At 48.4% G+C, this 142,763-nt stretch overlaps 1 protein-coding gene, 2 long non-coding RNA genes and 1 other non-coding gene across 6 annotated transcripts; 3 read left to right on the forward strand and 1 right to left on the reverse strand.

Annotated features, from left to right (window-relative positions):
- Positions 1–11,013: 11,013 nt before the first annotated feature.
- LOC122239665 lies at positions 11,014–61,993 on the reverse strand. 2 transcript variants are annotated; one of them, XR_006218992.1, is made up of 4 exons: positions 61,882–61,993; positions 59,743–59,912; positions 52,343–52,525; positions 11,014–12,127 (listed from the first exon to the last, which is right to left on the reverse strand). It is a non-coding gene; the product is annotated as an uncharacterized LOC122239665 (long non-coding RNA). The 2 variants fall into 2 exon arrangements; XR_006218993.1 differs by lacking the exons at positions 59,743–59,912; positions 61,882–61,993 and adding an exon at positions 54,118–54,155.
- Positions 61,994–62,454: 461 nt separating this feature from the next.
- Positions 62,455–65,864, forward strand: FOS (Fos proto-oncogene, AP-1 transcription factor subunit). The gene is made up of 4 exons (XM_007095043.3): positions 62,455–62,747; positions 63,516–63,770; positions 64,186–64,293; positions 64,418–65,864. The coding sequence occupies exons 1-4, from the start codon at positions 62,607–62,609 to the stop codon at positions 65,057–65,059; spliced, it is 1,146 nt and encodes a 381-aa protein (XP_007095105.1). The 5' UTR covers positions 62,455–62,606; the 3' UTR covers positions 65,060–65,864.
- A 9,257-nt stretch (positions 65,865–75,121) lies between these two features.
- On the forward strand, positions 75,122–90,384 carry LOC107180884. 2 transcript variants are annotated; one of them, XR_006218995.1, is made up of 4 exons: positions 75,122–75,239; positions 76,610–76,713; positions 76,833–77,040; positions 90,351–90,384. It is a non-coding gene; the product is annotated as an uncharacterized LOC107180884 (long non-coding RNA). The 2 variants fall into 2 exon arrangements; XR_006218994.1 differs by lacking the exon at positions 90,351–90,384 and adding an exon at positions 77,265–77,834.
- LOC122239982 lies at positions 86,518–86,642 on the forward strand. Its single transcript, XR_006219367.1, has one exon. It is a non-coding gene; the product is annotated as a small nucleolar RNA SNORA17 (small nucleolar RNA).
- Positions 90,385–142,763: the final 52,379 nt, after the last annotated feature.

Genomic DNA, 142,763 nt, shown 5'->3' on the forward strand with positions numbered 1-142,763 from the left:
GCAAAGCAACCAGCAAGATGTCAAGACCCAAAAGCAGCTCCTTCTCTCTGCCCCTCCGTCAAAACATGTCGGCAAAATGGACAACCTTTTACCCTCCATATTTTGTTCTTTCTTGCTACTGAAGGGGTTGTTTTGTGCTCTGGACTGAGTTTGCAGGAAACATGGAGGAGGGAGAGGACAGAGGGGGGCGAGGGTCTGGGTGCTGATAGGGGGCACAGAATGCTGGGCAAGGGGGAGTAGCAGGACGTGGCAAGCCGGTTCCTGGGTTCAAATGGGGTGACCTGGGGAAAGGGGTGATGCTGATTACCCCTCTGCTGAAGGAAGATTCTAGAGAAGGATAACCAAGAGGGAGCACAGTGCGGTGGCAGACGGAGCCCCAGCATTGGTGCAAGGCTGACTCAGTTTTCATCGGGCCCTCAGCACTGGCCAGCTGTGTGACCTGGCCAAGCTACTCTACCTCTTTGAATCTCAGCTACCGAGTCCCTAAAAGAGAATGACCACATCTGTTTCATGGAGTTTTTGTGAGAACTGTAAATTATAGAGCACAGGGCCTGCCAGAATGTAGGTGATGGAGTTCCCTCCCCCTCCCCCCGCCCCAAGCTTCTAAGAATGCTTCAGAAATACAAGACTGGGGGCGCCTGGGTGGCGCAGTCGGTTAAGCGTCCGACTTCAGCCAGGTCACGATCTCGCGGTCCGTGAGTTCGAGCCCCGCGTCAGGCTCTGGGCTGATGGCTCGGAGCCTGGAGCCTGTTTCCGATTCTGTGTCTCCCTCTCTCTCTGCCCCTCCCCCGTTCATGCTCTGTCTCTCTCTGTCCCAAAAATAAATAAAAAATGTTGAAAAAAAAAAGAAATACAAGACTGATTATACTCAGTGTCTGGCTCCCTCCCTCCGCCCCCCTGCCAACCTGTGGTTAACTTAGAATTAAACTGCTTATAGGAAAGCCCTTCCAGTGCTCAAATTCTCTGGTGATGCATGTGGACTGGGTTGGGGAGGACAGTCATCGGTTCACCTTCTGGGGACTTGGTCAGACAGAGGCTCTGACAGTCCACACAGTGCTCCTGGATGCAAGGGCCTGTTAGACGGGGCCCCGAAGGGGTTTGGGGGCATGCCCAGAAGCCTGACAACCCCTTTCCTATCCAGAGTTCCCGAAGCATCAGGTTCTTTCCTTCCCTTTGCTTTGGGTGATGGTGGGTGTGGCAGTGGGGGTGGAGGGTGGGGTAACTTTCGTAGGAGGAAGAGTTGCTGGCTGGTCCCACGAGAGTGGGTGTGCAGGGAAGCTCCACTGAAAAAGGACATTGTAGTAATGGGATGTGTGACGCTGGAAAGCCGTCTCGGGCCCTGGAGAGTTCACCCAGACACCGTGATTCTTAACTCTGGATGCCTACAAAATACCCCGGGGGGAGTTTTGTAAAGAAAATCCCAAGAGCCGGCCCCCATCTATGAGATTCTGATTCTCTTGGCCCATGGGAGCGGCTGTGTGGATCCTTGGAATTTTAACTGTGCCCTCAGGTGACTGTGAACCGGTGCTCCCCAGGCTGGTGACCACCCCCAACCCCTGGGAATTCCCACGCCTTCGGCCGGAGCTGTTCTGTGCTCCTTTCTAATTCTGGGAGTCCACATGCCTGGAATGTGTATGTAGTCGGGTGCACTTGCTTCTATCCTCGCCCCTTGCAATCCACTCTGGGACGCAGTGGCCAGAGAGATGCTTTTTAAACCTAAGTCAGATCCCATTCCTTCCCCACTTCAGCATCGTCAGTGTGTCACATTTAAATCCCAACACCTAACCCTGGCCAACAGGGCCCTGCCGTTTCCCCTCACTCTCGTCCTTCCTGGCCCTAGACCCTTTCTGTTTCCAAAAGCACCAAGCTGCGCCCCTCCCCCGCCCCACCCCCGCCCCTGGGGCTTTGCACAGGCCAAGCTTGTGCTTCGGTCTGGGGTGCTCCGCCCCGGGCTGGCTTGTGGCTGGCTCCTCCCCATCCTCTGTGCCTCAAAGCCCCTCTTTCCAGAGAAGCCTCCCCTGCTTGGTCCCTGCGGCCCTCCTTCTCCACACCCCTGCCTTCCTATCCCAACACAGGGAATACTCTCCAGCTAGAGAGTAAGATCTATGAGAAATGGGAACTTGTCTAACTGGTTTACCACGTGCCTGGCACCGATGGGTTCCCGATAACTATTTGTTGAACAAATGAGTGAATATGTACACGGAATATGTTTACACATTAAAATAATGTGTTTTTATGCACATGTTACCTGTACATAATGTGATCTGAGGTCTGGAGTGGAAATGAACGGAAGGTATCAGGGAAGAAGTTATCAAAGGAGAAGGGAAAGAAACATTTATTGAGCACTGACTTGGTGCCAGGCGCTGTTCTAGGGCTTTTCATTCCTTTGATCCTCATAACAAAATTCCAAGGATCCACAGTCATCCTGGACCAACGGCATCAGAATCTTGGAGACGGGGGCCAGCATTATTGTCCCCATTGCACAGATACAGAAACCGAGACCTAGAGAAGGAAAACTACTCCAAGTTAAACTATGAACAAGTGTCAGAGCAGTTTATTAAACCCAAGTTTATTGGACTCCAAGGCGGTCTTATTCATTGCACCAATCTTGAAGGAGAAATTACCTTAATCATTACCTCTCTTTACTAACAGGGAATAAAAAAGCCTTTGGTGACTGTGGACCCAGATAGCAATGGCTAATCGGTGACTGGAGCTAATTTAGCAGAAGGAGCAAAATAGGTAAAGAAAGGAAAGAGAATTTATTAATAGTCTTGCCACTAGATCAATTTAAAATCGACCTTGTTTCTTAATTGTATTTGTGATCAGCTAAGAATTTGCACTCCTTCCCTTTTGTTAAAAAAAAAAAAATTATAGTTTGCTTGACTTAAGTTCTCGGAACTTACTACTTATGAGTAAGATTTCCTGGGTCATCAGAATGTCCTGAGGGTACTAATAACCTTTCTGAACATCAAAATGCATAACCCAGAGGGTTATGTAAACCCAAAGATATTTGGCCTAATTAATGATCGGTGAGCTAGTTCATTTGGGTCTCTATCTAAAACTTCCAAAGCTAATTTCTAGCCAAAGGAGTGGAATATATCTTTAGAATGTGCTTTAAAAATATCCCCAGGGGATATGAGCACCTGGGTGGCTCAGTCGGTTGAGTGTCTGACTCTTGGTTTAGGCTCAGGTCATGATCTCACGGTTTCATGGGTTCAAGCTCTGCACCCGGTTCTGCACTGGCAGCGTGGAGCCTGCTTGGGATTCTCTGTCTTCCTCTCTCTCTGCCCCTCCCCCACTCAGGCTTTCTCTGTCTCTCTCAAAATAAATAAATGAACTTAAAAAAAATATATATATATATATACCCCCAGAACTTGGTTTATACCCAGATTTTCAAAAATCTTAATCTCTGGGAAACTTTTCTGCTCTGAGCCACAAAATGCCTTTTATTATTTTTAAATGTCAGAGCTGGTTCTCTCAATGAAATCTGATCAAAATACATCAAGCCATCTACCACGGTACAGAGATGACTGAGACACCCTCTTTGCCCATAAAATGCAAACAGTGGAATACCTAGCTTGCAGGGATTGTCACACAGAGGTTTAAGTTTAGTTAGAGAAGGACCATCAAGTGAGATGTAAACACAATGGAATGAATCCTGTAGCATGGGATGAGAAGTTTGCATGGTTCATTCTGGAGACTATGAGGAGCTATATTAATTAGGGCTCTTCCGTTTCAACAGGCAGGAACCAATTCTGAGTTAACCGGACAGAAAATGGGGGCAATCCGTTAGAAGGATATCGGGGAGTTTACACAATTGAAGGAAGAACTGATCAGGCAGGAGGAGATCTCCAGAGTATGAACTCATGACTCAATTTCAAACCTCCCCTTCCTGAATCCCCACTGAAAATTCAGACGTCCAGGAGAGTCTGATTGGCATCGCTTGGGTCTTGTGCCCACCTCAGAGGATCTAGGATTGATTGTCCTCCAGAATTTTGCAGAGCAGGGAGAGGGAGATCGTTCCCAAAGGAAGAGATGCCAGCCAGACCACCACTGGATGCTCTAGTAGCCACTGGATGCTTCTAAGCAGAAATGATGTGACCCAGCAACGTGGGCACATTTATTAACCCCTATGTTTGAAAACGAGGAAAACCGCAGTTTTGAGAGATAACATGACTTTTCTCAAGAGGGACATCTCTTTTTGAACACCAAATCCTGTTTCTCTCTCCCATGCGATTTTCCTATTCTTTAGAACCATTGGTTCAGCTCTAAAGTGTTTAAAGAAAGAGAGAGGTAGGAGAGGAGTTAGCAAGCTGTTAGAGCCACACAACATGGAAGGAGTGAACCAGGCTGGGCCAGTGGGAACAGGAAGGAAGCAACTAGACTTGAGACACAAGGGCTCAAAGAGTAGTTTGCAAAATAGACTGAGCATTTGAACCATCGGGCACCTCGTTAAAAACACCAATTCCGAGAGTCCATTTCTGGCGTGAACCAGAACGCGCCCTGGGTGGCGACGGAGAGTAAAACACACACCCAGCCTGTGGTGGTAATCGTTTTGCAATATATAAGTATATCAAATCAACATATCGTACACCTTAAGCTTACACAATGTTATATGTCAATTATATCTCATAAAGCTGGAAGACATTTAAAAAACACACACCCATCCCCGAGATAGGTGATGATTCTGCAGGCAGCTGGACACTGGTCTGTAGACAGGCATTTGGAAATCACTGACCTATTAGACCTTTTTTTCTAAATGTCCTCTGGTCCAGTTTCTTGTCTTATCTCCCTGCTGTTGCAGTTAAGAATTATCAAGGTATAGCTTTGGAGTCGTTGCAATTTGTACTCATTACGTTTAGAATCACATATCTGCAGTATCTCTTCTGAGGTCTGAGGGATGAGAATAAGGACAAAGAGGTAGGGTGGCTCCTGGTTGTCCCCTTATTTTGTCAGTGTGTCTGGGGCTTGTGGCTTTTGACAGGAACCCTTGGGAGATGACTTTGCCAGCTTTCCCTTTGAGGAGAGCAATCCTGGGCTCTTGCCCTCCCTTTCACTGTAGTAGGTCTCCATAACAAACACACCCAAGTCTGGTATTTCTGAACTTGTGGCTCTGTGCTGAATACATGCTGTTCCTAGATCGAGGCTCATTTTTCAGTTTCTCCTCCCCACCGTACCCTTTGGTCCTGCTGATGGGCTGATTCAGCCTTGATGTGTGATAACCTCCCTGCAGGCTCTGGGAGTTCTCTCTGTGACACTGTGGCGCAGTTTAGACTTCCAGTAATATCTGGAGGCAAAAGGAAAGGTGGTGTTTGGGAGTGGGGCCGGGTATAGGTTGAAGAACAGGATTTTTGATCTCAGGTCGCTCCCCGTCGCCATTTTTACAGTGAGGGAACTCATCAGAACGAGTCACTAGGCTAGAGATTCCCAAAGCTCGGTCATCTGAACACTATCCTCACGGTTTTTGCCAACTCTGTGTGCCATCTTTCTGTTATTTACTTAATATTTTTTGTAAGATCAATTGACATGTTCTGCTGGAGTATTTGCTACCACTCTAGCCTTGCCATAAGCAACGCTGTTTATGAGTAATTTTTAACAATTTAGGTTATGTCATTCACGAAATCAGGCCTGATGTGCTACCTGTAAATTTTCTTCTAATACACATTAAAATAAGTACACATCTGTTAAAATTGCGTAAATGTTCACCCGTGTACTATTCAAAATCCTCCCATAGAGGGAGGCATATGTATCATTAGGAATGTATGTATCACACTGTGGGGATGTTATCCTAGAAAAGCTCATGTGTTATGAGGCATGTGGCTCCATACTCCTCAATTCATCACAGTTTGGATGTCGACTTTGGCTCAGGTCATGATCTCGCGGTTCCTGGGTTTGGGCCCCGCATCGGGCTCTGTGTTGACAGCTCAGAGCCTGGAACCTGCTTTGGATTCTGTGTCTCTCTCTCTCTCTGCTCCTCCCCCACTCACACTCTGTCTCTCTCTCTCAAAACAATTTTTTAAAAAAGAATATTTTTTGAGAAGGGTGCCTGTGTGGCTCAGCTGTTAAGCATCTGACTTCGGCACAGGTCATGATCTCATGGTTCATGAGGTCAAGTCCCACATCAGGTGAGCTCGAGTCCTGCTTTGGGTAAGCACAAGCCCTGCTTTGGGTGAGCCCCGCTTCTCTCTCTCTCTCTCTCTTTCTCTCTCTCTCTCTCTCACTCTCTCTCTCCCCTCTCTTTCTCTCTCTGCTCTTTGTTCACTTGTGCCCTCTCTCAAAACAAAAAAAGAATATTTTGAGAGTCTATTTAGTGAAAAACGATGCTTTTATACCCTCTTGCTGCAGAAGTTAAGTTTTAGAGCAGGAAACAGAAGCCACTCAAGGTATTTTAAACAAGCAATATATTAATAATTTTATAATTATGAAAAGGATTGGAGGACTGAGCACCCTCTTGGAATGAATACAAGAACACCGCAGAACTGGCCTGCCAGGGGAGCTGCAACTCCTCTAGAACCAGGAGGCTACTAATAAGACAGCTTGGTTTAAGAATTCACCACCATGGCTGTAATCCAGGGATCACTTACCACCTGTTCCTCGTCTGTCACAAGTTCCACTTGGCACTTGTGGCTCTGGAAATTGAACACTGGAATGCTGCTGTAGATGTCCAAATGGCCTTGACATTTCTTGTCAGCAGAACATAGCCAAAGTATCAGGAAGGTGACCCCAGACTCTCTTCTGCCTTTTAAATCTCTCATGAGTACTTCTAATTAATGGAACTTAATTTATATCATTCAGAACCCTAGCACAAAGGAGTACGAGAAACAGAGTTGATAGCTCTCTAGCTTTTTTTTTAAGTTTATTTATTTATTTATTTTGAGAGAGAGAGAGAGAGAAAAGTGAGTGGGGGAGGGGCAGAGATAGAGGGAGGGAGAGAGAGAACCCCAAGTAGGCTCCACACTGTCAGTGCAGAGTCTGACGCAGGGCCCCAACTCACGAACTGCAAGATCATGGACTTGAGCCGAAGTTAGACTCTTAACCGAATGAGCCACCAATGCGTGCCTATATATAGCTCTCTAACTTTTAAGAAGACCCAGTGAAAAAGTGGGACTGGATACTGAGAGCCAGCTAATCATATCCAATACATTGCCTGTCAGTGGCAGTTCTGCTGTGAACTAAGGAATCACTAAGCCAAGGGAAAACACAAGGTCAGTGCAAGTTCTTATATCGTCAAAGAGTTGCTCTTTTGTGAATTGGAAGTGTGTGTGTGTGTGTGTGTAAAGGCAGGTGTGTGTAATCTGAAGGTAGACTGGCAAACATACCAGCTAAGTCAATAGAAGTGACCTTGAGCACAAATTGACACGCCACACCCAAAACCTCAATGGCTCCTCACTGCCTGTAGGAGTGAAGTCTAGTAATAGCCTTGTGTTCTCTGCCTTTTGCAAGTTGGCCTTAACACCCAGCAGGTTCTGTGACCGCCCTTCACTCTAGGCAGAAAGGTCTGGAAATGGACAAGTTTCAGTCCTTCTCTCTGGTCTTTCCTGTCAACAGGGCCCCACCTGAAAGGCTGTTTCCTCTTCTCCACTTACTAGACCTTAATCTTCTTTCAAGGTCCAATGCTGTACTCCTTCCTCACTTCCTAAAACAGGCTTTGCTCTCTCACTCCCTGCTCCCTCTATTAGTACAAAATGCTTGCCTAATTTGGGACCTGGTTTCCACTCTCCAAATCACCCTTGCTGGTCTTCTTGTGACCTGTGACCTGCTTGAGAGGTGCTCCAACCCTGTGTCCCTATTACACCTGCACTCCCATCCACAGCGCAGGAAACTGGAAGAAGGAAACCACCTTCATTCACCCTCGCTCCCACAGGAAGACAGAGACTTGGGAGGAGAGCGGTCTTGACTTAAGGACTGAATCCAGTAGATCCTTATATGTGATGACAGCAAAAACTTTAGCCAAACCATCAGCCGTGCCAAGAAAGTCTGGAGCTGAGGAAAATGGAACTTTTGTGCATATGATAAAGGAGGAACAGGTTGGCTTATGAGAGGTAGGAAGAAGTAAACCAGCGTGAGAAGGGAAGTTGGAGAGAAGAGAGGGCGAGGGGACCAAGAATCACAGAAGACCCTGAAGGAAAGAGGTGTTTAGTGCTACCAGGGGGACTCTGGGGTGCGTGTCTCAAACCTCAGTAAGGCCTGCTGCTTCCACCATAACACAATGAGTGGTTTTTTGTGCATAGGCCAGAATGGGATGGAACTCCAGGTCTGGACTGTTGTGGAACATCACAGGGCCCCTTTATGGGGATGGTGAGAAGATTCACAGACTGATCTAACACAGAGGAAAGAAGAGTTTGGCCCCAGAAGTAGCCAAGACCACCAGAATCCTACAGGAAATCAGATAGATCATGAGTGGGTATGAGACCTCCTTTGACTTCGTGCAATCACCACAGTGCTCAGGCATGCCTCCCGGGGGGTCATCAGAATGCAGACTCCATTTCTGCCCTTGCTACAAGTCTCCTCTGGAACTTTAGCTGCTGACCAAGCCCTGCCAGTTAGGATTCCAAACCTTCATTTAGATTCCTAGCTCTTGTAGTAGACAGAATTTCTGAAATGGTCCCCCAGTCCACATCCATAGATGTCCCAATCCCCCGAACCTCTGAATAGGATGAGAGATCATTCCTGTGGTTGTGGTATATTGTATGGCACAGTTGACCTTAAATTAAGACAGGGAGATCATCCAGGTGGGCCTGATCTAATCTCATGGCCCCTTAGTAGAGGAGAGCTCTCTGTGGCTGGTAGAGAAGAGGAAGTTGGAGATTCAGAGCACAAGGAGGGTGTGATGCAGTGTTGCTGGTTTTGAAGACGTTAGGGGCCACTTGGGAAGGAGTGTGTGTGCCATCTAGAACAGAGGGCAGACCCTGGCTGGCAGCCAGCAAGGTACATACATACATACTCTACAGCCATAAGGGACTGGGTTTTGCCAACACCTGGATGAGTTTAGAAGTGGGTTCTTCCTGGGGGGCCTCCACGTAAAAGCTCAGCTGGTTGATACCTTGACTTGTGGGAACCCAAGCAGAGAGTCCACCTGTGCCTGCTGGACTTCTGAGCTACAGAACTGTCACCCAATACATGGGTGTCATTTGAAGTTACTAAATTTTTGGTGATTTGTTATGCAACAAGAGAAAACTAATATATGTACCTCCCATCGCCCACATGGTGTTCACCTTAGCATCATCTCCTGGCTCTATGGGACTCACGCTTTTATCATAGGATGCTTTAGCTGGGACCCTTTCCCTTAACCCCTCAATATTGGTCACACTCTACTGATCCTACCTGAGCACAGGTCCAGCCTCCCTTGGACTGTTCCATCTGGAGGATCCTTGAGCTGTACCCACAAGGCCTCTGATGTATCATGCACCTCTTACCTCCAGTTGTTGAGTAAATACAATATGTAACTGACCCGACCTGGAGTCCCATATCTAATGGGATTGGGACATTTATTACCCATATCCTCAACACCTAGCATGGTGCCTAGCATATAGTTTGTGTTCAACAATACGTGTTGATGATGTTGATGAATACAGAGAGAAGGAAATCTCTGGATCGTCACCATCAAACATTCCCAGTGTTGGCACAGGAGGCTGTAGCCATGTTACACTATGTGCAATTCTCAGGAGACACCATGGTCTCCTTTGCCCCGGAGTCCTCTACCCCTACCCGTTTTTCCTTCACCCTCACCCCCTGTACTTCCTCCCTCTTTCAAGTGGCTAAATCTTCTTATTCTCCAAGTCTCAGCTCAAATATAATATTCTCTGAAAATACTCTGGTCCCCCAGTTCAAGATTAGGCCCTCTCTTGTTCTCTAGCAGTACCCTATCATCGCGTATGCCTTTGTAACTGTAATTGCCATTTTGCTTGTCTGGAATCCCTACCAGACTCTATGCTCTGTGGTGGCGAGATGAGCTTGCTTTTCTGAGACTCTAGCACCTTACATAGTGTAGGTTCGCAATGGCCATGCTTCTTCATCGCCTGGGGATCTGTTAAAGTACAGATTCTGATCCCTATACCCAGGTGGGGCCTAGAATCTGCATTTCTTCTGCTGCTGGTCCATGAAACACACTTTAAGTAGCAAGGTAATAGGATAGGCACTCCCACCATTACCCCATTCTGGCAAAAAGTTTGCATGTAATAGAGGCTGGACAGGGTTTAGGGTGCAAGTAATGGCCACAGGTCAAAATTTCCCCTGTCATTGCTAAGCCAGCTGACTCACAGACAGACGTGAAACCAATAACCTTGGCCTTATTAGCAACTGAGCTAACGGCCACCAACCAATAAATAACAACATTTGGCTAATTTGCATTTCAAAATTGTTTCCTTCCCCTGCTCTCATTCTAGAGCAGGTGCTAATGAACCATGAAATGTCTAAAGCATTGGCAGCAAGGAGGAAAAGAGGCAGAATTGACCCATGCCTGAAGAATAATAATCCTTAAAAATCAAGAGCCACAAAATGCAATGTGGTATCTGGACTGGATCCTGGAACAGAAAAAGGGCATTAGGAGAAAAACTGCAAAATCACAATAAAGTAGGGAATTAAGTTAATAGTAGCATACCGATGTTTGTTTCTTAGTTTTGACAAAGGTGCTATTAAGAGAAACTGGGTGAGGGGTATCTGGGAACTTTGTGTATTATCTTTGCAACTTTTCTGTAAATCTAAAATTATTCCAAAATTTAAAGTTTATGAAAAGAATCAAGAGCTAGACTGTACAGGATTTCTTTACTCTGTGTACTAATAGTATTATAAAGTTCTGAACATGTGGAACAATTGCTGTTGACTTAACAATAAAAAATTGGAAATCTGCACCTGAGTGGCTCAGTTGATTAAGCGTCAGAGTCTTGATTTCGACTCAGGTCACGAGCTCACGGGTTGTGAGACTGAGCCCCACGTCAGGCTCTGCACTAAGTACAGAGCCTGCTTGGGATCCTCTCTCCCCTCTTCTCTCTGCGCTTCCCCTGTTCCTTCTCTTTCCCTCTCTCTCAAAATAAATAAATAAACATTGAAGGGAAATGGGTGTTCATGGGGGAAAAAAATCTCCAAGCAAAACTAAGTAGCAATTAGGGAAGGAGACAGAGGGTGGTTGGCCCCAACAGCATACCAGGTAAGGTAGCATACCGGGAAACCTACATTCCAGAAGTGCTTTCACACATCATGAATTTCAAGATATTCTGACTGCTATTTCCTCCTGATTCATGCCTTCATTTCTTTAGTATCTCGGGAATTTCTTCACTCTTGAGAAGCTCTTGATTCAGGGTGGCTTTTGTTTATTTGTTTGTGTAACATTACGTGTTATCTTACAGACTTGGTCACCGTAGCACATTTTTGCCTTAACTGTGTTTCCTTACGTGCAGAAACTCTAAGGCTGGTGAGGCCAGGGAACTGGAACGTATCCATTGCATGTGCAGCACCTGACTCCAAGTTGGGCACATGGCAGTTGCTTGGTAACTATTCGTTGGAGGGATGAATAAAAGAGGTGCTTCCGCATCTGACGTAAATTTCTGCCTGAAAAGCATGGGTTTTCCAATGAGATTTCATTTTATAAATATATCCCTTTGGTAGACCTTGATGGTTCTTCCTAGGTCTTCAGGTCTTGGGAAAAAAAAAAAAAAAACTTGTCAACAGGCCCTTGCCAACTCTGGTGAATTCACAGGAAGTCATGAAGATACTATCACGTCTTATGGAAACAATGTCTTCTACTTAAGCAGTGCGTAAGGAGTGGGCTGGTCTCAGGAGGCTGCTTCCCAGGACCTACACTGAGGCCCAGACCCTGGGCTGACCACAGAGGTATAATCAGAGGCTGTGCAGTCAAAGGTTTGTACGTTTATTGCTTTCTCTGTTCTGCAGTCCCGGCTTCCTTGAGGAAGCTGCTTCTCTTTCACTCCAATGTGGTGGGAGAGGAGCTCATGGTTCATCCACCTCCCTGGTAGACCTGTGACTCCTGCCGGGCCAGCCGGCCAGGCTTCTCTGTGGTTTTTAAAGCTTGGAGCCGGAGGAGAAGGGGAGTTGCCTTTTAGAACGTGGAACTGGGAGGATGTGATGCAGAGTCAGTGGTCTGCCAGCTTCTCTGCCATGTGGAGAAAATCTGCAGGAGAAGAGAAAGGGGGGGTTCGTCAAGATTGGGAAATGGAGAGAGAAAGAGAGACCTAACATCCCTATTTGTGTCTGGATCCAATCGTACTTCAGGCAACTTCAACCCCCTGAACTTCCCAGGCATGAGAGCCCCAAATATTCTTCCTTCTTAGCTGATTTGGGTTTCTGTCAGTTGCTGTGGAGAGTTCCATGATGCTGGAGAAAAGTGTGCACCTCCCTTCCCACATCTGATGATACTAGTACCCGCTCAGCCAGGGAAGCGGCTATCTGGGCCTCTGCTTGGCCGGGGTGCTGGGCAGAGATAGCCAGCCCTCCCTCCCCCCCAACACAGCTCAGGCTCTCCCTTTCATAGCAAGACTGTCACTGGGGGATGGCACCCCACCCACAGACTACAGGTCCTGTCCTCTCTTCCATCTGTGTGGTAACGTGACTAGCTCTCACCAACGGAATGTGAGTGGTGGTGACAGGTGTTGCTTCCAGGCTGGAAGGCATTTAAGAAACAGTGGTCCCTTGGGACACCCGGGTGGCTCAGTCGGTTAAGCATCTGACTTCGGCTCAGGTCATGAGCTCACTGTCTGCGAGTTCAAGCCCCACATCGGGCTCTCCGCTGTCAGCACGGAGCCTGCTTCTGATCCTCTGTCCCCCTCTCCCTCGCCCCCCCTCCTGCTCATGTTCACTCTGTCTCTCTCTCTCTCTCTCTCTCAAAATTAAATAAATATAAAACAATTAAGAAACAGTGGTTCCTTCATCGCTCTCTCCTTCCTCGCTACCTCCGAGCTGGATAAGGAGGATTCCGAGGCCCTCAAGGATGGCAGAGCCACAGCTGGAAGGAGGTTGGGTCCTGCCTTTGGGCCAGGAAAACTCCCATTTGTCTGTTATACGAGTAAGAAGTAAACTTTTATTAGGTTAAGCCACCGAAATGTTAGGATTTGCTTAAGGGAAGGAGGCCGAGAGACAGAAGAAGGAGAACTGCACTCTAGTCAAGTCCAAGGGACGATTTCAAGGATGGAAACAGGAGCCAAAGCTGAGCAACCAGGGAGGACTGGAGGGCGATAGTAAGTGAGGAATAAAAGCAGAGACAGATGCGAGGGAACAGCAAGCCAAGTGGGGGTGCCTGTGGATGGGCTGGAGGGCTGCCAGCAGCGTGGAACATGGGTGGGTCTTCTGGGTTGAGAGGGGCAGGGGTGGGGTGGGCAGGAAGCACAGGTAACATGGGGAGTGGTGCCAGGTGTTGAGCCAGGGGGATGAGTCGAACCCACAAACAGGAAATCAGTCGATGACAGCAGAACATCCAAGGCTTGGGGACGAGTTGGGATGTAGAACAGGAAACACGTCAAGGCGAGTGGTTTAGAACTAACGACCGAGGTATTTTGGAAGCCTCATTCTCTGCGGAGTCCTAGGATGGAACTGGCAGGTAAACTGAAGGAGGGTAGCAGGCCAGGTGGGGATGAGGCCAAGGCAAGGGCACATGCCTAGCCCAAGGGGGCAGCTGCCACTCAGCTCCTGCGGGCTATTGCCATGTGGACATGTAGCCCCAATGTCTTCAGATCTTATCATTTTTTCAAGAAAAGCAGGAAATCCTGATTTGTGTGTGTGTGTGTGTGTGTGTGCGCGAAGTCTCTTGATTTTTAAATGCTGGCAACTAATAGAAAATTTTAAAAAACACCCTGTGGGCCAAACAAAACACATTCACAGGCTGAATTGGCCCACAGGCTGCCAGCTTTCGGCCTCTGGCTGAAAGGAAATGGGTAGAACCAGAAGCATGTAGAAAAACAAAAACAAAAAACATAACAATCATTCAGAGTGTCCCCGGATTTCCAAGCACCACAGGAAACAGAAGAGCTTTGCGACAATCACCCACAAAACACAATACGTCTGGTCTTCAGAAAAGCTACGGGCTTCTGGAAGTTGCCAGAGATATACCTCGTAGTCCCCCAAATCTGTTGCAGTTTCCTAAAACTTGAATCCATAGCTCTGATGGAGTATGCTCATTTTCTTTCATCCTTCTCTCGGGTGCGTCAGTTTTTAGGGTTACTTTCTTTTCTGAAAGGCCATCAACTTTATTTTGACAGCCGAGTTTCCAGTAAAAGCAATCACTTGAGTGAAGGCAATTTAGAGAAACAGAACTTGAGCCAAGTAAGAGCTTGGCTAACTAAATTTTACGATAGGAAATGCTTCCAGGCCAAAAACCTCAAGAAGTGTTCAAAGGTTTTCAAAGACTGCATCCAGCTAGTGTAGTTTATTAACCTTGGCCTGTGTCTGAGCCAGGGTCGTGCTCAGAGGATGTGGCAAATGCAGAATCTGATTTTTTTTTTTTTTTAATGCGGTGTCTTAGAGGGTATGTATTAACGTGACTGGCTGCCGAACTCTTTATTGGTGCCCCAACTTAAACTGTAGTTCAAGGCTTTGCACACCCCAACTGTCCTGTTTGCCCAGGACTGACTAGTTTCCTGAGATGTAGGCCCTTCAGTACTAAGACTGGGACAGGCTTGGGCAGACCAGAACACCCTCCATCCATAGGGTCCTTTCCTCAGGGTTCATGCTATAAAGCGTTGACAGTTTCTCACACCTGAAACTAACAGACTATTGTATGTCAATTACACTTAAATTAAAAAAAAAAAAAAAGTTTTGCCACTTTTTGATTGTCTCCTAAAAAACCAAAACCAAAACCTCTCCCATCTCAACTGCAACGGCTATGTGCTCTCCTGGTTCTCTTCCTATTTCTCTAATTGTTCCTACTCATCTCCTTTTGGCTGCGATCTCTTCCTCCTCCTACCTCTCAACTGTGAATCGCACCTCAGGGTGCAGTCCTCGGGCTTCTGTTCTATTTTCTGCCCATCTCAGTGGACTCATCTTAACGTGGACGATTTCCACATTTAGATCTTGAGCTCACACTCTCACCCGAGATCCAACCCTCCAGCTCCCACGGCTTCACCAGCATTTCCCCCTGGGATGTCCTTGATCGTCTCAAGCCCTGAGTCATCATTATCTTCCAGCCCCATCCAGCTCCCACTTACTCACCAAGTGTCGTCTTCCATTCGAGGCAACACCACCTTTTCAAGCCTTTAGTCTCAAAATGCTAGAGACGCTAACTCCAAATTAGCACCTGCGCGCTACGCGTGTCCTCAGCAACTACCATACTGCTGGGCACATTGGAAGGGCTCAGTAAATGCTCCGTGAATCAAATCGGATCTTGGGGAATGAGTCCGAGGAGGAAACCTGTAAGAGCATGCTATCAGAGGCTCGCAATGTCCAAGTCATTACCCAGAATTTGTAGGGAGAAGCAAAGTGAAGGTCTGACCGACCTTCTGTCGACACAGCTAATTTAAATCTTTACCGAAGCAACTTCAACCGTGGTGTCATGAACACGCTATGAAGACGCACACAGTTGTGTCTTTCCACAATGTCAGCTTTATTCAGTCATAAAGCAAGGCTAAAGGAATTACAAAGGAGGTTTGGAGGAGTGCCTGGGTGGCTCAATGGGTCGAGCAATCGACTTTGGTTCAGGTCACGATCTCGCGGTTCATGAGTTCGAGCCCCATGTCGGGCTTTGCGCTGACAGTGGGAAGCCTGCTTGGGATTCTCCGTCCACGTCTGTCACTCCCCCTCCCTCCCTCACGCTCGCTCTCTTTCAAAAATAAACATTTAAAAAAAAAAAAAAGCAGCTTTGGGATTCCAAACTCAATGACATTTCCCCGGGTGATTAACTTGGCTTCTTCCAGGCACACACGGCAGAACACAAGATGAGCCACACAACAAACAAGATAGAACAAGGGGTAGGAAGTTAACAAACCAAGTGTGAAGTCAATCTGTGTGTGCGTGCGGTTGAGATAAGGCCTCAGTCCGGTCCGGGTCAGCTCTCAGCACTTACGGCTTATTATGTTCAGGCAGTGAAGGATCTCAGTTCTGTTCCGAGATCAACTGGGCAGGGCCTTCAGTGGCAGCTGCCTTTTTGAAGTGATCAGACAAAGAGGGGTCATGTCTGAAGAGTCTGACCGTTTGCTGCAAAAATCTTCCCTTTTTTGAAAGGGATTTAATTGATCTTGGGTCCCTGCAGACCTCCTCTGCTTCTGCTTAACAGGTCCAAGTGAGTTGTCAGCTGACTTTGGTCTCGGTGATAATCTGGTAGCTGCAGTACCCTTACCTGCTGTGTCATTGCTCGAAACGGGCCTCTGCTTGACATGAGTGACTCCATCTTGCTCTCTACACAGAAACATTTGACCACCTATGAGTTAAATAAACTCAAGGGTTATTATTAAATTTCTAGCTCACTTTTTATGGTGTTGATTTTTTTTTTTTTTCAGGCAGAGTCAAAGATATTTCCAAGGTTCCAGACGATTATAAGGATTAACATGAAAAATACGGATTTTACTCTACTGGTTTATTTGCTGGGTTCCTGACAAAAGGAACTTTTAATTACCAAATGCTCAGAATCAGAGCAAAGCTAGTGGCTATAAACCAAGTCTTTCCTCTTCCGTCCTCTACCCTTTCCTAGGTTCTTAGAAGACAATCACTTTATTTTGTATTCTTTTTCAACGTTTATTTATTTTTGAGAGAGAGAGAGAGAGAGAGAGACAGAGTGTGAGCAGGGGAGGGGCAGAGAGGGAGACACGGAATCCGAAGAAGGCTCCAGGCTCTCAGGACAGAGCCCAATGTGGGGCTCAAACCTACGAGGTGTGAGATCAGGGCCTGAGCCAAAGTCAGAAGCTTAACCGACTGAGCCACCCAGGCTCCCCGAGGACAGTTGCTTTAAAAATACTCCTGAAATAGGGGCACCTGGGTGGCTCAGTCGGTTAAGCTTCCAACTTCAGCTCAGGTCATGATCTCACAGTTCGTGGGTTTGAGCCCCACATGGGGCCCTGTGCTGACAGCTCAGAGCCCAGGCCCTGCTTCGGATTCTGTGTCTCCCTCTCTGCTCCTCCCCTGCTCTCTCTCTCTCTCTCTCTCTCTGTCTCTCAAAAGAAATAAACATTAAAAAAAATACTTTTGAAATATATCTATAGCATGTTTTGATGGGGACCAGCAGCTTGGAAATAATGCTGCTTAGGGAAATTCTCCCCCAACAGGTCTTCCTTTTCAGATATCCCCAAGTCTGGGGATTCCTCAGAACCCCTTTTATTTGCATTTGTAAAGCACAAACATAACTTAGACCCGAGTTAGTCAACCTTAGGCACTATTGACATTTGGGACTGGATGATTCTTTGACAAGGAAGGTGCTTTCCTGGGCATTCTGGGGTGCGTAGCGGCATCCTAGGCTTCTACCCACTGGATGCCAGCCTCACACACACACACCCTCCACTTATCACAGGCAAAAATGTCACCAGGGGTTGCCAAATGTCTCCTGAGGGACAACTTGCCCATAGTTAATTCTTTTACTCAGAAACAATAGTGGAGCCCGTTTACCTATACTCCTGAAATGTCTCTTTGTTATTTGAATCTCTCTGGCCAAGACCCAGACAGTTGCATTCCCAGGGTTGGGAGGAGAGAATTATCTCCAGGCTGGGCCCAAGGCTGGACCTGACAGGCCCATCCATCAAGGAGGCTCTAATTGGACCCATTACCTTATCTGAGAGCAAATTCTCCTCTGAAAGATCACCCTGCACCACAGTGCCTCTGGGGTAATTTGCTCTGGGGGATGGGACGGAGCTGGGTGCTGGAGAGGGAAGGTCAGCTGGGCTCTAAGACGCCCTCGAATGGGTGGCCTGAGTCAGCAGAGCTGCTCCGGGCCTCGGGGATTTCCAGGGGGAACTGGGTGGACAGAATTCCCCCTGGATGATGGTCTAGACAGGGCTCACCCTTCCCTCTGCTCATCAGGGGTTTCTGCTTCCCCTTTAGGAAGAGGAAACACCCTGGCTGTTTATTTTGGGGCTGCAGATCTGTTGTGAATAAGCCCCAGGACGGGCAGCGGGACAAGTCTTCTGCGTGTGGGGCATTTTAGGAAACAGGCTGCACTGACTGCAGCCCTTGCCAGAGGGCTCCAGGGGGGCCAGTAGATGAATTACGAACAGGAAGATAATGCCTGGGATCAAATCCAGTAAATAAGAAAATGTAACTTAAAACCAGTTTAGAGTTCTTGCTAACTTTCCAAATCTTAAAAAAGCAATTGTTAGAAAATACATAATCCCATAGCCACCGACAGCCATTTATTGAAATACCTTCCATGTGCAAAACAGCTGGGCTCGTATACATACTATTACATAATTTTTCCACTTAAAATATGTCTCCTAAACACGATTTCATTTTAACAATTATATATGCTCTATCACTTTTTAAAAAGCAATCTCTATGCCCAATGTAGGGCTCAAACTTACGACCCCTGAGATCGAGTCGTGTGCTCTATCACTGTTAAGGACTAAAAAATTTTTCTTTTTTTTTTCCTTTCAGCTTATTTATTTATTTATTTTGAGAGAGAGAGACAGAGGGCACGAGCAGAGGGGCAGAGAAAGAGAGAGAGAGAGAGAGAGAGAGAGAGAGAGAGAGAGGCTCAAGCAGGCACCATGCTTAGGACAGAGCCCGACGCAGGGCTCGAACCCTTGCCATCTCAAGAACCATGAGCTAAAGCTAAAACCAAGAGTTGATGCTTAACCAACTGAGCCACCCAGGCGCCCCTAAAACCTTTTTCTGTGGTACAAATATGCCATAATTATTTCAACTAAAATCTATACCCAAATATTTTAGTTGTTCACATTTTTGCCATTATAAAGGATGCCTGGGAGGCGCCTGGGTGGCTCGGTGGGCTAAGCACGGCTCAGGTCATGATCTCATGGTTTGGGTTGTGAGTTCAAGTCCCAGGTTGGGTTCTGCGCTGACAGCTCAGAGCCTGCAGCCTGCTTCGGATTCTGTGTCTCCCTCTCTCTCTCTGCCCCTCCCCGACTTGTGCTCTGTGTCTCTCTCAAAACAATGAATAAACATTGTAAGAAATTAAAAAAAAAAAAAAGGATGCCTGCCACAAACATATTTGTGCAGAAATTCTTTCTTATGCTTTTCCCAATTATGTTCTCTAAAACTTTTCATTCATTTTCTTTCTTCCTTTTTCCACCTTTCTTCTCTCTTGCTTGCGCCCTCCTCCACCCAAATGAATGTCGACACCTAGTACACATATTTGTACGCCTTTCTCTGTGCCCAAGCAACGACGTGCAGCCTATGTACGCACAGGGGGCTGATTTGTTTGGTCACCTGTTTAAGAGTAACGGAGTGCTGCCCCAGATTCTGAGTGATTTGGTTTTCTCTCTTGATGAGAAACCCTCTACCTCTAGCAGGTTCTTTCCTAATAAGTTATTTATTTCAATTATGTATATATATTTATATTAATTAATTAACTAAAATAAATAAATGAATGAATGAATGAATGAATTAAATAAACTTGTACTTGTTCTGTGGCAGCCAAGAAACATAGCAGACTTTATTTGCTGTTTTCCAAACACCCCGAATACTTTCCTGCCTCTGTGCCTTTGCTTATGCCATTCACCTTGCCTGGAATACCCTTCCACCCGCCTCACTTATCCAAGCTCCACTTACAGCTTAAGGCCCAGTTCCAATCCTGCTTCTTGCCTGTAACTACCGCTGAAGCCTCCAGCTGGAAGTCAGCTTGTCCTCAGGACATTTTTATTCTCTGCATTCCTCTCATTCATTTCCTTGCAGTATTCGGCTTTAAGCTTTTAAAATCTGAATTTGAAAAGCTCCTGGGGACAGGGACCGCACCTCATGTGTCTTGTGTTACCACAGGGTTCAGCACCATCACCCGTAATGTACTCAAATAGCCAATAGCCATCGAACCCAAGAACGAATGAAATGAATGAATGTGTGAGCGCACGCGCGGGCTACTCTGTCACCAGAATGCTCCCTACGGAGAGTTTCAGAAACAGATTCGAACCCGGGAAGATTCGGAACACTTTGAGAGACAGATATTTTAGAGGTTCTTTATAATATTTTGTCCTCGTTGGAAAGCATTGCCTTGTGGAAAATACAAAAAGGCACGAAGAGTAAAATGAAGATCACTCCTCCTTCAGTCAGGTGGAGAAAATTCACCATTAACATTTTAGTGTATATCTTTTTAGTGTTTCTACGCATATATGAACTTATAAGATATGATATATACATGTATATGTGCACGTATACATGTATGCACACCACACACACAACTTTAAAAATTGGGGGGGGTTGGCGCCTGGGTGGCTCAGTCTTTTGGGCGTCCAACTTCGGCTCAGGTCATGATCTCACAGCCCGTGGGTTCGAGCCCCGCGTCGGGTTCTGTGCTGACAGCTCAGAGCCTGGAGCTTGTTTTGGATTCTGTGTCTCCCTCTCTGTCTCTGCCCCCTCCCCCACTTGTGCTCTGTCTCTCTCTCAAAAATAAATAAAAATTTTTTAAAAATTGGGGGAGGGGGATAATGGAAGGAGCAACTCTTGGATGCCCTGGCCCCTGCTCCTGGGCTCTTGGTTAAGGGCAACAAGTTCCTGGGGCTCTTTGTGCTCAAGAAGTCATTTAGGTGGGGGAGGAACACTTTGCTAAGAGCTGAGGGTCCCTGGGTTCCTGCATCCTTGTGTCCCACGTGGGACAGAGAAGCAGTGTCTCCCTCGTTTATCACTCCCTCGCGTTCTTGCCCCTCCACGGGGAAGTCCAGTTACCCTAGGAGTTCTGGGTCTCACTCATCCTAGAAAACCTTAGCCCTCAGGCAACAATTTCCCTGCCGTCCCAGCCTCTTCCTATTGGACCCGCCAAAAGTACAAGAATTACCCAACAAGTGAGTGGGTGAATGGGTTCTCCCTGGGAATTTTGACACTCCCAGAGGAGAGAGGGAAGTCCACCCACTCCCCAGAATGGATCCTCAGACAGACTGTGGCTGACGGGCTGAAGGGTGTTCTTGGGGTGGGGCAGTGGATAAGAACTCACCTTCCTTGGGTGTTGACTCAGCGCGGGGACACCGCTAGCCCTTTACGCACCTTCTCATTTAACTTTCAAAAAACAAAACAAAACAAACAAACCCTCAAGGTGGTATCCTCATGCCCAGTTAACAAAAGAGGAAACTGAGGTGGGTGCAGAAACCTACAATTAAACTGTGTGATCGTGGCTGGCCCCACCTACGTGGCCACACTACTGTGGCCTCATTCTGTGAGAGTGATGACCTTTCTCCTCCGAGGAATCGAGGAAACGTCCTTGACTCACTCTTTCCCTCGCCTCCACGTTCGGTCCCTCCGCAAGACATACCCACTCTGGCTCCAAGCCTCTCCTGCGTCTTCCACGCCTCCCCGTCCCCACGGCTCCCACTCTGGTCTCAAACACCTTTACTTTCTCCTAAACTATGTCCTGCTGCTCTTATGGTTTGTTTTCTACACCCCAGCCAGAATGATCTTCTAAACAGATCACAACACTCCCCTGCTCAATGGCTTCTAATGGATTCCCAACGAACCTGCAACAGACCCCAAACTTCTTGCCTTGGCTTATAAATCCCTACAGGATGTGGGCAGCTTGCTCCTTAGACCTCCGTTCTGGCCACTTCTCCCGACCTCTTTGCTCCAGCCACACTTGTCTCTGTTCCCCCAACTGTGAGATCGCTCTGCCCCGAGACCCTGCAGTTGCTGTTGTTTACTTCTGGTGTAATTTCTCCCCTCAATCCTCACGTTGCTTCCTTCTTGCCATTCAGGACTCTGTTGAAAGACACCTCCCCAGAGAGGTTCTCCCTAACCACCTGTTCCAAGTAGCCGCTCAATCACTTGCGACCACATCATCCTGTCTTTTTTTTGTGTGTGTGTGTGCTCTTGGCGTCCTGTCTTAATGATCTGCATAGTACTTAGCACTATGAGTCACTTTAAAAATGCCATCATTCATTCATTCATTCATTCATTCACTCCCTGCATCCTCCCACTAGGATCTATTCCCCAATGGCAACAGTGCCTGGCATATAGTGGTTGCTCAAGAAGTCTTTGTTGAATAAGTTAGCAAATGAATGAATGAATGAATGAATGACGTTTTTTCCTAGTTCATGAATTTAATGTGCACTTACCATCTGTTAAGGACCAGATGCTGAGCTGTGGGCTATGTGAAAAGTGAAAATGAACACGACACATCAACCCTCAAGAAGTGTTTGACTTATGATGTCTGAGATGTGCTTTAAAATAATCTAGAGAAAAAAGAAGGGGGAGTATATAAAACAAGGCTGATCAAATGTCGATGACTGTAGAGGTAGCATGATGGGGAAAGGGGGCTTTATTCTGCTCTTCGCTTGATTTTTGTGTATCTTGGAAAATGTCCAAAATAAAAAGTTTCTTAAAAAAAAAAAAATCTCCCGGGGCGCCTACGTGGCTCAGTCGGTTAAGCATCCGACTTCGGCTCAGGTCATGGTCTCACAATTTGTGGGTTCGAGACCGGCGTCGGGCTCTGTGCTGACGGCTCAGAGCCTGGCTCCTGCTTCAGATTCTCCCTCTCTCTCGCTCTCTCTGCCTCTTCCCTGCTCATGCTCTGTCTCTCTCTTTCTTTCTCTCAAAAATAAACATTAAAAGAAAAAAAAAAAAAGCTTATCACCAGGATGGGGGGAGGTATGCCAACTGGTAATCAAGATACACCCATAACTGCTTTGCTGCAGGCCAGTGAGGAACGCTACAAATGAGGGGGGACTGTTAATGAATCAGCATTTATCACACTGATTGAGCATCTAGTGTGTGTCAGGCACTGTGCGAAGTGCCACGGGTGTAATGGCACACACAGGGCCTGCTTTCGTGCAACGTACGATCTAGCCTATAGACATAGGGACGGTAGCTGAGGAAGAAGGACAAACACGGGGTGCTGAGAGAGTATGTAAGAAAGAGCACTCACTTGGTCTGGAGTTCAGGAAAGAGAGGGAGGTGAAGGGCAGACAGGGACGGCCACCCAGGCAGAGGGAACAGCTTGCACAATGGCTCAGTGGCTCAGTTCCTGCATCCCAGGACCCAGAGAAGACTAGCATTCCAGGGCAGACAGAGCAAGGAGGAAAGTGGAAAGAGATAAGGCTAGACCAGTGAGCAGGGCCCAGACCCCACAATGACACGAAGGTCCTATTATACGTTTGGGACTCCATCCCCCGCCGCTGAAGGAGTGCGGGGGGAGGTCTCTGGAAGTGGGTGACCAATGAACTAGGCTTTGGAGTTGGGGAGCATCGCAACCGGGTAGCAAGGGTAGCCCCCCAAGGCGTTCCTAGTGAAGGTAGCACGGTGAACTCTGATCCAGAGGGAGAAGAGTTCAAGGTATTGAGGAAATAGTGGGTGGCCTGGCATGGGAGGGGCACATGGTATTGTGCGGAGGTATAGCAGGCAATAAGGCTAGATAGGAAGGTCAGAGACAAGCACCAGACAGCAGGCTAAGGAGTTTGGACTTTATTCCTCAGACAATGGGGAGCCACTGAAGATCTTTTTGATCATTGGACAGATATGATCAGAGCTGCCCTAAGCAAGGATGGATTTGATGGGGAAAGCAGGCAGGACATTATTATATATGTGAGAGGCGAAGTGGGTCTGATTTTAACACTCACCAATGTATTAAGCACATACTATGTGCCAGGCATTGCATTGAAAGCTGAGGATACAAAGAGGACAAAGGGACTGCCCCTGTCCTGCCCTACAGAGCTCTTAGATGGCCAACGTGACAATGAGAACCCAGTGTGATACGACTGTGACATGACCAGGATGTTATGGAAATCCGTAAGAAAGGGGGCCACTGGGGGCGCCTGGGTGGCTCAGTCGGTTAAGCATCCGACTTCGGCTCAGGTCACGAACTCACGGTTCGTGAGTTTGAGCCCTGCGTCGGGCTCTCTGCTGACAGCTCAGGGCCTGGAGCCTGTCTCTGATTCTGTGTCTCCCTCCCCTCAGTTCCTCCCCTGCTCACACTCTGTCTCTCTCTCAAAATAAATAAAGATTAAAAAAAATTAAAAAAAAAAAAAGAAAGGGTCCGCTGGACCTCCCTGAAGCAGGGGACGTGGTCAGGAAAGGCTCTCAAAGAGATACAAAGCCTCCTTGAGCCTCTCTTGAGGGATGACTTACCAGAAAAGATTGGAGAGTAGCATTCCATGACAGGTGGTCACAGCACAGGTAGAAAAGTCTGGAAGTCTGAGAGCAGAATGACTGTAGACTTGACCAGAAGATGGGGAAGGCAGTGCTGTGTCCCGAGCGGAGGCCAGGGAGATAAGTGAGAGACACAGGGAGGGTTTGCATGTCAAACCCATTTGTTTCTCAACATTAATAGCATTAATAGCATGAACAGTAATAGCATAAGTTATCCCAACCTCTCCCCCTTGTTCTGTCAGCCCTGGGGGTGGTGGTTGTCGCTCCCGTGATACTTCAGATCTTTCTGTGTTTTCAGTGTCCTCCTTGATAACTTTAGACTTCATCAACAATTGATCTGAAAAATTAATCTGAAATCTTAACTGAGCTCTGTTAGAATCGTCCCTATGGGGGCAGCTGGGTGGCTCAGTCAATTAAATGTCTGACTCTTGATTTCAGATCAGGTCAGTTTCGAGTCCTGCACCAGGCTCCGAGCTGCCAGCGCGGAGCTTGCTTGGGATTCCCTGTCTCCCTCTGGCTCTGCCTCTCTTTCTCTCTCTCTCTCTCTCTCTCTCTCTCTCTCTCTGTGTGTGTGTGTGTGTGTCAAAAATAAATAAATATTAAAAAAAAATAGCTGGTGTGATTTCAGTTCCCTGGCAGGGCCCTGACTGACAAAGAGAGCTCGAGGGATTTTAAGAGGAGATCTGCATTTTAGAAAGGTCTCTCTAAGAACGATTATAGAGAATGAAGCAGGGAGGCAGAGCCTGTTCAGGCAGTGGTTGGAGTATTGGAGGGGAAGCGGGGAGACCAAGGACAACAGCCTGCAGGATGGAGGTGGAAAGGAGAGGATCCAGTCAAGAGTGAGTAGGGACATTGAATTGACAGAGGTTGGGGACTGTAATTGGAGGTTTGCTTAGGCTTTTGGCTTTGCATGCAGTGCCATTTACTGGGGCGCAAAATCTAGGAGAATTAGGTGAGTGTTGAGGGGATTGAGCCTGAAGGGCTGTGGAACCACGGGTGGAGATGTTCCAGAGGCAGCCGCACGTCCAAATCTGTGGTCAGAAAAGGAGTGGGAATGGGACAGATGGATTAGGCGATCAAGTACGAATTGTTGGGGGTGATGGCCCTGGGCACGAGCCCCCTGGGAGCATATGGAGGATGAGGAGAAGATGGCCAGGGGTGGAGCCCCGGGAACTGCAACACTTAGGAGTGCCCCGGGAAGAGAATCATGGAAAGCATGAAAATGGCAGAGGGAGGACCAGGCAGGACATTTAGAAGGAGGATGGTGTCTGGGCACCTTGTGCTTACCAAGGGGGTGTGCGTTACACGCACAAGCGTACGTGTACATTTTTAAAGTCATTCCTTCCCCTAAGTTTGGAATATTAAGCAGAAACTTGTTCACCTCAGTCCTGGTGTCACCATGCGACCTGGCCCAACCCTTCATCATTGTCCAACTGCGTCAGGAGAAGCCACCTGGCAGGAAGGAGCCAGGTGGAGCAGAGAGCAGCCGGGTCTTGAAGTCAATAACTGGTGATAAGGCCAGATGTGTAGTCATAGCAAATAATAAAGAACCGACGCCATCCCAGGTAGGAAGAAGTGGTCAACTGTCTTCAGCCAGCCAACTGTCTTCAGCCTTCAGCCAGGGGTGTCCCAGACACCTGGGAGGGGAAGTGGGAGGGCGAGCACATTTATGGAGTGGGCCAGGCCTCCTGCTAGGCTCTTTGCATGTTATCTCAATTAACCTTCCCCTTTCAAAGATAAGGAAGCTGAGGCTCAGAGAGGTTGTATAATGTGCCCAAGGTCATATAATAATGGGGTGACTTAAGATTTGAACCCAGGGGCGCCTGGGTGGCTCAGTCGGTTAAGCTACCGACTTCGGCTCAGGTCATGATCTCACGGCTCATGGGTTCGAGCCCCGCGTCGGGCTCTGTGCTGACAGCTCAGAGCCTGGAGCCTGCTTCCAATTCTGGGTCTCCCTCTCTCTGCACCTCCCCTGCTCATGCTCTGTCTCTCTCTGTCTCTCCAAAAATAAATAAATGCTAATAATAAAAAAAAAAAATTGAACCCAGGTCAAAGCCTGTGCTGTCTCAGATGAGCCCTTAGTCTCCAACCAGATCTATTTTCCTGGTGACCTGAAGGGCCACGTTCTTTAATTTTTGGGCATGGAGACAAAGCTTCTTGTTGAAGCTTGAGCTGAGTGATGGCTCAGCGCCCAATCAGCGGCCTGAGTTAGGTGTTCTCCATGAGTGGCTTCTGATGAAACCAGACTTCCTGTTTCATCATGCTGCGTATTGTCTCGCTCCTGGGTTTCTTGCCAAATATCTTCCTTGCCACTCCCGGATAGGGGTGAGGTGACGGGGGAACAGGCTGTAATGAGGTGTCTGTCAAGACCTGCTTATCTTCCAGAGACCCTAAGATCTGAGGAACAGCCAGCAACTCTGGAGGCAGGTCAATTGCCACCCCATGTCTGAGACCCTGAAAGACCCCCTTGGAGCCTGATTATGGGCCAAACGATGATAATAGCTAAAGGGCACTGGATGGCTTTCTGTAAACCAGGCTTTGGGCTGTGCATCTTACATGCATTGTTTCTGTTTCACGTAATCCTTAAAACAATCCCGTGAGCTAAGTGATTATCATGCCCCCTTTGCATGCAAGGGAACCACTCAGAGTAAGGTTGTCTATACCCAGTAAACATCAGGAATGTCTGAAGCAAAGGCATAGAGAGAGGCCTGCCTTGCCACCCTCACTCTCTCTCCTGTCCTTGCCCCAGGGTCCTCGGTTTGGATTCCCTGATCCATGAGAAATTCCTCTTTCTTTTTTTCTAAGGCCAAAGGAAATTCTGGCCAGCATTGCAAAATGGTGGCAAAGGAAACGTGTGCCTTGGGGGTATCCAGAGTCCCAGTCAGGAGCTTTCATTCCACGGATCTTTTTACATAGAGAGAAATATGAAACTGTGTCCCCTGTTACAGGTATTTCGTATGCCTGTACGAAGGGGCGGGGTATGCATGTATGTCTATGTCCGTGTATGTGTTCACATGCGTACATGAGGGCAGGGTAGGAATTAGGCAAATCAACCTCAAAGACCTGTCGCCGGCCTCTATGGCCATACGTGGCTTCCGCGACTGCATTTTCTAAACCAAAGTCAGGACACATGGACCGGCTGGTATAAGTGCCTTTGCAACAATGAAACTGATACCATTCACAGGAGTACAGAGGCTGTTGGCCAACAGTTCAGCAGAGGTGCTCTGGTGTGCTTTGGGGAATGTCCTAGAGGCCCCTGGGAGAGACAAGGTTTGGCTAAGAGTTGAGACCAGAGTATGTAAGTGTAAACTTGCCAGCTGCTCACAGCCCACTAAGGATTAGCATTATTATATGTGATTTTAAAGATGCGGTTACGGGGGATCTGATATTCCCAGAACATCCAAGAGAAACATGATAGCCTAACGCTAGTAGGAAGATCTGAAACAATAGCTTGTTTTAGGGGCTATTATGAGATGCATCACATTAATAATTGAATCTTTATATACTCACAAAATGTCATGGAGAATTGAGCCAGGCTTACACAGGAGGTCAAAAAGATTGCCTCTGCTTAAAATATCCGGTGAGTGGAGATCAAAGTGATTGGCTTTGCATGACGCGAATTTAACAAGCATGTATTGTTTCCTACCACTGCTCCCTACCAGCTTCCAGATCCCGGGTGTCAGGCCCAAAGAGGACTGAGACGGGGTCTGCAGAGGTGACAGGGGTGAGAGTTGTGCAGGGCTAATTATGATGCCATGTGACCAGAGTGGCTTATAACAGTGGCAAGAGTGGAGTCCCGGGGTGCCTGGGTGGCTCGGTCGGTTAAGTTGGCCGAGCCGACTTCGGCTCAGGTCGTGATCTCGTGGTACGCGAGTTCAAGCCCCGCGTTGGGCTCTGTGCTGACCGCTGAGAGCCTGGAGCCTGCTTCGGATTCTGTGTCTCCCTCTCTCTCTGCCCCTCCCCTGTTCATGCTCTGTCTCTCTCTGTCTCAAAAATAAATAAACATTTAAAAAAAACAGAGGGTGATTAATTCATTCGCAGGAGGGGTCTGGTACTAGCTTTCTCCTCATTTGTCACATAACACATTACCACAAACTTCGTGGCTTCAACAGCAAGCATGTATTACCTCACAGTTTCTGTGTGTTGAGAGTCCAAGCACTGCTTAGCTGGATCCTCTCATCAGACTGTAGTCAAGGTGTCTCTTGGGCTGCCTGCCTTTCTGGAGCTTGGGTCCTCTTCCAAGCTCACGAGGTTGTGGGAAGAATTTCGTTCCTTGTGCCTGGATGATTAAAGCCCCTCTTTTCTTTCTAGCTGTCGGTGGGGATACCCTCAGCAACCACAGGCTGCCTCAAGCCTTTGTCACCTGACCCGTTCCATAGGCCCTCTCGCGATATGGCAGCTTACTTCTTCAAGGCCAGCAGGAGAATCTCTCTGATTTCAGGGAGGGTCCCAACCCCTCTTTTGAAGGGCTCACCTGATTAGGTCAGACCCACCCAAGATAACCCCCCTTTTGATTACCCCCAAATCAACTGATTAGGGACCTTACTTACATCTGCAAAATCCCTTCTGCCAAAATCAAGGGGGTGATATCACATCATATTCACAGACCCTACCCAAACCACACTCAAGGGTATCCAAGGCATGTACACCAGAGGGCAGGAAACTTGGGGGCTATCTTAGAATTCTACATACCAAGAGTGGGGGAGGGGGAAGGAAGAGGAAAGTGCCAGGGCACACAACCTTTATCCTGAGTACTGAAGAATGAATTTAAGTGCTTCTAGCACTCCAGGGCTCCAAGGGAGGGAGGCTGTTGGGGAGGGGAGAGAGAAGAGTGGCAAGAACATTATGGAGACAGAAGACCATACATAAAGTTACAAGGGCATAAAGAAATCTGCTCGGTGGCAATCGAATTGTCTAGTGGGGCCATAGACTTCAGGGGCATGGGGGCCAATGTGGAGAAAAAATAGAATATTAAGTCATGAACACCATGTTCTTTCAATGAGTTCTTGGCCTCAATTCCTGAAACCAGACAAGGTGGGCTAGAGACAAATGTCAGAAAAACAAGTCCTTTCCCTGGAGGTCTCTCTCCAGGGATCCCTGACTTCACCCATCAGTGCCTCATAGTCCTGTTGTTCTAACAAGATGCATATCCACACTCTTCCTGAACCCTCATGCCCAGGCTTCTAAGGGGGACCAGAGTCTTGCTTACTGAGTCAGCTTCTGGATGCTCCTTTGTGTGTGTGTGTGTGTGTGTGTGTGTGTGGAGAAGACAACCAGTGAGCATATTGGAGAGAACTAGAGGAAGCCAGAGATGCTAGGCAGCCTACACAAAAATGAAGAGCTAACTGAGAGGAAGTTGGAAGAGGGAGAGAAAAATCCATGAGGGCTGGGTGTCTGGAAGTTTTAGGAGACTCAGAGCAGCTACAAGGTCTAGAGAGAAGAGTGGGAAGGTTCAGAAGTGTGGCTAGGTTTGGGGCTCCTGGGTGGCTCAGTCGGTTAAGCGGCTGGCTTCAGCTCAGGTCATGATCTCAAGGGTTGTGAGTTCGAGCCCCGCGTCGGGCTTGGAGCCTGGAGCCTGGAGCCTGCTTCTGACTCTGTGTCTCCAGCTCTCTCTGCCCCTCCTCCACTCATGCTCGCTTTCTCCCTCTCTCTCTCTCAAAAATAAACATTAGAAAAAACTTAAAAAAAAAAAAGAAACGCGGCTAGGTTTACCGATCAGATCTTTTTTTTCTCTTCTCAATATTTAAATAAAAATGGGAATTCATTTTTAAAACCAGGTTTTTTTTTTACGTTTATCGATTTACTTTGAGAGAAAGAGAGTGGGGGGGGGGGGGGGGCGGGGCAGAGAACAAGAATCCCAAGCAGGCCTCGCTGTCCGCGCAGAGCCTGATTCGGGGCTCGAACCCACGAAACCGTGAGATCATGACCTGAGCCCAAGTTGGCCACTTAACCGACTGAGCCACCCAGGGTCCCCTAAAGCTGGTTTTAAAGCAGTTTAGATTATTTCTCCTGCGTACAAGTGGTTTTGTTTTGGGAGATGATACTGTGCAGATCCTGGGCCACCTGAGAGCTCCAGGATATATTCAGGTTACCTTAAAAGGAAAAGAATCTGACACATCTCTGATACCTCAGTGTGAAGTGGTTTAATATGTTAACCTCTCTCCGAAGTATTTACTTAAAAGACAGCTCAAAGGTCAGAAACACCCCTACTCCCCAGGAGTGGATGTGCATATGCTAGCAGAATTTCAGAGGTAATAGGGTATGATGATGACTTTCTTCAAAAAAAAAAAAAAAAAAAAAAAGACAACCCAGTTTGATTCTGTATTATTCTTCCATACTATTCTTGTAATTTCTCCGGTCTCTGGTTCCAAGGGTCGTCTGCATTTCCTCCCTTGGAATTTTTTTTTTTAATTTTTTTTTTAATGTTTATTTATTTTTGAGACAGAGAGAGACAGAGCATGAACGGGGGAGGGTCAGAGAGAGAGGGAGACACAGAATCTGAAGCAGGCTCCAGGCTCTGAGCTGTCAGCACAGAGCCCGATGCGGGGCTCGAACCCACGAACCGTGAGATCATGACCTGAGCCGAAGTTGGACGCCCAACTGACCGAGCCACCCAGGCGCCCCTCCTCCCTTGGAATTTATATGTGGTCCTCAGCGATCAAAATGACAAACCTATAAGTATACATTTTGGGGTGGGGGGACGACAAAATCTTTCACTCTGCCTTTCCTCAAGCAGAAAGAGAAACCAAATCAGCCAGCTGCCTCAGCTGGCCAGCATTTCTGCTCGTCACACCTGTGAGCAGGGATTATGGCTTCCACATAAGGCCAAGGCCTTGAGGAGGCCTTCAGAATAGTCAGCCAAATTCATCCAGCCTCGTCCCCTTCTCTTGGACTTCCTGGCCTAACTTTTGACCTCCGGATTGTGTGCGTTTGGTTGAACTTAAATAGACACGGTGGGGTTTCGTTTTTTGTTGTTGTTTGTTTGTTTTGCAGAATGGGGTGCTAAAGGGCGGGGGGGGGGGGGGGAAGGGGAGGGCGGCTATCCTTGACCTCAGCCAACCTTGACCCCACATAGGCCAGAGAGAGGTGGTGTGGAAGGAAGTGAAGAGGAACTGCGAAGGACAAGAGGGTGTGGAAACTGACTCCCCCCCAACCCCCCCCCTCCCCGCCGAGGCCTGGAACATCCTTCTCAAAGCCCCATACAGCCAAGCTCCTTGCACCAGCTCCTGGCCATTCCTTTGAAATGTTCTCAGAGCAGGGCTCCACGTGGTGCGCACGTACGGCCCGAGTACACACGCCACACACACGCGCGCGCACACACGCACACACCCCCCTCTGTCTGGCGACAGATGGGGCCTGAAGGATCTGGCAGTGTGCGTGGCCGATGGCAGAGAGTCGAGCTGGCTTCTCGCTGTCTCCCTGGAGTCCCGCTGCAGACGCAGGTGCGCGTCAGTGCCTGCTTTAATTTTGTCCCCGGTTGATGGAGGAGACTAACCGAGCAGCAGGGAGGCTGCTATTTTGGGTCTCTCCCTGGCTCTGGGTTATATAAAGCCTATTGCTGTGACCTGCATTGCTTTGTGGCTGTGCCTCACTCTTGCTCCTTCTGTCACAATATGTCATCAGTTCAGACATTCACACACACACCCCCGGGGCTCTTGGGGAATGAGGAGGGAGGTATGTGCTGGCAGTGTGTGTGTGTGTGTGTGTGTGTGTGTGTGCACTCTCCTGCCAGCTCACTGCGGGGAGGACGCCTGCAGATACAACCAGGAGCTGGGGGACTGTGTATGAGGAGGTTTGTTTCTGAAGGAAATGGAAAGATCTTTCTGATGGAGGAACGTGAGTGTGTGCGCTTTGGGCTTTAGGACAGAGCACGTTTGTGAGATGATGTTATGGGCCCGCGGTTGGCATGGTGATAAGACGAACTTCTATTTCAGTAACTCTTTTTCATTTGGAAGGAGCCCAAGAGTTTCATAAATTATACACAAACAGCTCTGCCTCTGAATGGCAGGAATTAGCGGTGGCAGCAGGACGCACAATGTAAAAGCGTGAATTTGCGGATGGGTTGATGGCAGGATGTGGTATTTCCCACATCTTTGGGGGCAGATTTTACCTGGAAAAATTTCCGTATGGATCCAAAAACCCTTCTTGTGCTAGTATTGCGGCCACTGTGTACAGACAGGTGCTTGCAAATGTTAGCGACGTGTGACATCTAATTTATCTTTGTACTTCCCAGTATTGAACCTTAATAAATATTTTTAGGGCCATCTGGGTGGCTCCGTCGGTTAAGTCTCTGGCTCTTGATTTTGGCTTAAGTCATGATCTCTCGGCCGTGGGATGGAGCCCCGTGTTGGGCTCCTCACTGACAGTGTGGAGCTTGCTTGAGATTCTCTCTCTCTCTCTCTCTCTCTCTCTGCCCCACCCCCTCTCAGAATGGATAAGTAAACTTAAAAAATATTTTTAGATATGTCAATTTTGATAAGGAATAGACAACAAAATCGTAAAATAATATAGCTTATTAGTCTACGAATTTGAAAGAGCCAGGTTTCCCAAGATATAAATTATTCACCCAGGATAAGCCTAACAGAGCTCGATGACCTTATCACACAGGCGTTTATCCCGTCCCCCGATACAAGCCAGGGAAAGGAGATGTTCTGTTCTTGGTGAGCTACGTGTTTCCCATATATAATCTCCAGGGTATATTCTGGCTGACATGATGGAGCTCATAAGGCATTACCCAAGGGCGTGAAGATTTATTTGACAGCTCGGCTCTTGGAGCCTGACAGAATGTGAGACCATGGTTCTCATTTGGGCTTTCCCGTCACCGGCAGTTACCATAGCAGGTGGGGCTCCTGTTGCTAGTAACTTGACCATGGCACTGTTTCTCAGCTGCTTTTGAAAGGTGTTGAAGACCCTTCTCTTGCACTGGCCAAAGCACTTCTAAGGGGTTTTGAGGAGAAGCAGCTCAGGAACTTTTCACGTAGACCAGCCTGCTACATGGGACCTGCACCTTAGAGCTTTCCAGTGAAGGGAGTGGCTTAGGAAGCAGGAAAGGGAACCGGACCAGAATCAGAGTGGGGCTGGTAGAGGCCTGATGGGGAAATGAAGCTAGGAAAGGGGAAGGTGTAAATGAATCACTGTGTGTCAATAATTGACTTAAGCCCCTCCTCTCTGCTCCCGGCTGGGGGCAGGAACTCACTCTTCTGGCTCCTTGATGGTGTCCTCACTGCTCCCCAACCTCTCCTACCTGCCCCAACCTGCCACGGTCAAAGTGGCCTTTCTAAAACCCAAATCTGCTCACCCCACTGTGTAAATCTCTTCAAAGGCTCTTCATTTTTCTCTCCAGAGAAACCACATACGCTTTCCATGAGCTGGGGCCTGCGTATCTCTCTGGCTTAGGTCAGATAACAACCCTTTCAACCCTCCCTGAAGGGGGTCTCCTCTCACCCCCTTCATCCCACCCCCTGACACCTTAAACCTTCTTCGGCTGCTTGCAATCCCGTACATGTGCTAAACTCTCTTGTCTTCCATGGGTTTGCATGGACTGTTCCATCTACCCGGAATGCACTTCCAGTCCTTTTCTCCCCCCCCTGAGCTTCTTTCAGGCCTCAAATCAAGCATCACCTTCTCCAGGAAGTTGTGTTAACCCCTCCACGCCTGGATCAGACACCAGGCTCTCCTCTGGCATCTTTGCTTTCCTCGGCCAGAGTGCTTAAGTGCCTTGCAGTCTGTCCTGCCCGGACCATGGGCTTCTAGAAGACGAGGACTGGACAGCTCCTGACCCGGCCCACTGCTCAGCCTGCGACAAGTGTCTGCTGAATGAATGACTGAATCCGAGCAGAAGCCACATTTCCGAACTACGAGTTCCCCAAACGTCATGAGGTGTAGGGATAGGGACAGGGTTGGTAGGACATGTCGACGACGTTGAAGAGGAGAGGGAAATCTGGGAAATCTGGCCCCAAGGAAATCTGGTCCTGGGAAATCCGACCACGAACGGCACCAGTGGGCCTGTAGGCGTCTGGCTCTGAAGCCAAAGGCAGAGGGCCCGTCTGGCCTCAGTGCTGCGTCTTGCAAATAGGCCTGTGGCTCCGGGTGGAGCAGTTCGCGTGCTGTCTGCACTAGCATTTCTCAGCACCCTCCCCACAGTCTGCTCCCGTCTGCCTTTTCTGCGCTCCGCCCCACCGCGCATCTGTGGTGGGAGGGGGCGCAACTTGCATTTGGACCTCAGTGTCCCGCCTCCACCCACGCGCGCCCTGCGGTCACACCGAGAACCGCCGAGGTAGCGGTGATTCTGGCACGACCCTCAGGATCTACAGCTCCAGCCCACCGGGCCAGCTGCTCCTTCTACCAGGCCGTGCCCTGGAGAGGCTGGCCTCGGGCACAGGACAGAAGCCAGCATGCTGAGCGCCTCACACTTGGCTGAATTAGGCCAGGCCAGCTCGGGTCAGGGCATTTAGCTCAGCAGTTCTGCTGGTAGCGGGCACTTAGATATTTCTGAAGAAACGGAGACAGCAGTAGAAGAGGCCTCATACTATAAACCAGATTTCAAATGCAGCGAGGGCGGCTCTCTCATTAAATCCCCGAAACACCTTTCATACAGGAAATACTGTTCATCGTCACTTAATTCATCCGTCTTAATACTCACATTTTCATTTATTGGGCTTTATTAGAGTCTACTTTTTCTGTGCTCTCAAGGCATCGCTGCCCCCAATATTTGCATTTAATTCCGTGTTGGAAGCTACCTACTGATCTTCCAAAGACGACTCTGTGTGTGTGCGTGTGCGTGTGTGTGCACATGCGTTGTCCTGAGTCCTTTGTCCCTGTTCTCAGAATTGTCCCGTGATATTAGAATGATAATGCTATTAACCCAGGAATAAACCGGCTGTGGGGGAGGTGACAACATAACTGGCATTTTCTGGGAAAGCAGAATTTTAAACAGTGCCTTTTTTAGGCTCCTGAATCCTGACAGACACTCACCCTGCTGTGACAGAGAGGGGCGGCAGAGAGCCTGCCTGAATGGGAGCCTGGGGGAACAGAAAGGAAAGGCCATCTGTTGGCAGTTCCACAATTTTAGGACAGCTGCAGGGGTTAAAGGCGCTCCCTCTAAATGAGATGACACTGGGCCACGGAGGGGAAGGGGGAGAAGATTTTGCAGTTGATGACGAGGAGGAGAGGGGACTCGGTTTACACCGTGGGTGGGTAGTAAGATTATCTGTAGTAGGTACTATTACCATCACTGGGAAAGGCGTGTGTTTTCCCTGCCAAGAAACTGATAATGAATTAGAACACCTTCCAGGGATCAGAACAAGTTACAACAAGATATTCTGTGCTCAGTATATAAGATATTTCAAAATCAGTCGTGCATTCAGGTTTATGGGGCACGATGAGTGAGAAATTGTAGAAGATCCATACTTGGAATTTATTTTGGTTTCTTTTTAAAAGTCACATGAGGGGTGCCTGGCTGGCTTAGTTGGGAGTGCGTGAGACTCTGGACCTCAGGGTTGTGAGTTCGAGCCCCACGTTGGATGTAGAGATTACTTAAACAAACATTTTTAAACAACTGAAAAAAATATGAAAAGTCACATAACGGGAGTGGGGCGCCTGGCTGGCTCAGTCCATAGAGCATACGATTCTCAATCTCAGGGTTGTAAGTTTGAGCCCCATGTTGGGTGTAGAGATTACTTAAAAATAAAATCTTTTTAAAAAATGTTTGTTTATTCTTGAGAGAGAGGTGAGGGAGACAGCATGAGTGGGAAAGATGCAGAGAGAGAGGGAGACACAGAATCTAAAGCAGGCTCCAGGCTCTGTGCTGTCAGCAAAGAGCCCGACGCGGGGCTTAAACTCATGACCCGTGAGATCATGACCTGAGCTGCAGTCGGCCGCTTAACCGACTGAGCCACCCAGGAGCCCCCATGATGGGTATTCTTACTACTCAAATTTTACAGATGGGGAAATGAAGCCACAGAGAGATTAGGTACGTGCCCAAGACCACACTGCTAGTAAATGGAAGAGACAAGATTTAGACCTAGGCAGCCTGGCTCCAGCTCCCAGACTCGTAACCACTCTTCTGTACCAGCGTGTGCCCTCTTCAAACTGTCTGATGATGGCGTACGAGGTGTGCGTTTTACCTCAATGCATAAGAAATCCTTTCCACTATGTGGAAATCCTGTACGAACGTCAGCATGACCTCATCATTAATAAATGCTTATGGATCCGGGTCAGTCTATGTTTCTCAGGTCTTAGCAGCAACTCCACAGAAGACTCAGAGTAAGTCTTATTTCTTGATGCCCTGACCCAGAGTAGTCAGCAAGTGATCCCTTTATTTACTCAATATATGATTATTGAGCACTTATTCTATACCAGGCACCCCGACTAGGCTCTGGAAATAAAACTGAGACTAAGGCATAGTCCTTTGCCCTCAAGGAGCATGTAACGCCTGGACATCTCTCAGTCAGTGGCCAACAGGTTAAAAGCACGACAGTATCCTAAAGGCTAACGGTCACCTGTTGCTTATTCGCTACCCCCTCAGATGTGGGGGCAATTCCTGTTTGCCGGAGACCTTGGGGGCAACCCAACACCTCAATGGGCCGACACCTCTAAAAGTCACCCGCGTCCAGAAGTGTTTTCCCAGCAGTTCTGAGGGCTTGAAGTTCTTATCAGGGGAGTGACATGGAGCGACGGTAGTAAAGACAGACAACTGTGAAAAGAATTGTAGCTTGAACCTACGGTGGCTTGAATACAAAGAATACATACATGGAAAGGTTTAGGGGCTAGTTTCTAGCGAGCCACTCATGGAACCGGAAAGTCTGAGGGGCGATCCTCTGTCAGGCAAGGCTTCATCTAGGAGCTCTAGGACCCAGCTCTCGAGGGAGAGGGTCAACTCCACAGAGAACACGGGGATTGAGAGCGGGGAGGGGTGATCCCTGGGGTGGCGGGTAGAAGCAAGAATGAGTGTTGGGTGGCAAAACAAGAGGTCTATGCCATCAACTAAGCAAACTGTGCAGTTCAGAGGAAGATCTGATGGGGCCATAGCTCCTCAACTCACTTGCTCTTCCAGAATTTCCTAGTAGGTATCCCTCCCATCCACACTTACCCTGCTGTAAAGCGAAGAAATGGCAAACTTTCCTCATGCCCCGGCTAGGGCAGATTATGAACAACTGTCTATATTGGGAGTAGCAGGGACTAGTGATCAGGAGGCCTGTGCAGGGAGGAGCAGGTGAGAAGGAAAGGCTTGCATATACTGGAGAAGTTCAGTATACACCTGTCTCCGTGGGAGTGGCAGCTTTGTGACTGTCTTTTAGACATTGGACAGAAGCCTGGAATTTCAAACGCCCCCCAGGGCAGGCAGGGCAGGGAAGGCAGATCAGTGCAGTGGCTGATTCACCAAACCAGAAACGAGTGCCCGCCTAAAGGGGGCGGCTGTCACCCCCTATCACCGTCTTCCTCCTAGGGAGACTGTAAATCCAGACTGTGGGCTGGAACAGAAAAATATGTCAGAATCTAGTCTGTGGACCCGTCAGGTTGTGATGTCTGCTAGGAGCCATATTGTCACAGAGCCAGTGAAAGTCCCTTCTCCACTTGTACAATTTCAAATCTGTGTGCTAATCTATGCGCAAATCAACAAATACCCAGTGACAACCCGTGCCCAAGTTCAGCCCTTTGATCTACACTATCTAACTAAAATCTGAAAAACACCATGTGGGCCTCGAAAGGAGAGGGAACATCACTGTGAGAACTGTTCTTTCATTTCCTGGCGGGGGTGTGGTTAAATTCACAACTTTCGGTGTGACACTAACCGTCGGAGGGTTTTACATTCGATTTCCTGTTTCCTTTTCTCAATAAAGAAAGGAAAAGCACCCCCCTCCCCCGTGGTAGTAAAGGTAGGCCGAGTTCCATAGGAAGACACCATGGGGGTTCCGATTTGGCCACAAGCAAAAACAAAACGTCACCCGAGACCTGGTAAATAGCAACATGCCAGAAGACTGTGGATCGTATGGTTGCCTGGGATTGTTTTGATCATCGCCTGCAGCAATTTTCCACGGCACCCTTGGTAGACTAGTGACCAAAGTCCTTTACTTTTCAGTGGCTGGAACCATTTCCCGTGGAAGGTTTAGAAAACAGTAATGGTGGTAATGATAATCACAGGAGCTGTAGTATGCCAAGGGCTGTGAGTGAGTGGGCATGCCTCACATGGCTCTGATCTCACATAAACGCTCCAAGAATGCCCCCCATTTTCCAGAAGGAAATGGAGATTTGGAGGATTTTCGATAATTTGCCCAAGTCACGCCACAGGTGAGGGAGCCGGAGTTTCGTTCTTTGTTTTATTCTCGAATATTGATTCGTCACCTATTTATTGGCCAGGCACTCCGAAAAGATTGATAGATGAAAGTAGCTGGGCTCAAAATGACTCTCACTTGCCGAAAATGATCTCTGTGCAGAGGCACCGTTTGGAATATTTATCTTGAGTTTTCTTTCATTTTGTTCAGACACCTCGTGAGTGTCTACTGTGTCCACAGATCTTAGGCTGAGTGCTGGGGGGACTGCAGTGATCCAGACTTTTGGAGGCTTGTAATTTAGTTGGGGGACAGAGCCTGTGCAATACGACACTTGAATAATCACACAGGATCATGTGTGTTTCAGAGCCAGAAGTTCAGAGGGTGGAGTTCAGAAAAAAGTTCAGAGGGTGGAGAGACTTCCTTGGGCTGGGATGGGTGGGACAGCAGAACATTAAAGAAGGTCTTTGAGGGATGAAAAATTGCTGAATGGCCAGGACACCCTCAGTAGGTGTGCAGAAGAAAAGGGCAACGCACAGCACAAGCCATGGTGTAGATGGGGAAAGGATACGGCGATGCCGTATAATTTGGTGGGTAAGCATGCAATCTGGGCAGTCACATCCTATGGTCTCAGGTGTGAATCCAGGCTTGACACCTTTCTACTTGTATGATCCTGGATCCATTATTTAACTTGTATGAAGCCTCAGTTTCCTAACCTGGGAAGGGGGCATCATGAGTGAAATGAAGCAGATAAAGCGGGCTCTGGCACATGGGAGGCCCCTGTTGTAAACTTGGTCTCTTTGTGGGGCGGGGGGGGGGGGGGACCTCGGGGCTGTTCCATCTGAATAGTGGAGACAGATATGTGGCCAACCTGAAACCATAACGTAAGAGCCCCAAAGGGGACTGGAAACTCTACAGCCATGAACTAAAAGCAGCAGGCATCAGCCCCAGAATCGGATAAAGCCACCAAACCACAAATGTGCTGCTCAGGTCTTTAAAGTTCTACGCCAGGGTAAGACCTGCTGTAACTTTGTGTGATGGAGTCAAACCACACCTTTTTTTTTTTTTTTTTTTTTTTTTTCATTTTCTCATCAGACTTCACAGGAAATATACTCCTTTGTTCAGATGTGAGATAAGGTACCCCCTCGCCCTGACTCTCCTTTGTGGCATTAACTCACCCACTGGGTCGCTCACTTTCTATCCTAGGCCCGTGTCATCATCAGCTTATATTTAGCAGGCACGTGGGTTTGTACTGCTCTTAGGTTAGAAGTCAAACAGAAGTTAAATCTATTAAGACATGGTTTGTCATCAGACTGAGATGATAGTCTAAGAAGAGGAGGTGAGAGTCTCCGGGGGGACTCAGCCAAGGGGGGGGGGTGTTTTTATAAAAGGGCTATTTGTTTTGCCCTTTAATTTACGATAGAATTAAATTAATTACATCTTTAGCATTTTAGCTCACAAATAGGATTTAGCGATCCTCTACACTGCTGTTGCTCATTAATTATTTTAGCTTTCATGACTTTCGACCTAACTCTGTGCCCCACAGAGAGGATCTATACCGAGGTGTTGACAGTGATTTCTCAGCAGCTGTTACAAATTAATAGCTTTGGCCGCCTTCCCAAGTGGACCCATTAAAATTGTCAAGAAAATTGGCTTTAAGGAATTACCCAAAGATCCCTGACCTAATCTAATGGGATTTCTTCCCCATTCTAGGAGCACCCACTCCTGAATCTCTTCAGGAAGGACTACATAAGGATTGACAGTCAGAGGATATGAGAGGAGGAATGCAAACAGTAACCCAGTTGGAAATAGCTTACAGCCAGTTGTCAACAAGATTTTCTCATATCCAGAGAAAAAAGGATGCAAAGAGGGAAGAAACTACTGCAACAATAACAATGCCTAACATGTATTGAGCATTTACCATACCCATCCCATGCATTCTCTTTTTGACCTCTTAACAGCGCTGTTACGGAAGGGACTATTGTCATCCCCGTTTTCAGACAAGGAAACTGAGGTACAGGAAGCTAACATAAATACTTTGCAAGTAAGTGGCAGAGCTAGGATTAAAACCCAAGGAGTCTGGCTCCAGGGCCGGTGTTATTAAATAATACCAAGGTGTGTTTACGTGTTATTGGGAGGAGGTGGAGGGAAATGAGGTGCTATAAAAGGGCCAGGAATAGAAAGGTGCCTGGAGGGTTTTGGCTTTGGCCTTGTATGATGCCATCCTAGTCACAGCACAGATCCCAAGCCCAGATGGACAAGTCTCACTTCCAGTCATAGCACAGAACCCAAGCCCTGTCTGCGCAAATACCCAGAAATATGACACTCACGGTTTTGTACTTAGGTAGTCTCTGCCTCCATCCTGCTCTATGCTTGGAGGGTCAGCAAGGTTCCAGCCCAGTTTTAGGCTTTTATATGGGATCTAGTTAGCCTGAGGGAATTACTGGAACCACCTCTGGCCCATGTTGCTCTAGAGTGGCCAGTCAGAAACTGGGGGCCAACATTAGATCACACTTCTGGAGGACCCAAGGATCCCCAGTAAACTGGTTTTGGGGGCCTTGAACCCCCCAGTCCAATATGGAAATGTCTCAAGACTTCTTCCCGTCCCCATGTCCCCACTGATTCAGAGGACGGGTCCTCACTTTGCTTTAGATAGTTAAGAGAGCACACTCTTGGAAGTCAGCCATTCCTGGGTATGAATCTCAGTTATCGCCCGTCGAGACTTGGAGAAGCTAACTTCTCTGAGCCTCCATTTTTCATCCAGCAAGTGGAGATAATAACAGAACCTACTTCATAGAGTTGTTTTAAGGATTAAATAAATGAATCCATATCAGCCACATAAAGCACGCTAAGAGCTCAATAACTGTGGGCAACGGTAATTATCCACACCTCATCTCCATTGAAGAAATAATTGTTAAGTGTCTCAAGTCCACAGTGCACATTATCACATCCGGTAGGGAGTGGCCTTGGAGAACAAAGCCTGTGGCCTTGCCAGGCCCTGCAGCCATGTGGTCGGGCCTCTCTGGTAGAGGAAATGGTTTCATCACCTGGCTGTCTAGGTCAGGGCCACTTTCTTCAGGGAAGGGCTCTGTGGCCTTGCCTGCTGGACATGACTCAGCCCCCCCACCTGGCTCTGCCACCCCTCAGTGTGCAAAGGAGCAGAGAGAGGCACACGCCTGCCTACCTAGTTGAACGCTCTTTCCTGACAGAACCTGAGTGTAGTTGTGCAAGGTTTTGCTCTTGTGCCCGGGGCAGGTAAGGATCCCGTGGAAGCCAGTGCACTTCTGAAGGTGCACTTCCTTTTACTGACCTGGCTGCATGACCATGACTGTCACCTTCACCTAGGAAATGCCTGTCTTTCCTCGAGGAAAGGATGAAGGGCGAGGGTAGTTTCTAGGCTTAATAGAAAGGCCCTTTCGAGTTGACTCGGGAGCCTCCTAAGTGTCAAGCTGACAGGGTAGGGACTGGGGGCTGCGTCTGTGTCTGCTCTCCATGACATCTCTAACCCCTGACACAGCGTGGGCCCTCTGGGAACGTCTCTACCACATCGCGGTTGAGCACACGGGTTCCAGAGCCGGACTACCTGCTGTGGAATCAAGGCACTGTTGCCTATTAGCTGGTGACCTCTGGCAATTTCCTTCCCCTCTCTGTGCCTCTGCGCCTCGTCTGTAAAAGAAGATGATAATAACAGTACTCACCTACTCACCTCTTTAGGTTGTTTTGAAGCCTAAACGAGTTTTCATAAAAACGCTTAGAACAACGCCTGGCGCCTTGTAGCCTAAGGGTTAGCTGCTATTTCCCACGTGCTAGAGATTTCAGTACTAGATAAAGGCTCAGGTAAATAAGTGGGCAAAGCCAGAGTTCTAGACTAAGTATTTGACCTTGAAGTCTGTTCTCCTTGAATGTCATCACCTTGTCTGAGAAGAGTCCTTAGTTTGGGTGGTTTAAGAGAGTCTAGATTTCAAAGTAGAACCCAATTGTCAGGCTTTGGATTTTTTGTTTTAGACCCAGGAGTCATGGTGCCCATGGGTACTAGGTATCCAGGGTTATCCGGCCCAAATGGACATAATCAACCATCCCCTGGTCCTGGATCCCAGGATGATGGGAGTCTGGTAAGCCTGCCCTTTGACCTGAATCTGAATGACGTTAGTAATACAGGAATAGGTAAAATGCCAGCCACACCTGGCTGGCCCATAAAGAGGAAATACTTCCCACACCTTGCTTTTGCACACTGAGGGCCCCCAGGTAAAGGCATCCCCAGTGCAAGCCGCTTGCTTTAATACCTGGGTGTGTCTGCAGGAACCACCCAGTACAAACCGGAGTGAACCTGCTGCCCTTTCCCCTCTGAGCTGCCAAGTCAAACAGAACACAGGGAACACAAATAGAATCATCACAATAAACCGGTTGTTGGAGTCAGACACAGGAGAACCCACTCCCTGGCACTGCCACCCCCTCCACGGGTCCAGACAGGATGAGGTGCTAGGAGGGCTGAGGAAGGTGCGGCCTGTGGGCATTCCTGCCCAGCAAGCAACCCTTTGGCTCCTCTGGACTCAATTGCCACCCACGTGGATCTCTGCGGGAGCTGCTTGCCAAGGCTGGGAGGGAGGAGGGTCTCCCCTTCCTCCGGGGCCCTGGATTGACGGGAAATGCCCTTCCCACCCACTCAACTTGACTAATGCTGCCGCTTGTCAAGGAAGGGAACTCTTTAGACACATTAAAATCCTAAAGGCATCTGAAGTTTGGAGGAATTCGTGCTGGACGTGCCTCTCTGCAGGGTCAGACGTGGGGGAGGAGAGAGGGGAAGGAGGAGGGGCCAGGCCCAAGTGACAGCTTCAGATGAATCTGGCAGAACTCTCCAGGTGGTGCCCTCCCTAGCCTGGGGCAGGTCAGAGTCTCCCAGAACTCGCCCGAACTTTTCTGCTGCCTGTGCTCTGGGGCATGTCTCTCTTTGTCTCTTGGATCTCAGGCCAATGAGGAAATATAGGTTAATCCCAGGAGGCAGGGATGGGATCCAAGTTCTTGCTTTGTGGTGTCAGCACCTTTTCATGAAGTTCTAGCAGATCTCACAAAAGATCTTCAGTCTCCCCTCGGCCTTTTCTTTTTCGTAGGTTGGGGAAAAAGGGCCAGAGTCTCCCCGGAGAGAAGTAAACTTGCCATGTGATCCCAGTAGAGGTTTTCTGTGTATTCCACTTCGTCCCAGGATGCAGGAAGAGCAAAAGCTCTGAAAACTGACCCCTGGATTGGAAGCCTGGCTCTGTACTCCATCCTTGGGCAAGTTACTTAATTGCTGGAGCCTTGGTTTCTTCAGGTGTCAAAATGGGTATAAAAAGCTCTAGTTCACAGGGAGGTAGAGAGGATAAAATGAGGTGCCGTAGATGGGGACACGCTAGACGCTCCTGGTACATCAAAGGCCTAGATAAATCTTGCCTTTTTCCCTTCTCACACCCTCTCTGTCAGCGGCTTGCTGGGACCTTGATTGGCCAGAAGAATAAGAAGAAAGACCTAGAGAGAGAGAGACAGAGAAAGAGAGAGAGAGGATCTCACAGTAAACAAGACGGTCTCATTCTAACTTAACTCTGAGTTTCAAGTAGGGACATTAGTAACCACTTTTTTTCTAGGTGGTAAGATTGGTCATTTATGTGCCTCGGGGTAAATCATAGCAAAGCTTTCCTTTCCCATCTGAAACAAAACACAAGCCACTTCATTACCAGGCCCAAACTGATTCAATCTAATCTACCCTCAAGACAGGACTTCCCATTTACTTGAACTTGAGGTTTCCCTCTTTTCCATTTGTCTTATGCTTTAGGTGCAGTACTAAGGGTGGGGAAAGGGCAACTGAAACTCCCAGGGGCTTTAGCTTGACTATCAGTTGTCAGAAAAAAGTTGAAGTTATCATGACTCCCCTGAAAATGTCAGAACTAGTAGGTCGCTCCCTAGCCCATGGTCCCGTAATAAGCAAAATCTGCCTAATGCTTGGATACGTGGCACGAATCTCAACTACGGTCTGGGGACTTTTTTTTTGAAGTGCCGATGATGACTTTATTCTGCTCACTGTGCCCTTCTTCCCGCGTTTGGCCTACATTTACAAAAGGCTGCCATCCTCTGCTTAGTAAGGACTAGACAGGAAAAACATTATGGTGGAGACGGGTGGATGGGACAAGGGTTTGGGGAGTGCTGATCAACTGGGTAGACACTTGGGGAGTGGCAACAGAGTGGGAAGGGAATTAAGGGAGAACTGTTTAGAGAAGGGTGTCAGGGAAGTGAGTAATAGGTAGGTCAGAGGATGGAGAAAAGGAATATTGAAAGAGAACGGATATGCTCTGTGGGCAGGTGGTAAAATATCTGAATGGGAGCCCAGGCAGGGCTAGCAAGGAGTAATAGGGAGGGAACTCGGAGGTGCTGATTTGTCAGAGGAAAATGGGATTGGGTATGCTCCGGTGGAGGATTGGAAGGATCCCAGATCAAGCTCAGTTGCCATTCATTTTAATGAAATCCTTCTTTATGCTTCTGCCATTGGAAACACACACCATGTGCTCATCCCAATGACTTATTATTTTTTTTAAAGCCCTGCACTTTATGGTTGTGACTTTGCTATGTGCCTTACTGTTTTAGTTTATTTTTTAGTAATCTCTGCACTCAATGTGGGGCTCAAACTCACGACCCCGAGATCAAGAGTTGCATGTGGTCTTCCGAATGAGCCAGCCATTGGAGGCACCCAATGGCTTATCTTTTTTAATGTTTGTTTGTTTGTTAAGAGAGAGAGCAGGGGAGGGGCAGGGAACGGGAGAATCCCAAGCAGGCTCTTGCTCAGATCAGAGCAGAGCTGGACACAGGACTCCATCTCATGACCTGATCATGACCTAAGCCAAAATCGAGTTGGGCGCTTAACCTACTGAGCCACCCAGGCGCCCCTGCGATGGCTTATTTTTAATTCAAGAACATAATAGCCCCTCTGCTTTCCCTCAAAAAATTAGACACAATGTAAATGCAGCTAGGCTGGATAAAATTCAAAGTCTCAGACCCTTCAGCTGTGCCTTATCATTCCAATGTTATAGAGCAGTTGCCTTCATACAGTCATCTTAACCCCTCACTCCTGATACTGATTCTCCTTTTGTTTACAGTTGTTCTGCACCCTTCCTATAACTTTCGAGAGACTCGTGTGAGGAGAAAGGAGGCTGGCACCCTGAGATTTCTCACACTCCGCTAGCTTGTATACCCAACATAAAATTAAGCAATACAGAAATCAAAGCTTCTCTTCCTATTGGCCTGGGTTCTTCAGGCCTTCCCACTTTTCAGTATCCAGTCCTCCTGGATTTCTAAATTTTCCCTCCCTTTGGGAGGATTGTTCCTTGAACGGGGTTATTAGATCGCCTCCCTCAAGTCTTCAATAAAGTGCCAAGGCACGATAACGTGCTGCTTTTAAAGTATAAACGACATCCAAGCTTCTGATTCCCTTGATTCTGGAGTCGACTGCAAGCAGTGGGAAAGTTTTCTGTGCTGGGTTTTGCTCCTGTCTCCTGGGTCAGGCAGTTTGGCCAGTGGTTGTTCTGTGGGCTGGAGGAGACTGCGGTCTGGGAGGTCACCCTGACAATTACCGCCAACTGAGCGTGGAGGGAGTGGTCTAGGTTTGGCCCTCAGTCTGGAGTCACAGGCAGCACAGAGATCTTGGCTCAGGACCCGGGGCTGAGGCGTGCTGGGACAGCCTTGGGGGTGTCCTGGCTTTCCAGGGGCTGGGGAACCCTCTCTGGCCCGGGGGCGGGAGACGCTGTTCCAGAATCGGTTCTGGCTCCACTGCAGTCTCAGCACTTTCTAATTCCAGCGCCAAACAACAACAGCCGCCCAGCTGCAGCCATGGCAACAGGCCCCGCCCACCAGACCTCTTTCCGAGCCTGCAGCACGTGACCGCAACGTCTGCGTCGCTCCCTCCGCCTCTGGCGCGGCGGGAGGGCGGGGAAGTGCGGGGATGACGTTTACTCAGTCGTCTCCATGGATATAATGCATAGACGTCAACGTCGCCCAGTGTTTAGTGTGTAACGTTCCTCCGTCTCCATGGGAACGTCAGGCGGCCAAACACCAGGCCCCAGCAACAGGCTTCTGATTGGCCGAGTCTTCCAAAGGCGGAGCTTCGTCGCCCGCGCCAGCTCTACCGTGTTGCTGTTTTGGTTGTTTGTCTCCCATTTGTTTATTTCTCAAACAGATCCTGGAGGCTGAGGTCTGGATCCGTCGCCAAGGATGAGATCCAGGAGAAAACGTGCTCAACGTGCAGCTTGCATTTACAGATTATACAGCCTCAAGATGACATAGGCCCTTTGTGACCAAGTCCATTGTGAGAGTCACGGCCCTCAGGCCTGGCGGCAGTCACGGCCCAATATTTGGAGTTACATCCCCGACCCTCCCCCACTTCACACCTCAAAAATGCTATTCCCCTCTCAGCCTCATCCCGGAGACTGTGTTGCCTTCACAGTTACACTTCTTCACCCTCCCAGAGCAGTCAGGGCCTTCCGTACCTAATGCCAGGATTCAGTGCTACCCCCTGCAGGATTTGGCTACGGTTTCCCGTCTGGTCCTAATTCTGTTGAATGACATCATTTATCCGTATTCCTACCCAGAGATGCCCAGATTGCTTGTACCTTGAGCAAATACCAAAGGATCCCAAAGGATAGGGGTTGGTACTTGTATTCATGGACTCATCGAATCTTACGCTTTTCTCTTTGCCTATTTTAATTCGAAACGAGGAGGGGGGCACTTGACTTCTCCAAAAGAAATAGAAATAAATTGAGGACAGAGATGGGGGTGGATGGAGTGGGGGAGAATTCTGATCTGAAAATCTCAGATTTCTTCATATATGAAAGTAATACACTGATGGAGTTAAACGTTCGGAGGCACAAATAATGTCTCCAGAAACAGTTTTAACCTTACCCTGAGCTCCCACCAGTGAAGCCAAGTTAATATCTGGCAAGAGATAGGGATCTAGCCTCAGGGGTTTCAGTCAAGTTGTGCTTAAAAGAATGCCTTAAAATCTTTAGTTATGGTGTCAAATATAATAAATCTTCACCAGCTCATGCACATACAAGTCTGAAATGTTGCATAAAAGGTTTAGATGACCCGATAATATGTTTTCAAAACCCAGAAAGGGAGAGAGAGACACTGATGCAAACCTCAAGTTAAAAATAAGAAAGTAAAATTACTTTCACAGATTGGAATTGATAAGAAGGGCATCTTGTTCTCTCTGCTCTAATCAGCCCACCACCTCCTGTCCCCTTTATCTGTTCTGGGGAAAATCCTTGCTAAGTGTCCTCCCTGGCACTCCTTGGCCAGCTTCTAGCCTACAATTTCCTTTGGAGATGTGAATGAAATTGGAAGCCTGCTCAATACAAATAGGACCAAAGGGCACAGCTATTTACTGTAATGAACTTCATTCTGATTAAGTCACAGAGACTGCAAGTGCTTACTATTTACCCAGTAAATATATTAAATTGCCAGGCAAGTCTCCCTCCTGTCCTGATGCTGCCAAGGCATATCTGAAAGTCTGATATAAGATCATTTTTAGACCATCGAACATCCCTTTTGAATTCTATCATCTGTCTTTACATTTCTAGGAATACAGAGCATCTTGGTCTCCGAGAGCCTATCTACCTGGGTTGCAAAGAAAGAGTAATAATGAGACAATATTTACACTGTACCTTGAAGATGGACCTGAAAAGCTAGGAGGGGTGACTGAGGGCGTTTCTCAGTGTGGACGAGGAAGAGGGGAGTATGATGGAAAATGACAGAATTTCTAAGTACCTAGATTTGACTCTAGCACATGAGCTGGATTTTATGATTCTGTTGAAAAGCACCAGTTACAACCTCAAAGCTTCCACGTCCTTCTCCATCCCCCAGGCTTAGTTCTGGAACTTTCTTCCATTTATTTATTTATTTGTTTGTTTATTTATTTATGAAGGAGAGAGAGAGAGAGAGCATGAGTGGGGGAGGAGCAGAGAGAGAGGGAGACACAGAATCCGAAGCAGGCTCCAGGCTCTGAGCCATCAGCACAGAGCCCGATGCGGGGCTCGAACCCACAAACTGTGATATCATGACCCGAGCCAAAGTCTGACGCTTAACCGACTGAGCCACCCCGGCACCCCTTGACTTAGTTCTTTCTTTTTGTTCTTTTGACCATGACCCAAACATGGTTGTGGGCCATAGAGTGTGGCAGGGGAGTTTTTAATCCGGGAAATACCAAATAGATGATAGTTTCGATGGTACTCAAAGCAACAGTTGGTTTCCTATGTGTCTACATGCACACACACATGCACAGACCCTCCTGCCCCCGGGGTTTGTCTGAGCTGCTCCGCTTAGCTGACCAAATTCAACCTAAAGACCGCGATGTCCTGCTCTGCTGCTGAGTTCCTCAAACGGCAAGAGGACTAAATTCCTCCAGCATATTTCCTCGCCTGTAACATGGGATCTGGAGAACTTACTGACCCTACATGTTTGCTCAGCCCTAAGAGAATTACAATGATGGAGCGGTTATTAGTTGGTACTGTGGGAATACCAAATGGCATATAAATGCTTGATTATCATTAATGGGCACTATTTCCCCCCAACACCTTCCCATCTTGGTGTTGAGTGGAGCCTGCACCTGCCAGGTTTCCACAGCAGACAGGCTTGTCTCAGGCCCGGAGAAGCAGCGACCCACCTGGCCTTCCAAGACCCAAGTGCACATCATACCTCTTGCACATCCCAGCTGTGACTGAAATTGAGCTCTTCAACTCACACTCCTCCTGTCTTCAGTTGTAGAAGTGAAGATATTGTGGGGCACCTAGGTGGCTCAGTTGGTTGAGCGTCCGACTCTTGATATCAGCTCTGGTCATGATCTCGTGGTCATGGGATCGAGCCCCATGTCAGGCTCTGTGCTGAGCGTGGAAGCTGCTTGGGATTTTCTCTCTCCCTCTCTCTCTGCCCCACTCTTGTTCACACTCTCTCACTCTCTCTCTAAATAAATAAATAAACATTAAAAAAAATTATAAAATGAAACAAAGATGCTGCTACCTTCCCTGCTTACCTCTCAGCACTGTTATGAGGGTCACACTAGGGAATGTTCAAGAAAGGGCTTTGAAAACCATAAAGCAGAAGGCATTCAAGCTTAAAAATGTTTTACTAGACAAGGTGACCTATAAGTGGAACAGTGTCAAGGTGGGCTTGGGTGTCATTCATAGGCAGGCTGGATGAATGCCTACCTGTGCGATCTGATACATCCCATGTCAGGGCATGCTCCCTCACTCTCCCTAAAATTCCATTATCAGTGGAATATGCCTTTGGAGTCAGCATCTACCACTCTCTTCAAGTCTTAGGTTGAAAATACAAATTCTTTGATGAGTGAGCAGTAAACTCCTAAAGTTTAACATAAATTAGGTTATCAGACATGTTCCACCCTGACAGGTGAGACAGCACCACATAAGAACACTGGGCTCTTAGGTGGGTCTGAAAAACAGGATCCTGGGAGCCTAGGGAACATTATTCATTTTAATCAAAGTTGCCCCTCCAAGTTGTGCCATTTGGTGACAGAGGATACTTGGAGCCCACCCAGCAGATCTGGAGCGCTACTCATACATGAAAAGGAGAGACTCTTCTCCCCGTCCTTACCCAAAGCCTCTGAGGCCACTACAGCAATCCAGGGGTTCCCACACTGCTGGATTTTAGGGGCTGGCAAAGTTTTTTAAAAGTTGGTGAACTGGCGTGGGGGAGGGGCGCCAGTCAGTTGAGCGTCCAACTTGGGCTCAGGTCATGATCTCACAGTCTGTGAGTTTGAGCCCCGTGTGGGGCTCTGCGCTGACAGCTCAGAGCCTGGAGCCTGCTTCAGATTCTGTGTGTGTGTGTGTCTCTCTCTGCCCTTCCCCTGATTGTGCTCTCTCTCTCAAAAATAAATTAAAAAAAATTTTTTTTAAAGTTGGTGAACTTGGATGTCTGGGTGGCTCAGTTGGTTGAGTGTCTGACTCCTGATTTCGTCTCAGGTCATGGTCCCAGGGTCATGGGATCGAGCTCTGCATTGGGCTCTGCTCTGAGTGTGGAGCCTGCTTGAGATTCTCTCTCTCCCTCTGCCCCTCTTCCCTATTCACTCTCTCTCTCTCTCTCTCTCTCTCTCTTTCTCTCTCTAAAAGAAAAAAAAAAGTTGGTGAACTGACATAGGTTGTCAGCTCTCAATTGTACCAAACAATCACCATTTGTTATCACCATCATTTTATAAATAAGAGGACATTTTAACATTAACGAAAGTCAGAAAGACATAATCGAAGACTTAGGGACAGCTCTTTTAAATTGAATGTATATAGCTCTGTGAAAACTCCTTGCTTTGTCATTTTTTTCCCTATCTTCCTCTGACAGTTCTATTCCTTCTTTAGTCTCCATGGCGTATCGTTGACAGTGGTAGCAGACAGAAGCATCAAGGAGAAGTAAAAATCGAATTCAAGGGTTGATTAATTTTCCTAATCAAACTGACCACTTCTTAAACCACGTGCCTTTGGATCACCAGTTTCTGTGGCAAAGGGGTGTGACACAATCTCACCAGGATGGGGAAGAGTGCAATACAATGGTGGGAATATAATACTTTGCGTAGTTCCTTTGGAATTACACCCAGTCTGGGTGGGTCAGTTTGTTTCCAGTTGGTCTGATCCTTGCTTGGACCAGGCCCCACCCACCCAAACACTTCCAGGTTTACGTGAGGAGGTGGGATTTTGACTGCTCTATGCCTGTTCAGCAAGATCAGATGGGGCTGAGTGGTGAAGATCGGCATGTTCCCCGGAGGAGGGAACAAGCCTGCCTTCCAACTGGTGTCCCAGGCAGGTGCAGGAGACACTGGCAGAGCCAGTTTAACCAGCATCTCGGGCAAGGTTTGGCCCATACTTTTTTCCTGCTTGAAGTTTCCTCTAGCAGAAGTGGAAACGCTCTTCTTGGCAGGTTAGCTCAGTTAGAAGTGGCAACACTCTACGTGTTCTGCGACTGTATATGAACCAAATGCAGCCAGCATTATAGCACTGTATATATTGCTGATAGAGATATCTCTATATATATTATTATATATTATATATGCTTTCCTTCCAAAACCCAGTGTAAACAGAAGCTGAGGCTATCATTTAATTCTAAGCAATTTAAGAATAATTAAAGCCCATGAGACTTTCTCTCTCATCAGTAACTCCCTGCTAGATACCTAGGGAAATAAATTCACTTATTCAGGTCACCAGGGCACTACCTACCTACTATACTGGGGAGAAAACTGCACAATTATCTATTGTGGAGTAGTGAATTATAAGATCATTATTTAAAGAGATGTATTGAAACTACTCAGCCAAAATGGCATAATAATGTATCATGGCACTTTGGTGAATATTAAATAACATAACGATATCTGTAAAACATTCAGCACAATCCCTGGGCAGCACTCAATAAATATTAGCTACTGTTATTTCCATTTATTCGAGAAGTATTTTTTGAGCAGCCGATACATGGCCAGAAACCATATTATGGGCTTGCGAGTCCATCATGGGTGAAATAAGCAGGATTTCTCTCCTTCCGGAGTGGAGAGACAGACACCAAACAAACTCAATCAACAATTAAGGCCTACTCATACGAGGCCTTCTGTGGGCGTTTGGGGGTTCATCAGATCCCAAAGATCCCAACCTTTGTAGAACGGATCTCTTAGATATCAGCCCCATTGTTTTCTAAATAAGTATGCATTATTAGAAACAGTGATCAGTGCTATACATGCAAAGCCTGGGGCGAGCGAAAGACTTCTAGAGGGTTCCTAATTCAAGCTGGGTGCTCAGGATACAACATTTCAAGTTTGAAACCTGGATAAGAGTAGGTTTAGCTGAGGAGGAGAGCGGGAGATGGGGGCAGAGAACACAGGTTTCACACTAGTAACTCACATTTAATTCGTGCTTTCCGCGGTACAATGTCTTTTCACAAACGTCCTGCATCAGAGGTTTGCCACCGGAGTGAATTTAGTCCCCAGCTCCAGGATGCATGGCAGCAGCTGCCTACTTTGCTCCTTTCCAGGAGGTCACCAACATTTGACAGTTGCTGCCTCAGTTTTCCTTGCTCTCCATTGCCTGGAATAGTATCAGTTACAACAAGGATGACTGCTGAGGCCCGAACGCAGCTTCCTTTACTTGTTGTAATGAAAGCCACCCTCGTGCCCCCAGGAATGTGTTAGCAAACATTCGCTGCTGGGTTTAAATAATCAAGTATGGGCTGAATAATAATCAGTCTCTGAGGGCTGAGCTGTCTTCTTTCTCCAAAACATACATAATCCTTTAGCCCACTTTTCCCTTTGCCTCCTGAATTTTCTTGCCTTCAGGTTTCAACGCTCCTCTTATTCCTACCAGCAAGTTCCACAGCCTGGCTCATATTCCAGCTATGAAATAGTTCACATAGTTCTGGGTAGACATAATATTTACGGGAACTGAAGATGGGCGGATTCTGATAACGGCTTGTGGAATAGCCTTCGGTGCAGTCAAAATAACAAAGAATTTAAGAAACTAATGCGTTGAGACTTTTAGTCTCCCATAAACTTCCCAAATGTTCTTACTTAAACCCTGTGGAAGTATCAGCAGAATCCAGGGGAGTGTTGCCCTGGGTGAGAAAGAGTGGTTTGTTCAGCGTTCTGCTGTTTTACAGCACAAATTCTGAGCCGAATTCTGTTTATTGTCAATAGCTCTCTAACAAAGGGCAAAATGGAATGTGCCTGTTTTCAAATTCCTGTGAAAAAGGGTCCTGGAAGACCTCAGATCCTGGTCTAGGGCAATTTGCGTCACTGTTTTTCGGGGCTCTGAATGAAGACTCTAAGCTGTTGAGAGAGATCTTACCAAACATCACCGTTAGTGTGGAGCCACTTATCAGAAGGATCTATATAGGTTGTTACTGCATAAAAACGAAATAGAACTAACTGTCCGTGCCTGGTTCGAAGTACAGTGATGGCTAGGGAGGAAAGTAAACCGGGAAGAGCTGGGACATTTCTAAATTTGGTACCATTGATCCAAAATTTGGTGTGTATCATCCGGGGGAGGGAGAGATGGTTTGGGGGCAACTCAGACACTAGAGCTTGTGGTGCGCATTTTAAGGACAGAGGGTTGCTGGGTTCAGAGGTGAGGAAAAGTCAACGGTTATGTTTCCCAGTACTTAACTACACTGGGAAGCATTTCCTCTGCCCAGAATGCTCCGTTTCTTGTCTTCCCGTGGCTGGTTCCTTCCTGTCATTTATTTCTCATCACAAAAGTCACCTCCTTCCACCTAATCCAAACACTCACAACATATCTCTCCATTTTAATTACCTGCTCGCTTTTATCTGATATTTTGGGTTGTTTTCTTGTTTATCGCTAGACTACGAGCTTTGCTTTAATAGGAAGCTTGTCCGTTTACTATGGATTCCAGCAACTAGCACATAGTAGATACTCAATAAAGATACTGAACGAAGAATAAGGAATAGGATAATTGTCCCTGTACAATTTGAGTCATGAAAAAATTAACTTTGTAGAGGTCTTACCTAGTACCTGCAGGTAATTTTCTGGTTCTTATGCAAGATAATAATAATTTGAGGTAAATGAAGCCCCTTTCATCCCTGGCAGGGATTCTGAAACCAATGGAAAAGTAGAAGGTAGGATAGAGATTTCTGATAAGACCACAACTAAATTGGGGCACTTACATGTCTCAAACTCTTGATTTTAGCTCAGGTCATGATCTCACAGTTTGGTTTGTGGGACCAAGCGCTGTGTTGGGCTCTGTGCTGACAGCACGGATCCTGGTTGGGATTCTCTCTGTTCCTCGCCCGCTCGTGCTCTCTCTCTCTCTCTCAAAAATGAATAAACAAACACTAAAAACAGAACACCACAACTAAATTAATCTCGAACACCGCGGGGCTGCTTGATCTAAACATACAATCTAGAATCACCTCATTTGAAACTCTTCGGCATTCTCCATTACTAGGGTTTTTTGTGTACTTCTCTGGCCATCTTACCACACGGGCCAGAAACGGGTAAGACGTGTTGAAATATTCACTGTGGCTCGGAGCTGCTGTTTGGTAAGCCTGCTGATCTGGCAGGCCAATGAGTGGAGAGCTACTTGAAAACACCAGGTTTTCTCCATTTCCCCAGCCTCTTTCACAACGTCTTGCTTCACTCTTCTCCAAGTTCCAAGCTCAGACAGACACCAGCTGGATGAACACTAGACTTGGATGGCAAAGTCATAGTAGCAAATGAACCCCCGAAGTCCCGCCTCCTGTGAACTGTCCCATTCACGACAAACAGAGGCCAGGAGAAAATGAAGATTCTTCACCCGCAGACACCCTCTGGGCAGGTTCCCCACAGTTGATTCCAAACCACCTGATCAATGTGGAAGAAGGAATAGAATGGTTCAGCCAAACTGTGCAAATGAAGAATCCTGTCGGCTGATCCCATCCACGGAGCTAAGCAATCTGAACGGGGCAGGAGTGCGTGGTCCTCTGTTGTAACCTTGAAGTTCAGCTCCAGCCCAGATAGGGCTGATGTAGGCCCTGCAGCCAGGCCTCAGGTGATCGTGTGGTCTGCGATACTCCAGTCCTGTCCAGTGCAAGTCTTACAATCAACAAATACTGACCGAGCCCTAGCCACATGCCCAGTCATGGCTAGATTGCCCAAGAAGCCAAGTAAGAACATGCTGGGGCCAGGGCAGGGCCAGGGATGGGGGTAAGGGGCATTCAAGAAAGAACTGGGAAAACCGTAGCCATCATTCTGTTTATTGAGTACCTTGCTGTTGTGCAAGGCACTGTTTCTGGCACTGGGGAACCCGCAATTTTTCCCTCCCGCATGAACTTACATCCTGGCCTTATTTCAGCATACTTGTGAGTTTTAGCTTTTGAAATAAAATTTTATTTTGCAATTTAATGTTGTTTTTATTTTGAACCCCTTGGGAGAGTACCATCGTCATTTTAGTATTGGGGCCATAAAAATTTTATTACGGTCTATTCCCCGTGCTGTTAAACATACAAACAAAAAGTTAGGTTTTTAAACCTTATGCCCAAATATTTTTTTTTTAATTTTTTTTTTAAACGTTTATTTATTTTTGAGACAGGGAGAGACAGAGCATGAACAGGGGAGGGTCAGAGAGAGGGAGACACAGTATCTGAAACAGGCTCCAGGCTCCGAGCTGTCAGCACAGAGCCCGACGCGGGGCTCGAACTCATGGACCGTGAGATCGTGACCTGAGCCGAAGTCGGCCGCTCAACCGACTGAGCCACCCAGGCGCCCCCCAAATATTTTCTAAAAAAGTCACTTGTCGTATTAACTTCAATTTGTGAAAAAGAAAAGATTTGTGGGAGAGGGGCGCGCTGCACTCGGGTGACTCCGTCAATTAAGCATCCAACTCTTGGTTTCAGGAATGATCTCATGGGTCTTGAGTTTGAGCCCCACACCGGGCTCTGCAATGAAGGCGAGGAGCCTGCTTGGGATTCTGTCTCCCTCTCTCTGCCCCTCCCCCACCCACTTTCTATCTCTCTCTCTCTCTCTCTCTCATAAATAAATAAATAAACATTCAAAAAGAAAGAAAGAAAGAAAGAAAGAAAGAAAGAAAGAAAGAAAGAAAGAAAGGAGAACCTATCCCAGACAGATTGTCTCATTGTGCTGATCACTGTTTCTGAAGGGGGTGGTTGTGGATTTAAAACTACAGGTGGTGGGAACATTTAGACAGCAAATATGATGGGTGTATGCAGTTGTAAGAATGGGTGTACCCATGGGCTTTGGAAGCATTTATATTATTATGCCTGATAAAGCAGGTGCTGCTCAGGATTTTGGTTCCCCTCACCTCCGGAGAGTACAGGTAAGAAGTCACCCATCGAGCCCCTTTATCCAAAGAGAGAATCCACGCTGCCTTCTCTGAGCTTTCTGTTTACTGTTCATTCTTTCCTCACACATTTATTGAATGCTTTCTAGTGTCACGAAGCTAGGCACCAAGGGTAGTTTCCTACCGAATGAGACAGATAAGCCCCCTGCTTTTGTGGAAATCATGGCCTAGTAGAGGCAGACAATGAAAAACGACGTAAATAAAACCAATAGGGTACCATGGTGCTAAGTCCCGGACAGAAAATGACAGCAGGTAATGTAACAGAAAGTGACTGAGGGATGCCACATTGGACGGGGGACGGGACAGGCTTCGTGGAGAATTTGATATTTGAGCAGGCATTGATCATGTTAAGATGTGGGGGGAAGAGCGAGCAACGGATAGAAAGTCTCAGCTACAGACCCAGCTTGGCAGGTTTGAGGAACAGGAAGAAGGCCAGCGTGGCTGGAGTGGAGGAGATGAGAGAAAGTGTTTCAAGATGAGGTCGGAGGGTTAGGCAGGGGCTGGGTCATACACTTGGTAGACCTCAGTAAGGAATGTAAATTTTTTTTCTACAGTGTGATTCTGTAAATTGGCCACTAAAACAGGTCTGAAGGGATTGATGGTTTAGGGTTTAGTGTTATGATTTAATTCAGAGCCCCACTAAGTGGGAGAGTAGACTTTCGGCGTGCGATCTGTCCCTGTCTTCATTGATTACCTCTCAATCTCCGGCGGGCCAGAGTCTGAAGGTGGAATTCTTCAGTAAAGTCATTTTGGGGATGTTAGCCAGTGATCTCTAACTCACTGACACTCCATGTGAAATAACAGCGGAGAAAATCAGACCTCAACTGGGAGTTTTCTGGTAGGGCACAAGCAGATACTGAGCTAAGACAAAAAGTGTTCATACCTGAGGATGAAACTCGAACCTATAGATCAGAAGGCAGCGTAACTCTGAATGCCTACATACTGGCCAGGATTTTCCTGGTTTAATGTTTACTTATTTTTGAGAGAGTGAGAGAGAGCGCGTGAGTGAGCGAGCACGTGCGTGCCTGAGTGGGGGAAGGGCAGAGAGAGAGGGAGACACAGAATCGGAAGCCGGTTCCAGGCTCCGAGCACCAGCAGAGAGCTCCATACGGGGGCTCGAACTCACCGACAGAGAGATCATGACCTGAGCTGAATGAAGTCAGACGCCTAAATCCACTGAGCCGCCCACGCACCCCTTCCTGGTTTAGATTGGGTTGTGTTTTTTTTTTGTCGTCACAGTTATTACCGTCTCTTTTAAGGATCTTTCTTGCTGAGCAAGGCTGTAGATAAAATGGTGTCAGCTATGCTTGAGATGTCTTAACTCCTTGGAGCGCGTCGCGTGCTAGCCCATTCTGGCCATGCCTGGCCCTACCCACGCTGACTCTGGGATTTTCCCCGTTGGATGGGAGTCCTGCAGCTGCAGTGTTTAGTCAGGGTGTGTTGTTTTCCTATAGGTTTAGTGACCTAGATGGGCTTCTTCTGAAAGTCCAGCAGCTAAGTCCACCAGAGCTGCAGAAGTTCAGCTCAGGACAGCTGAGGAGCCAATGACCTGAAGAAGACTCGCTGGTCTGCCCGCCGTGAGCTCTGCTTTCTACAGGAAGTGTCAGCGTGACTGACAGTGAGGGTCCAATGATGCAGGCTGTGGTGAGACAGGCTGCAAGCTTGGGCTGAAATGTCTCCTTCTCAGGCACTGTAACTATTCCCCAATGTCCTCAGCTCCAGAGGGAGCCTATCCCAGGGACCACACTGAGCTTTGTTTAAATGCTCGCATTAGCAGAAGGACAGGGATCCCATTGAATCATCATCTCCTGTCAAAAAGCCAAGGGTTGTTCCGAAGGAATGCAGCTTTTCCCAAAGAGGCTAAATCCCTAGTACTGATTAGTCCTGGTGGCCACGGCGGGGGTGGTGGTGGGGGGGGAGGGCAGCGGTGCGTATGTTTGTACGTGTGTGTGTGTGCAGCGATGGTGGTGGTAATCCCGTGCCTCCACTGTTTTAAAATAGGAGCAGTCTTTTTGCTCACTGTCTGAGCCATAGGGTGAGTAACCTTGACCCCTAAAGCCCTCCACTGGGTGTCATGTGTGTGTGAGTCCTGCCCCTCCTTGGGTCCAGACATTTAGAATGAATAAATTAGAGGGTGGTGGTAACATGGTCATTGTCACTGCAGACAATGTGGCATTTATGTATGGGCACTGGCTGTCTTTATCATGGGGCTCAATAACAAGGGCAAGTTTGATCTTTCATCACGAACCACTGGGGTGTTCTTTAGGCCCAGAGCCTGCAACAGCTGAAAATAGCCATAGCATCTTGTTATTTTCTCTTTCCCAATTTTTGCCTATTCATACCCAAGAATAAAAGACACAGCCTGTTCAGCCTTTCCAAAGATTTAAAGAACCTTATCTATTGATTTCTAAGTACCCATAAAGGACAATATTTGCCTTGCTTGGGTGAGGGTATTCATTCATTCATTCATTCATTCATCAGTCCATTCAGGAGATATTCATCAAACACCTGCTACAGGCGAGGCACTGGGCTAGGTACTAAGTGAATATCAGTACATGAAAAAGACAAGGGCCAAAGCATGGGGATGTTGAATAAATCTAAGAAGCGACTTCCCCAAGTCCCTGAAGGAGTTGATTTTGCTATACACATCTTCCTGACTTCTGGTCCCGTGCTCTGACCACAACCCTTCACCGCTAGACCACACTTCCCCAAATAAATAACTACTTCTGCATGCTGGGGACGGATTGTGTGCGGCAGCATTTACGTAGGCAGTACAGACAGCAGCCTTTCACTTAATGTTGCAATAACACCGGGCTAAACAATGTGCACTGGCTTCCAGAGTTGCTGAACAAATGCTTGATGTGGGTCAGGTCTCTTAATTCAAATGCCAGAGAAGTACAAAATAGGAAAAGTCTCTATCTGATAAGGAGCAACTGTTGAGGAAAGATATATTTGTTGTCAGTTTGGGTTAAAATCAGACATGGGATTCTACCCTCCTCTTCACTTCTGGATCCCCACAGAGGAGGAACTCCGCACATAGATAATCACAAACTGCGTAAGTTTTGGTTTTATGTGCTCAGACTTGTCCTGAACACAGAACCCCTGCCCTGCTAGAAGGCAGCACTATGTTCACAGAGGCACACGCACATCTGTCTCTAAGTCACCCTGACCTTGGCTAATGGCAAAGATAATTTCGTGCATCGGTTCTGATTTCCCTCTATTTTAAGGCTACATCATGTGAGCTCCACATTGAAAATGTGATTTTGTAGTCCTGAAGCAGATACCATGAGCAGATTCAGATGTGAGAGTACGTTAGGGTGATCACAGATTCAGATGCTCTGGCATTTCAATCTTTATCATGTCACTTCCCAGAGGACAGTGGGTCCAGGTCCCATCTCTGTACCATAGTCACTTCCTCTGATACTGGTCTCTGAGCCCTCCTCTGTGTTCTTACCTCTGTCAAAGCGTTTGCTGCTGCTTTGTAATTCTCTCCTGATTTGCTGATCTTCTCCCCAAAGCTGGAAGGTCTCTGAAGGTAGGGACAGGTCCATTCTGTTCTGTACAGTAAGTGCCAGCCCCCAGAACTCACAGGAGTGCATGGCCATAAGAGGCTGTCAGTAGTTCCTGGATGAATAAATAAAAGAATTATGAATTCATGGTTCTGTCCTTTTCAGAGGATGGGTTTAAATCCCCAACTCTCAGGTCGTAATGGTGCTGGGAAGGAAAGAGTTAAGCTATCTGGAGGGGACAGGTTCATTCAGAGACCCCTTTCCTTTTATTGGCAAACACAGGATAAAGTGATATATGAGATAAATCCTGGGATATAAAATCTTGACACATCCTTTAGGTGCTGAGTTGAGCTAATTCAAACTCTGAAGGGGAAATAAATGAAGTCATTCTAGGTTTTCTCTTAAGCGGCCTGAGATCCAGTTATGAATGGAAGGCAAGACCAGACCCAGGAATTTAAAGCTTGACCTCCTTTGTCCAAGCTAATAAGAGAAATGGATTTGCCTTCATGACTTTTTTTTGGTAAATAATCAAGAACAGTGAAGTAGCCTGACAGATGATAGAATTAGGAGAACTGAAGGCCGGAGAATTGTTTTACGATTCAAGGCAGCTCGGAGAAGTCTGTTTATGTATTATGTTTTTCCTTCTCGCTCTCCTTTTTTAAGTGCGGAGGTTGGGGGGCGCCTAAATTCCCACCAACATAAACCAGTGCCATACAATGATGAAATTCTGTTTTCACCTCTGCCTGTGACAGGGAATGCAAAAAATAGCAAGTGGCCCAGTTCCACGAATCCCCGCCTCCCTGCCCTCCCAGCTCCCGCCGGGTTCTCATCTCTAAGAATGGAGGTTAGCGCACCGCGGCGCGCGAGCCGCACGCAGTCCCAGGACCCGGAGGATGATGTCAGGCGGCGGGAGTGGCCGCAGCCGGGCCGGGGAGGCCGAGGCCCCGGGGGAGCGAGTAGGGAGGGCGGCCTGGCCCGGCCGACGGCGCGCCCGGCCGCGCGGCGTCGCCTGGAGACAGCCCTGGCGGCGCAGTGTTGCTGTAAACAGCCGCTTCCCTGTTACTATCTATAGCAGGATCGCCTGGCTCCGGGGTGCGGCGGCTGAAGGCAGGTCGGCGGTCCGGCTCCCCGCGCTCCCCGAGGGATCCGCCCGCTGCCCTGATCCCGCCTCGCCCCTTTCCGTGAGCCCCTGGCCCGAAGAGTGGGGGAAGGGACACAGAGGCTCTGCTGGGATCTGCGGCTTCGCGTCCCGGAGGTGGCCGGCGCGCTGGGACCCAACCAGGGGCAATGTGACCCCAGCTGTCCTTTGCAGCGGAGCAGGAGGCTGGGGGCGTCAGGGGGCGCAACGCACTCCCGAGCATCTAGGCGCCCCAACCCCGTTTTCCAGGCCACGGGGCCGCGTCTTAGGTCCCAGTGGCCGAGGTCCCCGGCCTGGGCGCTGCTGGCCACGGTCCTTCCAGCGTGCCCGGTGCTCCCCCCTCCAAGTCCTCGCTGGAAAATCACCCGCTTGTGGGCTCCCAGTAAGCACAGCTTCCTGGGGGAACCGAACCACATCTAACTCCCCCGCTTGGACTTGCGCTCCCCCAAGAGCTCTCTCCACCCGGTACTCCCAACTGACCACCTTACCCACATAACATCCCCCCACCCCCACCCCATTCCTCGGGCCCCAGCTCAGAAGGAGGCAAACGAACCCATCAGACATCCTTGCGTGGAGGTTCTGCACAATGTTTACTGGCTAGTGTCTCAGAGATTTGACAGTAACACTAACATCCTTAAGTATGGCCGAGAAAAAAAAATGCGTTTTTTCCTTAAAAACAAACAAAAAATTAAAATCAAAATGCCCAGCATCGTAGGTAAAGTAGGTTATCGTAGTCCCTTATTTTGGATCTCCTGACTTTCTGCTTCCAAATGCAGTAACAGTCCTAGTATTGCTCGAGAGTGGGGGCTTAAGGGTCTGCTTCCACAGTTTGCACTGAATTAGGGCTAGAATTTGGAATGTCGTGGTGCTGGGGGGCGGGGGGGGGGCGCATTCCTTCGGAGGCCGAGGCTTAAGCCCTCGGGCTCTGTACCTGTTTCTCCTTTACCTTAGCCCCAGCACGTTTCCGGGGTTCCGTACACTGGTAAAAAGTCGCTTCCACCCCATCCCCCAACTCCGCTCCGGGAACAAGGGTCCGCATTGAACCAGGTGCGAATGTTCGCTCGCGTTCCTCGCCTTTCCCGCCTCCCCTCCCCCGACCGCGGCCCCCGCCTCCCCCCGCGCTGCACCCTTGGTGTTGGCTGCAGCCCGCGAGCAGTTCCCGTCAATCCATCCCCCCCCCCCCTTACACAGGATGTCCATATTAGGACATCTGCGTCAGCAGGTTTCCACGGCCGTTCCCTGCGGTCGTGGGGGGAGCTATCCCCGGAGTCCCTCATCTTAGGGGGTCCGTGAGACCCCTAAGTCCTAGGTTGCTAAGCATTGAGGAGATAAGGAAACGCACCAAGACGGGAGACGGGAGGCTGCGAGGGCGGCGGAGGCGGCAAGGAGGCAGCAGAGGCGTCCAGGTCCGCTCGCCACCCCCCCAGCGCCACGATGGTCGCGCCCATGACGTGTGGCTGCTCATTCATAGAATGCTGTTATAAAAGCAGTGGCTGCGGCGCCTCGTACTCCAACCGCATCTGCAGCGAGCAGCCCAGAAGTCGAGACAGAGCCGGCGGCGGCGGCGGCGCAGCGAACGAGCAGTGACCGCGCTCCTACCCAGCTCTGCCCCACAGCTCCCACCTGCCTCTGCCCCTCAGCCCCTCGCCCGGGTCTAGACTCACCGCGACCATGATGTTCTCTGGCTTCAACGCCGACTACGAGGCGTCCTCCTCCCGCTGCAGCAGCGCCTCCCCGGCCGGGGACAATCTCTCCTACTACCACTCACCGGCCGACTCCTTCTCCAGCATGGGCTCTCCTGTCAATGCGCAGGTGAGGCTGGCTTCGCGCCGCCGCGGGGCCCGGGGCTCGGGGTCACCGGGGAGGAGACACGGGGGGCGGGACGCTCGGGGAGACGAGTCGGGGACCCCTTGGGCCGGGGAGGGAGGCTGCCCCGGCCGGAGCAGCCCTATCTCGGAGAGCCCCGGACTTGTTCCGAATGCACGCACGCTTGTCATAGTAAGAATCGGTCCTCCTCTCCCGCGGCAGGCTCATCCTGAGTTGCCCTGGGACCGCGCTCTCTGACTGGTCTCTGACATGAGCTGGGGCAAACAGGTCCCAAGCAAAGATTCGCGAACTCGATCCTGGCTCCTCCGGGAGGCGGCAAAAAGCGGCGATTCCCCCTCCCCTAGCTGCCTGGAGCAGGGAGGAGGGGCGGGGGAGGAGGGTGAAGCAGGCGGGTGTGTAAGGCAGTTTCATTGATAAAAAGCGAGTTCATTCAGGAGACTCCGGAGCGGCGCCTGCGTCAGCGCAGACGTCAGGGATATTTATAACAAACCCCCTTTCAAGCGGGTGATGCCGAAGGGATAACGGGGACGCAGCAGCAGGGTGGAGGAGAAGGGCACTGCGTTGCGGATTTCTTGGGAGGAAACGGGGAGACCTTCCATCCAAGATGAGGGGCATATAAAAAGACGAGAGCAGTCCAGGGCACGCTTCTCCCTCCCTCTCCCTGCTGCATGCGGCACTGGAAACTCGGCTGTCGCCACCGGTGTCCGGAACCTGCTCACTCACGTCAGCTCTCCCCTCCTGTCTTCGTTCTAGGACTTCTGCACGGATCTGGCCGTCTCCAGCGCCAACTTTATCCCAACGGTGACTGCCATCTCCACCAGCCCGGACCTGCAGTGGCTGGTGCAGCCCACCCTGGTCTCCTCCGTGGCTCCTTCTCAGACCAGAGCCCCCCACCCCTATGGAGTCCCCGCCCCCTCCGCCGGGGCTTACTCCAGGGCTGGAGTCGTGAAGACCGTGACCGCAGGAGGCCGAGCTCAGAGCATTGGCAGGAGGGGCAAAGTGGAACAGGTGAGGAGTTCTTCTGCGCCTTCTCTCAGCAGGGGGCATGGGTTGGCGTGGGTGGAGACCGGGAGCACAGTAGATAGGGCGAAGCCGCGGATGGAATTCACCGCGCATCCCGAACGGGGACCCCTGGCTCCAAGCCATCTCCACCCCAAGCCAGACTCTGGTAGCCCTGCCCCAAGAAGTACTGCAATAGTTTCTTCCCTGATAGGTTCCTACCTCCTGCTTTTAGACCGGGCTCTTTGTTCTGATTTTAAATGTAAGTCACACCTAGCCCACAACGGCAGGTTGGAAATGGCTTCCCAGCAGAGGTGCCAGGAAGCTGAGAAGCACCAAGGGCCATTTTCCCTGGGGTGGCTGAACAGAGCTGATGGCAGACCTTGTCACTGACTGTTGGCCTTTCTGAAAATTATTTTTCTAGTTGTCCCCAGAAGAAGAAGAGAAAAGGAGAATCCGAAGGGAAAGGAATAAGATGGCTGCAGCCAAGTGCCGGAACCGGAGGCGGGAGCTCACGGATACGCTGCAAGCGGTGGGTAGATCCTGGGGAGGGGAGGTCACTCCTTTTTCAAACTTTGGGAGCAAGTTGGAGACTGGGTATAGGGGAGCTTGAGTAAGCCTGTGTCTTATGCTTTGCTTTATCCCTCTGTGTGCAGGAGACAGACCAACTAGAAGATGAGAAGTCTGCTTTGCAGACTGAGATTGCCAACCTGCTGAAGGAGAAGGAAAAACTAGAGTTCATCCTGGCAGCTCACCGACCCGCCTGCAAGATCCCCGATGACCTGGGCTTCCCGGAAGAGATGTCTGTGGCTTCCCTAGATCTGAGCGGGGGCCTGCCGGAAGCTGCCACCCCCGAGTCGGAGGAGGCTTTCACCCTGCCCCTCCTCAATGATCCTGAGCCCAAGCCCTCCGTGGAGCCGGTCAAGAGCATCAGCAGCATGGAGCTGAAGGCCGAGCCCTTTGATGACTTCCTGTTCCCAGCATCGTCCAGGCCCAGCGGCTCTGAGACCGCCCGCTCTGTGCCAGACATGGACCTGTCTGGTTCCTTCTATGCAGCAGACTGGGAGCCCCTGCATGGTGGCTCCCTGGGGATGGGGCCCATGGCCACAGAGCTGGAGCCTCTGTGCACCCCGGTGGTCACCTGTACTCCTAGCTGCACTACTTACACGTCTTCCTTCGTCTTCACCTACCCTGAGGCTGACTCCTTCCCCAGCTGTGGGGCTGCTCACCGCAAGGGCAGCAGCAGCAACGAACCCTCCTCTGACTCGCTCAGCTCACCCACGCTGCTGGCCCTGTGAGCAGGCGGGGAGGGGAGGCAGCAGGCACCCACGAGCGCCGCTGCCCGAGTTGGTGCATTACAGAGAGGAGAAACACGTCTTCCCTCGAGGGTTCCCGTAGACCTAGGGAGGACCTTATCTGTGCGTGAAACACACCAGGCTGTGGGCCTCAAGGACTTGAAAGCATCCACGTGTGGACTCAAGTCCTTACCTCTTCCGGAGATGTAGCAAAACGCATGGAGTGTGTATTGTTCCCAGTGACACATCTGAGAGCTGGTAGTTAGTAGCATGTTGAGCCAGGCCTGGGTCTGTGTCTCTTATCTCTTTCTCTTTAGTCTTCTCATAGCATTAACTAATCTATTGGGTTCATTATTGGAATTAACCTGGTGCTGGATATTTTCGAATTGTATCTAGTGCAGCTGATTTTAACAATAAGTACTGTGTTCCGGCAATAGTGTGTTCTGATTAGCAATGACCAATATTAAACTAAGAAAAGATATGACTTTATTTTCTGGTAGATAGAAATAAATAGCTATATCCATGTACTGTAGTTTTTTCTTCAACATCAATGTTCATCGTAACGTTACTGATCATGCATTGTTGAGGTGGTCTGAATGTTCTGACATTAACAGTTTTCCATGAAAACGTTTTATTGTGTTTTTAATTTATTTATTAAGATGGATTCTCAGATATTTATATTTTTATTTTATTTTTTTCTACCTTGAGGTCTTTTGACATGTGGAAAGTGAATTTGAATGAAAAATTTAAGCATTGTTTGCTTATTGTTCAAAGACATTGTCAATAAAAGCATTTAAGTTGAATGCGACCAAACTTGTGCTCTTTATTCTGGAAGTTTTGTAAGATCCTGAAAGGTATCAGAGACCAGTTTGTCAAGAAGGGTAGCTCCTGGAGGGGGACACGCCCCTTCGTTTGATCCCTTATTGAAAAGCAAAGGGAAACTCTAAAGCTGATGTTGGGAATATTTTACAAATATGGGTTCATCTGGTGAGGCTAAGATTCCCTAGCAGATTCTGGGGTAGCAATTGACTGTACTATATAGCTTTTGAGGGAACGCGTCTTCCTGCTTCTTTCTCTGTTTTGGAAGTCCAAGGGGGAAATATTTAAATCTAGTTGTGCCAATATTAAACCGAAAGGTCTTGATCTTAAAGGAATCCTTTTAAGCAAACAGAATTGAGCTTTGTACAAACCACTTTAACTTTTTATTCCCTCAAAATTACGTGAAGGGTTACTCTCACCCTCAAGGTGAGCAAATTGAAGAAAGTTTAGAATGCATGCCTTTCTCAGTGTTCCACTAGTGAGATCGAATCTTAACTTCCTCATACCTTATCCCTAAGGCTGAGCTGCCTCTTAATATTTGGTCTAAAAAAAAGAAACAAAACTCAGGCCTTAAATCGAGCATACATTTAGTTGGGCTATTTTTATTCTCACAAGGAAGGGAGGGCTACTGTCCTATCCCTCGGTAATAAATGCATTGTAATTGCTGACATTCCTTTAACATCATATGCCCGCCACTCTGTTTACACTGGGGGAAGAGAAAACTGGCCCTGAGAATTTGCAAGAGAACTTGAACAGTTCAAATAATGGTTGATCAGTCGGTAAATAAAAAGTTACATAACAGCTCATTAAGGAGAAGTCAACATGACTCTGAATAAGCTTTAACTTAGAATCTTTAAGAAGAACATGACCTTTGTCTGGGACACCTCTAGTAATGGGGCCCTGACACGCACATGCACAAACCACAAAGAAAAGAGCCGGGGCCCTTCCCCACCCTGTTCTCAGATACCAGGCCGGTACCCTGTGTGGAAGCCAGAGGCCATGCTTCCCCACACCTGCTCTGTGGGAGGGGAGCTTCGGTGCCAGCCTCCCTATGCTCTGGTGATAATGAAAATCACTGGGTGGTTATGGGGTGTCACACTCAGTCAAGTTGAAAGTTTTAATTGAAAATGACAGTTCCATTGAGGTTGATGTTCTCACCTACGGTCTCCCTGTGCCTGCAGAATAATTGACATTCGAAACCCACTTGCTTTAGGCTCTTGAGAACACTGATAGATCACATACGACTGCATATTACTTTTGTCTGTCTTGCAGTGATGAAAGTGGCTTTAGACTCCCTATTTGCTGTTCAGAGGGTAAATTTTCTGTAGCCTTTAAATGAAGCCTAGACTAATTACAAAATTACTGTAATTAACACCCAGATCTGAAATAACAAGGTGAGATACCCCGTAAAGAAGCTAGCCACCCCCCTCCCCTGCTTTCGCATACAGGAATAACAACCCACAGAAGATTTCCCAGGTGGAGAAGGGTGGCTGGACCTCAGCTTTGGACACTGAACTGCTCCCACAGGACCTGGCTAATGGCCCCTGTCAGTCCCACGCTGACTATAGAGAAAGAACATTGCTTTCCCTTTGACAGCCTTATCCTATGCCCAGACACAGACCATTCTTCTATTTCACCATGACCCAGCGAAGAACAGGTTGCTTCATCGACAAGACCGCATTACAGGTCCAGGGAGAGGTACTTGCACACAAGGAATCCCTTACCAGGCTTCTCGGAGGACAGAGTATCCTCCATAGGGTTGACATCTCACCCAGCTCCCTGCAGACTATTCTCATGGGATCAAGAGAAGAAAGGAATTCCCTCTCTTTCAGCCAAAGGGCTCTTTCCAAATCTTCCTTTCCTGAGTCAGGATTCAACAATTCCCATGGATGATGGATACTAGGAATGTCGACTTCTTTTTGGGAAAGACTGATCTCTACCCACAAGATACGACCTCACACTGGTCTCAACAAAACAACTATCCCACAATATACAAAAGATACACATATGATAGAAGGGGATGGGAATGAGGATGGGAGGGTCATTTTCTTATGGGGGAACATGTCTGGTTTGGCTCATCAATGGATCCCCAGACCTGTCTCAGTGTCTGGGGTTTAGTACAGGGATAATAAATATCGGCCTGGTGGCTGAATGCAGACATTCTGCACTATTTCCATGAGCAGAAGTACATTCCACACATATTCTCTAAATTCTCCTATTCCAGACCCTTTTATGATATTAAGCAATGGGGATTTCACATCTTTTATGTTTGGCTTCAAACACATACCCCACTTCTATCCTTGGCTCCTCTGACCTCTGCCCAATTCAATTTCAAAGTGAACACCCTGCCATTGGGTTTCCAGCTCCAAATTAATTTTAGATAAAAAAAGAATAGAAGAAAAAATATTTATCTCTATATAATGGTGGATTATAGATTCTGTACTGTCTTTGCACATCCCTGCATCTTGCTCAATTATTAAAATTAAAAGGTAGCATTTAGCCATTTGTTCTAAGAACAATAATTTCGTATCAACAGCAACTTTCTAGGTGTGAATGAAAGCAAATCAATTACGCCATCTTTAGTTAAAGGACAAAAGCGAGACCGAGGCAAAGTAAAAATTCTCGGTTGATTACTCTTAGGAGAGCACCTGAAGTTTCAGTGTTTTTCAAACAAAAAAAAATCTAAAACAAACCAAAAAACCAACCTTTAAACTGTGTCTGAGGCTTCCTCGAAGCACAGAATAGTCAAATAATCAAAAAACAAATGAGAATTGAGGATCATTTGAATGCTGAACATCAGATCGCTTTAAGGTGTGCTGTTTTGCTAGTCACATGAAGGAGCTGTCAGTCCCATGCTGACTATAGGGGAAGAACATTTCTCCTCCACATCCCCGTCTTGTCCTTTTCCCCTACAGCCCCTGCTCACCAGCTTTCCTTCCATTCCAGACACACAGCAGGCTTGATCGTGCTACGGGGCCTTTGCACTTGCTGTCTCTCTGTCTGGGCCTCTTTTCCCAGGTTGGCTCCTTCCTGTCATTCAGGATTCAGCTCAAAGGATACCTCCTTCAAGAGCCCTTCCCACATCATTCTATCTGAAGTGATTTAGGCACACATTTCCTCTCCATGACTCTGTCTTATCATCCGGCTTTGTTTCTCCATAGCACGTGTCACCGTCCGCGACATCTAATTTATGTTTTCTTTTCCTTTTTAATGAGTTTTGGCCCTTCTTCACCACTGCATTGTAAGTTCCATGTGAGCAGGGATCTCTTCTGTCTTGATCACTTCTGTTTCCCCAGTATCTATTAGGTGCTTGAATGCTTGTTAAATGAATGAAGATGGATGAATAAATGAAGGCAGGTGAAATTTACAAAATTAATCTAAAGGGAGATAAGTAGAATTCAAAAGTGAAGATAAAGCTGTGTACCTCACGGACTTCTTCCTGGATAGAAAAGCATTTCCTTTGTTTAAAAAAATTCCTGTCAAGGGTTCTACAGTATTAAGGTAGGGCACTAGCTAGAGTGGGAAAGAATTTTAAGAGGTCCCCAAAATACAAGCATACTGCAGGTCAGTGTCACTTCGAGACAAATTTACAAATTGAGAAGTTCAACATCAAATGAAGAATGGACGTATGGTAAATATAGGCATAACCATCTTCAAGGCTTTTATTTACTTTTGAGAGACAGAGTACAAGTGAGGAAGGGGCAGAGACAGAGGGAGACACAGAATCCAAAGCAGGCTCCAGGCTCTGAGCTGTCAGTACAGAGCCTGATGTGAGGCTCGAACTCACAAACCTAGAGATCATGACCTGAGCCAAAGTCAGACGCTTAACTCACTGAGCCACCCAGGCACCCTGGTATAAATAACCATCTTCAAAGAAACAAACAAAATTATGGTTTTCACCCTTATTCTTATGAAATTTTATTTTATTTTTTAAAGTTTATTTATTTATTTTGAGAGAGAGAGAGAGAGAGAAAGAGAGTAGGAGAGAGGCAGAGAGAGAGAAAGAGAGAGAGAGAGAGGGAGAGAGAGAGAATCCCAAGCAGGCTCTGCACTGCCAGCACAGAGCCCAAGGTGGGGCTCAAACCCAGGAGCTGTGAGATCATGACCTGAGCTGATACCAAGAGTCAGAAGCTTAACCATCTGAGCCACCCAGGCGCCCCCATATGAAATTTTAGACTATCACACAAACCCATTTGGAGTACCTACAAACTGGTATGCTAAATTAGTTTTATAATAAATAGAAGACTGGGCACCTGGGTAGCTCAGTCAGTTGAGCTTCTGACTTCGGTTCAGGTCATGAGCTGGGGGTTCGTGGGTTCAAGCCCCACGTTGGGCTTACTGTTGTCAGTGCAGAGCCCGCTTTGGGTCCTCTGTCCCCCTCTCTCTGCCCCTCCCCTGCTTGCTCTCTCTCTCCCTCAAAAATAAAGAAAAACATTAAATAAAAAAAAAGAATAGAAGAATAAGGGTTAGCTGTTGTTACTATCATTACTGATATCAACCTTATCATCATAATCATCATTTACCAAGAATATGCCCAGACCTGAGGAAAAGCAGTTGGTAATAAAGTGTATTGAATCCTGATGAATGAGTTCAAAATCCCTGAAGGACACTGGCTGGATAGATGGCTACTTTCTTTGCACCCACGAGAAAGCGACAGAAGCATAAACTGGTTTAGTTCAAAGCAATTCATTTCAATGACTCCACACACTCATTCACTAAGTTGCCTTTCCTTTGCCCAAGGGCAGAAAGGGTTCTTGGCCACTGTCCCAAGGAGGCTGCCTGGCTTGGTGGCCATCAGTTCTTCTTGACTAATAAGCCCTTTTTACTCTCGGCTCACACTGAGAAGGCAGCGCTTTGCTTGGTCCAATCAGTTGATTCGAATAAGAATCCGGAGGGGTTTGATCCATGGTTACATTAGGAGCAGGGCCTCGGAAGGAGGTCTTGTCAAAGGATGAGGAGAAGAAGGCCGCCATGTTTACTTTGGGGGAACAGTTTGCAGTCAGATCTACGGAAGCAATGATTGATTTGCAGGCTTTTTGATCAACTACGAGACTCTCATCACAGCTTTAATTACCAAAACAATATAAGTGAATTTGGATTTGAGGAATTGGATCCAATATAGCAGAGTGGTTCAGAGCAACGACTCAGGTTTGAATCCTGGCTCCTTGACCTTGGGCCAGTTACTTCACCTTTCTGCACCTTAGTTTAAGTAAAAGGGGATAATTGTACCTTACCTCTTGGGGTTGTTGCAAGTATTAAAAAAAGTTAGTATGTATTGGGTGCCTGTTACAGTATAGAAGTGTTTGCTATTATTTGTTATCTCTATAATTAAGGGAGATGGGGGTCAGGGGAGAAAATATTTACCCTCTGGGGCAAGCATGGGCTTCATTTAATTCAATAAAAAGTTTCTGGATGTCTATTATTTATCAGGTGCTGGTTTCAGATATGAGAAAGGCATAGGCCTGTACTCAAAGAGTTCATGGTCCAGTAAGGGAGAAAGACACGTAAACATGTGCATCATAATACACCGTAACGGTGAAAACATCAGATGCAACAGTTGTGCAGAAGAGGGAGTGATGAACTCTATCTGGGGGCGTCTCCGAGCCAGTGATCTCTGAGCTGGGCTTTGAAGATGGATGGAGTTTGCCAGATGAGCGAGTGGCCGGTGGAGGGATTTCAGGAAGCAGAGGGATATCCCCGTAAAGGCACACGCTCCTGAAACAACACACTTGCTTTTGCTGGACTATAAAATATGGGTGGAGGGGGGGAGGAAGGAAAGGAGGGGGATGTGATTATAGAGCATCCCCGAAGTGCATTTGATTTCATTTACATTAATATTGCAGCATCAAAGCGGAGGGGGCTGGAGATAGGTCAGGAAGAGGTAACTGTGGCCAGATCATGAACAGCCTGGTATTTACTTGCTTCAGTTGTGTGTAGGCTGGTCCGGGGCAGTGGTGGTGGGAATGCAGAGGGAACAAGAGGTAATTAGGGGGTAGGACTGTTGGGACCTGGTGACTGAGTGGATGTGGGAGGTGAGGGAGGGAGAGGAATCCCAGTCACTCCCAGGTTCACCGGGCTCGACATACATGGAGGCTGTGTGACTGTGACTGCAGGAAGAAGAGTAGGTTTGGGGAATAAGAAAGTAAGTTCCATGTTGGACATGTGGAGTTTGCCAAGCCTGTGGGATACCCGGGGGCGGGGGTGGGGGCGGGGGCGGGTGGTGTAGGCAGTTCACTTATACAATAGATGTTCTATGATGTGAGCTTATGGAGCTCGTCTGGAGGCACTGGAGGCACGTGGTTGGGATCGGACCTGGAGCCCTAGGATACAATAGTGATAATGGCTAACATTTCACATGTGCTTGTTATATGCCAGGCTGTGCTATGCACTTCACAGGCAATGCTAAATCAGGGACTGTATTCGCTTCGCTAAGCATTTTACCTCTAGTAACTGGCCCATACTGGGCATACGATAATTATTTTGTTGAATGGATGCTCTCGTTAAGTCCGCACCACAGCCCGATGATGCAGATATTATTAGGATCTTCATCTTACAGTTGAGGAAAATGAGCTAAAAAAATATCACATTGCCCAAGGTCACACACTTATGAAGTAGCAGATCAGAGATTTGAAATGAGCTCTTTGTGACTATGAAGTCTGACGTGCTGAACTGTTTTGCTAGAATGTTAAAATCTGCTCCTAAGTAGGTACTTGTGGGGCTCCTGGGTGGCTCAGTCGGTTAAGCGTCTGACTCTTGATTTAGGCTCAGGTCATGATCTCACAGTTTGTGTGCTCGAGCCCCACATTGGGCTCCTGTGCTGGCTGTGCGGAACCTGTGTGGGATTCTCTCTCTCCCTCTCCCTCTGCCCCTCTCCTGCTTGTGCTCTCTCTACCTCAAGATAAGTAAACTTAAAATAATATGTACTTATGTGACTTAGGGTGAGCCTCTAGCCCCTCTGAGATTACCCCATCAGGAGTGGATTTCAAAAATCTCGGAGCTCCCTTTCCAGCTTCAAAACTCTGACGACATCAGGTGACCACGGTGGAAATGCACTGCAGGGGCCCATACCCCACCATTTAGGATGGAAGGCCCGAGAAGTGTATGTAGTGCTAGGTGCTACACCACAACGGCGAGGTGGGAGCTGTGTGGGCGGGCAAAGCGGGCGGATTAGGGTTCTGCGTCTGCACAACAAATTATCGCAAATTTAGCAGCCAGAAGCCACACGTATTTCTTCATTTCTGTGGACTGCATGGGTAAGCTCCGTCCTCCGTCCATGGTCTCATAAAGCTGCAGTCAAGGTGTCAGCTGAGCTGAATTTTCAGCCGGATGGTTGAAGGGAGAAGAGTCTGCTTCTGAACTCATTCTGGTTGTTGCAGACTTTATTTCCTCATGATTTTGTAACTAAGGCCTGACCTTCTGCTGGCTGTTGGCCAGAGGCCATCCTCAGATCACAGAGGCTGCATTCTCAACATGGTTGCCCACTTCGGCAAGCCTGCCAGGAGAACCTACTAGTGTGTGCTGGTAAAATGGATGTATATATCTCCTTTATATAGAAATAGATACAGGTGAATATATAAATATTGCAGATTATTTATTACAGGAGTAACATCCCATCGCCTTTGCCATATTCTATTGCTTAGAGGCAAGTCTTGGGTTCCACCTGCACCCAAGGGGAGGGAATTACACAAAGGCATGGACACCAGGAGGTAGGAATTACTGGGGGGGTCAACCAAGGGCCTCTCATCCACAAGAGGTCACATTACATGCTGAGAATGTAAAACTAATAAAACCAACTAAAGTTGGTCTGCTTTTTTATTAATGCCATGAACTGTCAACTTTAGGTGTGACAAAGTATTTCCTGAAAAGAACGTCTCTTGTTGCTTCGAGTTGTAAACAGTTGCTGGGATTACTGTCAACTTTTCATAATGTGTAGGTAAGCTTCATTTTTAAAATCACTGACCCTTTAATGCATTGTATGCTACGTGGAAGGAAACTCTCAGTTATACTAATAGTTGGTCCCCAACACGTGGACTTAGCTATATGCCTTCATCTCAAGAGTTAAGTTTGTAATGGTTCAGAGTCATTTGAAACTGTTTTGGGTGCAATGCACATCTCCAACCTATGGTAGTACACAACACTGTGTTTAAATAGATTTGAAATAAACACGGACAACAGTGAATGAGAAATTGAACTTGAGTGACTTCAGTTCTGTTATTATTTATGACCGTGTGGAGTTTTTGCGTTTAAAATCTAATACTGTGAGGCGGTGCAAACAGAGGTGTGATATTTTTATTTGGTAAATATACATTTCAGTTAATACAGGCAATACTTTACTAAATTTTAACATTAACTTTAAAGTGGAAAATTCCTTTACAATTATGCATTTTAAAACTGAAAAACGATCAAGAAAACAAAACATTACAACAATATTGTGATTTAGTAGTTGCCTAATACTTGGTAAGCTACTGTTTTGCTGCTTAGGAATAAAAATAGCCAGCACTGATTTGGCTCACCACGGGCCAGATTCTTCCAAACACACACTCCCACATACTAGTATCTACATTAACTCGTTAATACAACCTTAGCAGGTAAGTCTTGCTATTCATCTTACAGATAAAATAATCTGGGGCACAGAATGACTGCGGTTTCCTCGAGATCATCCGAGTGGAGTGGCAGAGCTGGTATCCGAGCCGGGGAATGTGGCTCCGATCCCTGAATTCTTAGCCGCTAGTAAGAAAAGACAAAACGAAACCAATATCCCCAACAACCTTGCAGGCCAATAGAAGCCCTTCAAAAAGGACAGGAAGCCTTCTTCTGGTCCAGAAGGGCTTCTTTCTATTCTAGACCCACCCCTGCTGGATCCTGGGCTGCGGGATAGCTGGCTTCCCGAGGGGGTGCTCTCTCGGCGTCCCCTCCTCTGCCCACGTCTGCCCGGCCCAGGTTTGTCCCGGCCCGTCCCAGCTTCCGGCCCTTCGCTTCTGGCCAGGTCGCAGGGTCAAGCCGTGCCAGGAGCTCGCGAGTCCTCTATTTACTGTTTGGTTTCCATGGTGACACGTAGGCGCCGTCAGCGCCTCCCGTCACAGGCCCCGCAGCGCGGCCGCCACCCGGCGCCGTGACGTCTGCCCGCCGCTTCCGTTCTGCCCATATTTGGCGCAGCCCGCGAGCCGCCCGTCGGGAGGAGGCTGGGAACCGGACTCCCGCCTCGCCCCGCCCCCTGTTCCCGGCCACGCCCCCGCAGGGTGCTGGCGGCGGCTCTGTGTCACGCGCCTCCCCTCCCGCCCCTTCCCGCAGACCCGAGGTGAGGCAAGGGGCGGAGGCGTTAGGGACCCGTGGAGAGGGCGTGGGTGATCGGATGAGCTCTGAGGTCTGTAAACATTACTTGACTCTTTGAGGCTGCAGACAAAATTTGGGGCTGTCTCATCTGTCCCGGGTGGGTGAGCTCGGATCACGATTTTCTCACTCTGTGCCGGAAATCATGGAAACAGCCATCCCTCGCCTAACTCTATTTTATATTTTATAGGGTCGAACTTAAAATTCTCGCCCATGGCGCAGTGGAAAGCTTTGTAGCCAGAGGTTCTGGGTCAGTGTTGCCCCTTGGGGGATAAGTGACCTTGGGAAGGTCGCTTCTCTTTACTCGGCGTGGTAAAATGAACTGTGGGGGTGAGGGGGGGGGTGATCGTAATATTTGCAGCAGTATCAGTCAAGCTTGTGAGGGAATACCGTCCCTCACCTTGGAACTACTCCCTATCCCCATGACATAATTGGAATGTCAGTGAAGCCCGCTGAGGACCCCTGCAATTTTGATCCCAATGGTAACTGGATTTGTGGGGCTCTTTGCGCCTTGCTCGTATGAGGCGCTTAATTAAAATAGTTACCTGATTATTGAATGAATCCTAGGCAAATTACCTTCGGATTTCACCTTCATAAATCCGGATCCCTGCAATTCCTCTTCCAGGCGGAAGGAAGAATATTGCGATGATTAATAATCGCGCAGCAGGGTTGCTGATGTAAAGCGATTTGCAGATGTAAAGGGCAATAAGCATTCCTGGGAGGAATCCAGTGAGATTCCAGAAGTCTCCGAGGGAGCCGTGGGTGTATATCGCCGGGCCCTGCGGGCGGGGGTGGGGCGGGCAGTGCCGCAGAGGCCACTGCTGGGGACTGGACTGCTTGGCAAGGGGCTAACTCTTCAAGCTGCTCAGTCGCGCCCCCCACCCCCCACCAATCCCCCGGGTTTTCTGACCAGAGGACTGTGTTTTCCAGAATTTCAGAGCAGGAAAGCACATCCCACATTCTCCCTGCCCCCCCCCCCCCCCCAATTCAGCCTTTCTATTTCACACATGCGGAAACTCAGGCTCTCGAGAAGTTGGTTCGTCCACCCAAACTTGCACAGCTAGTTAGAGACAGATAAAGGTTAGGATTTCTGGCTTCCATCTCACCTCTAACCGCCTGTGTGCTCTTGTGGCTTCAGGACCCTGTTGCCCGGCTCAGATGAGGGGGTGTGCAGTAAAGCTAAGTACTGACCTCAGGCCTCCTAACGGATAACAGTGGCACACCTGCTGCTTCACGCAGCCACAGCCTGACACCAGGGCCTGTGGTGGTGGCCGGGACGTGTGTACTTCCCAAGCCACAAGCGTTCCTCCTTACAGTGGTTGGAATGGCTTCTCTTGTCCAGAGAACGTGACTTGGCTGTCCTGAAACCAGGCTTAGACTAACCATTAGTTATTTTTTTAATAGTGACCCAAGCCTTGCATTAAACTTTTGTCAGCTAAGACGACAGCAGAAGGCATGTAGCCTGAACCCATGGGAACCCCTTTCAGCCCTTGGAAGGTCTTTTCATGGTACGTAAAGGTTAGATTCTGTAGGGGAATGCCTCTTCAATGTCTCTCTCTCTCTCTCCCCTTTCAATCTCGACCAATGCCTCTTACATTCTACATTCTGTTTCTTCCCTCACTTCCAGACTGTGTATGAAGGCAGCTCAGACTAAGAAGATTGGTGCCCACCGCTGGCCGCAGTCATCCTGCTGATTTGAGAAGTCTGGAATCCTTCACCTCTGATTGTGCTCGGAGCTAAAGCGGCAGAAGCGGCAGCTCTGCCCCCTGGTGGACATATGAGGCACAGCGCCCTTCTCCGATTCCAGAAGCCCTGTCACGTAGACGCTAGAGGAGGTATTTGCTCTTTGTTCACTCTGACAGAAATAGAAAAATTTGGCAGGAACAAAAAAACAACCCCAGCCTTTTCTCTTTCTAGTTTATTTCTGAGGATCTGGTGCATTCTTTCTCTTGCATGGACTGTATTTTTCTTCTTGCTATCCAAACCCTGCCCTATTTTTTCAATCCCTATTTCAAGTTCCACCTGCTTCATCATAACTTCTCTGACTTTCGTCTCCTAGGTATCTTCTGAATGCGGCTGTATACAGACCCAGCGCACAGAGTGCACACTTATATATGATGTCATTAGTGTTGTTTTCTTGAGGGTGGGAGCCATGTTTTGTGTATCTTTGTGTTCTTAGACTCCGTATTGCCCCGTACAGGGCTGGGGACAGAAACTGCTCCCAATAAGCCCTTGTTGACTAAATGATAAATTAATTGATTAATCTCTGCATTCAAAACAAAACAAAACAAAACAAAACCAAAAAACCCAAAACAATGCTAAGCCTTTGCTTTGACAAACTTTCTAGAACTGTTAGTTCTTTGGAGGAATCTAGATAGTGACCTAATCAAATAAAGCCTTGCACAATAAGTAGTTCACAAAGCAATTTCACAAGAGAACACCATCACCACCCAGAGAGGGATGAGAAAGTTTGAAGTGGACTCTCAGAGAGAGGAGAGTGGTGATGTGGAAAGGCCAAAGGACGAAGAATTAGGAGGGAAGGGCCTCTGCTCCTGGGTTCAGAGAGGCAGCACAGGGGCTCTAGGGCCAGGTTTATACCCAGTCTCTACCATCTGCTGTGCAGCCTTAGGCAAGTGTACTCCCCTCTCCGTGTGTCAGTTTCCCATCTGTAAAAATAAGTACCCATCTCCTAGCAATACGATGAGGATAAATTGAGTTGATATTTCCAAAGCTCCTGGCACATAAGTGCTAGTTAACAGTTTGTAAATGAATTTTCCATCTTAAATGTCTTGCAAATGGGATGGGGAATATTATATGATCTCTCGGTTCCCCTCTGCATTAGCCTTCCAGGACAGCACATGAGCTTTGGGGTCAGGCAGGTCTGGGTTGACTCTTGTCTCTGTTAGCAGCTGTGTGACATTGGGCAGATCACTCGACTTTCTTGGAGCCTCAGTTTTCTCATCTGCGAAAATGAGAATAATTGTGTCTACCTCAAAAGACTGCTGTATCATAGAAGGAGCTTAGTAAAGAGAAGCTATGGTTATTATTAGAAATTCTTTTAAACGTTTGTTTATTGTTGAGAGAGAGAGAAACAGTGTGCGAGCAGGGGAGGGGCAGAGAGAGGGGGAGACACAGAATCCAAAGCAGGCTCCGGACTCTGAGCTGTCAGCCCAGAGCCCAACGCGGGGCTTGAACTCACGAACTGAGAGATCATGACCTGAGCCGAAGTTGGACGCTTAACCGACTGAGCCACCCAGGCACCCCTATAGTTATTATTGATGAGAGGAGCCATATATATATATATACATGTGTATATATATATACATATATATATGTGTGTGTGTGTGTGTGTGTGTGTATGAATAGGGCCTCCAAAATCTCTGAAGTTTCAAGGAAGAGCATATGGAGCAGCAATAGTGACACCAGCTCAATCATGGAGCTTGGGGTGGGAGGGGAGGCCCTGGGCCTGGGCCATGATTGGCTATCGCAGCCTCTGAAGGATCCAGGAATGGTTTGACTTGCACATCAGCTCTAGGAACACTTTGTGCCCGAGGGCTGCGCCGAGGGTGTGGACCCAGTGGGGCTAGGCGCCAGCAGCTGTAGGGCCATCCTGCTCCCCTTCCCAGGAGGGGGGACTTTAATAAGAGAGGGTGTGGGCAGGGTGGGCCTTAGAAACCTATTGTTGTGGAGTGTGTATGTGTGGGAATGGCCCAGAGACATCCTGCCCTGCGACCTGGGCTCCCCGGCCTGGTGTGGCCTCCCTCGTGGCAGAACCTGTCCGCACAGCTCCTCAGAGCTGTCATTCCCAAACCTGTCCAAGGACACTGGGATCGATTGCCAGCAGTTCTCCAAGGGGTGGGGGGGTGGGGGGGAAGGAGGGCTGTGATAGTCTTAAAGCCAGATTCACCTTACTTCCCTTCAGCTGCATGTGTGGAAAAGTACTAAATGGAATATGCAAATGCTGTTTGTATTCCTTTGAGTTCTCTTCCAAGGGGAAGGATGGTTGCAAAATCCAGTAATGATAGGGTGTCGCAATTGCAAACACGCTGGGAATCACTCTTATGGTCCTCACGCTTGATGGCTCTTGTCGCCTGTGACCCACGAGGAATTGTGTGATCCCCAACAGCAGGGTCCGCACTAAGTGAGTTGCTATTCTGGAATCCCAGATGCAGTCTGAGACCTGGACAAATCCACCTTAGGGGCTGTTTGGTATCGCGGAGGAATCTCTAAGCCCCATTCCAAACTCACGCTGGGAACAGGGTGGGCCCCAGGGACTGGCATCTAGAGCAGAACGTTTTTTTTTTGTTTTTGTTTTGGTTTTTACTATCTGTAAAAAAACGGGACTTATGAAGAGTCACGAAGGTGCTGGTATTGGGTGTCTGTGGGGAGGAGGGAATGTGTTTCTCTCCTTTTGCTTGTTTGTTCTTTCTGATTTTTTGTTTTTGTTTTTGTGAGAAGAAAACATGTTTTTTTAAATGTTCCCAGCAGAGCAATATGTTTGTTTTTTAACAGGTAATAAATGGGAAGGCTCAAACGCCTCCTGAGTTTTTTCATTTTTATTTTATTGCTTTTCCTCTCTTTCGAAAAGAAATAGATGCTCGTGGCGAAACCTTTAAAAATTCAGACAATCAAAATAAGGAAAGTAAAAAATCACCTGTAGTCTCATCACAGAGATAACAACCGTCATTACTTTTGGTCGTACTTTTCCTATACACTCTACTTTTATACCTTTTAGTTTCTATGCTGTGGTTTTTATGAAACTAGGATCACGCTGTAATAATATTTTGTAATCTGCTTTTTCTACACCATAGATCATGAACATATTTTTCTATGTGATCAAATTAAATAGCTGGTTACATAGGATTCTAGTTATAAACGTACAGCAATTTAAATAATTCTGCATTGTTGAAATATAACCTTTGGGCCATTTCTTTTTTATTTTTTTTAATGTTTATTTTCGACGGAGAGAGAGAGAGACAGAGCATGAGTGGGGGAGGGGCAGAGAGAGAGAGTGAGACACAGAATCCGAAGCAGGCTCCAGGCTCCAAGCTGTCAGCACAGCACCCTACGAGGGGCTCGAACCCACGGACCCAGAGATCATGACCTGAGCCGAAGTCGGACGCTTAACCGACAGAGCCCCCCAGGGCGCCCCACCTTTGGGCGATTTCTACATTTTTTTGCTGTTCTAGACAAGGCTACAAATATCTTTGCAGCTGATTATTTGTACACCTTCAAGATGATTTCTTTTGGGGTGGGCCAAGAGTGTGCTCCTTCTGGAGGCTTTCGAAATGCAGCTGTGCCGTCAGTACGGGGTCACATGGTTTCTAGCTGTGTAATTGTAACAATTACTTACCCTTCAGAAATGCTTTAATTTCCTCAACTGCAAAGCTGGAATGATAGCAGCTATCTAGTGAAGGCGGGTTGTAAGGATCGGATGAAAAAGTGTATAAAATGGTGGCTGGCACGGCACATGATGATCCCTCCATACACGGAGCCTTCAGTGAACTTGTAGCTTCTGATTCAGGGATTGTCTTTCCTTCAGGGGAAGGAGTTGTCCTGAAATTGGGGTCTGGCTTCCCGGGGCAAGTTGGGGGAGAACTCAATCAGGTTTAAATGGCAAATGGTGGGGACGCTGGAGCGGGAAGGGTAGAAACAGACAGGTAACAGAGAGATGGCTGGTGGTGGGGAGGGTGAGGAGAGGTTAGCAGAGGAGAGAGTGAGCCGTCGCGGAGAATGGGACTCAGTGGGCAGGGGTGAGTTGTTCACATGGATGTTTGCAGCAGGGACCCTCCAAAACAGGGCCGTGGGCCAGTCGCTTTGCAGTGTGTGTGTGTGTGTGTGTGTGTGTGTGTGTGTGCGCGCGTGCGCGTGTGGAGCCTGTGTCCTCTGCTTCTGGCCCCATCAGGCTGCTTTCTGCCTCCCTCCCTGTTGCCTCACTCCATGCCAGTTCCTTCTTTCAGTTCCCTGAATGCTCCACGTTCCTCCCTGTTGCGTGACCTCTGTACATTCTCTTCAGCCTGCCAGGAGCTCCTACTCTTTCCCTGGCTTAGGCATCATCAGCTCTCAAGCTTATAGTTCACTTTCTCAGAGAGGCCTTCCCTGACCATTTGGTATAAACCGGCTCCCCTCCCTCCCGTGACTGTCTCATGGCCCTCTGCACCCACATGGCAACCACATCAAGGTTTGTAGTCGTGTGTGTGACGATTCATCCTTGGTGTCCCCGCTAGGCTGAGAGCCCCCCAAGGGTAGGAACAGGGTCTGTTTTTTGCTCACTGTTGTATCTCGATGCCCAGGACATAGTAGGCACTCAGTAAGTACTTATTGGAATGGAAGAAGATGCAGCTAGTTGCTTTGTGACCTATAGAATGCTTTTACATCCCTCCTGTGGCTTCAGTCCCATCTTGATTGATGCTGGCTGATTGGCTGAAAGAATAGGAGATTTGGGGGCTGCAAGGGATGCCTTGGCCAGTTCCTCTCCCATCCTTCTTTCTGTTGAGGAAGTGGGCTTCCCTTTCTCAGGCTTGAAGCTTTAAATCAGTGCTTCTTAAACCTTAATGTTTGTATATATAATTTTTATAATTTTTTTAAATGTTTATTTTTGAGAGAGTGAGAGAGAGAAGGACAGAGCGCGGGTGGGGAGGGGCAGAGAGAGAGGGAGACACAGAATCCGAAGCACGTTTCAGGCTCTGAGCCATCAGCACAGAGCCCAATACGGGGCTCAAACTCACCAACCATAAGATCATGACCTGAGCTGAAGTCAGATGCTTAACTGACTGAGCCACCCAGGCGCCCCTACCCAGGGATCTTCTTAACATGTGAATTTTGATCGCAGGTGTCTAGGATCCTCCCTAGGGTCAGGTCCAAGATACTGAATCTCTAACAATCTCCCATGTCAGGCCCCAATTGTTGAACAGCAAGGCTTTCTATTCCGTTTGCTGGCTGTGATACCCACGCTGAAGATTGAATCGCTGCGCCCTCTGTCGGCCACCGGAGGGCATGGCAATCCTTGACCAAGTAGATAAAGCGCGCATACATGGATTTTACAAGGCACACCAAATTCTTGGGGGACAAGATCTTCTGCTGAAAGTGGATGGACCCCCAGATTCTGAAAGCGTTAGGAAATTTACTCTTAAGAATGCACTCTGTACAGGATCCTGCCATGCTGAGGCAAAAGGAATTCTCTGAATTGAAGAATGTTAGGGCTGGAGAGACCCTTACACTCAGCTAGTGAGCGATTTTCTTCTTTTGCCACTGTTTGCTTTTCCCACTTTTTCTTTTTCTTTTTTTTTAAAAAATAGCAGAGGACTTTCTTCAGAATCAGGGCTGCATAATGACTTTGATGGGCCCTAGACTCTTTGGCCTTTGTGGGCTCCTTCCTCTATAAAAATTCATTGAAAATTATATTTTATGACTGCATTGGTATGAAGACAAATAGGTTAACATATATAACATAGTGTCATTTTTTGATATAAAAGTTAATTTTTTCTCCTGAGTTTTAAGAGAAATAAAATCATGTCTATGGATTTGTGAAAATATTGTGGGCCTTAGGCACCATGCCTTCTGTATCAGCCCTGTTCTCCACACAGCGCCCAGGTTATATATCTCTCTACACGCGCCCAAGGCTGTAGAAGATGCCTCGAGGGTCGTAATGCTTTTTAAGCAGGTGACCAGATTGGACATGTTAAAGGACTTAGACATACAAACTGCTGAGTGTTTACTATGTACCAAGTGCTCGAAACATATGTAAGTTTCAGAACAGCCTGGTTGCGTAGGAGAAGGTGACGAAATTTTCCTCACGTCACAGTCTAGTAGGTGGCAGATCTGAACTCCGGGTCTGTCTGATCCCTCCAAAGGCTGTGCTTTCGATGTGACAAGGCATGTACATCGAGGTGTCTGCCTGGGTGTCTGTTCCCAAATGTATGTTACAGTAGCAGGGGCACTAAGGGGCAAGATGTCAGGGAGGGCTGGAGGGTCTTTGGGAAGATGGAGACTTGAGGCTGGCTTTGGGGAAACCATAGCAGAGATGAAGTGGCAGGAAAAGGCACCTGAGGCCACAGCGGTGTACAGGTGGGGTCCCCTGGTTCAGGGACCATGAAGAGATTTCCCAAGCAGGAGGGAACTCAAGAAGTAGAGGGTGATGAGGCAGAGTGTGGCTACCGAGCCTGCGGAAATTGGGCTCAATCTAACGTTCGGTGGGAGGTTTGCACCCTTGCAGGGTGCATCCTTGCACCCTAAAATCTAGTCCTAAATCATCAACAGTGTAGCAAAGCTTTATCTGCCGTCCCCGACTCAGTTTCTTATCCAACAAGTAGGCGTTCTGAAGTTTGCCCTACACTCTTCAGAGGTGTCAGGAAGTTCAAAAGACTGTCAGCTCCGTAAGGGTGGGGAGACTGTGTCTGATCAGGCTGTATTCCCAGGGCCTGGGCGCTCAGCACACCTTTGAGGAAGGAGTGGACATCATATTCTACAAATCCCTTTAAAAGCAGCGAGTAGGAAGTAGCTGCTTCAGGAGAAAGGGCTCCAGGCCAGAAGAGGGCGCTGTTCAGCAGACAAGTTTTAGTGTAAGGAAACCCCAGGCTCTTTCTGCGGGGTTAGGGGATTGAGCATTTGCATCTCTGGGCTTTGCTTTACACTCCGGGACTTAGGTGATCAAATCATTCTAAATTCTTATGTTAACTCTTGTTTTCTAACTAGGAAAAGTGGCCAAAATGTAGTTTATTTCCTCTATTTCACATTCTCTTAATGCTTTAGGCACTTAATACAGATGTAATTATTTGGGGGGAGAACAGAGCTTAAAACAGCGATCAGTTTATTATATCTCATGATTTTGTGAGTTAGGAATTAAGACAGGCATTGGCCAGGACATTCTTCTGCTCAATATGGCAAAGACTGATGTCCTCTGTGGTATTCAACTGGGAGATGGGCTGGTCTGGAGTGTCTAAGATGGCTTCACTCACATGACACAGATGTAATTTTACATTTTGTGTGGTTATTTGACTAATGTCTGTCTCCCCCACTAGTCCAGAAGCTACTACCAAGGGGCTGGAGCTGTGTCTGTCTATCATTTTATCGTTAGTGGCTGGCACAGTGCTTGGCCAATTGAGACTTAGTAAATATTTGTTAAATATTTGTTGGATCAATGATGTAATTTTTATAAAGAGTGTCAGGAGCCTCAGAAAACAGGCATTGGTGGGAGTTAATGATGACGATAATAGCTCAGTAAGGGGGCGCCTGGGTGGCTCAGTCGGTTAAGCGTCCGACTTCGGCTCAGGTCGTGATCTCACTGTCCGTGAGTTCGAGCCCCGCGTCGGGCTCTGTGCTGACAGAGCCTGGAGCCTGTTTCAGATTCTGTGTCTCCCTCTCTCTCTCTGACCCTCCCCCGTTCATGCTCTGTCTCTCCCTGTCTCAAAAATAAATAAATAAATAAAAAAACGTTAAAAAAAATAGCTCAGTAAGTGCCAAGACTAAGCCAAGCTAAGTAGCTCTATAGCCTGGCGGGTTGGCATGATTTACTCCCATTTTACAGATGAGGAGCTGAGGTTGCCCTGACACAGCTGCAAAGGGCGACACACGAGAAGCACCTTTTATATCACAAACCAGAGAATCTGGGGGTAAACTCAGGAGCCCCGGAGGCCAAGCAAGTTATTAAACTGAGTTATTTGGGAGATAAAAACCTGATGAAATGACAAAAGGCTACAGGTGTGTTTTCAAATTAGTCACCAACAATGTTCCAGATTCCTGCTTCTGTAGTTATCCAAATAATAAAAGCAAAGTCGCCCCCAAGTGATGATTTGAAAATCCACTTGGATGTCTATTGCCATATTCACTTAAACTGTTCCTCAAAAATCCACATAATTGTTTCTTCTTCCTGGTTTTATTTATTTTTGATGTTAATCCACAGCCGGACGGTTCCATCAACATGGTGTATTGCTTCTTCAGTGTTATCAAACAACAGGCTGGCTTTTAGTCATGAGTGTGGCATCTCAGAGCCAACAGTGGGCTGGCGAGACTGTCCTTGATTGAAGTCATCAGAGGGATCAGAGCATTAATGGATTATCTGATGCCTTGGCCTCCTATGGGCTCTGTCCTGCCTGAAAGGCTCTTCTAGATCTTGTTACTGTGATGGGGAAATACCCCAGGGTGCCAGGAAATCCCTGCCCAGGCAGGGAGCTGACTTCCCGGTTAGTATCCCAGGGATGCTAAGCCCAGCCCCTGCAGCCAATCAGCAGTGGAGCTGCCTCAAACTGACAAGCAAAACGGAGCCCAACAAAAGCAGCTGGAACTTGAACAAACAGATTTGGGTGAGGCTGGGAGGGGAGTCAGGCCTGGCGTCATCCAGGCTCTGGGCCAGGCTGTTGTCATGGTGATAGCCAGCCAGTTTACCAGCCGGCAGCTGAGCCAGTTTTCTGAGGGGGAAGCCTAAGGAGGCGGGCTGGGGTGCCCAAGGGGGCTGCGCTTCTCCAAGTAATGGAAACCCACAGAGAAGGCACGGCCACTTCCAGAGGGTAGTGCCTTGTCACAGGAGCTGGTGGGCGGCCTGGGGAACAGTGGGCTCAGAGAGCCTGGCCAGCCCGGGAGGGAGGGAAGTGGCCACTGAGCGAGCAAAGAGGCCTCTGGAAAGGCTGAAAGGCTGGAAGGCTTTCAGGGCAGAGAGGATTTGCAGCTGTGTTAGCTTTCTTGGCAAAACATGAATTGAAGTAGATCACAGAGTTCTTTAAAACAACAAAACAAAACAAAACAAAACAACAACAACAACACACAGAGGCCAGTGGATGAGAGGGAGTCTTTGGGAATCTCAGAAGTAGAACATGAAAATGTCTTATGTCTGTCTCCAGGAGCCCTTTTTCTTTTTCTTTTCTTTTCTTTTCTTTTCTTTTCTTTTCTTTTCTTTTCTTTTCTTTTCTTTCTTTTCCTTTCTCTTCTCTTCTCTTCTCTTCTCTTCTCTTCTCTTCCTTTTCTTTTCCTTTTCTTCTCTTCTCTTTTTCTTTTCTTTTCTTCTCTTTTCTCTTCTCTCTTTTCTTTTTCCTTCCCTTCCCTTCTCTTCCCTTCCCTTCCCCCCCTTCTCTCCCCTCCTTTTCCCTCCCTTCCCTTCCCCTCCCTCCTCCCTTCTCTCCTCCTCTCCTCCCCCTCTTCTCCCCTCTTTTCTTTTTTGCTGATGTCCACAAGTCAAGTAATTTCTTGGAGGCCCAAGAGGAGCAAACAGCATTCAGCATAAAACAAAATGTTAGAAAACATGTGCTTTGCAGGGCAGGGCCTACCAGGTATTTGTGTCCACGAGGGTAGGTTACTTTCGGGTGAGGAATAGACACCCTCCTTCCCTCAGAGCATTGCAGATGTGGCTGATGTGTCACACTCGGGTCATTAGGTGGCAGAAAGAGAGGTTTGTCTCACTCAGTGTTCTGGCCCATGAATGTCTGGGTATTAATAGTCTGACACTTGACACACACAAAAAATAGACACTCTGGCTAATGTGCAATATTAGCAAAACAAATACAGTGGGGGAAGGAATCCCAGTACGTCCTCCAGAAATCTTGCCGCAAAAGTGTCTCCCGCACCAGAGGACAGACACTGTATGATCCTCTTGCACGCGGTTCCCAGAGCAGTCATGCTTATAGAGACCGAAAGTAGAAAGGTGGTTTCAGGGGCTGGAGAAGGGGAGGAGGGTGTTAGCGTTTAATGGGTATGGAGTTTCAGTTTGGGAAAATGAAAAGAGCTCTGGAGATGGACGGTGGCGATGGCCGCACAGCCATGGGAACGTGCTTAATGCTGCTGGACTGTGCACCTGAAAATGATTAAAACGGTGAATTCTGTGTCACGCATATTTTACCGCAGTTTTAAGAAAAGTGTCAAAGACTGTCTTCTTGTTGTAGCGGGAGACGGTGGCATTTGAAGGCTGACTCACCTCTCTGAGCCTCAGCTGTGTCCTCATAAAGAGGACTTATGTCTTCCTGTAGCCCTTAAGGAAGAATGGATGTGAAAGCACTTGGTGAACTGAAATGCACCACAAGAACGTGAAATATGGTTAAGATATTATTTCAAAACTCATTGTGAAGGCACCCAAGTGTCGGGGGGAAAGTTGAAGCTGAAATGGGGGAACTTTGGAGGAAACGAAGGAAAGTATTATATTTGGCCATCAGAGGAACTGGAAAACGCCCCAATGCCTTAGGAGAGCAGGAGAGAATTTGGGGCTCCTTCTCAGGGACCAGAAGGGTAGGACCGACTTGGGCTATCCCAGCGATTTAAAAATACTTCTCCCTTTTGCTTCGCCTAAATTGAGAAACAAGTTAAGCCCACCCATCAAGAGGAAATGAAAGGCAACAATGTCAAAACATCACCTCTCGAATTTCATGAAGGGAAATGGTACCGTTACAACACGATGCTGGGTCAAAGTTTATGAGACCTGGAACCCAAGTGTGCTGGGGGGACTCAAGTCACCATGGGTCTCCTTTACTGTTATGTTCATGAAAAGCAGCTTAGAGTAATTAAGTCCAAGCAACTTTTTTTTCCGCTTAAAGAAAACGTCATTCACCACCACTGCCACCACCTGTTAGGTTAGCATAGATCAGCGTGTGCCAAGCACTAAAGTAAATGAGGTACACACCTTACCTTTTCATTTCTTATAGCAACCGTGCAAGGTAAATCTTTTTCGTGGATAACATGAGAGTCACGGGTAGCAGTTTGTTCTTTCTGGTTGTTTCCGCCTCCATAAAATGAGAACAGCATCACAGCCAGAGCAGTTTAGCATCTTGTTCCTGGTCACTCAGTTGGTAAGTGGTAATGTCAGGATTTGAACTCATGCCTGACTCCAGAGCACCACCCTACGCTGGAGAAGACACTGTGGCCGAGAAGCTTGTGAGTATTTTGCTCCGGGAGCAAACTGGAGTATTTTGCCGGAGTATTTTGCTCCGGGAGCAATTAGAACGAGCAGTTGGTAAATTGCTTTGTCGTGGCATTCCATGATGTCACGTTGGCCCACCAGGGGGAAGAGCAGCGAGTCTCACGGGCGTGGGTCAGCAGGGATTTGGCTGCAAGGTTGCACGAAACCGCCATGCACGGAGTATGAAAAATGCCTGGCTGTGTTATGTATGCACGTATGTACGTCCTGTGTCTTGTGTGTTTTGTTCTCCTTGTTGTATGCTATAGGTGTTATGGATGTGTTGTGCGTGTTATGCGTGCGTTCCGTGTATGTGAGTGGGTTGTGTGAGTGACGGAGGCTTGCCTGGTGACTGATGTGTTCAACCTTGCAGCCCAGACGCTCCAACAGCCCACACTTGCTCGGTGCCCACAGCGAGCCAGCCACTCGTCCTAGTGCTTCCCACGTGGCAACTCCTTCATCTTTGCAAGAGTCCTGGGCAGTAGCTACTAAGAGTAGCCTCACTTTATGAATGGGAAAGTGGAGGCACAGAAGGATCAATCAACTTGCTCTAGACCACCCAGATAGTAAGAAGTGGGTCTGGGATTGGAAACTGGGGAGGCTGGCCTCAAATTCTCTGGTCTTTTTTTTTTTTTCTTTTTTTTTAATGTTTATTTTTGAGAGAGACAGAGACCGAGTGTGAGCGGGGCAGGGGCAGAGAGAAAGGGAGACAGAATCCGGAGTAGGCTCCAGGCTCTGAGCAAGCTGTCAGCACAGAGCCTGATGCGGGGCTCGAACTCACAAACCGTGAGATCGTGACCTGAGCTGAAGTTGGACGCTTAACCAACTGAGCCACCCAGGCGCCCCCTTTTTTTTTCCTTTTCTTAATCGGTGCTCCCAGATCACCATGTGAAAGATGATAGAATTGTCCTCGTCCTTCTGTGGGTGAAGAGCCTGTGAACCATGTGACAATCAGCACCTTCCAATTAAACATTAGCCACGGTGAGACAGGTGGCCGTTGCTGGCCTTACAGTGCATGTGTGATTTCTTTTGTAAAATATTTTATTTTTTAGTAATCTCCGCACTTAACGTGAGGCTCGAACTCACAACCCCGAGATCAAGAGTCTCAGGCTCTACCAACTGAGCCAGCCAGGCTCAATTTAATGATGTGTGATTTCTATCAATTTAATGATGATTAAGAGTTGAAAAGGATTGTTGTCAAAATCTTACATTTCACACTTGTGAAATCTGTACACACAAAATAGTTTCATTGATTTTTTTCCCTCTAAAACTGGGGACCACTTAGGCCCCATATCTATGGATCAGATGTTCTCTGGCTCGTAAGGACAGACTGATTTACTTGAGGTAGGATGACATTTCCTCTCTTGTCTTTCTCCAGTTGGCCTTCCTGAGGCCTGGCACTTTGGAGTGGAGGATAAAACAAAAAAGTCTCTGACAATGCCACTGAAGGTGGAGGAGGAGACTGAGCCCGTTACCGTAGCAACACAGGCCAATGGTTCTCCGTCTGTCCGTCCGTCCGTCCGTCCATCCATCCATCCACAAATGAGTTTTGTCGATGACAAAAACTCAGACGTGAATGAAAGAAAGTAGTTGCTTTTGCAGAGCATCTGTTCCAGTGCAGAAAAGGCATCAAACAACTAAATAAACATAAACACAATAGAAGTCCAGACAGAGATAAGGGCTTTGAGGAAAATAAAGCAGGGAAAGGGGGGAGAGAGTAAGGCATATTTTGCCTAGTGTGGCCACAGGGGCTTATCTGAGGCTCTGCAGAGTGGTTAATCTAATTGCATTAGACTCAAACCTCCCAAGTCTAGACCCCACTCTCAGTGGACTTCTTTCTTCTCGTTCCCCTTCTCCCACAGGATCTGAGGGTAGCCAATGACCCCAAACCCTCAGCTGCAGAGTGGAGGTAGGTGAGGGTCATTTAGGCAGGGGATGAGGAGAAGGTGAAGCTAGACCCCGGGGAAGGGAGCAGAGGGTTCAAGGGCTTGGACGCTCATGGGATGAAGGGTCAGTGGTTGTTCATTGATTACCTACTCGATATCCATTCCTCTTCTCCCCACTTCCTACCAGCACTCATATTTGCTTTCTGGGTTTGGGTGGGAAGTCAAGGGAGGTCCCGAATGTCCTAACAATCAGCACGATCTCAGTCCTGTTACCTCAGTGATCGGTTCGTATTGTGAAGTGTGGAGTGTGACACTTTGGGTCTTCTTTTATTCTTTTTCATTAAAAATTTTTTTCTTATTACATTTACTTATTTATTTTTGATAGAGAGAGACAGAGCACAAGTGGGGGAGGGACAGAGAGAGAAGGAGACACAGAACCCGAAGCAGGCTCCAGGCTCCGAGCTGTCAGCACCGAGCCCGACGTGGGGCTCGAACTCACAAACCGCGAGATCATGACCTGAGCCGAAGTTGGACGCTCAACCGACTGAGTTGAGAAGACTTGGGTCTTCTGATGGATATAATGGTGAAGTTCTCTCTCCTCCTGGTAAAGGCACAGATACAAGTAGCCCTGGGTCCATCTTGGGACCTCGATGGAAGCCATCCCGAGGGCAAAGCCAACCCATGGAAGAGGGCAGAGCACAGACAAGTGGAGCCAGACTCCCAGTTGTTCTTGAAACACGCAGCGCTGGAGTTTTCCCCTTGTGAACCAATCCATTCATTCACAACGTTTTGAGCGCTTGTTATGTGCTAGACGCCGTTGTCCGTATTTGGGAAACATTCAACGCCTGATGTATGATGAGTTGCTATAAAGGCCTGAACCCCTTGCCTCAACTCAGGACAACTCTGGAAGGTCACGCGAGCCCTGGAACGCTCCGTGGGATTGATGGAGGCCTCTGCTGGGTTTCCATCTCAGCTCTGCTTCTCCCTCTGCCCAATCCTGCCCAATCCTTTCTTTCCTCCCTTTCTGTGTGCATCGATCCAGGCAGCACACGGTGCACGCTGGTCTCAGGGTTTCTTCTCAGGAACCCAACCGATGACTCTGTGAATGTGAGCTGTTACCATCATCGTCATCGTCCTCCCCATCCAGAAGCCTCCTGAGTGATAGAGCAAAGAAGAGAAAGTGTGTAAAGGGGAGAGGTTTTCCTACTAACTGGGCAAGGGTGGCCCCGTGGGGCAGCGCAGAATGGCTAGAACGAAGACCCCACACGTTTTGTGGAGCTGAAGGTTTGTTCAGTGGAGCGGAGTGGGGGGGTGGGTCCTTCTCAAATCCTCGTCTCCAGTCACTTCTGTGTGGATTGGAATTGGTGGCTTGAGCCTCAAGTAGAGCTCTGTGTATGAGCTTGACCGGCCAACAGTAAGATTTTTCTTTCTTAATCGACTGTCCCACCCTCTCCCCTCCAATATTAATGGTGTAGTGCAGGGTTACACTTTTACCTTGTTATTCAATTTCCTGCCACGGCTATTCTGGGAATTTGGCAAGCACTTTTCATATATAAATCTCAGCTTTTAGTGCCGTGATGGGTGGACCAGTTGGAAACGGACGGAGGCTCCTGGTTTTATAGTCGCACGGGGGCAGGAGTTTGCTTTCTTGAATCCGGAGAGATATCAGGATACTGGTTATTCACAGGCTGAATCTGGCCAATGAAAACCAGGGTTTAGCACTTACCCTGTTCATAGCTTTGCTGGAGGGGGCAGCTTGTTTCTGTCCTCTGGTTTTTAATTTTTTTAAATTTTTATTTAGAAAAAAATTTTTTAAATGTTTATTTTTGAGAGAGACAGAGCATGAGTGGGGGAGGGGCAGAGAGAGAGAGAGAAAGAGAGAGACAGAATCCAAAATAGGCTCCAGGCTCTGAGCTGTCAGCACAGAGCCTGACACGGGGCTCGAACTCATGAACTGTAAGATCATGACCTGAGCTGAAGTCGGATGCTCAACCGACTGAGCCATCCAGATGCCCCTGTCCTCTGGCTTTTTAAGCACAGTGATCACGACGCAGGAAAGCAAACTGGCTGAGCCGTCTCTAAAATGCTGATGGATTCAGTTGAACCCCACGACATCATTCAAGCACTGGGCAAGCACTGTGTGCATGTGTGTGTGTGTGTGGGGGGGGGGGGCAGGTCCCTACCACCCGTAGGGGAGACAGACTATGTTCCCAAACAACACGTCACACAGCACAATGGACTTAGAGCCAGTCAGACCAGTGCTCAAAACCTGAGCTGAGTCCTAGTTCCGTTCCTAAAGGATGTGGTTTTATATTTGGGGTGACACAAAGCTCTTTAGACCGATGGGTAGGAGATGGTAATTCTGGAAAAGGGAACTGTCTTGTGTTTGCCGTGTTATTTATGAATATTCAGTTTTGCTATAGAAAATGAGAGACATTAAGTATAGAAGCAAGTAGCTTAGGAGATTTTTTAGACACAGAAAGAATAAATAGAACGTATATGGGTGGAATATAGATCAAATGAGAATGTTGCTTACAGACAAGGAATGAGAATACCAAGTAAATCTTAAGGATTTATGAGGCACGGATCACGTCTTCTCCAGGTTGAAGCAATGTCACTCCTGTGTTGGTCACTCACTGGTGACACTCCAAGAAACAGAGAAAACCCACAGCTGCTCAGCAGATGCACTCGGGTGCTGCAGTGTGAACAGGTATACTTGTCCTTGGTCTTCCCCAGTAGAGGTTGTTTGTGTGCTTACTTCGGGCACTGCCTCCAGCTATTGCCCTTGGCCTGCCCTTGGGTCTGACCCCCGTAGCCACACCAGCAGGAGAGAAGGCTGTTGTGGCAGAGAGGACAAGATACATGAATGCTTGTAACCCCGGACTCAGGCAGGGTGATCCTTCCACCTAAATGTGATCACCTGTCCTGTCTCTTTACCTTCCTCCTGTCCACTGTGTGTTTTAAATTGATTAATAAATGGTGTGATTCAGGGTGCCTGGGTGGCTCAGCTGGTTGAGCATCTGACTCTGGAATTCCACTCAGGTCACGATCTCAGGGTCGTGGGATCGAGCCCCGTGTCGGACTCCACACCGAACGTGGAGCCTGCTTAAGATTCTCTCGCTGCCCCTCCCCCTGCGCTCTCGCTCTCTCTGTCCAAAAAGGGTAAAAATAAAATAAATAAATGGCTTAATTTGGGCTGTGAGCCTTTCTGTTCTGTGACCTCTGGTATAGGTTGCCTGGGCATATAGTTCGAAGCCACTGTTGCCTCAAGGTAACTTCTCAAATGACAGGGGAGTCGTAGCTCAGGCTTCCTGGAAGCAAAGCCCAAGACATAAATTCTCGTGCAGGTGATTTATGAGGGCGTTCTGTCTGGAGAAAAAGTCTGTGAGGAAGTGAGAAAAACAGGATGGGAGGAGGGAAGAGACCACACAAAGATGGGGCTCAACTGAAGTATAACCTCGGCCTGGTCCCATGGACAGCTGTGCAGCGTGGAGGCAAGAGGGCGGCCTCCTGTACCTCGCGGCAGGGAATGGCCACACCGGCCTAGGAAAGGGGGTCTGGGTGGGGCACCGGCAGCATCTGCTACAGGTGAGGGGTCTGAACTCCCCTCCCAGGTGGGTTATCGTGGCAAGGGAGGGAAGAGAGAACTTAGTAGGCTGGGAACGTAGTGGGGGAAAGGACTGGAAGGCATGGTGCGGTATGACGTGGAGGGGTCTGAAAGTCAGAGCAAGAAGTTAACACCCGATTCCATGGGTGGGAAGCCATAGGGAGCCATGGTGTGTTCTTGAGCGTAAGTGTCATTTGGAGAAATGTTTAGGAAGAGAGCCATATGACAGTGGCATGTGTTGGGAGGAAGCTGCTGGCCAGGAGGGCAGCTGGGCCTGGTACTTTAAGCTACTACAGGTAGCTTAAAGCATCTGTCTGCAGCCTTTGGGCAGCTCTCTACCCTCAGAAGCTACTTTACCAGGGTCTAGTTTTGCAGCCCTCTTCCTGGTCTCAGTCTTACACGATTCTCTGAAGAATCGGCCTCTTCCTGAAGGAAAAGGGGCTGGTACCACATCCCCGAGGGGTCAGCCTCCCTGGGCCGGGCTATGGAGGGGGTGCATCCCTGAAAGCTCTCCCTCGGAGAAGAACACCTCATAAAAAGCTCAGCACAGATCTGGGCCTCTGCCGCAGAGGGCTGATTAATGCTGGAGTTGTACACACTGAGCTGGCTCCAAGTGACGTTACCTGATCTCTAAGTAATACAGAGCTTTTAAGCCTCTGGCTTTTGTCCGAGGCACTGTGGCCACCTGATCTGCGGCAGTCTGAAGATTCTTGGCCTCAGGCCAAGCCAGCCTCCAAGCAACGATCCTTTCTCGGGGCAGAGGTTTTGACTGTCTGTCAAAACTTTAAAGGTCGTGGTTCCTAAACTGCAACACGCAAAAACACTACCCGGAGTGATTTCTGAAAGCACAGATGGCTGGGCCTGACCTGCAGAGATTCAGACTCGGTAGGTGTAGGGTTGGGTGGGGGGGGGCGGTCAGGAATCTGCATTTGGAACAAGTACCTTCGTGACACTTTTGACAAGTGTCAAAACTGGGGAGAGGGAAGATCGAGCATTGATTTACTCAGGAAACACAGCAGCCCTGGGAAGGAGGTAATCTTGTTCTCATTATTCTCCAGTTATAGATGGATAAACTTAGGCTCAAAGGATTTAACTAAACTTCCCCAACTCTCAGAACGAGTAAATGATAAAGCTAGGATTCTAATCCACTTATGTACAGCTTGTGCTGCTGTCTGAGATCTGGAGAAAGAATAGGGGATCTAGCTGACCGTATACATAGGCAGGCTCATCTGACAGCCGCCCCCCACCCCCACCCCCACCCCCGGGATAAACCCTCCGCAGCCAGGCCAATGGTATCAGCTAGGAACAGGCTAGGTTATGCCGTAGTAACAAATGAGCCATTGAGTTCATTTCTTGCTCACACTGCATGGCCATTCAGACCAGCAGGGGGCTCCATTCGTTATAGTGACTCAGGGATCCAGGCTCTGGTAGAAGCTCCATGGTGCCATGTGTTTCCGCGATTGCAGGGGTAGAGAAAGAGGGCCCTGGGCTCTTGAGCCATGCATTTCTGTCTGGAAATGAATGGTGCCACGTCGGCTCAAATGTCATTGGCCAAGTAAGTCCCATAGCCACGCCTGACTTCATCGGGGTGTAGAAATGTAAACGAGAATGTAGTCCATCACACCAAAATCCACTCATAAGAGCCTGAATGTGCCTTCTTTTCTCATGTGCCTTCTTTTCTCATGTCTTTGCCTGTGCTGTTCCATCTGTTCCGTGCGTCCTACCCGTGCTTCTCAGCCAGGCTAATGCAACTCCGTGTTTAATTCCGGACTCACCTGCCACCAGCTCTGGGCAGCCTTTCCCAATCTGCCCCCGTCTCCAGGCCACCCTGAGGGCCCCCGGCTGGTCTCTGTGAGGACGCATGTCACGGTGCATGGCGACTGTCAGTTTGTCTGTCCCCCCTGCCCACTGGACCATGGGCTCCTGGGAGACGGGAGCATGTAGTGATCACAGGCCTTGTGGCTCTAGCCCCCGCGGGGTAGGAGACAAGCAGGTGCTTGGGGGCAAATAGAGCGACGAAGAGCTGAATTTTGGAGCTTACAGGAGCGGCCCCTCTTCTTTTCCCACAGGAACAGGATATGTATGGACTTCAGAAAATGGGGAAGAGGAAGGCAAGAATTCTGACTTCAGGATGAGCCAACTGCAGATAGAAGAAACCCCCCGTGAGAAGGGGGCTTTTTCCAAAGCTTCATTGCCCCATCATGGAAAGACACCTCAAACCCGGGTTAGTCACTGCCCGGAGCTGCTGTGTCACCGTGGGGTGAGTTTCAAGAGACTAAGAAGAGGACATTCTGCAGCTGGGGGGGGAAAATCCTTGCTGTCCCCGCTCTGGGGGCCCTGGGACCCGTTAGAGATCATTGTTAGCAAAGGGGCAGGTGTTAGTGGTCCCTTCAGAAGAGCTTTGCCTGAGTCCTGTCACTCCCCCGTCTTTGGGGTCTGGGGAAGGAGATCAAGGCCTCCCCAGCACGGGCATTAGCCTGACTCTGGTGGGGGCCCCCGCAAGGTCTGGGTCACTTGTTGGCTGTCCACGCCTGGAGTGACTGCGGATGGGAGGCCAAGAGGCCGGGAATAAAACACCTGTAGTGTTGAGCTGCACAAGGCAGGATCCATCACCGTCAGCTTGACTTCTGGGGGCTCTATCTTCCCCACCCCCCATTCCTCCCTCACACCTTGGGCTCTGGGGGATGAATCATTTTCAGTGCTTGGGATACCCCGAGCTCTCTCACTTCTGGGCCTGTGTGGGCATTAACCCTGACACAAGTTTCAGTCTCTTCCCTGCATTTTTCACAAGAAGTTAAACTCTTCAAGTGTTTTTTCTCTCTGTGGTGTGGCTTTTCCTGAAGTTTGAGGGAGGGGACTCTTCTAGGGCTGGGTCCCCTTGTGCCATGCCCAGCACTCAACTCAGCTCACCCTTCCTTGCCCTTTGCCTCCCTCTCCACCTGGATCCCCTGGGAGCTCCCAGCCCCTCCCTCCATCACACACAGTCTTCCCCCTTCCTTTATTTATTTTTTAAAGTTTATTTATTTACTTTGAGAGAATTTTTTTTTTTAAGTTTTTATTTATTTTTGAGACAGAGACATAGCAGGAGCAGGGGAGGAGCAGAGAGAGAGGGAGACACAGAATCTGAAGCAGGCTCCAGGCTCCGAGCTATCAGCACAGATCCCGATGCAGGGCTCAAACTCACGGAGTGTGAGATCATGACCTGAGCCGAAGTTGGACGCCCAACCGACTGAGCCATGCAGGCGCCCCAGTATTTATTTACTTTGAGAAAGACACAGCACAGAGTGACTGCAGCGCATGAACCACCGTGAAATCACAACCTGAGCAGAAATCAAGAGTTGGATGCTTAACGAGCTGAGCCACCCAGGCGCCCCCTCCCCCTTCCTTTAAAGCCTCAGGGCTGCAGCATGCCTTGGACTTGGAGGGCTTTTGCCCCAGTTCAAGGCCAAATCAATTCCTTGTAAAGAGAATGACTCTCTCTCAATAATACTCTCCCTGCTCAGCTGCTGAGACGACATCTTCCCCTTCTAAGCCTTTCCTTAGCCTGAACACAGGGGCCCACTGGGCCTTGTTAGGCCCCGCCCCTTTGGTCTCAGCTGGCCTGACTGCCTACAGTTTGCACTTTGAAAGAACGGACTGTTCCTTCCATTTTCAGGAATCTTGCGAGCTGGGTTGTTAAACACGGACATTATTAAGAATTCACATATGGTAACACATACTAAACATTCACCATTTCCTAATTGCTTTAGCACCTTTTGCTTTTGCCGATGCTCTTGAAGTTATGTCTCATGCATCTCCATGGTGAAAATACCATATACTTGGTAGGCGACTGGGCACCTCTTCCCGAATCTTCGTTTAGTATATTACACCGTGTCTTCGTCTGTCTGGGCAGCTATAATAAGATCCATCAGACTGGGTCGTTTATAAATAACGGAACTATATTTCTCACAGTTCTGGAGACTGGAAGTCCAAGATCAAGGCACCAACCTGGTTGTCTTCTGGTGAGGGCCCCCTTCCTGGTTTAGAGTCAGTGCCTTCTTTCTCCTACGTCCTCACAGGGTAGAGGGGGCAAGGGATCCCTCAGGAGCCTCTGGGTAAAGGCACTAATCCTATTCCTGAGGGTTCCACCTTCATGACCTAACCACCTCCCAAAGCCCCCCCCCCCCCCCCCCCGTTTGAAATCAGCCTTTGTGTGTATATTTACACAATGAAAAACAGCAAATACTCTAAATGGGGGATTGTTGATTGTCCAAACATAAGGACGTGATGGAGAAAATGCAGATTAAACTTGAAAGGGTGTTTGTAGCCATTGCACTGTGAGTTGCACAAAAAAATCGAGGAGATATTCATTTGGTACTTATTTATTTTTAAATGTTTATTTATTTTTGGGAGAGAGAGAGACAGAGAGTGAGAACACAAGCAGGGGAGGGGCAGAGAGAGGGAGGCACAGAATCTGAAGCAGGCTCCAGGCTCTGAACTGTCGGCACAGAGCCCGACACGGGGCTCCAACTCACGAACCGTGAGATGGTGACCCGAGCCGAGGTCAGACGCTCAACCGACTGAGCCACCCAGGCACCCCACCATTTGGTAATTTAAAAACTACCATCCAGTTCGGCAAAGAAGTTGTTCCCGTCACTGACAAATAAGTGAAATCCCAACATACCTTTTTTATCTCAGTTCTGTCTTTCTTATTAGCATAAACAAGAATATCAGCAAATACTCTGTTGGAACCACACCTGTTCATCAGTTCCAACGATAGATTGGCTCCAGACCCCAGTGTTAGCAAAAATCAACAAAAGCATTCTGCGAAAACCCATTTTGGTTGTACGAAGCTTACAATAAAGAGTACGGTATGTTTTGTTATTATTGGCATATTGTGTGCTGTGCATCCTTTATAGCAGTAAAATTCATAAACCCACGCATAGTTTTCCAGAGAGCCAGGCGTCAAACATTTGCCAGCACACCCGGCCCAATGTCTCCTGTTCCGCCCCCATCGCCGAACTTACCTGCTGTGCTCGCGTGGCCCGTTTACTCGTCGGTATCCCCTCGGCCCTGGGGGCTCTGTGGTGGGGATGGTCGTCCCCTTCACGTGTGGCTACTCAAGTCCTAGTCAGGACTCAGTGCTCAGCAGTCACTCAATACATTCCTGTTGCACGAATACGCGGCCACAAAAGGACTTCTGGGACCTAATGGAAGGTAATGGTTCTTGTCCCCGTGTCAGCCTGTGAAGTGGGGGTGCGCATTTCACCACGGAGTCTCGCATGTCCGATCCTACGGTGGGCAGCCAGCACATGTTTTCCCTTCTCGCTGCCTCTCGATCCGGATCCAGAGAGTGGCCCTGTGCTGAGTGGGTTCCCTGAAGCGTCCCTCCTGCAGCCAAATGGCACCGAGGCCAATGGGGATGTGAGGAGAATTCTGGATGCCAGGAATATACAGGTGGATCGGAGCAGGATACAGTGGTCACGGGGTCAAGCTGCAAGCTTTGAGGGCTGAGGGCAGATCTCATTCCTGTCTCATCCCTAGGACCTGTCCTGACGAGAGCCAACGTGGTCCTACATGACGGAGCGCGCTCCTCCCTCTGCTTACCTCCTCCGACCTCGTCTCCTCGTATTCTCCTTTCTGCCCCAGACATACTGACTCAGGGCTCCCTCCTGCATCACATGTCCCCACGCCTCAGGGCTTCTGCACCTACTGCTCCTGGCCTGCTCTTCCCCAGAAACCCACATGGCTTTCGATGAAGTCGGGTCTCTGTCCATATCTCACCTGATCAAGAAGGCCTTCATGACCGGTGTGGCCTTCATTGTGCTGTGTCTGCCTTAGCTTGCTTAACTTTTCTTCCTGGGCCTTTCCCCCCCGGGGGAGCACGCCCTTGGTTATTTTTGGCCTCCCCTCTCTCAGCTGTAAACTCTATGCAGCAGGATTCTTTCTGTTCTGTTCCTGACTTTATCCCCAGGATCTCGCCGGGTATAAGTGGGTGTATCGTCATCCCGGAAGCAATTTCTGCTGACCGGCTCTGCCTACAACAATAAAGGGGCTGTGGTCAGAGAGACCTAGATACCAAATCCAGCTCCCTGCTCTCCTGGCTAATTTGGTCCTAGCCCATCTTCTGGCACCGGTAATCTGAAAACCCGGATATTTTTCTCATTTCTCTGGGGTTACCGGCCCAATGGGAAGTGTCCCCTCTTCTCCAGGGGAGCCTGAAACCCCCTGGTCACAGCGCGCGCAAATGGCACGACCGGGCAGGCTGGGCAACCCAGGCGACCCCCGAGGCCGAGGGTGCAAGTTGGCCGGCCACACCCGGCCTGGAGGAGCGTTCTGGCTGGCACTCAGATGCTTTCATCTTAGTTCACTTTTAAAATGAATCCAACATTCAGAAACCGAGACATTTCACAAAACAGCCAGAAGACCCGGTTGGCCATGGTGGGTCCCGCATTCAGGCACGGCACAGCTGCCCCCCCCCCCCCCCGCCCCCCGCCCCCAACCCGGAGCTGAAAAGCTGGCCCTGTTTTCGCTAACCCCCCCCCCCCCCCCCCCCCCCCCCCCCCCCCCCCCCCCGCCATCTGCCACAGCCCTCACCGCTCTTGCAACATTTGCTCTGGTGTCGCCTGAAACAGTGCGTGCTTTGCTTCACACTAGCTGTGGCACTTGAGCGAGGCTCTGAACTTCCCAACACTCCGTCTGCGAGATCGAGTTCCCAGTTACCCTCCCCCTCCCAACCCCAGTCCATGGTGAGGATCGAATGGGAGATTCCTTGGGGAGCAGAAGCACTCCGGCCCCGCAGGACCCCTTCCCTCCCCACCCCGCGCTGCTCTGCCACGTCCTTTTCTCTTAGCTCCCCTTCTCAGAGGCTACCCTTGGTGTCCATGGAAGCTGCTATCTAGCCGGCCCAGGTGGGTCCTCCCTCAGCAGCTGGACCTGCCTTTCCAGGCGGGGAGAGCTGCAGACGGCCACTCGCTGCTGCTGCTGCACCTGCATCGGTGTGAGAGGTGGCCACCCACCCGGGAAGGATGCACGCGTCAGGGTGAAGGGGTGACAGGATGCAGGAGGGCGCCGGGTCCGGCAGGGCTTGGCCTCAGAACAACTAAAGAGATTTCAGCCACCAGATGCGCGGTTGCCACGGGAGAGCCTTCCTCTTCCCATCCTAAGTGTCTCGTTCTAGAACCAGGGGTCACGGCAACTGCTGGCGAAGCCAGCTGGGTTTGCTCAGCTTTGTGGGGAAAAGCTACTTCTTCCCTCCTGGGGCTTTTAAGCTAGTACACCTTTTAAAATGTTTCAAACTTTCATGGCTTCTTTGACATACGGTGTTCCTCTCACTCCAAAATGAAATGCACTTCCAATGGATTTCCCGAGATTTTCTTTATTTTGATTACAAAAGCAATCCATTCATGGTTTTTATAGAAAAACTGGGGAAATGTATACAGATGCAGAAGGAAATGAAAACCTCCTATAATTACTGTTACTCTTTTGGTTTATGTCACTCTAGACTGCTCGCCCGTATACTTCCAATCATATACATATATATGTATGTATGTATCTTCCATATATGATGTCAGAATCTTATTTTAAACACTGTTTATAACACACAGCATAAGGCTTGGGAAACAGTAGACAATAAATATCGCCACTGCTAATAAGTATCATTTATGGAGTGCTGGCAATATGCCAGGCATGATGTTAGGCGTTGTATCTTTTTTTTTTTTTCTAATCTCTTAAAATCTTTATTTATTTTTGAGAGAGAGACAGCGTGTGAGCAGGGGAGGAGCAGAGAGAGAGGGAGACACAGAATAGGAAGCAGGCTCTGGGCTCCGAGCTGTCAGCACAGAGCCCGACGCAGGGCTCGAACTCACAAACCGTGAGATCATGACCTGAGCCGAAGTCGGATGCTTAACTGACTGTGGCACCCAGGCGCCCCTGATGTTAGGCATTTTATATGCTATCTCACCTAGTCCGCATAACAGCCTTAGGGTGTGGAAGCCATGTTACCCATGTTTTACAGGGCTTGAGATTACAGAGAGAGATTAGGTTACTCATCAAAAATTACAAAGGTTGTCAACGAGATGGACAAATACCCCTTTGTGCATTTTTGTATCAACAAAGGGCACCTTTGCAGCTTTAAGTTTTTCAAAAATTGAAGAAGAGCCTTACTGTCCATTCAGGCGCAAACCGTCACTGAGAATGATGGAAGCTCAGGTTCTGGCCTCGGGGGCAAGAAATCTGGCTCTGCAACTGACCAGTTGCATGATCTGGAGCAAGTCACTTAGCCTCCCTGACCCTGAGTTTCCTCATCCACAAAACGGGATTCGTGGAGAGAAGGGTTGGCACTGTGCCCGGGGATATGACGGTGTTTGAAGCGATCAAAAAAGTTGGTGGCGGTCGGAAACCGTCAAGGAACTGCAACAGTGCGTGATACAAAGCGTGCTTTCCAAAGGCTCAGCCGTCATATTTCATGGTGATACTTGCCAGTGTGGACCTGGTGGGATAGTGAGTCCCCGTGGGGCTGTGCTTCCTTCCCGGGGCAGATTACTGAGCTGCAAAAAGACTGCTTATCAATTCGTATTTGAAAGACAGCTCATCATCCACAGTATCTGAATGTGCCCAACTCCTAAAATGGTGCCTTTGTGTTTCTAGAATCTTTGTGGCTCGAATAAAAATCAGGGGTGGGGGTGGGGTGGAGAATGGATATGCAAAAGTTATCTGAATTAGCTTGCATGGCATGGCAATTACGGGGTCTCCCAGTCCTCCCCCTTCCCTGGGGCACATTAACTTCTGTGAGCCTCAGTTTTTCCGTGTGTCAGGCGGGAGTGGTAATACCTCCCCTCCTCGGGATAGCGTGACGGTGAAAAAAAAAACGGTACGTGTGAAGGTGCCAGCTCAGGGTCTCAGTCATAATAAACAGTACCCTTTCTGAGGCCATATATGTGTGGTGGTCGGGAACACAGGCTTTGAGGTTAGAGTTAGAACCCTGGGCCCGCCATTCACCAGCTGTCACCTTGGGCAAGTTATTTAGCCTCTCGGAGCCTATCTCATGAGGTTTGTAAAGACCAAGCGCTAATATATATGCTACTTGGCCCCGAGCGGGCATCCGACATCAGATAGTACAACGAGGCCCTCCTTGCTTTCTCCTGGTCACATTACTCTTTTGCGTCTTTGATCCTTGCAAAGCCTGAACCGCGTAATGTGGCACTTGATGACATGCTGCCTCTGCGTCCCCTGGTTTTTTTCCTCACGTGCTTCGCTCTGTATTTTTTCCACGGGGCTCAGCCCCTTGAGGGCACCATCGGGGACATAGACTTCTTTAGTATTCCTTCCAAGGACTCATGTATGTGCATGCCCGATAAATCTTCGCTGCCTTGAATTGCATCTGACTGAGGGCTCTTTCCCTCTTGGTTTCTCAAGGTTTCACCCAGATTGAGCTGAAACCCTTGGGAAAAATTACAGCAGCCTCTCCGGGTCCCCAGAGACCCGAGCATTTGGCCCTGCTGCAAATGACAAATGGAGAAGCTGAAGGGCCTCAGTGCCCCCGCAGGCATCTGACAGCTAAGGAGAGGGGCCCCTCGGCCCCCCCTTCGTCGGCCCTCCCAGCCACCTGACTCAACAGCAGCGCCCCGTGGCTTTTGCGGGACAGCTGTGGCCTTAAATGGCACCGGAGCTTCAGATGCTTCCCTTATTTACATAGCTTCTGTTTTACAGCCTTCAGCCAGTCTCTCTACGGTCCTGGAAGGTAATAGGGAGGAAAAGTTAAACATGAAGGAAGTGAGGGAGGGGCAGAGTCAGGATCTGGCTTTCGATTTTTCAACATGCGTGTTTAGTTTCCCCAGCTGAGTATGTCACTAAAACGGGGAGATTTCACCCTCCTAGTGCCTCGGTTATTTCTAATAGTTCACTACGAGAAGAGGGCCTAAAGACTCATTTAAGTAAAATAGTTGACCTTTGGTGTAGGGCAGCCTTGAGGAGTCGATGTGCTAATTTGTCTGTCTAAAGTTTCCTGGGGGGGGCGCCTGCGTGCGCTCAACTTCGGCTCAGGTCATGATCTGGTGGTTTCGTGAGTTCGAGCCCCGAGTCAGGCTCTCTGCTCTCTGTTGCACCTTCAGATCCTCTGTCCCTCTCTCTCTGCCCCTCCCCCACCTGCTCTCTCTCTCTCTCTCTCTCAAAAATAAACATTAAAAAAAAGTTTCCTGGGAGCATAGTTTCATGATTCAATGCTGTTTATGAGCATTGGGCTGCTTTTTATTCATTTTTTATTTATTTTTACGAAGTGTTTATTTATTTTTGAGAGAGAGCGTGTGCACGTGCAGGGGAGGGGCAGAGCGAGAGGGAGACAGAGAATCCTAAGCAGGCTCCCAGATATCAGCGCTGTCGGTGTAGAGCCCGACGTGGGGGCTCAAACTCATGAACCATGAGACCATGACCTGAGCTGAAGTCAAGAGTCGGATGCTTAATTGACTGAGCCACTCAGGAGCAGCCACGGGCTGCTTTTTAGAACCCAATTCTTTTGCTTGTTTGATTTTAGGGGCTGTAAAATCATTCATTCATTCATTCATTCATTCGACAAATATTTTTTGAGCTATGTGCTAGGTCCCATGAATACAAAGTTTACTACTGGGTGAATATGGGTTAAATGTCCTACATGCGAGCCCTGCGTCAGGTGCTGGGGAGATGGCTGTGGCCAAGACAGGCATGGGCCCTAGCTTCACCGGCCGGTGGGGAAGACGAGGCAACTAACATTCGGCGCCAAGTGCCATTTCATAGGGTGGTAAAGAAGTTCTCAGTAAGAGTCCCGTACCTAGACTTGGAGGTTCAAGGAGGAAGTGACGATTAAGCTAAGCCTGATAGAAAAACGGAAGTTGGCCAGGTGTGGAGGTGAAGGGGAGGAGAGGTACAGGGCGAAGTTCAGATGTGTGGGTTCAGTGACTGATGGAGAGTGGCCCTGTCCACCTGCTAGGGATAACAGGAGGAGTAAGTTTTGGGGCAAGAGAACATGTTCAGTTTGGGATTCACTGAATTTTGGGGGCCTAGTACCTCCAAGGGGAGAAGTTCAGGGGGCATCTGGACTTGCATCTATGGCTTTGGTGCTTAAGAGAATCTGGCTCATGAAAATAATTTGGGAGTCATGAGTATACAGATGGTATTTGAAGTCATGTTGATGGAACGTCGAATAAAGAATGATCTCTGTTCTTGGAGCGCTTGGGCGCCTCAGTCGGGTAAGTGTCCAACTCTTGATTTTGGCTCAGGTCATGATCTCACAGCTCATGGGACTGACTTCATGTTGGGCCCTTTGGTGATAGCTTGGAGTCTGCTTGGGATTCTCTCTCTCCCTCTCTCTTCCCCCCTCCCCTGCTCACATACTCTCTCTCTCTCTCTCTCAAAATGAATAAATAAACATAAAAAAAAAAATCTCTGCTCTTGAGTACCTAAAAGTCTAAAAGTCTAAGCCAGGCATATAAGCGAATATTGGAATTCAAGGTAAATGGTATAACACAGAGGCATGTACAAGGTTCAGTAGGGGCTCAAAGCCTGGGAACATCATAGAAAGCTTGACAGAAGAGGGGCCAAGGCTAAGTAAGAGGTAGGTGGGTCAGGAAAGGGTGGTTCAGATGGAAGGAACAGCATGTGCAAAGCCATGGAGATATAAAAGCAGCACTGCCCAGCCAAGGAAGTCCTTGGGGCATTTTCTGGAGCATTTCAGTGTGCTCATCTGAGAGAGAAGGCAGCAGATCCACGAAGACTTTGAGGAAACACCTGTTGCCAACATGCAGGCAGTGCATGCTAAGGGCAGGAGGCAGATTTACACAGTTGAAGTGTCCATGATGACATCTTTTCAAATGTTTAAGATTTTTTTTTATCATGAAAGTTTTCAAATATATCAAAAAAGTAGAGAAAATAATGCTACGAGCCCACATGTATTCATCACCCTGCTTCAAGAATTATTAGCATTCTGCCTTTCTTTATTTACTCATTTCTCTCTCTTTTGATTGCCAGAGCACTATTTTTTTTTTTTTTAACTTTCTATGAAGGAGAAAGTAGACAATGGGGTATATAACGAACCCTCATGGACCCATCAGTGAATCTCAGGAAACTGCAGCTGGAGGTTATTCCCTCTTATCCGTGCCCTCACCAGCTTGCTCCCCTCCCGTCGAACATTTCATCTGGAAATACTTCAACAAATATATCTCTAATAGATAGTGACTTAAAAATAGAACTGCATTATCATTATCATACCCAACAAAATGAACATTAATTCATAAGGTGACATTTAAAAATTTTTTAAAATGTTTTTATTCATTTTTGAGAGAGAGAGACAGCGAGCGAGTAGGGGAGGGGCAGAGAAAGAGGGGGCACAGAATCTGAAGCAGGCTCCAGGCTCCAGGCTCTGAGCTGTCAGCACAGAGCCCAATGAGGGGCTCAAGTCCACGAACTGTGGGATCATGACCTGAGATCATGACCTGAGCCGAAGTCAGATGCTTAATCAACTGAGCCACCCAGGTGCCCCATCAGGTGACATTTGAAAACATTGGGGGGGGGGGATGTTTGATAAAGCCAGAAAATCCTATGACCATTCAGAGGTGCACTTCAGATAGCAGTTCTGGATGTTCAGGTTGGGGTAGGCCAGATTCCTTTACTTTCTAAAAGTTTGTTTGTTTATTTTGAGAGAGAGAGAGAGGCTGAAAGAGGGAGAGAAAATCCCAAGCAGGCTGTGCAACCTGGACTCCAACTCACAAACCGTGAAATCATGACCTGAGCTCAAATCAAGTCTGATGCTTAACCCACCGAGCCACCCAGGCACCCCTAGACCAGATTCCTTAAAAAAGACCGCATGGGTTGGGGTGCCTGGGTGGCTCAGTCGGTTAAGGATCGGACTTCGGCTCAGGTCGTGATCTCAGGGTTCATGGGTTGGAGCCCTGCATCGGGCTCTGTGCAGACGGCTCGGAGCCTGGAGGCTGCTTCAGATTCTGTGTCTCCCTCTCTCTCTGCCCCTCCCCTGCTCATGCTCTCTCTCTGTCTCAAAAATAAATAAAAACATTAAAAAAAAAAAAAAAAAAAAGACCACATGGGCCAAGCCAAGTGGAGAAGGAGCTAGACTGAAGGCCAGGAGAAGCTCTGGGGGGACCAAGGGAGCCCTCTCAGCTCTCCTGGGCGTTTCTGGCAGGCAGCAGGCAGCCAGCCAAAGGAGAGCAAGCCAGAAGAAGGGATAGGGCAGGGAACGGAGACCGAAGGAGGTGGGAGCAGAGGGACTGATCTTGAGAAAGAAAAAGAGGAAGGGGAGGGCAAAAATGATCGCAGGTTTCCAGGAGAGGGGCGCCCCCAAACCTGCCTGGCCCCCTGCTCACCCCTTCATTGAGTTACTGTTGGTGGAGTGAGGGTAGGGGCAGGTATGCAGGCTCGGCCGTATTTACAAGGAAAGAGGGCGGTACCAAACACAGAGGGGCAGGGCTCCGGCAGTGAGGGTAGGGCAAGCTCCTTCCAGACCTTGGCAGAGTCGGGCAGGTGCGGGGGGGTGGGGGTGGGGTGCGGGGGGGGGTGCGGGTGCGTCTGCAGGATGGCATCCGCCAAAGCAGGGGAGAACTCGGAAGGCCGCAGAAATGCAGGGGTTGATCCTCGCGTGGGAGGAGTACTGCGGGGCACCAGTCTCCCCAGTCTTGGGTCTGCGCGGGGCTCCGGCCTGTGCCCAGGGTCGGGTGGGAACCGCGCTCCTGCGCCCTGTAGCGGGCGGAGAGCAGCCTCCCCGGTTTTGCCTACCCGCACCCCTGCTGGGCGGCGGGGGCAGCGCGGGGATGACCTGGGGAAGCAGCGGGTCCTCGGGGTTCGGTAAATCGGTGAATGGCGGGGAGAGTGGAGGAGCCTCCGGGGCGGGGGCAGGGCCCGGCCCGGGGCGCAAGGCGCAGGGCGCAGGGCGAGGCTGCCGAGGGTGCGGTCCTGCCCGACTTCCTCCCAGCTGGGAGCGCTGCGAGTGAAATCCCCGGTGGGAAGACGAACGTCGAGGCCCGAGAATGTGTTTCTCGAGGTCTTTGGTGGAAAGGGTGATCGTGATCGGGGCTGGCCAGCCGGTACCCCGACTGCTCTGACCCGCTCCAAGCACCGCCCCCCCCACCCAAAACTAGTGCCCGCAAATCCTGAAGTCCTGGGCCCTCCCCCTGCTTCCCGAGGGGGCTTTCTAGATCCATCTGCACCCATCCTCCAATCCAGGGGGAAAGCGCCCAGAGCCCCGACCTGCGACTCTGTTCCTCTCCCAGACATCACAGTTGTTTAATGGCCAATCAGCCTGTTGCCGCTGTCCCGAGCGCACATTTGCAGGGCGCTTCCTTCCGGGACGTCGCAGGATGGATTGCAAGAGGGCCTGTGGTCCAGTGAGGACCCTGATGCGGGGAAATCTCTTTCTGCCCTTTCGTACTAGACAAGGCACGGGCTGGAGGTGAGCCGCATTGGTTAGAATCAGCAGGACAGGTGGCCACATGAAGCCAGGGGTGGTCCAGGGCCGCGGCGTCCCATCAGCTAGCTGATGTTGGTGAGCACACAGCAAAAGGGATGTATAGACTGAATAGACCGGATCTGAGGACTTGTCTTCATCAGCGAATAGGAATAATGAACACATTGAATTCTCCTCACGTGATGAGTGGACACTGTTCTTAGCATTGTTCTAATGCTTCTCATGCGTGTTCTAAACATGCATAATCGAATTTCATGACATTATTCCTGATTTTATAGATGAAGAATCTGAGCCACTAAGAGATGACATCACTTGGCCAAGGTCACACAACTTCTGGGGCCAATGTTCTGTTTTGCCTTTGTGAAGAAGAGGGAACACGCATTGCACTTTTCTGCAGGAAAAACAAGCTGATGTCAGGGATTCTTTTAGAAAAGCAACTTTCAGGGCCATTGCTGAGATCACCACCCATTCAGCAAATGTCCCAAACGCTGAATGCACTTCTGTGTCTCAGCCCCATGGCATAACTGGTGTTCATCACGACCGCCTTCGACTACCCAGGAAAAGTTAATTTATATTTTGTAAGCTCTGCTTAATGAGGCAGGGGGAGCGAGTAACGAACGAGCTTTAAAAAGATCTCTATCAGAACCAAATTACGGAAGTTAAGCAGTTAAATGAATTAACCCCTCCACCCGAAAAGCTCGGCTAACCCGGTGACGCTTTCTGGAGGACCCTCAGCTTCAGACGTTGTCCCTTCTGGACGGACTCTGCTCACGGGCCACCGGTGTTGCCACTTCATCTGCACGTCAGGAATGAGCAGTGTCTCACCATTCTCTCCCTGGCAAGTACTCCCAGGAGATGGCGGGGATCACGCGGTCAAGTTCTCTTTCTTCCCCTGGCCTCGGTCTGAAATTCCCCAAACGTTTGGGGCCCTGCAATGCTGGGCAGCAGGCAGTTTCCCCAGCAGTTGCCCTGGCATCTTGCCCCCTTCGCACAAAGCAATCACTGTTGCAGAAAATGAGGGTCCTGTGACCGTTTGGCACCAACCCCCGCCTGGCATTCGCGTGGGAGAAGGAAATGTCTGTCTCTCTGACAATAGATTCTGATCACAACCCGGGCCCCTTTCAGAGAAACAGCTTCCCATAGAATGACTGCCTAGAGGTAAGAACGGAGGGAGGGAACACAAGTGGTTTCTTGCAGGAAGCTTGTTAATGTCACTGAGCAATCACTCGGTCTAGGAAGGCCTCAGACAGCTTTCCACAGCCCACCCTCATTGGCAGTAGCTTGCAGCCAGGCCTCTCTCCCTTTACCTGGGTCCTCTCTCTGAATTGGTTCCAAACAGTGGCGTATCTGGTCCCTGGCCACTGTCACATCTGTGGCACCCTGCAGTTCGTGGTCTAGAATTCCAGCCTTACCTCTAAATGCAGGTGTAATGACCCTTTCTTACAGATAACATTTCCCTGGGTTACTTAACTAAGAAATTAACGAGGGTGTAACACCGTGAACTAAACTACAGACTTTATTTGGATTCCCCCCTGTTTTCCACTAATGTCCCTTTTCTGTTTCAGGATACCATACCGCACCATGTCTCCTGTGATCGGTGAAGCTTTCTCTGTTGTTCCTTATTTTCCACGACCTTGACATTTTTAGGTATTTTATTGAATGTCCTCTGATTTAGGCTTCTCTGAAGTTTTCTCATGATTAGACCCGAGTTATGGATTTTCTGGAGGTATACCACAGAGGCAAAGTGCCCTTGCTTTCCACCCTATATCAGGAAGTATGTGATATCAACATGACTAATCAATGGTGAGGTTAACCTTGATCACATGGGTGGATGGCTTTGCCAGTTTTCTCCACTGTAAAGTTACTGTTTTCCCCTTTCTAGATGCTACGGATTGGAAGTGAATCACTAAGTCCAGCTTATACTCAGAGGGAGGGAATTGAAACCCCACTCCCTGGAGGGGGGAGAATCTACATCTATAATTTGGAATTCCTCTATAAAGATTTGTCTCTTCCCGGTGATTTACTTATTTATTAAATTATTTGTTTATATCAGGATGGATTCAGGGACATCGATTTTATCATTTGAGTTATAATCCAGTACCTTTTCAAATTGTTGCTCAAATTGTTCTAGCTCTGGTCATTAGGATCTCTTTCGGGTTGGTTCCTGTGTCTCTTTGACATGCTTCCATTTGGTTTCCCATTACCTTACCTTCTGACACTATACAACGCTTCAGGCTCTTTTCCCTGCGTTAAAATCAGCTCTTTCTCTCCAGGGAGCCCTGATTCCTTTATTGGGAAGATGGTATTTGGAAACCAAGTTCTGAGCGCTGGGTATGTTCTTTGCTACTGGGTCATTGCTTTAGGAAGCATATGAATGTAGAGTAGCCGATGTATAGGCACATATAGACATTTCTACACCTGTCTCTCTATATATGTAAATAAAAACGAGTTTACGCCGATACCTCCAACTTGAATCCAGCACCACTGGGTTTGTCCTGGCCTCCTGCCTTTCCTCACTGTCCCTTCTTACTCTGACAATGCCAAATGGGTTCCCATTGTCTACAACTCCTACACTTATTTGTTCCCCTTACTGTACATGTAGTTTCAGAATCACTAATCCATATCCCTGCGAAAACAATTTCTAATGAGAATACAGTGTTTTCGTATAGTTCTTTTTGTCTTTAGCCTTACAGGTCTCTGTCAAAAATGCTGTTTTCCAAAACAAAAAGCTGACTTAGGTCAGCGTTTTTTCCCCCTTGTTGATGGGTGCATCTTAATATTTTCAAAGCATTTCCGTATGAGGCTTCACCTTTGATCATATCGTTATCGTTGTGCAAAGGAAGAAGAAACCATGTCGTGTGAGGAGGAATTGATTGCTTCGTGGTCATTTGGATCCATGATTAGTTACACCTTGGGACTTTGGGCTTTGCTAGACCTCGCTACCTTTCGTGAGGCTGCTGTTTGCTTGGTGGGTCTGGGCTGCAGAGACAGCTGTGACATACGATGTCTGGTCAAAGAAGGTGAAATATGGCTGAGCAGCTTGTCTCTTCCTTGGGCGGGCAGAATTGTCGGATGTCAGGGGAAGGAGGCTTAGTGATCTTGTGACTCAACCTATTTTCCTTATAGATGCGGAAACTGAGGCCTAGAGAGACAATGTGACTTGTCCAAGATGAGCTAGCTGGTTGGAGCCATAAAGGGGGACAGGATCCAGGACTCTGCATTCCCATGTCTGTGCTCCTCGCCACTCCATGTGGGCTGCAGGGCCAGAGGTCATGGGTCTGCAGAAAAAAAGCCCCTTTGAAATTGTTCAGACAGGCAGGAGAATTCACCACCTTTTCCTGAATAGAGAGGTAGATCCAGGACCGTCTCCTCATAACCTGTGCATTCTGAAATGGGGGAGAGAGTAGATTAAGAAATGATTGATGGGTCTGCAAAGTTGGTCCCTGCATGTCACCGAGCAGTGACTTCACTCAAAAGTGGCAACTTGAGGGATCGTGTGAATCCCAGAGCTACCATTTTTTTAATCAGCGTCATGTTCTCTCTTAACTGTCATCCCCACTAGTACCTAAAAGACTGAGGAGGGTAGTGTCTGTCTTGCCCAGGTCATGGGATTATTTTAAGGCTCCCCACATAACTATAACAAATGAATCAAACCCGTTTTTCCTTTTTCTTTACTAACTGCTGGTTTTCTTTAAAAAAAAAATGTTTATTTTTGGGGAGACCGAGAGTGCAAGTGTGCACGTGAGCAGGGGAGAGGCAGACAGAAAGAGAGAGAGAATGTGAAGCAGGCTCTGAGCTGATAGCACAGAGCCTGACATCGGGCTCAAACTCACAAAGCATGAGATCGTAACCTGAGATCGTGACCTGAACCCAAACCAAGACTTGGACACTTATCCGACTGAGCCACCCAGGCCCCGCTAAGTGCCGATTTTCTGATCTCCAGCATAGTACAATGGAACACAGTAAGGATTCAATAAATATTTATTGGGTGAATGAATTAAGGATCATATGAGATGTTTCAGGTAAAAGTACTGTTTCATCTCTGAAGCCCTGTACAGACATAAGGGATTGTTAATGATGTTAGCATTTAAGCTTGTTAACATTTAAGATGTTAACTCTAGGCTTGGGCAAGTTGCTTAACCTCTCTGGACTTCAGTGGCCCACTTTGCCGTATAAGATGCTCTAGGCTCATCGTGTCTTTTGAATTAAACTAGATGATCTCTAAGGTCCCTTTCAGATCTGTAATTCTGTAATTTTGGTGTTCACTGTCATTATAAAGAGTACCGTGAGAATTTCCAGATAGATTTAGGATATTAAGCGTATCATAAACCATCATGGGCTAGAATAAGGATGAGAAGTTGATTTCTTTTTCTATGTGAATTCTAGTTGATTGGTTGTGGCTGCTTGGAATGCGGTGTTGAGAAGGCCTCTAGGTATAGAGTTATAATGATTGATTAGTGATGTCTGTCATGGGCACAGGATACAAAGCGTTAGCAATCATACCAAATATCTACCATCTCCAACCTAGATGCTCAAAATGGCAGCTGCCCTAGAATTTCTGAGAGCAATGTTATTCTTGATTTTGCATGATAATGTAGAGACCCCTCGGGTGAGGCCAGAGTTTCCTGGAGGTAAACCAAGAGCTCTATAGACTTGTCGTAAATCACTTCTCCCTTTCACTGCTTCTATTTTTTATTTATCAGGCCCGTGAAGCAAATTAACCTGATTGATAAATTGATTGTTGAGAAGTGAAATCTAGACTCAGAATCTTTCTACCACCCTGAGACTCATAGATGTATGGGCCTCTGTTCTAGAGGAAATTGAGAACGTAGACTAACATAAAAACGCTGCACGTAAACACGACCCCATTCCTCCAATAAATACGTGTCGAGCACCTACAGTGTTCAGACAAAGGCATGAAACTGAAAACATAGCTAATCTTTCCAGAAATACAGCCTTTCCTCCTTTTAGTTTCCAAAAGAGTGATGGCCAAACCACTGACTGGTCATTAGGTGTGGGCCCGTGAACTTTCTGAATGTAACCCGTGTTTCCCTCATTCTACCCTAGCGATAAGGAAATGATTACGTTTTGGGTCTAACTCCCAGGATTCCTGAAGAAAATATACCCATGGGGCTTTTTGAGTCTCTCATTGCACACAGGGGACACTAACCAGTCCAGAAGAGACCTTCCCAGCCCTCAGGTGCCAGCCTGCTGCTCCATATGCTTTTGAAACCCAAGGATGTTGTGAGCATGAGGACATTCCCATCCTTCCCTGGACCTAGAAGTGTGGAGAGGCCTCTGCATCTTGGTTTGGGGGTCATGTGTATTGATTCCCACCTGTCATCACTTCATGGCCCTCCAGAAATGTGTCTCAGCTGAGGAGTGATGTGGCAAGTCTGTCTCCTCTTCTCCCTCCAGGGTGGTCTGCCTTTGCCATAGCAACCTTGGCTTCTGGTTACCCTCCCTCAGGACTGGTCTTTCTCCACTGTCCAGGCAGTTCCTGAAAAGGCTGCACTAACTGAGTGAGCGATTACTTCAGGACTTGAAATAGCTTTTTTTCCTGTCCCAGATATGACACAGTCACTTCCCCAATAGAGCCATCACTCCAAGAGGAACAGGACGTCCTTGTAACGAAGCCAAGGGGGTCACATGATCAGACAGCCAGGGGCCTCCTGAGACCTTGTTTCCCCTTAAGCTGTTGGCCAGGACTTGTCTACAAAAGCCTATCTATGACAGACCCTGGCAAGCCATCCCGGACCTGCCCTCTTTTAGGGTTTCACTCCAGAACAGTTTCTCCAGGGAATAAATGTTAGTGAATGAATAACTAGGAGGGCGATGGTGAGAATTTCTGTGGAGCATCTTTGGTGGCCACATGCATGCACGTGCTTCTGCAGTAGAAGAATCGAGGAATCCCCATGGCCTGTTACCCTCGTCCCCGGCAGCACCCCTCAAAGAAGCCATAAAGTTTACACAGGCAGCCCATCTTGCCGATTGGGGAATTCTTGACCTCGTCTGGAGCCAGCTGGAGTAGAGAGTGCGAAGCAGGGGGAGGAAAGGTTTTCCTTAGAATTCAGGGTCAGGGAGGAGAGAAAGGGCATTTACGGAGGATGAAGCCCAGCCCAACCCAGCCCCAGACTCCCAGACCTCGCAGACATGGTCAAGTTTTATTGGGAAGTTACCAGGCACTCCAGGGGGAAAATATGATTTAGGCAGCCATGCAGGAGCAGGGGTGAGAGAGCTGAGAAAGGTCTTCAAGAGGCCCAAAGAAGGGGAAAATTAGCTGAGTCAGAAGCCAGCAAGAGGAAACCGAACCAGAGGAACTTGGCGAGTAGAGCCAGAGGCAGCCTCACACTGGGAAAGGGAGGTGGGGTTCCCCCTCCACTTTTTTTTTTTTTTTTAACTCTTGACTCTCTGATGCCATAAAAACTGTAGGAGACACACAGTGGTCTTACGTTCATTTAGCTAAACCTTCCAGTCAACTAACAGTCACCTTTTGGGTGAGTGGGAGAATCCCCACTCACACTAGGAAAAGCCTCCGGAATGCCAGGAACCTGGGCAGATTTTCCAGGGCCATCTGGTTTCGCTGCTCACCCCCTTTCTCTTCTTTCCAAGAGTGAAATAGCAGATAAATCCAAATGCTCTAGAGATTCTGACCTCTGGAAGAACTGAAGCCGGCCATCGGCCAGACGAGGCCGCATCACTTTGATACGTGCGTGGGATGTGGGGAAAGCCATCGAGGTTGCATCAGCTGGCGTGCACAGTTGCAGGCAACGGAGATCACCGTAGCTGCTCTGGGCAGGGAGGGATGTAGCTGAGGACACTGGGAAGCTCGCAGAATTGTTAGAAGGGCTGGAGGAGCGGGCTCTAGGCTGAACCTCTACGAACACCTCCCAGAGCCACACTGCAGGATTGGGTTGGTAGGAAGCTGCTGCCCTCGGCACCTTCAGCCTGGCAAACCTGTTGGGCCCACAAAATATTTGCTTGCATCCCTCCTGTTCCAAATCGAAGTCCCATGTGTGTGCATCGAAATGGCAAAATGTAAGCCACGTGTCTGTACCCAGCAGCAAGGGAGGCTGAGAAATGCCTACGCACGCACACACGCACACACACACACGCGCACACACACACACACACATGCACACTCACAGGCAAGCACACGCACAATCAACGTGAATATCCTTAAAACATGGAGAGGTTATAACAAAGCCTTTCAAAGAGCGAGGAATGGGAGGGATCGGCTGCAAGGGGTCTGCGAGCTGTGGCCTGGGACACTCAGGAAAAGGCAGCGTGAGAAAAGTGCCCCACAGTGTGGGAGAAGTGGGCCTCCCTCCGTAGAATTATACTCAGTTGGTCTTTGGCAAAATGGAGAAGTAAGAAATGCTTGTGTTCTAGATTCTTCACACAGCCAACTGTCCTCACCATCCATTTATTTTTAAGATACTTCCAAAAAGGGATTTGAATCACCAGGGTGTTGCTTTGCACCCTACAATACTAGTCCATGTCGGGCATTATGAAAGACATAAACAGTTAAACACATGGCTGCTGGTCTTGATGGGGGAGCCAGGAAAAATAGACTCACTTCACCCTTATGGAAATAGCCATGTTATGAAAAGCACCAAACGGATGGTGCAGACAATGGCAATGAAGTTGCTCAGAGGAGAGCTGCGGTTTGGGTAGTCAGGATGGCTTTTTGGAGAGTGCACGACCCTAACTTGGCCTTGAAAACCGGGTAGGATTTAGACAGACAGTCCTGGTGGTGGGGATGAGGTGAACATTGTTCAGAGTGGGTACAAAGTATGTATGTCAACACGATCCGTGGGAGGAATGGTCAGTTATAAGCCTAGAAGCAGTGCAGGGGTGAGTAGAAGAATTGTGGGAGATATAGCAATAGAATCTTGAACTGGGACCCTGCTTTGGAGAATCTCGATTGCCCCATGTATTAGTCAGGACTACTTTTCATTTCCAGTGGTAGAAATCCAATTCAAATTGACTTAAGGTAAAGGGAATTTGCTGTTTCGTCCAATTAAAAAGCCCAAGGCATGAGTTTGAGACGTGGCTGGATGTTGTCAGGCCTCAGCTCTGGGTTCATCCGTGTTGGTTTCACTTTCCAGCAGGCCTTCTTCATGTGGTGGCTCCTGGCAACTCCAGGCTTACATCATCTTGGTTCAGCAATCTCTTGCCCAACATTTCTAGCAGAATTCTCAGAATTCTCAGGACTGAGTCTTGTGGATTGGCTCTCCTGGGTCATGAGCAACCACTCCCTACCCCCATCAGAACCATAACTAATACCAGGGGAATACAGGGTCTCTCACTGACCAGTGACCATATGGGAAGGGTGGTCACTGTCACAGATGCTGTTGGTGCCTCATCCTTATTCCTTTGGCCCTTCCCATTTCAGTAGATGTTGGTTCAATTTCCAGCTGACATCTGCTTCTCTTTGCCTGAGGGCTTTCCGCGACCACCAGGGTCCACCTTCACACGTTCAAGACTGGCCAGAAGTGCCAGGGAATTAACACCTCTTAGGAGCAGCCCTCAACCAATGAGTGATGGAGTTGGTATATACACACTCCAGCCCTCTTGTCTCTTGGGTGGGAAAGCCCCGAGGTTCATGTTCTCTGAGGTTCAGAATTCCCCAGTGGGATTAAGTTCCCTTGCCTCCCTCACTTTTTCCTGCTTGCTTGCTGGTGTTTCCTGAGATGGCCTCCTAAGTAAACCACTCACCCTCGAATCTGCTCACCCAGAGTCTGCTTCTTGCAGAAACCCAAGCTAAGAGAGTCCCCAATGGAAGAACAGAGTGCCGTTGCCAGAGTAAAGGGGAGTGCATACCGGGTAAGCAGAAACAATGGACGTCAACTTCCCTTGGTCAAAAGATTGGGCCTTTTTTGTTTCCTTCTTATAATTTGACTACTTCCTCTTAGGGATGGGAAGTGACTTCCTTCAGGGAAAGGACGTAGCTTGCTCACTGAGGTGGTCTCAGAATCTGGTGCACAGGAGATGCTAAAAAAATATTTATCGCACTGAATTGAATTTTATAGGCGGTGAAGAACAGGGAAAGAGTTTCCTGAACCCATGGCTGGCAAAACATGCTTCGTTTTTCCACTAAGATTAAATACCATGGAGGCAGTGTGCATTATACATTGGAGAGAGGGATTCCAAGAAGATACATTCAGCAGCAACCATAGCAGTTGGGGCCGGAGGTGGTAAGGTGAGAGCCTTTACTTTTAGGCTACAGCTGTGTGCTCACCAACCCCACATTCTCTCCTCCTGGCCACGTATCTAGGCTACATTCCCATTCTCTCTTGCAATGAGGTGGGGGCCTGAGTGAGCTCTGACCAATGGAATGTGGGACCCTAGGCTTGGCCCCTAAAAGATCTCCTGTGACGAATCCCACTCGCTTTTGTCTCTCACTTGCTAGCGGGATGCTGAGGATGCAGTGGAGGACTCCAAGGCCACAGGAGGTGACAGAGCCACTGGGGTGAAGGGGGCTTGGGTCCCTGGGTTGTTGTGTGGGACAGAGTTCCTCACCCTTGGTTTCTCACCGGTCTGGAGCAAGAGTGAGAAATAAGCCGATACCGCGTGAAGTCACTGAGATGTCGGATTGCTACAGAGTGGCCATTGGCTACCCTATTACAAAACACCTCATCTGAAAACAAAACAAAACAGAAAACAAAACACCTCATTTGAATCTGGGGAGGGAGAGAGAGGAAACCAGCATCACCAGTAAGGGGAGAGTCCTGGCTGTGATTGTCCTCCCATAAGCTGGCAGCAGACAGACATGCCCACAGATGTAGAGGGTTGGAAGAGAGAGAGCTGATCGTCAGGGAGGTTTTGGACCCCTTCTCGGCATGAAGGCTTTGAGGTGACGGGGATATATATCCAAATGGAAGTTCAATGGGAAGTTGAAAAGAGGCGTGAGATTTGGTTAGAACCTGTCCTCACAGAAGTGGTCACTGAGGCCGGAGAGGAGTGATTTACTTGAGGAAGAGCCTGTGAAGGGAGAATAAAAGGGGTCCAGCACAGAATCTTTGTGGTTTTCCAGAGTCAGCAGATGACAGGAGAAAGAGTGTGGCCAGAATGGTAGGAGCTGCCTAGAGAGACACTCAAGGCTAAGGGTGGAGGAAGATACCAGAGGGATTATACTTCATATACTGCAGGGAGCCAGAAAGCACCTTACTTCTCCACGGACTAAGACGAACTGAGAGGAAAGTCACAGTGTGAGGGTGGAGGCAGGGAGGGGCTGAGAAGAGAAACCAACCATCTCTGAAACCTGGAATCCCTTGGAGTGATTCACACCAGGAGACAGGGAATGGGGAGTTGCTTTTTCATACAGGTGTCTGGGGTAGGAGAGAGAGAAGGACAAAAGATGGGTAGCGTGAGGTTCCTGTGAGCAGAAGGGGGCCAGGACTCGGCTAACTTCGGGTAAAGCTGCTAACGTGACCTCATCTTGTACCCGGAATCTGGTCAGGTCTTGGGAGGCTACATGAGTTATATGCTACGGTTCCTCCAGTCAAATGAGTGTGTAACACAAAGCAAAGCTGTTGCACGGTGCCCTGACCGTGTGGGTTTGGGCACATCTGAAATGAATAAGCCTCAGTTTCTTCATCCATAAAATGGGCCTTAAATAATTCCTACCCCAAAGGACCATTGGTGCTATCACATTCAGTAACACCCAGTCATGTATGTGAACCACGTGATGCAGAGGAAGAGAGTCAGTAAATGGTAGCTTAGACTCATCTCACAGCCTGACTTTAGGGGGGTTGGAAATAATAATATCATTAACTGACGTTTTGCGTCTAACTTTGCTGTGTGCAAAAGGCGTTCACACATATTGTAGCAAATGATCCTTTGGCTCGGGGATTGTATTCCTTATTTAAAATTGCACAGTAGTAGAGGGGTGCCTGGGTGGCTCAGTTGGCTAAGCATCTGACTCTTGTTTTCAGCTCAGGTCATGATCTCACGGCTTGTGAGTTCGAGTCCTAGGTCGGGCTGTGCGCTGACAGTATGGAGTCTGCTTGGGATTCTCTCCCTGTCCCTCTCTCTCTCCCCTCCTCTGCTCTCTCCCTCTCTCTCTCTCTCTTTCAAAATAAATAAATATGCTTTAAAAAAATAAGATTCAGTAGTTGAGACACGCTGATTTTACAGAAGAAGAAACCTACATTGGCTTTAATTCACATCTTCTGAGGTTCGATTCAGCAGGAAAGCAGCAGAAAGAACACACGTTCTCCCACAGGCCAAGGTCTAGGCCTGCACTCACTAGTTCTTGTGCGGCCATGATCAGTCCTTGGAGCAATCCTTGTGATGAAGAGAATGGAATGTGCTGGTTGGTTGAGACCCAGGTCACGTGTCCCACCGTGGAGCCTGGAGGAGTTTCCACCTGAAGTGTTGGGACTGGGAGTGTGGGAGCAGGTTCTCCAGGGGGGGAATCAGGGAGCTATTCTCGAAAAAAGCATGAATAGAAGCTAGATGGCAAAACCAGCTGGTGTTCTTGAGGGTCAGTGCCTTTCCAGGAGGGTAAGGGTCTCCGTCTGGTTCTCCAATATGTTTTCCTATTCCTCTAGTACAGGGATGTACTGCTAGTGGGTCTTTGGATCTCAGCTTCTTGGGTAGGAGCTGGAAAATCTCACAGCTACAGCCACCTTGGCACCGGAGAGGTTAAAAGCTCAAGGGTCTGGTATACAGTGAGATGACGTATGGGGCCCGGAGTTGGTAGCAAACATTTTTTTTAAAGTTTATTTATTTATTTTGAGAGAGAGAGAGAGAGAGAGAAAGGGAGCACGTGCACGAGTGGAGAAGAGGCAGAGAGAGAATCCCAGGCAGGCTTTACGCTGTCAGCGTGGAGCCCAACGTGGGGCTCGAACTCACGACCCCGTGAGATCATAACCTGAGCCGAAGTCAGACGCTTAACCAACTGAGCCACCCAGACGCCCCTGTAGCAAACATTTTGAGGCCATTATACGCTCCAGGCTCTGTGCCAAGGGCTTTCCTGGATTATCACATTTCATTATCCTCATGGACACCTCACAGGATAGGCACCGGTACTAACGTCCCCACTGCAGAAGAGAAAACAGGCTCACAGAGATTAAGTAATCTCCCCATTCAAGGACACATGTCAGCAAGTGCCAGATTGAGACCTTGATCTGAATGGTTTGGTTTTTAGACTTCCAAGGACTGATCATCCTGGGGAAACTGAGGCAGCACCTGGGCAATACGGCTGTTGGGGGAGGAGCCTCCTCCCCTCCCTACACATAGGGGATTGCCGTGTTGGTTTAAGGCATCTGGAGACCACCTTTAATAGGAAGCGTTTCAGGACAACCAAGGACTCCTTTTCAGCTGGTGAGGGAAGGGCTTCTGGAAAGTTCATCCGAACTCTACCAAACCCTCTTTCTGTAGAGGAACGGATAACGATCACCCACCTCCTCCTCCCCTCCCCGTCACCTCCCACCTTGCGTTAAGGCACAGCCACTTGTCCTGGAGGGTGTCCTACTCTAGTCTCAGCCCTCTTAACGCTGGGTGTGCTGGTAGTTACCTAGACAGAAGCCTCTCAGCCCCTCACCCTACTTTATATTTCCCATGGCATGTGACGGATATCGTTTTTGTAGTATCTGCTTCTCTTAGTGAAATGGAAGCTCCAGAGGAACAGGATTTTACTTAGATCAGAGTTGCATCCCTAGTGCCTAGAACAGTACTTGGCACACGGTAACTGCTAATAAATATTTATTGAATGCATGCCTGTTTCCCAAGCGCTGCGCTGAGTTCTGCCCGTGCATTATCTCATTGAATCCTCAAAGGTCTATGGTTTGCCCACACTGGGCCCTGGAACCCATTTCAGGAGATAGTGAAGTAGATATGTCTCCCCTACACCCTTTCCTGGCAGCCTCCTAGCAGGACTTAGGTGTGAGAAGCCCTAAGGCCGGACCAACCAGCCTTCACAGGCTGTGAGATTCACAAGGCTGGGGGTTCAGCGTGCTTGCTTGCCGTGACCGGCACCAGCTGATGCCAGCACCTTCACACCTCTCTCGGTGTGTGAGTCTCTAAGGGTACAGGACAATCACAGCTCCCAGAACCTTCTTTCCAGAAAGTAGCAATAAGCCAAAGAGGAGAGAACCATCCACGGATGAGCTGGGGGGACTTCTGTCCCTGCCCCCTGTTGACCCTGGGGAGGATGTACTCAGGACAGTGGGGTTGGGCGACAGCTTGGAGTGGATAAAGGGGAGTTTTTTGGGCTTCTCCTCGTCTCCTCCACTCTTGCGGCTGCCCTCCACTGCCTCGGGTTCAGGGAGAACGAGGGCTCAGGCCTGGCCAGAAGTTGCCCCAAGGACAACTGGAGTGAACTGCCCAGCCCTCGGCTGGTGAGGGGCTCCTTTCCTAGGCTGGGCCTTTCCAGAATATGGGAAATTGTCACACCCCAAGAGCTGATGGCTTACATACTATATAATGTATTTAGAGCTTCTGGGGGCCAACAGCAGCCTAAGGTGGCTCGTAAGATTTCTGGGGTGAATGTTTATGGTTCTGGGAAGGCAACACTGACCTGCCATAAAAAGGACTCCTTTTTCCACTTCCTTCTCAATCATGACTGTGGTAGTGTCCTTTGCTCTGGCCCGATGCTCCCCATTCACTGTTCATTTAAAATAGACTTCCTCTCATGCAGATGCTACTTGCTTTCTGGTTAATTAACAAACGTACAACAGACACTTATTGAAGACTTCTTGGAGGCGATGCTATGCCCACAACAGTGGGTAAGACAGACCAAACCCTGGCCCTCTTGGGGTTTATAGTCCAGGGCAGAGTAGTTTATTTGGCCTCAGATGTAGGCCTAGTTCTGTGTTCTTTTTTTTTTTTTTTTTTAATTTTTCTAATGTTTATTTATTTTTGAGACAGAGAGAGACAGAGCATGAACGGGGGAGGGTCAGAGAGAGAGGGAGACACAGAATCTGAAACAGGCTCCAGGCTCTGAGCTGTCAGCACAGAGCCCGATGCGGGGCTCGAACCCACGAACCATGGGATCATGACCTGAGCCAAAGTCGGACGCTTAACCGACTGAGCCACCCAGGCGCCCCTAGTTCTGTGTTCTTAGCCCTGGTGTGGCCTGGTATGTGGCAGAAACACATCCATGGCTTATTAGAATTGTGGAAATGTAACTCAGTTCATCCAGAGGACCCACACACCCCCCCCTCCATCCACGCCACCTCACACAGCTCCCCTCTCTTCCTATTTAATCCTGGAGGCTGCCTTTTGGTTCCACGAACACCAGTACCTACAAGGGGTTTTTTTCTGACTGCTCTGTGGCCAACACCACAGCCAGCAAACCTTCTTAGGGGCCGCCCAGCGTTAGCTGCTCCAGGAGGTGGAAGCTGTCGGGCCTCCAGGAGGACAGCGCTGGCAGGTGACAAAAGAGAGAATCATCAGTCTCAGTAAATGCCTTCAGCTCGCCCTGCAGTGGGGATCATCACGCCGTGGATTTGCTGTGTGGTTTGGACAAGCTTCAAGCTTCCTGAGTTTTCTTCTGCCTTTTGTTATGACACCATCAGCCGATCCTCCAGAGTTGCAGGGCAGCGACATCACTCTGTTTATCCTCAGCAGCACGAAACTCTGCGGGTTTGTGGACACAGAAGGCCACCGCCGGTCTGGAGCAGGAGGAGTGAGGTGAGAGGGTGCAGGCCTTTGCCTAAGTGGCAGCTGGATTCCCTTCTTGTCTAAGAGACTGGTCTGAGGTGCCCAGCCTTGGACTGAGCCGTCACGACGACAGCTCACAATGGCTCGGGGCCGGCCGAGAGGCCAACTCCTGGGTGTTCAGCATGGGGGACTCTTTGACATGAATCTGGCCTCCCCCTGCCCTTTCCCAGAGCAGCAGACTGAGAGTTTCCAAGAGGGTTTCCAACCACCTTAGCCTTGGGTCACACAGCCGGTGGAAGAGCTGGTCTGGAATTGGGGATGCCTGTCCCTTAGTTCCCTGCTCTTCTGCTCCCTTTTTATACTTGACCCATCAATAGTAATTCAATGCCGTGCAGATAAAGGCCTGTATTTTCATGATCAAAAGTACAAGCTATATATATATATATATATATATTTTTTTTTTTTTTTTTTGTAAGAGGTTTAAATATTCCCAGGAGCCTGAAAAAAAAAAAAAAAGAATACAACTTTCCCCCATGCCTGTGTCACTTCCCTGGAGGGACGTTACAGCCCCTGTACAAATGTCAATATCACAGAACCTGAATCTGTTTTACTTTAACACCTGATCCAACTCCCACATCTCGGAAATCTCTGGCGGTGGGGGGTGGTGTGTGTGCATCCGTGTGGTTGTGTGTGGGCACGTGCATGCACACTATAAAGAAATTTTTGCGGTAATAGTTTTTGTCGCATCAGAAATCTCAAGTGAATTTCTGGAAGAACTCGTTTCTTCTAGAAGTGACCATCTTTTGGAAGAATCATTTACGGAAGAATCTTCCTTAGATGCTCGGGCATAAGTCATTGCCAGTGGTGGTGAGTGTTCCCAAGTCTTGCTTTTTTGCATGTGCAGGCGATACTGGTTAGAAAGCACCCAAACGTCTATACCAGAAGTTCAATTATAAAGTGGTTATGGGAACTGGGAATATATTTTCTCATTAAAAACAACATTATATATGGCTATGTGGTTTCGTTAATCCTCGAAACTTGTTTAACTTCATATATAGTTGAAATGCTGCCCGTTTGGAATTAATGTAAGTATGAAACACTACTTTTTCACCATCAGTGCTTAAATAGAAAAACTATAAAACCAAATAAGAATTCCTTTTTAATTATCATGAATGTTGGTGGTAGGGGTGAGTGGTTTTATTAGACGTGGAGACAGATGAAGACTTTGTGAGGGTTCTGGATGGGACCTTTCCATATGGGCTTTGGGAGTGATGGTCCTGATTTTTTCATATGGTTAACTTGGCTTTTAGACTTTTTCTTCCTTCTCCAAGATATTGTTAGCCCCACTGTTTAAGTTGATCAGGCATGTTTAGGACATTTTCCCTCTTGAGAGACTAGAGAGGAGATAGAAGAAAGTGGGCAAATGAACTGCCCGTGTATGTGAGCGGGGACACCCTACAGTGCATGGGTCCCCTGGCACTGATTTTTGGGGGGGAAGGGGAGGAGGAGAGAGCTAATGCACAACCCACTCACATGGCTCAAGCCCAAGGGTCAGTGGTAGCCCAGGGCCTGACCTCTCCCAGTGTCTGATGGGAATGAGTCACCCCAAATCAGCGTGTCAGCACCATTCTGGCAGCTAAATCCCATGCAGTCCTGCTAGCCAGTAGGAGTGATCCTCTTTCCCTGATGTCTTTCTGAAACCTGAACCCAGCCAGAAGCCCAGAACAACTTGATAGACACGAAGTCCAGAGCCCTTTGGGATATCTGGTTACCACCATACATTTGGGGAGTGAGAACAGGACAGGGGAGGGGGTGGATAGAGGGATTGGAGAGCATCCAAAAAAGAAGATATAGGGTCCGGGGCAAGAGAGGGGGACTTGGGAGACTTTGAGTGGGGCATGAGTCTCACTTGTCTAAAGGCAGTACTGTGTGAGAAGCTATCCTGAGATGCGCTCAAATAGGCCTTGAATGGCAAAGGAAGAAAAGGGGAGATATCGACACTTCAAGTCTTCCCAGTAAGAGAAGAAAGGGGATGGTGGGATGAGGTGAAGTCACTTCCCTGCACTGTCCACCAGCGACATTGACCCTACGCCTGGCTTGGTTCACGTGAAAGCAGATAGAACGATGTTTGCCCGGCCTCATGAGTGCTGGTGGGGGAGAAAGCGACCATGAATTCATCGTGCTCACGGTGCTTGCGAATGCTTGGGTTAGAGAAATGAGGTTTGATGAGGATGGCCTGAAGGTCATAAAGTTCGTCGATTCTTTTAGTTCTTAAAATCTATCCAAGAATCACACTAGCTGTGGCTCTGAACCACGTGCTTTTGGTCTCCAGCGGAAATGCTTTTAAAAAATTCAGATTTCTTAAGAAGCTGTCTGCCTACATTGAGGGATGTTTTAAGAGACAAAATTATGGAGCTCTTTGTCCCATTATGGAGCTCCTTATAAGGAATACAACATTCTTTATAAGCAGCTGTGGAAGAAATTTCTCCTAGGTCTTTGTTCTAGGAATAGTTGTTTTTCTCCTAAATACCTGGATTTCATTTTGTGGATGCTAGAGATCATATAACTGACCATGTCTCCTTTTTTATTGCTTATATTAAAATTTCAAGCAATCTTGAGCAAGTGTACAGAACTTCTCCCAACCTACAGAGCTAAAAGCTTGCTGTGAGTATCTCCATCTTTTTTTCTTGTTTCCTTCTTTTCTTTAATTTCCTTACACACCTATTGTTTTGCCTTCATTGTCTTGCATGTATCTTGCGTGTATTCATCTTGAATTATTTTGGGAACAAGATGGTTAAATAAATACAAAGGTGGTGAAGGGGCATTAGCTCACGCGAGTCCATTTGCTGACTGTGGTTGGGTGGCTTGAACAACAGGCTATTCATAAGCACAGGAAATTTGCAAGACTGATGTTAGAAACTCTGGAAGTACCTGCACTATTTATAGTTGCATTTTTAAACAAATTCTTGAATCTGCGCGGTGAATATGTGCCATTCTAACTGGAAAGGTAATTATTAAATTCCTTAGTAGTCATTTGGCCATAGCATGGAAGTACCTCTACACTCAGGGGAGCAAGAGACTGGTGATTTCTTTCATCGAAGCAGTACTCTTTTCTTTTTCAGGTTAATTCCATTCAAAGATCAAAGTCCAAATACTTAATCAAAACCACGGATTTTGCAAATCCTCAGCCAATCTTGGACTAGATGTGCAACCACCAAGTAGTGAGGAGAGCAAAGTGAAATGGGACCAGGCCCTTAAAAAATACGTAGTGTGTTGAACATTTTTTTTCTTAGTTAGCACTCAACACTGAACCTTGTTGCTCTTCAAATTATCTTCCTTCTCCGCTGGGAAGAGAAACAAGCTGAAGCTAAAAATGGTTCGAATGGGGCAAAGAAGGGCATTTATTTTCTAAATATAGATGACCCTTGAACAACATAGGTTGGAACTCTATGCGTTCACGTATATGCATGGCTTTTTTTTTTTTCCAGATAAATACAGTGCACTACTATAAATGTATTTTCTCTTCCTTATGATTCTCTTAATAATGTTTTCTCTAGCTTACTTTGTTGTAAAGATACAGTATGTAATACGTATAACATACAAAATAATGTGATATTTGACTGTTCATGTTATCAGTAAGGCGTCCGGTCAACAGTAGGCTATTCATAGGTAAGTTTTGGGGAATTCAAGGTTATATGCTGATTTTCAACCGTGTGGGGGGTGGTCACCCCTAACACCCACATTGTTCAATGGGTCTCTCTCAGTCTAAATATCCCTTCTGTTTCTCCTTGTGTTGTCTGGTCACAGGAGGGAATGGTAATGAGCCTACCTGTTCACAGATGGTTCAAGTACTGGGTACAGCTCAGTATCCTAGAGGTGAGCAGAACAGTCGTGTCATTTATGGAAGTGATTCAGTCTTCGTGGGTTTGCTTCCCCTCCAGGACCAACTGGAGGCCACATTGGAAAGAAAGAAAAGATTAGGCCTCATTAGTTTGGCCCCTTTTCCATTGGGACTGATTCTGACTCTTACCTGCTTTGAATTGAAGGTGTCAAGGAGATTTTCTGGTACAAATATTAATAGTGCAAAAAAATTGGCCCAGAGTATGGAGGGGAGTTTGAAAAGGAGAGAATCAAGTCCCCTGTGTCCTTAAAGAAAAGACTTTGAAAAAAAAAATCACAACTTGTAAATTTCAAAAGGCCATCTTGTTTCCCGTTTTTTTTCTTTATGAGATAAGGATATAATAAATACTCATTTGTATACATTTGCCTTAAGAAAAGACCCTCTGAAATGGATAGTGGTGGGATTCCAGAAGGTTGTTTTTCTCCTGTTTAGATCTAAGATCAAGTTTCCCCACAACAGATGTGAATGACAATATGGTTGGGTGCCCAGTGGCGGCAGATTCTAGAGTCAGTATGTAAAGAAGAAAGACATGCCCAGTAAAATTATTTTGGAAGATAACTCCCCTATTAAGGTAGGGTATACACGGCTTTGTGCATCACACACTAATTGCTTTGCATTCAGGGGCCAAGATGCATGAAAAGATGCACATATTTACAATCAGAATCCACTTCAGGGGTCGAGTGAGAACCGAAGCCAGTCACTGAGGAAATATCTGCCCTCTTGTTCCTCACCTTGTGGAGCCTATACTCACCGAGCGGAATGGGGCCTGAGGAAACACCTGCACTCTTCTCTCTCTCTCTCTCTCTTTCTCTTCCCACAATGTGGTGTGAGGGCTTATCTTAAACCTGGGGTTGTAAGGCAATCCATTATATTTACCCAGATTGCATCCTGTAGATCAACAAAATCAGCATTATATTTTAAGGTAGACTTATTTAATAAATTAAATGTCATGTATTAAATTCTAATATGAATTTATTGCCACTGCGCCTAGGATTGAGAAAGCCGGAAGGTATGGGGTGGTAGGAATGGGGTGGGTCCGATTACAAAAGCAGGGATTTTTAGGAGGGTGCTGAAGGTTCCTGCCCTCATTTGCTTGGGAGCCCAGCCTAGAAGCTCTGGGATGCTGCAGCAACAGTCTTCTGTGAGGACAACTTTTCAACGTGGGTCACTTTCCTAACTGGGGTCCTGCTCTTGTTGGGTTGGGGCGGAGGGCAGGAGGAGAGATAGGTTGGAGGTATGGAACTGAATCCTTTCTAGGTACCCCTCTGGTTCACTCTCTCATCCCCAAATAGAAACAGGTGTCCACAAGACTGGTATGTCACCGAGAGATGTCTGGGGGCCCGGGCAGAGGGAACATTCACCGAACACCCAACACATGGTTATGAAGCATCTGTGAGATGTGGGGCGTGTGGGATAAGGATCCAGTCTTCTTGGGGGCAGCCCACACACCTTCCCTCTTCCCTGTTCTGGAAGCGGGAACAAGGTGACAGAGAAGACACAGTCATGGCTGCTCGGTGCCCTCTCAGCCAGTGACTTGTCCAGCCTTGCTGATCATGTGGAGCGGGTCAGTGGAGGTAAGATGTGGGTTCTGGAGTCAGGCAGACCTGGGTTCAAATCTCACTTCTGGCACTCATAGAGCGCACGATGTTGGACAAGTTATTGGGCCTTTCTGAGTTTCAAGCAAGTTATTGAAATAGTCTGTAAATGGGAATGATATTTATTGAATACTTGCTATGTATGAGGCACCACGGTGCTCTGCCTAGGAACCTTACAGACTGGGAAAGATCCCGATGTTTGTTAAGTACAAACCATGGTAGGTGCTCCAAAGGGGAAAAGAAGAAAAAGAAGAATCCTAGGAGACTGTGTAGCCGAGGCCCTAATTTGGGTCATTCTGGGGAGAGGGCTTTAAGGGACGGCTCTCTTAAAAACTGCCATTTGAGTTGAGAGCTATAGGATGAGAAGACTGCTAGCCAGAATAGTGAGGGAGAGAATGTTCCAGCAGGGAGCAGAGCATTTGTTCGCACCTCCAGCTGAGGAGACCGCTCGCTCTCCCCCCAGAGCAGAGGGTACCCTTCTTAGCTGAAAGGAAACTTGCCGAGCCTTTGTGGGGGGAAATCCCATCGCTGCCCAGAGCCCCCAGAGAGATGACTCTGTGGCTCTAACCCTCTGGGTCCCACCCGACAGGATGTATGGGGCTGGTGGTCCTCAGATGGGAGCCCCCAACCTTCCCAGCGACTTTCACCTCCCTGAGAGCCTGTCTCCAGCGAGGCTGGGCTCCCAAGCTGGGCGCCCGCCAGTCAGTCTGGCCAGGGAAGGAACTATTTTGGGAATTTTTATGGTGGAACAATATTTTTTTGGTAAACAAATGGAAAGCTGTTAAGCGGGGACGCTCACCCCCTAGCTCCTGGTTCACCTTTCTCCACGTGGAGGTGTCACAGAGGCAGCACTGTCCAGTGCTGGAGAGTCCAGTGGGGAGAGGGCCCCAGGGTCACCCACCTTCAGCATACACCCCATCGCTTCTCTCAGGATAAATATCTGCGGAAACTGGGAGGCTGCCCGCTCCCCATGCCCTGCCTTGGGCACCCTGGAAAAAAAAATAAAGCCTTTGGTGCAGTCGAGGGTAGTAGGGGCCATGTCCAGCCTGATTAACCCCTTAGGGCTCGAGGGCAGCCTGGACTCGGAATGTTAGCTCTCTCAGGGACCTCAGAGAACATCTGCCACCCCTTTCCATCCTCCTCTATAGGGAGGGCACCAAGGCCCAGAGAGGGCAGGCCGCTTTCCAAGGTCACAGAGCTCACCAACTGCAAATGAAGTTGGAATCCGGGCACCAGACTCCTAGTTCTATTCCCTTAGGGAACAATAAGCCAGACCGGTGGTCAAGAAGAGGAAAGAAAGCGTGGGCTCCGAGTCTGGGGTTTTGCAGACTGCCTACAAACTACACACTCAGAGTCATTCCTGAATACTAAGTTCCTCGGCCCTGACCCCACCCTCGACATCACCAGCAGAGGACTCTCCTTGATCCTGGCCCTGTCCTGACCTGGCGGGACTTCTCCCTGGCCGGGCACTCGCCTCTGGTCGGCTGCTGTGGTGGCTGGGACTTTGTGACCCAGGACCCCTCTCCTTGGTGCTGGGACCACCCCTGCCTAAGCATCATTTATCTCTTGTTCTAGCCTCAGCTGTCTGGGCCTCTTCCCAGACGGAGCTATCGTCATGTGTTTATGTTTGAGCTGAGGAAGTTAATAAGGTCCCAGCTGAAAACAGGATGAATGTATTACCTCTCCTACTGACACAGCTAGGAGGCCACCGTATTATTATGGCAATAATAGGTACGTCTTACTGAGCCTCTGTGGGACCCTCATGGACAAGTTTTCATACAGCAGCCATCCATAGTAGGGGTTATTTGTCCCACTCTGCAGATGAGGATCCTGAGGGCCAGAGAAGCCCAAGATCACATGCCTGATGAGTAAGTCAGGGAGAATTCATGCCAGCTCTGTCTGGCTCTAATCTCACAGCTCTCCCCACCAGGCCACCCCAAGGTATGAGACAAAGGGAACCTGTCCGGGACAGTGGGGGAAACACGTAGCGGAAGGGACTTTGGTACAAGTTCTAATAGATCAAATGTTGGGACTTGAAGGACAAATAGAACACACTACCTAACTTTGGAGTCTTACATTGTTCAGGAATCTTCCATTTTTAAGTGCTAGAAACCCAACTCAATGCAGCTTAAGTAAGAGAGAGTTTATCTTTTAAAAAAACATTTTTTAAAAATGTTTATTCAGTTTTGAAAGACAGAGAGAGACAAAGCACCAGCAGGGGTGGGGCAAAAAAAAGAGAGGGACACAGAATCCGAGGCAGGCTCCAGGCTCCGAGCTGTCGGCACAGAGCCCGACGTGGGCCTCGAACTCACAAACCGCAAGAGCGTGACCTGAGCTGAAGTCGGACGCTTAACCGACTGAGTCACCCAGGCGCCCCAAGGAGAGTTTATCTTTATTTGGCTGCCTTGGAAGTCCGGGGATAGAGCTGGCTTTAGGAAGAGCTTGATCTGGGATAGTGTTTCTCTTTCTCCTCCTCTTGACACCACATGATGGGGTGTGTGGCTGCCGGAGCCACAGAATTATACTCTCTCAGCAGAAGGGGACAATTTTCTTTCATATCTTTAGTGAGAAAAGCCCAGAAGGACTCCAACGAGCGGGCTTAGGTCATGTGCCCGTCTCTGAGCCAAACACTGTGGATGGAGGCCTGCGAGTCCGGAAATGTGTGCCCCATAGAACGCACAGCCCACGGGGGAAAGGAGCTGGGGTGTCTGAGGAAGGGGAGAAAAAGCACGGAAAGATAGAAACAACAGCTCTCCTTAGGCTTGGGGACTGGGAGAACGTTGGCACCACGGACGATCAGAGGGAAAATTAGGAGGAAGTGTTAGACAGGAATAATAATCTTAACTCTAACAGTAATGAGATTTATGGCTTTACAGCTTACGCAGCCCTTTCACATATCTTGTTAGTCCTCATCTAACCCTGAAAGGCAGGCAGAACAGGTGTTGTCCCTGACGTCATTTTACAGATGAGGGACATGTGTGGAGAGGAGAAACGATACGCTCATGGCGGGCAGGGGCAGGTCTGGGACTCGGGTGGTGGACTCGTACTCACTTTCTCTGAATCCCAGTTCAGGAGAGAAGATACACTGAGGGTGAAGTGCCTGGTGTCCTGAAGGCAGACACTACACTCAGGGTGACAGAAACGCCCGAGCAGGTCACTTTGGGGTCACTCACCTTAGTGTGGTCCCCTGCTAGGCGTTAGGTGCCGTGTGGGCAGCGACCTTACCCGTCTAGTTGACTGCTCTACCTTAGTGACAAGCCCTGTCCTTACACACAAGGAGCACCAAATACAAAGCGATCCAGTAATTTCCTGTTGAGGGGCTGAGTCAGTGGACAGAGGTTGGGAACCAGAGTCGAGCCCTGGGAGGGAGTATGGTGAGAGAAAAGGGGTGGGAGCCCAACGTGCAGTGTGGTTGCCCCCAGCTCATGACAATCTTTGCCAACTGTCCCAGGAGCCTCGCATCTGCCGGGCAGGCCTAGCGGGCCACATGGGATCGACAGACTCTGAAAATCCCATTGGTGTAACGGGACAGGGTTGGCACCGGGTGAGTCATGCCTTCTGGGGCCTGTCTTGGCTGTGCCTGGTTGCACTTCTCTTTAGTTAAGTTCAGGTTAAGTCAGTCAAGCTCCATTCATTGAACACCAACTCTATGCCAGGGTTTGTGCATACATTGGGCACCAGCTGTGTATGGTGATAAGTAAGACACAAGTCTCCCTTTCTAAGGGTCACTCATTCACTTAACCCTCATTATTTCCCAGGTACTGTGGTAAGCATGGAGTGTATACGATTTGGCGAAACTTACTCTAGGTAGGATGACACATTTATGCCCAACTGATCGTGATACATGCAATGTACAAGTGATTTGATCTGTATATAAAGAGTGCTTTGGGGTTATAGAGATAAAAGGGACTGATTTTTGTTCGGGGAAATTCAGGGAGCTCTTGATAAAGAGGTACGTGAGCTAGACTAGCGGAACAAAGGAAAGAGGCAGGTGTGTGCCTGGCATGCTCAGAGGATATGTGGTGAGCTGTTTGGATGGGGGGAGTTGGTGCACGGGGGCAGATGATGGGAAACGGAGGGCGCTTTCCTCTTTGAGAGTTTTTGAGTGGCTCAGTTAAACTGCTGGCCTAGCTAATCAGAGCTGGGGTGAGGGGGGGGGGGCCCTCCAGGCTCACCATCTGCCCAGAATAATTCTCCCCAACCTCGAAAGTGTTCAGAAAACACAAAGTTTGTCTTGGCTGTTAACGGGCCAGACCTAAGGAAGTGATCTGGGTCAAAAAGCTTTTACACAATTGTAAGTAATGGAACGCACTGAACCCAGTGGAACCTCATGAAAATGCCACGGCGCGTTGAGTGTTTATGTTTCGTGCTCATGATGTTTGAATGTTTAAATTCAGACGGAAAGCATAAGCACCGAGACGAAACAACTGGTAGGGTCTGGGCCACTCTTTCAAGACGAAGGGTACTTGATGGTGACAGCGGTGTCGACAGGGCACGCGGACTCCGAAGTACACGGAGGGCGCTGCTCACATGGCCCCGGTTCCCACTGCGCGACCCACCCGTCAGCACGATCTGCCTTTTCTCACGGAAGCGAGCACGGGGCTCGCTCAGCACACACCTGGCTGACTTAGGGTATGTGAAGGACCAAGTGATTCGGGAGAGGCAGGCAAAGGGCAGAGCTCAGGGCTTTGGAGGGGAAACTGAATGAACAAGGGAAAAAGGAAGGACGTCCAGGAAAGCAATAAAGACAACGTGTTTGAAAAATTAGAAACAGATTCCTTAAATACCTCACAGTTGGAGAAAAGTGAAACAAATTACGGCCCAGTCCACCCATTCCGTTCATCGAAAAGATACGTGTATTCATTTTCTACCGTGCGCCAGGGTCCTGTGTGACTTACTAGGTTCTGGGACAAAATCCCTGACCTCAGATCGTGCGGCTAGTCAGAATGATAGTTCCGAGGGCGCCTGGGTGGCTCGGTCGGTTAAACGTCCGATTCTTGGTTTCGGCTCAGGTCACGATCTCATGGCTTCGTGGGTTCGAGCCCCGTGTTGGGGTCTGCGCTGGGGCACAGAGCCTGCTTGGGATCCTCTCTCTCGCCTTCTCTCTCTGCCCCTCCCCCACTCATGCTGTCCCTCTCTTTCTCTCAAAATAAATAAATAAACTTAAAAAAATAAGAAAAGGGGCGCCTGGGTGGCTCAGTCGGTTAAGCGTCCGACTTCAGCTCAGGTCACGATCTCGCGGTCCGTGGGTTCGAGCCCCGCGTCAGGCTCTGGGCTGACGGCTCAGAGCCTGGAGACTGCTTCCGATTCTGTGTCTCCCTCTCTCTCTGCCCCTCCCCCGTTCATGCTCTGTCTCTCTCTGTCCCCAAAATAGATAAACGTTAAAAAAAGAAAATAAGAAAAAATAAAATGATAGGTCTGGAGCCCAGGCAACAATACAGAAAATGCGTATGATATATATTTCGCAGAAGATGCAAGGGTCAAAATTTACATACAATGTGATGACAACCAGGTTAAAAGAAACCAGACGCAGAGAAGGAAGTGAGAGGAAATACAGCAAACAGGCAATGACTGTGTTAGGGTGGTGGAGTTAGACCAACTTGTCTTTATTCTCCTAACTTTCTGTGCTATACTTGTATTCCATTCATAAATCAATTTTTTTTTTTTTTTAATAAGAAGGGCCATCACCTGGCACACTGACCCTCCTACATGAATCACCGGTTCAGCTAGAATTTGAGGAGTACTTCACTCTGGACAAGCCCATCCTCCTGCACCAACCTGGCTGCTGGCATTCTCTGCGTGCCGGGTTCTGCTGCTTGGAGTTTGAATCAAAGATGTTAAAGCTCGGGAGGGGCCCGGATATGCCAAAGGGCACCCCTGTTCTCAGCGATCGCAAACCCAGCGGCTCGCCAGTGGAAAGGGAGAGGCTCCCGATCCGGCACAATGCAAGGGCTGGTATTTCCCCTGACTCTGGGGCTGGGCGCTTGTCCATTTGGGGCACGAGATGAAGGAGTTGGCCAGCTTCCCGCCCTGGGAATGGATGGACCAGGCATCGCATGCCAAGCCCGGGCCAGGCGCTCACAGCTGCCTGCCTCCCCTGGAGAAAATGAAGGTTCTGTCTGTCCCCTCCAAACAGGCCTGCTTGGGGCATGACTCTGGGATGTGGCTTTGGAATCAGAGAGACAAGAATTTTTTAAAACTTTACACATATTTAATCGAAGAACTCCATGCACATGGTTAGAAAAAATAAAAGGGTAGAGAAGGGCCTATAGTTAAAAACAGATTTCCATTCCATTCCTTGAATGCGGTCTTGCCTCTCAGAGGCTATGGCTTTTAACTGCTTTGGTTTTGGGTTCGGCCAGTATACCTTCCTTTCTCTAGGTCATACGCCAATTCTGCTGTGTTCTGGTGGACCCTGTGGGGACATTATGTGCTGTCTCCCTGCTCTGATAAAGCAGGACTTAGCTCGTATGTACACTTGGGGGGACATGGAAAAGCACCGTCCAGACCTCCTTTCAAAAACGGACTTGCTGCCCAGCTGTGGGGAGTGTGGTCAGCAGATGGCCACCAGCTGCCAGCTCATGCAGGGCCAGCCTCAGAGGTACCGAGAGCCACCTGGCCCCGGGTCACACCCTTTCTGGGGCAGCCTGCCTCCAGCGACCGAGCAAGGCCATTCACCCCAAACGGGGGCTCTCACAGTGAATACTCTCACTCCAGTGCTCGCGCCGGGTTGGTCTGCATCACAGTTGACTTCTCCCTCTGTCCATTTTTTTTTCTTTCCCCTTCTTTTCACGGGCGTCCATCCTGATAAACATCATGCACCCCAAACCAGCCTGGTGTCCCCTTCCAGGGAAGCCACCCTGCAACCATCACCCGAGTCCCTCTTGGAGTTTTTCAGAGCATATCAATTTGTACTGTGTCAACTTAACTGAATAAGAACTACATCCCCCCACATTCCGTCCCGGAGGTGGCTCCGAGTCAGGGTTAGCTAGGAGGGACGTTTGTGCAAAAACTGGAAGGCAGGAACGAAGCAGTAGCCATTTCTGCTCACGGAGGGTTGGCGTTGGGCCAGATGCGGCCGCGGCTTGCATGCCGTCACCGCCACCCGGCTCACCTCGTTGGCGCGCTGCCCGGGGCTCTTCCAGTGCCTTCTCATTCTCCCCCTTCTGCCCTTCTGTGTCCTGGGCCAGGTGCACACGCAGCGCCATGAGGGGGGCACCTGCTTATCCAGAAGCTCACCCACACCGCGGAGACGGGAGGCACAGAGACAGATGTGGATTTCTGGTTGCCCTTGTGGGTTCCAGGGGGTTCTTCCTCTTCCTCACCTCTATCTCTTCCTCTCCACTGTCAGTGCTACTGACCTCCGGCCCAACACCGGGCACAGAGGCGGTGGGCTCACGTATACCACTGAAGCAGCTCCTATAACCGCGTAAGGTCTAGTCACCCTAACAACTCCTTTCTCCTTGAATTCTAATGGATACGGTCGCCATTTCTAGCTCCTCTCCTGATGACTCTGTTTCATCAGCTCTTGGTTGTACTTGACTCCTTACCCCATAAAGTAGGACATCAGCATCACCACCCTGTCCTCCTCCCCTCCCGCCCTCTCAGCTAATTTCTTGCTTTTGTTTTTTAAGTTTACTTATTTTGAGAGAGAGAGAGTCGGGGAAGGGCAGAGAGAGAGAGAGAGAGAGAGAGAGAGAGAGAACCCCAAGCAGGCTCCACACTGTCAGTACAGAGCCTGATGCAGGGCTCGAACTCACGAACAGCAAGATCGTGCCCTGAGCTGAAACCAAGAGGGTGCTTAACCAGCTGAGCCACCCAGGCACCCCTCAGCTAACTTTTACTGAGTTATAATCGACATACAACACTATTAGTTTCAGGAGTACAAGGTAGTGATTTGATATTTCTACACATTATGAAATGATCACCACAATAGGTCTGGTTACCATCTGTCATTATACAAAGTTATTACGGTGTTATTAACTATATTCCCTATGCTGTACTTTTTGTTTCTGTGATGTATTTATTTTATAACTGGAAGTCTGTTCTTCCTAATTCTCTTCACCCACATCGCCCATCCCCTCACCCGCCTCCCCTCTGGCAACCACCAGTTTGTGTGCTGTATCTGTGAGTCTGCTTTTGTTTTGTTTTGTTCGCTCATTTGTTTGTTTTTTAGATTTCATATAAAGTGAAATCATATGGTATTTGTCTTTCTCCGTCTGCCTTATTTCACTTAGCATCCTATCCTCCCGGTCCATCCATGTTGTCACAAATGGCAAGGTTTTATTCCTTTTTATGGCTAATATGCCATTGTCCATGTATCTCCCACACCTTCTTTATCCATTCATCTACGGATGGACACTTAGGTTGCTAAGTGCTTCTATCAGCTGTTTTCTAATTTCTACATTGTCAAGCGTAGTCATGTTATATCCTGTCCAAAAATCATAGTGAAACTTTCCCTTCTTTGTTCGTGGTCCTTTTTTTTTTTTTTTAACGTTTTATTTATTTTTGAGACAGAGAGAGACAGAGCATGAACAGGGGAGGGGCAGAGAGAGAGGGAGACACAGAATCGGAAGCAGGCTCCAGGCTCCGAGCCATCAGCCCAGAGCCCGACGCGGGGCTCGAACCCACGGACCGCGAGATCGTGACCCGAGCTGAAGTCGGACGCTTAACCGACTGAGCCACCCAGGCGCCCCCGTGGTCCATTTTAAAAAGTGAAGACCTGCGCATAGCAACCAGAGTAATGCATTTGTGTGCGTAACTGTCATAGGGCCTGGTGATGGTCTATGATTGTATTTCTTCTTTCTCCGTGTGTCCAAGGGAAGACAACTGTGTCACTCAAAGGACAATGTTCTTAGCCCCAAGATCAAATAGATATTCTTGTTTTATGTGCCATCATCTGCTCAAAGTCATCTTACCCCTTTTGTTGTTTCATTTTTGGATCATTTTATTTTTTGGTTTGCTTTTCCCAGAGTGTTTTGTTTGTTTGTTTATTTTTTGTTTTTCCTTTCTTACTTTCTTGTTTCTGCTTGGGCAAAGAAAGCTAGGTCTGGGGCGCCTGGGTGGCGCAGTCGGTTAAGCGTCCGACTTCAGCCAGGTCACGATCTCGCGGTCCGTGAGTTCGAGCCCCGCGTCAGGCTCTGGGCTGATAGCTCGGAGCCTGGAGCCTGTTTCCCATTCTGTGTCTCCCTCTCTCTCTGACCCTCCCCCGTTCATGCTCTGTCTCTCTCTGTCCCAAAAATAAATAAAAAACGTTGAAAAAAAAAATTAAAAAAAAAAAAAAAAAAAAAAAAAGAAAGCTAGGTCTTTGCCCTCATGTCCCAAATATTATCTAGCTTTTTACTCATTTTATTTGTTTCTTGGGATCCATTATAATCTTCTAAAAGATTTTCTCTTTGAAACCCATTGATATTTTATTGGAGACCAATTTCTTTTGAGTCTTGCTAAACAGCTATCATTCTGGGATTTTTTTTCTTTCCATCGGACCCTTTGGTTAATTCCACCATTTCTTGTATTTTCACATTGCCCTTTTGTTCTTTTATGTTCATTCTGGTTTCGTTGGAGTACATTTTCACTTCCCTTATCCACAAGGCATGCACGAGAAGGAAATATCAAGTAATTGCACGAGGATTTAGCTGTGTGACTTGGGCAAGTCCCTAACCATTTTGTACTGCAATTTCCTTAACTACAAGATGGGGATTATGTCACCTACGTCACGGAATCACCGTGAGGATTATATATGATAACACTGGTCGCGTGCCCTATCTTCGGTGCTGAGCAAATTTTGGTTTATTTTCCTAATTAAGTTACTTTTTTTTTTTTTTTTTTTGCTAAGAGATCTTAAAGGGCTCCCATTACCTGTGGAAGAAAGTTCAAACTCTTTAGCATGTCCCAAGGCCCTCCATAATTGGATCCCAATTGACCTTTTCAAATTTATTTCCTATTATTCTCTTCCCGGACCTTATGCCCTGCCAAGCTCTACTCCAGCACACCTGTGTCTTGCAGCCATCAGGCCTTGACCCCGCCTGGAAAGGCTTTCTAGGCATAGTGTCTGTGTGCACAAACCCATTTCCCTTCTCAAGGGCTCCCTCTGCCATACATCCTGCCCTGATCTCAGCTCTGCACAATCCCACTCTCTCCTCTGGCTTTTACCCCTTTCCACTGGCTATTAGAGTTGTTGTGGCCACAGACTTGGCCGGCTGCCTATGGACGGACCAAACTCTTTCAATTTCTCTCTGCAGCTGGGGCAGCCACAGTGTTGAATAATCCTCTTTTTGCCGGCTGGGCAGAATCCAGGATGCCTCTAGGCAATGTTTCCAGAGAGCCAAAAACTAACTACTGCTTCCTTCCTCTCTCCTGCCAGTGTAGCTTCCCCCCCACCCCCGCCCCAAACAGCCCCTCCCCACCCCCACCCCACAAATGTTACCTTTAGGGCAGCCACCTATTGGGTGAGGTCTGATGGCCGTGGGAAAGTGTTCTGTCATCAAATGTCTCTTCCGCTGGGATTTAGAGGGACAAAACGCACATACCTCTGGGAGGGGTATCACATTAAGTTTAATTTGGTAACGTTAGCACGCATTCACTCCCTCACTCACTCAAATGTATTAGATGACTCTGGTGTGCCAGGCATTGTGGAGGGCTTGGGGACGCAGGGGGAAGAGACATGATCCCTGCCCACAGGGAAATCACGACTAGCTTAGTTTGATTTAAAAATGTTTTAAGGTTTACTTATTTTTGAGAGTGGGGGGCAGAGAGAGATGGAGACACAGAATCCAAAGCAGGCTCCAGGCACTGAACTGTCAGCACGGAGCCTGATGCGGGGGGCTCGACTTCAGGGACCGTGAGATCGTGACCTGAGCCGCAGTCGGATGCTCAACCGACTGAGCCGGCCGGGAGCCCAAGAGCACTATGATTTAAGATCACTTTCCAACAATGAGCTCTACCTGATAGCAGGATACTGGAGTATCTGAAGGCGAGTAGAGGGTTGGGTACGTGGGCTGGAATGGTGTAAGAGGAGAGTGTGAAGGTCCCGAGGGGCCTGAGGGGAAGAGGATCTGCAGAGTAGGGGGGTGCCTGAGACAGATTTTTCTCTATCTCACAGTTTAGCCCTCAGGTGTGATGGAGGCTGATCGGTCACCAGGTGAGGCAGGAGGTTGAGAGAGGGTGGAAGAGAAGATGATGCGGCCTCTGAGGACAGGGTTCTACCCATCCCATTCATGCACCACTCTCTCTCCTGACCTGGGCGAGACCCCGGGCAGCTGTTGTAACAGTACCTTCGAGGGAACCACAGAGAAAGGAAAATCCCTCCACTCGCCCGGCTGTGTTCCCAGCCATTTCTGTTCATATTCAGGATAAGCATGGGAGGCACGGGATGGATGGCCCAAGCTGGTGTTCATCCCAGGTCCTACCGTTCAGAGCCAGGCCAGACCCGGACTGATGCAGGGGGCCGGAGGTGCGGAAGCTTGGAGTTGTGTGTTTCTGAGCAGACACTGAAGCCTATTAAAGTTGAGTTCTGTCTGGTGGTCACATCCTGGACTGGCTGCCCCACGGCAGACAAAGCTCCTTTTGTAGCCAGTGGGACCAAGGGAAGGGGGAAGCTGAGTTCTTAATGTGACCAACCAACTTCCAGCTTGTATCAATAAATTTCTCCCTGAACCTTTCCAAAACAAAGCTTTGCTAATGTGGAGCTCTGGGGCTGTGGCAGCTGGTGGAGTCCTGGCAGAATCCACAGGCCCAGGTTCTCCTTGCCCTTGGCCAGAGCCGGCTTGGCGAAAACTAGGGCTCAGGCGATGGGGAAACTGGTGTGCATGTTGGTTAAATAACTGCCCACAGGTCATAGAGCCGGTAAAGCTATGGCAGAGATGATTTAAACTCAGATCTGTGAAAGTCTTCTGGTTGGGCTTTGGTGCCATCTGCCATTTGGATCTGGGATCCAAAGATCCCAGAGGAAGGCTGTCCAGGGAGCCTACCTGTAATGAAAGACTGCAGGTTCTTGTAGCTGGAAAGGTCCTCAGAGATAGCCAGTCCAACCCTTTTATTTCAGAGGGGAACCGGGGATTGGGGATCTCTGTTATCTACAGAGATAGTGACTGGGATGGGGCTAGACTGCAGGTCTCCCCACTCCATATCAAAAGGTCTTTTTGCTTACACGACACATGACTTTTCTTTGGGAAATGTGTACACTTCACGACAAGGACAAAAGGCACTTAACTCTAAAGAACCAACAGATGGGGGTGTGTGAGTGGCTCAGTCGGTTAAGCATCTGACTTTTTTTTGGTTGTCAATGTTTATTTTTGAGAGAGGGAGAGAGACAGAGGGCGAGCAGGGGAGAGGCAGAGAGAGAGAGAGGAAGACAAAGAATCCGAAGCAGGCTCCAGGCTCTGAGCTGTCAGCACAGAGCCCAACCGGGGGCTTGAACTCACGAGCCGTGAGATCACGACCTGAGCTGAAGTCGGGTGCTCAACTGACCGAGCCACCCAGGTGCCCCATAAGCATCTGACTCTCGATTTTGGCTCAGGTCATGATCTCACGGTTCGTGGGTTGGAGCTTCACATCAGGCTCTGCACCGACAGTGTGGAGTCTGCTTGGCATTCTGTCTCCCTCTGTCTCTCTGCCCCTCTCCTGCTCACTCTTTCTCTCTCTGTCTCAAAAATAAATAAATAAACTTAAAAAAAAACAAGAAAAGGACCAACAGATGATGGTGGCCGCTAAAACAAAGGTGTCCTGCTTCTCCCCACATCGTTCTACAAAACCACGATCTGGAGACTCAAGGAAATGGGGTATAATTCCAGCTGGAGTCAGAAAGTCCTGAGAATGAGGGGAGCCAATGTTGCAAAGCCCAGTTCAAGGGCGGAAGAATACCAGTGTCCCAACTCAGACAGGCAGGAAAAAAAAGGGCAAATGCATCTTTTCTCCACTTTTTGTTCTGTTCAAGCCCCCGCTGGATTAAATGACGTCCACCCGCACTGGAGAGAGCAATCTGTTTTACTGAGTGCGCCAATTTAAATGCTAATCTCATGCAGAAACACTCTCACAGGCACTTCCAGAAATAATGTTTAACCAGCTCTCTGGGCATCCCATGGCCCAGTCAAGCTGACACATACGATTAACCATGACAATGTCGTTGCTCTGCGAGTGTCGTAAGTCTGCTTTCTTCCCCGCTGGATCACAAATTTGAAAAGGAATCAGCTGCAGCTTCTCATCCCCACGATGCCTTCCACACAGTCCTAGGCCTTCCCAGCTATGCAAGGGCCGCCCGGCTGGGAGCAACACCACCGAGCTCGTTCAGGAGACAGAGCTGCAAACACCCAGCGGAAAGTTAAGCCTCGCCTGTGGTTCTGTGGCTATGACAGCCAAGAATAGCTTTCGGGGGACTACGCTGATATGCCCTTTCAAGGTCTTTCTGTATGTCGCATGGGGCAATGTAGCCAAATCGTTTAGGAAATAGTCGATGGAGTCAGATAAAGATCTGGGTTCAAATCTCAGCTCCGCCATGGTTTACCGGCTCTGTGACCCGGGGACAGATACTTAACCAATTTGTCTACCGGTATTCCCTAAAGTGGGGGTGACGTTAGGGTTGGCTGGGAGGGGTAAATGAACTAGTCCACGTGAAGTGCCTAGAATATAGTAAAGGCTCTATACGTGGTTGCTATTATTATTATTGGAGGAGTAAGTCAAAACAATAAACATTTGTTGAGCGTTTGAGTGGGGTTTGTGGAAGATACAAGAGTCAATAAGAATAAGACACGGGCCCCCCTCTTGCCATGCTTTCAGTCTACGAGAAGAGAGAAGGCACTGATGTCAAAAGGGAGGAACGCCATGCAAATGAGACCAATAAAGAAACCTGCGTTTTGAGAAAGGGAATTGGATCCCAGAAGGGGAAGAGCAGAATCCGGCCAGAACCTGACAACTCTGAGCTCTCAGAGGTGGGAAAATCACCTTGAGTAATTTGGGGCAGTTGGAAGGGAAAGTTTGTTCCAGGTTAGAGGCCTAGGGTGTGTGTGTGTGTGTGTGTGTGTGTGTGTGTGTACTCACTCACAAAAAGCCTTTTTTTTTTTTTAAACAAACAGAGAAAGGAACTTTCCCTACACCTCCCTATAACCTCATTCCGCTAGGCGGCTTCGTGAATTCATTAGCACATTAGCTATGGTAACTCTGCTTTAGCAATCCCAGCTCCCAGAGGACGTGAGGGAATTCTGAGAGGCCAGCTTTGCCTGTTAGAGACAGAAGGACCTGAGCAGATTTCCAGGTCAGAGTAGGAGCCGGGCGCCTATTCCCAAAGTAGGGGACTGAGGCCCAATCTCCTGGCATCAGGACGAGTTTGGCCCAGGGGTCATTAACATAGAACATGATTCATGCATACATTTCTAAATTAGAGTTTCTTAGACAATAACTAAGGAAAAGAAAGGAAGCCTTCAACCTGATTTAGAAGCTCTTCACTCAGTTATTTTGAGCCTGTGTAATAAGACCTCAATTATTTGGAACCCCAGAGGGATGAGTTGTTCAGAAGGGTTAAAACTTGGGTGCCCAAACTTAAATTTAAATCATTTTGGTGGGTTTAAAAAATGTATGCATGCTTCTTCGCTTTGTTTAAAGGAGTATTTAGAACATGACTTAGGGTACCTACCATTGGGCCCTGTTGTCCTTATGATCTTGTA

The sequence above is a fragment of the Panthera tigris genome, chromosome B3, assembly GCF_018350195.1.
Source record: "Panthera tigris isolate Pti1 chromosome B3, P.tigris_Pti1_mat1.1, whole genome shotgun sequence".
Classification (NCBI taxonomy): domain Eukaryota; kingdom Metazoa; phylum Chordata; class Mammalia; order Carnivora; family Felidae; genus Panthera; species Panthera tigris.

Bases quoted from the DNA above. Each gene is read 5' to 3' on its own strand.
- FOS (XM_007095043.3), top strand. From the start codon at position 62,607: ATGATGTTCTCTGGCTTCAACGCCGACTACGAGGCGTCCTCCTCCCGC. The intron at 62,748-63,515 runs GTGAGGCTGGCT...TCTTCGTTCTAG, and splicing joins GCTCTCCTGTCAATGCGCAG to GACTTCTGCACGGATCTGGC. The intron at 64,294-64,417 runs GTGGGTAGATCC...CTCTGTGTGCAG, and splicing joins TCACGGATACGCTGCAAGCG to GAGACAGACCAACTAGAAGA.